We start from the raw sequence: 144,179 nt of genomic DNA, 5'->3' as shown, positions 1-144,179 counted from the left end.
GCTGAGGCTGTCAAGATCCAAGCCAAGAAGCTCGAGGTTGCTAAGTCGCAGAAGGAGATCGCTGGCGCTGCCGGTTGTTCTTCGAAACAGGAGCTCGACTTTGCGAGATCGGAGTACACAGTCATTGTTGCTGAGCTTGATGCTTCCAAGCAGGAGCTGACAAAGATTCGACAAGATTTCGATGCGGCATTGGAGTCGAAATTGGCTGCGTTCCAGCTTGCTGCTGAGGCGCAGCGATCGGCAAATCTCAATAGCGATCGGTTGGTTGAATTGTCGAAGCAAATTGCTGCGATGCAACAGTCGATTGAAGATCTTAAGCATGTTTCGACAGAGGCACAGAAACAACTCGTTAAGATTTTGGAGGAGAGAGATGCGGGTTTCAACGAATATAAGACTGCCAGGGAAGAAATGGAAAGGAATGTGATGATTCTTCAGAAAGAAATCGATCCTCAGCTGACCATTTCGCTCGAGGAAAAACTTAAAGAAACAACCATAGAGATCGAGGTTTTGCAAGAGAAGATGAAGGAGGTCCATGCTTCTGAAATGGATACTGTGAGAGCGGTTACCGTTGAACTTAACGATGCTACGAAGACTCTGCAGCAAATCTCTGAAGAAGAAAGCTCCCTAAGGAACTTAGTTAGTTCCTTGAGACTGGAAGTGGAGAATGTGAGGCGGAAGAGAGAGGAGTTGAGTAAAAAAGTTGAAGAAGAAGAAAAGATGTTAGCTGAGAGAAGAGAGCAGAGTTTGAAACTCCAACAGCTTCTACTTGAAGCTGAAGCTTCAAGGAAAGAGACCGAACAGATGATGCAAGAAGCGGCCGAGCTTAAGCGAGACGCGGAGGCTAACAGATGCTTCACGGAGGAAGCAGAGACAAGACTACAGTTTGTACAAAGGGAGGCCGAAGAAGCCAAGGAAGCAGAGAAGAAAGCGCTCGAGGAAATGAGGAGTTTGGCTGGAAAACACAGCGAAAATTCAACCGAAGAATTGGAGCCTACTTCACAGATCAAATTAACGGTGGACGAGTTCGAATCCTTGAGTAAAAGGGTGAGAGAATCCAAAATGCTAGCAGAAAGGGAGGAGGCAAACAGCATAGCCGAAGTGGAGGTAATCAGTGCAAGGCAAGGTGAAGCAACGAAAAAGGTCGAGGCCAACTTAAGAGCAATCGAGGAGATCAAGATAGCAACAGAGATGGCGTTAAAGAGTGCAGAGATGGTGGAGACGGCGAAAATGGTGGTCGAAGGTGAACTCCGACGATGGCGTCAAGAGGAGGAGAATGTGGCACCTCAAGTTTCTTCTGGACATATCTACATTTAGCTTTCAAAACCAAAAAGGGCTACCAAAGTAGGCTTGTTAGTACACACTCTAATGGGTCAAAGCTGCTTCAGAATCTAAAGCTAAACCTGATATCAGAGCATCTTGTTGGATGATATGAAACCTTGGGTTTTTCTAGGAATGGATGATCAAAATGGGTGGCATAGATTTAAGCATTAAACCTCGACTATTATCTCTCGATAAGCTCGACCAACCGTGTACATTCAGACATCAATCAATGGCTGTAAAATGAAAGAACATAGCAGGTGCAAATTTAAGCAAATATATTCTTGATTCTAAAGGGATGGGGAGAAACAAAAAGAACCCATCAAACAACACAACAGGGGACACAGATTATAGTAACGTAATTTATTTCGATTCGAAAAAGAAAAGGAAATAAAGCAAGCTATTGATTTGAAGAAACTATTTATTATATCATTAGATGCCTAGAAATTTAGTAGACAGAAGCCTATCAGTATATATATATATATATATGAAATGGCCTGTGCAGCAAGGAGGTAACTAAAGAACAGTGACTAGCGAACAAGTACATTGCACATACCTTATCTAGCTACGATGGAGCTCGGCTGCTTAGCCAGTCTATACGTGAAATTACATTCGATATATTTTCTTATATGTAGATTTCTTGTGTAATGCTGCCATTGACAGGGCTTCGAATCTGAACCTTCCAGCCCGCAGCGTTCAACATCTTGAAATGAAGAGCCAACGTCTGTTGCTTCGAGCTGCTGTAGAAGGCATCATAATATCTATTACCTCAGTCTTCAAATTTTCAGGCTGCCTAGCGAGTTGGATAATCCATTTCCGTTCCCATTCCCGTTCCCATTCCCATACTTGTGCAACTCTAACTCAATGGTTTTGGCAATATCATTTCCTTCCGCAGCTGATTCGGGTAGACTCACATGCACGGATCCCTGTTTGATCGGCCTGGAGGATTCCTGAACCGCTTGCTGCTTGATATGGTTGTAGAGTTGTTGATGAAAGGGATGGTCCAAAGAATAGCAATTTTCAGCTCCATTAGAAGAATGACGGTTTGATCCAGAGCCTTCTCTTTTGCAGAAATGCGGGAGAGACGAATAGTCCATTATCTACATAAAGCATAAAAATCAACCTCCTAGCTATGAACAAGATTGAATCGAAGACATCGATCACACGAGTGGTATATAATTCAAACCCAGTTCATTTTAATCAAAATTAAATCTATCTTATATCAGACATGAAACAGTAGTTACAAGGCAAGATTTGTAGCATGGTAGATGAGATCATATATGGCAGTTTCAAACTATTTCAAAGTCAATAATTCAATCTTTCCCTTCAGAACATGAAGCAATAATCAAAATCAACCTACCTTCAGCAGTTCATCTCTTCCACTACCTGATAAAACTTGTATTTTTTTCCTAGTCCTTTCCTGCAACAGAGGCTTGACTACCTGCAAGGCATACAAATTACACAGAAATAAGAGACACCCTTTAGTGTTTAACAGGATAAAGACATATCTTCAAGTTAACATTTCAGAGAAGTTCGGTTAAAAACTTGCAAGTAAAATTATAGGGACCAAACTTACCTTCCAACAAGATGAAAATATGTAAGGGACATTTACTATGAAATAAGTATTCGTCTTCTCTGGGTAGTTCAAGTCGTCGATGGTTGATATGATTGTTAATAACTGCAAAACACAAGTACAAATAGAAGCTGAATATGGAAGAACTCGCAAGTTCTACAGAAAAACTGAATCAAGTAATCGAAAATGTTCTTTTTGAACTCTGAATTAGCGTTCCAAAGACACTAAACTTAAATGATAGACCTTAACGTATTTTTACCTTGATCTGGCTCAGTGCTGACAGCTTTAAACCGGTCATATCTAAAACCTTTACGCAAGTCGTAATAGGCCGCCCATAATTCTTCGATGCAGAAGGCTACAAAGCGTATAAAGGTCAATACAGTGCCTAACGAAACATAGATGAGAACCATAAACTCTAGAAGCTCACCAAGACTATGCGATCCCGATACTCATTGATTTGAATGTGCGATTGCACATAGTAGTTGACCTGTACAGAAACAAAAGAGGAATAAAAACCTAAATACGACAATTCTTAAACGCGGAGATGATGTTTTACCAGCACAAAACTATATATTTTCCACAACAACACTTACGGATGCTTTATCAAATGTGCTGAGTCCCACACCAATGGCAAAGACTGGTAGGCCCTAGAAGAAAGAACACATAAATTACACACAGGAAGAAATATTAGTAGTTCGTTAATTTCGACCACTTTAAAGGAAATGTAGTATGCACCTCTCTTGAATAACCCGAAAGTCCTATGAGCTGAGAATCACGAATCGCTCTGTAAACATCGACAGGAACTATAGGTTTCTGTAAAGGAAGAGCAGTGGATTGATACAGCAAGAAGTCAGGGAACAATTGACCAAGCAGAAAGCTCAGGAGCTAAGCAGGACAAATACTTACAGTTAACATCATGTCGATTTCATTGTCGACTCGCCAGTTTAAACAATCTACCAACTGCAACATCAGAAAGAATACAACAAGATGAGCACAACATATGGATCAGTACACTTTAAGAATATTAGTAAATCATATCAGACCATTTTGTGAGCTTTGGTAATGTTCCATTCCCGCGCCTTCAGAAACCGCTCCAAAGTTTCGGATAGATATCCTTGATGAACATTCTGCAACAATACACAGAGATCATCAAACAAGCACACACACTAGTCATCCTATTAAACTACTCAAAATCAATTGCCAAGAGATCGACAAATTCCAGTAGTAGCTAAAACAATCCCTAAACAAATGTGAACAAGGTCAACAAAATTGATAACGAAAACCAGCCGACAGGTCTCCTCCTCACCAAATAGCTTCAAAATTCTTAGATATCAATAAATAAGGTTATTATCTTCCTCTGTACAAAGATTATCCATGTTTTAACTCATGGATCCCTCAAAACAACAAATCCAAACCAAAGCGAGCAGTGGAAAGTCATGGAAAACACACAGATCGGACCTAAAAACAGAGGATATAGAGAATGCAAACCTGAAAAGTGCACTTCAATTGCTCCTCAACTGGCATTGAACAAAATACGAAAGAGGAAAAGGGGGAAAGAGAGAGGAAGAGAGAGAGAGAGAGAGAGAGAGAGAGAGAGAGAGAAATCAAACACGAGCTTCAAGAAAGAAAAAAAAAGAAGTTAAGAATAGAGAAAGAAAAACAACACAAGGCACTGACCATGATCCATCAAAGTTCGGAGCTGACGGATCGCCTCCTCAGAACCGATCCCCATTTGTTGTTGCTGTTGCTGTTCTTCCTCGGGGGTAAAAATCAAAGAGGAAACCCAGACTGCTATATCCCACCCACCAAATTATATAATTAAACCAAAAAAACGGGTTTTTTGCTCTTCACTCGAATTTCAATTTTAATAATTATTTTTCAAAAAATAAATAATAATAATAATATTAATATTAATTTGTCTTAAATACGGAGGAGAACTACCGTCGCTTGATTTTAAAGACAAAGACTCGGAGGAGAACGGGAAGGGAGTTGAGTGGTCAACGCGGGGGCAGTTCCACTAGAGTCAAAGGAGAGAGAAAAAAGTCTTTTTTTTTCTTTTTTTTTTTTTTTCTCTATTTAAAAGATGTAATTAATTTTTTAATGTGAGTTTAATATTAAACTCTTCTCATCTAAGAGAGATTTTTGACGTTTTTGACACCCTAAATGGCATGACATTTATTTTTATTTATTTTATCCTTTAACAATTTTTTTTTATAAATTTTATTTAATTTCTCAAAATATAGTTTTTAAATAATTTAATTTATAACTAGTTTCTATTTATAAAAAATCAAAATTAATCATTATCTCGTTTTTAGAATAATAATTAGTGTCTTATTCTTTGAATTGACGTTAAAATATTTTTTTCAAAATAAATTTTTTTTCCTAAAATAAATAAATAAAAATAAAAAAATAGTAAAACATATTTTTTCAATATATATATAATTTTATCACTTTTTTAATAAATTATTGGTTAAATCCTCTTTTCCAAATATGGAATATTAGACAAAATTTTATTATAATCTTGGATTTTGCATAACTAACCACTTAATTATGCATTTTAATTTTTTTAAAAAATATTTAGCAAAAATATAAAATAAATTAAATACATCTTTTTATTCCTTACGTAAACAAATATTATATTTATAATTAAATAAAATAGAAAGTGAGGATATACTAAAAAAGAATAAAATATGTTTATTCTTGATATTCCAATTTAATGGAAAATGTCAAAAAAGTAAAAAGTATAAATAAATAAATAAATAAATAAATAAATAAAAGTGGAGATATGATGACTTTTATCATCTTTAAAAAAGAAATCGACATGGCCATACATGTCAAAAGGAGAATTTAAGGTGTCCTCGTCATGTGGCGCCCACATGCCACGTGTATTATAATTTTTAATTATATTATTTTGTTAAATTTATTTGATACGTCATCAATAATTATTATTATTATTTTTAGGACAATTATTTATTTTGGCGTCGGCATGTATAAAACTTTTTAATTTATTTGGAATGGGACACGTGTAATGAAATTAGAGGAGAAATATTTGGTCGGGTATGGAGGGCGGGGAGGTTAGGGTTTCCCATGGGGCGTGCTTCAATCAATTGTGACGGTATATGCGGGCGCCCCATTTAGTCTTATTTATTTATTATTATTATTTAAATAATTTGGTTTTTTTTTTTTTTAAATATGACGTGGACCGTCCAAGTTGAAAACGCTTGGTTAATTTAAACTTGGGCTCCGTCTGTGGTACAGATGGCAGAGCTGAGTCACGGATTTCTTTAAAGCCCTTTCTGACGCATTAATAAACAATAAAGGGCCCAATGAAAGTTTTCTCAATTTCTTTTTAATTTTATGAATTTTTTAAATATTATTTTTTATTATTTTTTATATTATCTTTCTTTTATTTTCTGTTCTTAATTAATAAATTTATACGAACGAGATTAAATATTTCATGATCTAATTTTATATAAACTCGTTGTATAGGTATTTCTTTTCACATGTTTTTACATGAATAATTTCGATAAAAAATAATTTTAATTGATATGAATCCAATCACTTGTCAATTGCATGTTAATTACCATTTAAGACTATTTATGTCATGTCTTATTTTGGAATGAAAGATAATAAATATCCCTTGAGCTTTCAAAGTGATTTGAAGATATTTTTTGTGTTTTCTAGTTCAACTACCCTTTAAAACTATTTATGTCATGTATTATTTTCTTTCATTTTAATTTAATAGCTTTTATTGGTAGATAATAGTGGATAGTTGAATTACATTATGTTTCAATTATCTTTTTGGTCTATTGTAAGACATGTAATACAAAAATATTGTGTTTTCTTGAAGCCCTCCAGTGGTATTTCTTTTTCAAACCTTACTTTAGGTTTGATGTTAAACTGATTTATTGGATTAGTCTTAATAAAGCTAATTATGGAGTGAGTTATCCTGGTATCTAAGAGTGATCATCATAGATTCTAAGTTCGATCTAAGAGTTATAAATTCTTCTAACGAACTTTTTGTTGGAACTATTAGTTAAGTTAGCTTTACTTGTAAAAGTTTGCAAGGATACTAGAAGGATCTCTAGTTTTACAAATCCAATATTGTTGGCGCTGATCAGTAACTATCATAAAGTTGGGTGTATTAATAATGTAACTAGATAGGACACCTCCATATATCTCTCGACTCACTAAACCTTCCATGTAATTGTCAACCATCATACCCACCTCCTTGATCTTCAACCTTCACACCGATTCTCCTCCAAATCCAAAAAGTTATCGCAAGATTTTCCTTCAAACCGTAATTAGTCGTCTTTTTGCAAAACAGACTCCGTAATCTTACACATATCCAATCTGTGAAGGAAGAATCATCTTTGAAGGAAGAATCATCTTTGGAAAGAGGTCATTACGACAAGTTGATATGATAAGCATTCCTTTCCTTCCGTTGTTTTCCAGTAGCATGAGCTTGAGTTAGATCATAGTCAGACTTACAGGGTATGCATGCCCGTTTAGTAGATTCATTTTCACATGTATGAACTATATGTAGAGAAGTATTACACATTCAACCTTATCCAGAAGAAAAGTAGTAGAGCCGAAAGAGAAATCACAAAAAGATAAGTCCCACCATAAACCATGATTGCATGTGATTGCATTTTCTTACTCAACAATATAGGTGACTGAGTATTATTAAATACCCAACCCACAATTATTAAGTTTAGGGGTAAAGATAAGGCATCTATGTATAGATGACAACCTCAAATACGAACACCATAAACATAGAAATAAAGTCAAGGTAGTGAATTTCTACCAAGCCCTTAGTTTATGACAGGACATTTGGATTACAATATCTATTTAATGTTACTATTCAACTTTAAATAAATTTTATGAACATTTTAAGTCTATGATAATATTTATAGTAAATTATTACCACATATAGTAGTCAAAGAATGCACGTAGTAACAACTTTATTTTCACTATTATCGAGGTGTGTATATTTGTGGGACTAGTAGGTTGCTACTGTCGTTTTTTCTAAAAAATAGCTGCCCCTCCTACTCAATTGATTAAGAACGGGAATCTATTCACCTAACTAAGATTGTAAAGAGTTCTTTGATGAGCTTAAACAGAGGTTGGTTACAGCTCAAGTTCTTACTGTGCCAACAAGGACTTGAGGATTTGTCGTATACGTGTGTCAATTGAAGGATTTTGAGCATAACTACCCAACACATGATTTGGAGTTAGGAGTGGTAGTATTTGTCCTAACAATTTAAAAGAATTACTTATATGGAAATAAAACTCAAAATTTTCACCAATCACAAAAATCTAAAATATGTCTTCATAAAGAAGGAACTTTACGTGAGCAATGTAGATGATTAGAGTTGGTAAAAGACTATAATGTAGATATACAATACCGCCCATGTAATTGAAACATTGGAATTAATTTTGATGCTATGTAGAAATATGGAGAAAGTTTTTGCAGGCTTTTAATCATTTGGCTCCGGCTCCTCCAACGATTGAATATCCTTCATAAAGTCTTTCTAAATGTGACTCGAACACAAAACCAAGATTTGTGGGAGTTTTTTTTAAAGAAAATCTCGAGAGATTTCAGATGGAAAGCGTAGGGTGTTATTTAGCTCAATCCAAGGGTCTTGTTTACAAATACTTTTTAGTGTTACTATGTGCTACATCTTAGATTTTTCTTAAGAAATAAGGGTAGGACTTGCTTGGATTTTAGTATATACCCTAAGTTAAGTATGAGTTAAAAGAAATATGAAAAATAAATAAATACCAAGAATCGAGAGTTAAGGCCCTGAGTTGATCGAATTGCTCAGAATTTAAATAACGTTAAAATGACCTATTAAATGAACTCCGATGCTTATGAAAATTTAATGTTGAGAATATTATAGTATGTTGAGATTGTATATGAAATTTTGTAATCATCGGATAAGGATAAGTAGCTAAACTAAGTAATAATGTAAAATGATCATAATGCCCTTAAGGAAATCTACCTTAGGCTAATGATCTAGATGACCTCCCAATGATATGGAACTTTGTATTAGACCCTATTTTATAATTGTTATATGATATTTTGAAGTTTGAAAGTAATTTATAAGGTTAAATAGTAAACTAAGAATTAGGGGGTAAAATGACTAAAATGCCCCTAGGACCTTATGACATTTTAAGGTCTAAAACATGCTCTAAATGACTTACTATTTTTTTAGGAGACCATTTCTAAGGACATGAGGAAATTTTTAATATTTCAAGTTGACTAGAGTGTTGGGTTTTATGTCCTAAAACTCATAGTTTGTAAACAAAAACATATTCTATTTTCAATAAAGTTATTATTGTTGTTTATTCAGTAAAGATTGTTATTGAATAAAGTGAACTTTACGATCATTAATCTAAATCCAATAAACTAAGAACACTCTGGCTATAGTATGATTACTTGAACTATATGTAGAGACATAAGAGTGGATCAAGTTCAAGTATATAGTCAAAATGATCTATAGTATAAGGATAAGGCTGAGTACCTTATCCTAGGGACACTTTGGATGCGGCCCACTTTTGTATATGATATAAACAATGTGATCACTAAATTGTACATGTGGAGTTATGTGAGTGGGGGCGTCCTATGCAATGAGTATTGCATAAGATCGGACCATGAAGAAAACCACTCTCACTTTATAATGTCGTTTACTGTTGAGACTGATTTTCTTTTCATTCGATAACCTAGGTAACTCGGTTTTAATCTTGAGCTAACCATGAATTCCTGTTTATTCGGAATTATCCTTAGATTTGCATGGGTGAGAGTGGCTCTAGTTCGCCGACTCAATAGGCCTCCCATTTCAGGGGTAAGACTGGGTGAATGGTTGGGGACGTGGGGTGCAAGATGGAATTCACTCCTACCCCTTTTAGGGATAGAAGAGAGGTAGTTCCCTTAAGCACTAACTCTAGGTCTTGAACAAGGGACCCCACCCTCTCATTGGCCTGAGAGGGATTCGGTTTACTGGTTGGACCACAAACCAATTGTTCATTAGAGTACCAGTGAGACATAAGGAACAAGAAGTAACTTCAGAGGTAAAACGGTAAATTGACCCAGCTCTAGTTACGAACAACCTGTGAAGGATTGACTTACTAATCATGGTTATATCAAATGGACAGAAATACATCTATAGTGAGGGGAGTGCAACTACTAGGCTATAGTGAAGTGTCCTAGTAGTTAACGAATGTTGGTTAACCAGGCTAATGAGTTTAACCGGTTAATCTTGGATCGTTGGAGCCCATGATCTATAGGTCCATTAGGTCCCTCTGCTAGCTCATATCGGACTAAACCATAGAACAGTGTGACGAGTGAGTTCGAAGTGTTCGAATTCAACTTAGGGAATATGCACTACATAAATACGATATATTTAACCGCATTTTTGTTTTATTTACGAATTAAACAAAAAGAGAGAATATGAGATATTTAAATAAGATTTAACTATCTTAATCAATTATGTGAGAATTGATTGGGATTGACATTTGAATTAATATTAAAAATATTAATTAAATAGATTAATTAATCATTTAATGTTACTTTAATTTGAAATTAATTATTCAAATTAATTGTTGAATTAAAATGAAGAAAGTCAAAATGTTGACTTCATTTAATGGAAAAATCTATGTTAGTGAAATTTTGAGGTGTCAAAATTTGGTTTAACCAAACTTGCATGCTTGCCAAATAAACCCCACAAGTTTGAGTGGAATTTTGAGAGTCAAAAATTGGTTAATTCAAACATGCATGCTTGCCACATAATCTCAAAACATTTGAGTGAAATTTTGAGTGTCAAAATTTGGTGATCTCAAATTTGCATGAACATGCAAACATGACTCTTTAAATAGAGTGATCATGGTACATGGAAGGTCTTCTTCTTGGTGAAAAACCTTGAGAAAACCTCTCACAAACACTCTCTTCATATATACAAAATCCCTCCCAAGTTTAGTCACTCACCGGATTCCACAATCCCGTTCTAAGGTCGGAGGATAGTGGAGAAGACACTAGTGGTGGTTCGAAACCGGTTCGTGAGGAAAAAGGAGTTTGAACTACAAAAGGTTAGTATTAAAACTCATTAAGTTTTAATACTTATGAACATGCTAGTTATTTACTATAATTGATGTTCTAAAAGTGCCTAAGATCCAAATTACTTCCGCATGTGTTATATTAACACTATCATAGAGCATGTTTTAAACATAAACCATGTTAGAGTCTAAGATACGTCTAAAGGAAACACGTCAAGTAACTCCTATCAAAGAAACAATACTCTTCTAGAATTCTCTAAAGGATTTATCATGACTCTATGACTTTCTAGAATAGGTTTTTTAGATTGCTATGATGGTTTCATAAGTTAAAGAATGCACGTTGCAATTATGCCTTGAGAAATAAAAAAAAATATAACATATTTATGATTGAGAACCCAAGGAACCAAGAGAAGAATAAAAATCAAATTGAGAAGAAACGCAAAGGAAACATATATCCGATCTTGAGCCTGAAGCTCTGATACTATATGATATGTGGAAATCACTACAAGGAGAGTAAGATTCGGATTACCTTTTTGATCGAGTATCTCAAGGCAAGAACATTGTTTGAGATTCGAATCACTCCACAAGCAAGATCGATTATGTCTAGCTTGAATCATTTTTGTTGATCAAATATCTCAAGGCAAGAATACTTGATTGAGATTCGAATAATTCCACAAGTAAGATTGATCATGTCGAGCTTGAATGATTCTACATGCAACCTAAACTACATAGAATTGCAAAGAAACTTAACCATGGGCTAAAGAAAAGAAGAGCACAAGTGCTTCTTTTACTATATTTTCCAAGTCTACTTACAAATACAACGCTTTATATAGCTTCAAAATGAAACTGAAACTATTAAAGGCATTCCAAGAATTGTAACTTTCATAGTTAATGGCCATAATTAACCATTATGTAATTGTAACCTAAAGTAAATAAAAATCTTAAAATACATTAATGAAATACAATAATTCTAAATTACTCAAATTGTAATCCACCCAAAATTTATAACATGAAACTTCATTCTTCTCCAATGTGGCATGAATTGAAATATCTTTTGATAATTTCAACAATATTTTCTTCACATCTTCATTGAAGCATATTGTATGATTGATGTCTATTCGTTCATATCACAAGCTCTACAACTACCAAGTTATCATGATATGAACGACTACTAGGTAATATTCTAATCATGTCCAATGTGATGCATGACCTCCCACGCAATGCTTCTAGAGTACCATGTTTTCCTCTTCCAGTGGATGCCCTGCACCATGTTTTTCTTAGCAAGATGTCATGTTTGACCTCATGTTTTCCGCACCTAGATGAGATGCCTTGCATCATGTTGTGCAGTATGAGATGCCTTGTGTCACGGTCATGCTTGTCCAAGGCATGTTGCCCATGGCCACATGCCCGTGACATGCCAAAACCTTTGCCTTGTACTACTTTATTGCTTTCTTTTACCGCTTTCATGTTGTATTATTTCTTTTCTGTTTTCTTTAAGAGTATGACGTTTCAACTATGTCATGGCTACGCCTGGTAAACATGAAATGCCTTAGGGGCATACGACTAGTTGTCAACTTCTTCTTACCCGATAGTTATATGCAGTGAGCCGTTGTTGTTACCTTTTTGTTTACATTCCCATATAACACCAATTTCAATCTCTCTCTCTTGCTTTCAAAACTCTCTTTCTAAAACCTCTTTCCCCCGCTTTCTAAAATCTTCTCTTGAAATCGAGACCCGAGGTTTGTATTCACGTTGCCCGACCATGGGCAACGTAACTCGAAGTAGGCTTGACCCACTCAGGGCTGAGAGTGGGTGCCGCACAATCGCCAAATCTACTGTCTAGAAACCGCGATTGTGACAGTTGTATTAGAGCCTAGTTGGCTCCAAAGTGACCGGTAGACTTGTCTTCGACTAAACAGTTGAACAAGTCCCACATCGACAGATTAGTCGAAATAGAAGAACAGATGCAATACTTTTGGGAAGTCCCCGATAATATTCGATTCCTAGATGAGCGAGTGAAAGAACTTCATGATAAGACCCTCACCGTTGATGCAATAAAGGGTCGGCTGGATGGGTTACCCATTCAAGAAATAATGTATTGAATGGATAACCTATAAACAAAAACCACAAAGAATGGTGGTTTCGAGCGAGGGGACAACTCGACAGGCTCTACTGGCCTGATTGAGGAGCGAGTCGATGGCTTAGATAGCTCCAAAAAAGCGATGTTTCAGATGGTCACTAAACTATCAGACATTGTGAAGGTAGCCGTCGACGTAGCCAGGGTAGAAATGGCGGACATAAGCACCAGAGTAAACGTTGCCGTAAGGGCGGTGGAGAACCAAACCCCTACCCGGAAGACAACGCGACCCAACAAGGTCAAACTTCCTGAACCCAAGCCCTTCTTCGGGGCTCGTGATGCCAAGGCCTTAGAGAACTACATCTTTGACCTTAAGCAGTACTTTAAAGCGATTGACACTGAGACAGAGGAAGAAAAAATCACTATGGCCACCATGCATGTAGCCGAAGATGCGAAATTGTGGTGGCGGTCAAAGTATGTGAACATCCAAGAGGGCCGATGCATAATAAACACCTGGGAGAGACTAAAGCAGGAGCTTCGGTCTCAATTCTTCCCAAAGAATGTTGAGATCATGGCCAGAAGGAAATTACGTGACCTTAAACACACGAGTAGCATTCGAGAATATGTCAAATAGTTCTCGTTACTCATGTTGGACATTCTACAAATGTTTGAGCTAGATAAGATCTTTCAGTTCACAGAAGAACTGAAGCCATGTGCGAAGTCTAAACTATACGAACACGACATAAAAGATCTCTCCACGGCCTATGCTATGGCCGAACGACTGTTCGACTTGAACAACGAGCAGCCCCAAGAGACAAGGCAAAACCAAGCCTCCTCAAGCAGGGGTAATCGCAACCACTCCTCTAATCCCTCCAGAATGGGAGGAGGAGACAAACTGAGGATCAGAGGAGTTAAGACAAGACAACCCCAACAGGGGGCTGGTATCTTAGGCAAAGGGCCTCACAATCAGAACCACTTCAATCGACCACCTCTCTCTTGTTTCCTATGCAAAGGGAACCACAGGGTATATGACTGTCCAAAGAGGCCATCACTACAAGCAATTCAAGCCGCATTGAATGTAGACGCGAATGCAAAGTCCGAGGGTGAAGTAGTCGAGAAAGCGCTGAACGTAGAAACACCTCGAATGGGAGCCCTAAAGTTCCTATCCGCACTTCAAAAAAAGACCTGAGAACAAAGAGAGCCGATCGAAAAGGTCTTATGTACGTGGAAGCGTGGGTAAATCACAAGTTGGCCAAGAATACGATGGTCGATTCAGGAGCCACCCACAACTTCATGACCGAGATGGAAGCGAATTGGTTGAACATCAAATGGCATCGAGACTCGGGGAAGATGAAGGTCGTCAACTCTGTGGGCTTACCGATTCTCAGAATAGCGAGAAAGACTACACTTAAGTTGGGAACATGGAGTAGCTTGGTGGACTTTGTAATCGTCAAAATGGATGGCTTTGATGTAGTACTCGGGTTGGAATTCCTATTGGAGCATAAGGTGATCCCCATACCCTTGGCAAATTGCCTAGTCATAACAGGGTCTGTTGGAAGGAAAAAAATAATGAAAAAAAAAAAAACAAGGAGAGAAAGTGTGGTGGACCTCCCTGATGGACATTCGGCGAAGTTCGGCGAAGGTGTTCGATTCTCTTCGCAGTACTTACCAAAGCTCCACCCTGTTCTACTAGGCTTGATCCATGCGCAGCACTCCCATCTTCTTCCCGCCTTTAAATTGCCGGCAAACCGTGGAGGAGTTGAGTGAAGCCTGCTCGAGATGGACAGACCTGTGTGTTGTTAGGTCGACGCTTTAACCACTTGGCTATTCAACTTGACTTTTGATAAAGTTGGCTCCTCCGCAATGTTATACCACAGGTGAATTAAACCAGGCTCTGATACCACTTGTTGACTTCTGACAATCGAGAGGAAATCGTCGACGGAGTAAAAAACGGCCAAAGGAAATTTGTTAGAAGAAAAAAAATAACGGAAAAATAACAAAGATAGAAAGTATGCGCTGAAGACCCGACGGATTATTATTTTCATTCAGTATACATATTTAAATAACTATCCTATCCTAAAATTAGCCGTAGTGGCACAAATCTTGCGCACAAAGTTGGCCCAAATGGCCAGCAAAAAATACGCTATTCCATTTTACGTGGAGCTTTAATTCAGATATCAAAAAAAAAAAAAAAAAAACTTACTAAGTTTGGAAACGTGTGAATAACCTAAATAAGGAAAAACCATAACTTTTATCTAACAGGGTCAACCCTAACTATTGTCCAGAGAAGCATCAAACAGCCTGATAGAATCAAGATGATTTCACTACTCCAACTTAAACGTGGTCTTGCACATAATGAACCGACATTCATGGCCATCCATGTGGTGGAAACTGAAGGAACGGTTGACATTGTTCCCGTAGAAATAGAATGTATACTAGAAGAGTACTGCGAAGTAATGCTAGAGAGTCTAGCAAAAACCTTACCACCTCGTCAAGGCATAGACCACGAGATTGAACTGATATCAGGTTCGAAACCCCGACGAAGAATGCCTATAGAATGGCTCCACCTGAGTTAGCGAAGCTACAAAAGCAGCTGGATGAACTACTTACTGCTGGGTTCATCCGACCTGCGAAAGCCCTCTACGGAGCCCCATTTTATTTCAGAAGAAGAAGGATGGGAGTCTTCGCATATGCATAGACTACCGCGCCCTAAACAAAATCACTGTCAGGAATAAATACCCTCTACTCATCATCATCGACTTGTTCGATCGACTACATGGTGCTAAGTACTTCCCGAAATTCGACCTAAGGTCAAGATATTATCAAGTTCGGATTGCCAAGGGAGATGTATCCAAAACGACTTGCGTCACTAGATATGGGGCCTTTGAATTCCTAGTCATGCCTTTTGGGTTGACTAATGCCCCTGCCACATTCTACACCTTGATGAACCAAGTCTTCCACAAGTATCTCGATAAGTTCGTGGTAGTCTATTTGGACGACATAGTGGTCTACAGCTCTACCATGGAAGAGCATGAACACCATTTGTTGTTAGTTTTCAAAAAGCTGAGAGAACACAAACTATATGTGAAGAGGGAAAAATGCGCGTTTGCGCAACAGCGAATCAACTTCCTTGGACACGTAATAGAAGCAGGCAAGGTAGGTATGGAAGAGGAGAAAGTCAAAGCCATCAAGGAGTGGAAGACCCCCTCCTTAGTGACAGAAGTGTGCTCCTTCCTTGGGTTGGCAAATTACTACCGGCGATTTGTTGAAGGATTCTCGAAGCGCGTAGAGCCCCTGACCGAACTATTAAAGAAGGGAAACAAGTGGAACTGGACTTCACGGTGTCAAGAAGCTTTTGACAACCTTAAGAACGCCATGATGGAAGGGCCAGTTTTAGGGATTGCCGATGTGACGAAACCTTTCGAAGTCGAGATGGATGCCTCAGACTTCGCCCCAAGGGGTGTCCTATGTTGACTCTTGCAATTCGGAAGACAGTGTCAACGAAAATTGGCCGAAGGTTTCTTCGAACGAAAAATTAGCGGAAGTAAAAGGAGAGAGAGTGAGAGATTCGCTGAGATTGCTGAAGACTCGATATCCTATTTTATTTCAGTGGAACGGTTTAAATAACAAATCTAATTACAAAAATAGAAAAACTAATTATACAGAAATAGAAGAAGTGGACGAAGACTTCGCCCAAATTGCCAAAACAATGGCCCCTAGAACCATGCTCCTCCATTCGCGTGAATTCAGATGTTTTACAAACCTAACTAAATAAGGCATAACTTTTATTTAACAATCTCCTCCTAAAAGTTGTACTTTATTATTTGAACTCCGATCTTTGAGCGTAGTTCTTCGAATTTCACCCGCGCCAGAGACTTGGTGAAAATGTCTCCAAGTTGTTCCTCTGTTCGGATGAAATCAATATTGATGAGCCCTCGATCTGCACATTCTCGAATGTAGTAGAATCGGATTTCTATGTGCTTGCTCCGGTCGTGCAAAACTGGATTTTTGATCAGGGAGATCGTAGCTTTGTTGTCTACGTATAGCATTGGTGGATCGCTTTCTCTCCCGATGAGTTCTTCCATTAGTCGTGCAAGCCAGATCCCTTGTGTTGCTGCCATCGAAGCGGCGATGTATTTTGCTTCGCAGGAAGACAAAGCAACTACCTTCTGTTTTGTTGATTGCCAGCAGATCGCGCCGCCTGATAGAAAGTAGATCATTCCGCTGGTGCTCTTATGATCATCAACGTCACCGGCCATGTCACTATCACTGTAGCCGACCAGCTTGAGTTTCTCCTTTCCGCTCCCTGCGCAATATCTTACACCCCAGCCTCTGGTTCCGGCTACATAGCACAGGATGCGCTTGACAGCCACTAGATGCTCCTCCCTAGGTGCTTCCATAAATCTGCTCACATAGCCAACAGAATAAACAAGATCAGGACGAGAGTTTACCAGATAGCGCAGACTTCTGAAAATGCTGCGGTAATTGGTGGAGTCGACTGTCGTCGTAGTGCCGACCTTCCTTAGTTGGAGTCAGGCCTCCATTGGCGTCCTGGTAGGATTACTGTCCACAAGCCTAGTTGTGTCCAGCAACTTCCTCGCGTATGCACTTTGACAGATGGAGATGCCGGAAGAGTTCTGTTGCACTTTGATGCCGAGGTAGTAGCTGAGCACGCCGAGATCGCTCATCTCGAAGTTTTTCAACATCTCCTTCTTGAACCTTCCGAGGACTCCCACGTCGCCTCCAATGATTATGAGGTCGTCGACGTACACTCCCACGATCAGTCACTTTTTGCCATGGCCGTACGTGTACTTGCCATGCTCAGAGGCACAACGTTTGAATTTCAGTGACAGTAGGGTATTGTCGAGCTTCGCGTTCCAGGCTCGTGGGGCTTGTCGAAGCTCGTAGAGTGCTTTGTGCAGGCGCAGTACCTTATTAGGGTTGTCGTTGTCCAGGAAGCCAGGTGGTTGTCGAACATAGACGGTCTCCTTCAACTCTCCGTTAAGGAAAGCAGACTTTACGTTCATATGGTGAACCTCCCAAGAGTAATGTGCCGCAATTGCCATCAAGAAACGAACGGATTCTAACCTTGCTACTGGTGCAAATACCTCTTCGAAGTCCACTCCTTGCTTCTGGACGTAGCCCTTAACCACCAGACGAGCCTTGTGCTTCACAACTTCTCCTTTTTCGTTGCGTTTCAGTTTGAAGACCCATTTGAGCCCTATGGCTCGGTCTCCCGGCGACATATCCTCCAGACTCCACGTCTGGTTCTCGGTGATGGATGTCATCTCCTCCTGCATTGCCTTTCACCAGCACAGGTTCTTTTCTGCTTCGGCGAAGGTGTTCGGTTCATCTGCACTAATGGCATGTAGTTCGGCCACTTCTTCGAGCTCGCGTGCTGCCAGTCTAGGTGATTCACCTCCTCCCACTAGGTCATCCATCCTCTGGTACCTAGCCTCAAGATCAGTATCGTGATCGGCATCCAGCGTCGAATCCGCAGTCCGTGGTGTTGCGAATTCCACTGGTTCAGGTGGTGCACCTACTGGCGGCGGTGACGTCTCCTGATGCTGGGCTCCTCCTTCTTCAGGCTCGGTGACGAGGTACTCCACCGTGAATTAATTTGGATTAGGTCTGCCTCGATCACGTCATTCCACTGCCAGAAGGTGCTTTCGTCGAAGACGACGTCGCGAGACACGTGAGCTCGCCCCCTACAGGATCATAGAGTCTATACGCCTTGCTCCCGCGTTCATAGCCGATGAAGATGACCTTCAGCCCCCTGGGATCGAGCTTGGCGAGGTGGGGACGTGTTACCTTCATGTATGCGACGCAACCGAACACCCGAAAATGATGCACTGTTGGTTTTTTGTTGTACCAGGCCTCATATGGCGTCTTCCCGTCAAGGCTTCGGGTTGGTGACCGATTGAGGAGATAGACAGCCATCATTACTGCCTCTCCCCAGAATCTCCCAGGCATCCCGGCTGTCACCAACAATGACCTCGCTGTCCCGACAATGGTCTGATTTCGGCGCTCTACCACTCCGTTCTGTTGGGGGGAGTAGGGCGCCGTTAGGTGCCGTTGTATGCCGATCTCGTTGCAGTACTTACTGAAACTTGTCGAGGTGAATTCTCCGCCTCGGTCTGTGCACAGCACTCGCATCTTCTTCTCACATTCGGCCTCCGCTCGCGCTTTAATGCGCTTAACCGCCTCTGCCGCCTCACTTTTCGCTTGCAGCAGGGTCAGCCACATGAAGCGACTTTTGTCATCGACTAACAGGAGGAAGAGACTCTTACCGCCTGGGGTCACCGGCTTGATGGGACCACAGATATCGCCGTGTACAAGCTCCAACGGCTCATCGACTCGATAGGATGTTCGAGACAGAAAGGGTGTGCGCCTCTGTTTGCCGATGAGGCACCCGTCGCACAGCTTGTTCACGCCTTTGATTTCTGGCAAGCTATGCACCAACTCCTTCTTCTGTAGCTTTTCTAGGGCAGGAAAGTTTAAGTGCCCGTACCTTGCGTGCCACCTCCAAGATACCCTTCGGTCTTGGCCGAGAGGCTGACGGGTTGGTCTATCTCTAACTCCAGGATGTAAAGACGGTTTGTCGTGCGCCTTGCCTGCGTGAGCAGCTGTCGTTGATTATCTCAGATTTTGAGTAGTTCGCGCTCGATGGAAATGAAGCAACCTGTCTCATCGAGTTGACCCAGGCTCACAAGGTTAGCCTTGAGCCTCGGGATGAAGTAGACGTCGGTCAGCTTGCGATGCTCGCCTCCCTTGCTGACGAACAGGATGGTGCCGCGCCCTTCGATCTCTACAACAGAGTCGTCGCCGAATTTCACCGTCCCACGGATCCCCGAGTCGAGCTCGGAGAACGCAGATCTAGCCCCGGTCATATGGTTTGTTGCCCCTGTGTCAAGGATCCATCGCCGGTGCTCGTGTTGCTCGTCCTTCTCGTCGATCTGAGCGAACACTCGCTTCTCTTCCAGTTGAATTGGCTCCCCAGCTGGTGCCACCTTTGCTACGCCCAGCTGGAGCTGTTTCTCGGGTTCAACAACGTCGTCGGATTTGGAATCGAAATTGGGGAAGCATGCAGTTACCATGAAGAGAGCTGGCTCGTCCTCCTCGGATTGAGCCACATGGGCCTTTACGGCCTTCTCCTTATTCCTGAGCTTGCTCCAGCAATTTCTGCTCAGATGTTCTCTCTTCCCACAGTTCGAGCATTGGATCGGCCTGCCATTGGTCGACTCCTTCTTTTGACTCCCATCTTTCCCGCGCGTGCGCCCGTGGGACATCCATGGCTTCTTACCGCCTTTGCGGCTGGAGGAGAACCCGTTGCTCTCGCCGGTCTTGTTGGATTTCGATAATCGGCAGGGAAATCCTTTCTTTTCGGTGAGAGGAAATTGTCGACAGTAGGTTGTTGGAAGAAAAATAAAAGGCGTAAAATAACAGAGAGAAGGACTTAAATTTTGACTGTGCTTAAAATCAGGTTGTGAAATCTACTGAACAGATTTCCTATTTAAATATAACCTATCCTAAAATGGCTGGAGAGTGGCCAACTGAATCTGTGCCACTCCCTAGAAAATTGCCGTATAAGAATTCGCTAATCCATTCGACGTGTTTGTCAAATGGTCAAACAGAGAATTAATGTAATCGTGTGAATCTAAATAAGGAAAAACTCAGGTTTTATCTAACATCCTACTGCAAGAGGGACACCCCATTGCATACGAGAGTCAGAAGCTAAATGAGGCAGAAAGAAGGTATGCAGCATCCGAGAAAGAAATGCTGGCGCCCACTGCTTACGATTGTGCAGACAGTACCTCCTTGGCGCCAAGTCTGTAGTCAAGACAGACAACAGTTCCATATGTCACTTCTTTGATCAACCCAAGTTATCGTCGAAACAAGCACGTTGACAAGAATGTGTGGCCGAATTTGACTTCCAGTTCGAACACAGGCGAGGTAAAGCAAACTAAGCTGCAGACGCCCTAAGTCGGAAGAGCGAGCATGCGACCCTGTGCATGTTAGCTCATCTACAAGCAAGTAAGTTGAGCGGAACGATACAAGAAAGTATCGAGGAACACCTAGCCAAAGACCTGGCCGCTCAGGCCATCATGCAACTAGCCAGAGATGGGAAGAATTGTCAGTTTTGGGTCGAAGACAATTTACTCTTCACCAAAGAAAATTGTCTTTACATCCCCCGTGCGGGGAACTTGAGGAAACTCCTACTAAAAGAATGTCACAACACACCATTGGCGGGCCACAATGGGTGGCAGAGAACCTATGCCCTCCTAAAAAGGGGGTACTATTGGCTCCGCGACGATGCGATACAATTCACAAAGACCTGTCTTATCTACCAACAAGACAAGCTTGAACGAAACAAAATTGCGGGATAATAGAACCTCTACCAGTCCCGTCCCGACCATGGGAAAGTGTTTCTCTAGATTTCATCACACACCTCCCCAAGGTAGGAGAAACGAAGTCCATCTTGGTCATCATTGACAGATTCTCCAAATATGCCACATTTATCCCAACCCGCAAGTCATGCTCGGCTGAAGCGACTGCACAATTATTTTTTCGACACGTAGTCAAGTTGTGGGGCATTCCCACCAGCATTGTCAGCGATTGCGATCCAAGATTCAAAGGGACCTTCTGGACTGACTTGTTCAAGCTATTGGGGTCGAGCCTAAACGTCTCTTCGAGTTATCACTCCCAAACTGACAGACAAACCAAAAGGTGCAACAGTATGCTTGAGGAGTTCTTATGTCACTTTGTTGATGCGTGACAGAAGAATTGGGTACAAATTCTTGATGTCCCTCATTTTAGCTTCAGTTGCCAACAAAGCTCGTCGAGAGGAAAAACCCCTTTTGAAATAGTATGCGGTAGACAACCACTCATGCCCCATGTTATTGACCACCCCTATGCTGGGAGAAGCCCACAACGTACAACTTCACCAAAGAGTGGAAGCAAACCTCTGAAATAGCACGAGCGTACTTGGAGAAAGCCTTCCAAAGAATGAAGAAGTGGGCAGACCGAAAACGAGGAGCATTAGAGTTTCAAGTTGGTGACCAAGTTATGATCAAGCTGAGATTAGAACAGTTTAGATTCTGGGAGAATCGGGACCAGCAACTAGTGCAAAAATATGAGGGACCAATTGAAGTCATTGAGAAAGTCGGAAGGACTTCATATCGTCTCCAACTACTTACATGGATGAGAATTCATCCTGTCATTCATGTAAGTAACCTCAAACCATACCATCCAAACAACGACGACCAGCAAGGAAACCAAGTGACACGACCATCAGTGACGATGAAGGACTCGAGTACGAAAGAAGTAGAAGAGATTTTGGCCGAGTGAACCCATCGCATTGGCAAACCTAAGCGCAACTTACAAGAATTTTTAGTCAAGTAGAAAGGACTTCTAGAAGAAGCAATCAGTTGGGAACGTGCTGGCGTTCTGAAGACAGCCGCACCTCAAATTGCTGAGTTTGAAGAAATGAGATGGTTGACAGGGACGTCAACCAATTAAGTGGGGGAGGATGTCATGGTCATGCTTGTCCAAGGCATGTTGCCCATGGCCGCATGCCCGTGACACGCCGAAACCTTTGCCTTGTACTACTTTATTGCTTTCTTTTACCGCTTTCATGTTGTGTTATTTCTTTTTTATTTTCTTTAAGAGTATGACGTTTCGACGATATCATGGCTATGCCTAGTTGACATGAAATGCCTCAAAATGTACTATAGGGGGATACGACTAGTTGTCAAATTCTCCCTACCCGATAGTTATATGCCGTGAGCCGTTGTTGTTGCCTTTTTGCTTACATTCCCATATAACACCAATTTCAATATCTCTCTTGCTTTCAAAAATCTCTTTCTAAAACCTCTCTCTCTCCCCCCCCCCTTCTAAAATCTTCTCTTGAAATTGAGACCCGAGGTTTGTATTCACGTTGTCCGACCGCAGGCAACGTAACTCAAAGTAGGCTTGACCCGCTCAGTGCTGAGAGTGGGTGCCGCACAATCGCCAAATCCGCTACCTAGAAACCGTGATTGTGACACCCTGCATCATGTTATGTGTACTCAATTACCACTTTGCAGGATGTCATGTTCATGTTTGCACTGATCATGTGACCTTTTTGGTCTTTCATGGGGAGTATTCTAGGGCCACGTTGGAACAGATACAAGAAGAGAGTAAATTACCTTAGCCACAATTCAAGAATCTCCAAAGACCTCCCATGGTACAACATGTTCATGACTCAAACTACGCTGCTTGAAACATATGAATCCTTGAGCGTAGGTATTAAGACTATGCCGCTTGGAACGCATGAAGCCTTGGGCATAGTTATTCAGGCTATATTACAAGGCAAGCCCTGGATGCAGAATCAAACTACGTCGCTTGGAATGTAAGAAGCCTTGGATGTAAGTGATAATGATCACGGTGTTCCAAATGTTCCAACTGGACCAATTACACGATCCAAGACCAAAAAGATTAAACAAGCATTCATTCTTCATCTACAAAATTAGATAGGCTCGGTTCAACCATTATTTCATGTCTTACAAGCTGATTCGATTGATGAGGACTATTTGAAGCTTTAGAAGTGAATATTTGCATAGTTGAAATAGCGGATGAAGTTGCTATAAATTGCACTTGATTGATAAGTGATTAGAAAATTTTATTTATTTTTAATTTCATAATTCTTGTAATGGACAAAAGGGTGGGAAGTTATTTAAAATTAACTCCTACTTTGGTGTAGATTCAAATGGAGTGAAATTAAATTATGCCCACTAACTTTTTGATGGAGTTTGAAGAATTGAGAGTTTCTTTTGGATGGAGACTATAAATACCCACAAATTTGTATGTAAAAGAAGATTTTGGAGGAATAAAATTGAGATATCAAATTGAGACTTACACCCTAAAATATTAGCTATCATCTTTGCGATTTCTAAGTTTCAAGCAAGTAGTGTGGTAGATTGCATCTCAGTCATTCAATCAAGTCTTGATCAAGTTCGATTGTGGAGTGACTCAATTTAGAATAAGATTCAAAATCTTGCTTCTAGATCTTTGATCTTAATAGGTAATCTAATTATAACCTTTATATCTTGGTTGGTCAATATTTTGTATTAAAATGTGTTAATTTCTTTAATTCAAGAGTTTTTGTTTCAACAAAAGCTTGGACCGTTGAGCTGAGGATTATGTTGTCTTATCAATTTTATATCAGAGCCTAGGTTGCATCTTTGTAGCCTACTCTAGAATTGATTTTATATTTCATTTATGCAATTGTTTATCTTTCTTGACATCTGTCCATTTATTTACTTGGTGCCATTCCACCATTCTTCATTTGTTCTCATTTTCTTCTTATTGACCATATTTATATTTTGAAAAAGAAAATGTCTAGAATTTTGCTTCTTAATATTGTGGTTATAAACTGTCCTTATCATTTATCTAGACCATTTGCATGTTTATCTAAGATCAAATAAACTTTGATTCACATTTTTCTTAAACCATCTAAAGCTGGAATGATTGTGTTAGATTTTTTTTTTCTCATAATTTACACTTGAAGATAACTTCTAAATTTTTCCGAATTATGTACAAAGGAAAGTTATATCGCTCTCAAAATCTTCACGACCTTTCTTTTTGGAATTCATTTTTTTTAGTGTGCAATTCTATCCAAAAATATCTTTATGTCCCTTATTTGTTTGTTCATATATTTTTTTTTATTTTGCTGCTATTTCATAATCAACTTATCTTGATTTCCTTGAATAGCTTGCTACTATCAGAACTACCATAATTTAGTCACTTTCCCGGCCTACCTTTGTGTGTAATAAGCACGAGTGTCCCTGAGTGTAAAATTAGTGAGTTGAGTGTGTGAGATCCTAAACATATTTAACTACTCTTTGTACAATCATGAACCAAGACGGAGGAAATGGAAGGGAGATTAATGAAGCTAGGTGGATAGAAGCAAAGGTCAGAACTATTACTCATTTGAATTAAGTTATTAATACATCGACAGACTGGATGGAGCGAATTGAAATAACTTTTGGTAATCTTCAAGGAAGGGAAGTACTTTTGAATGACGAATTTGAAAATGAAGAAGATGACAACGGGACATAGTCCTAGGAGAGGGAGAGATATCAGTCGAGGGAGAGGAAGGAGCAGGAGAAGGGGTAGAGAAATTTTAGCACCAAAAAGAATTGAGAGGGAGTACCAATATGAGAGAGGAGAAGAAAGAGGAGTCAGAAGAGTAAATCTTAAAATTCCAACTTTCTATGGGAGATCTAATCTACAGGAGTATTTGCAATATTCGAGCAAAATTGAGTATGTTTTCGATTGCAACAATTTCAGTGAAAAAAGAAAGTTGAAGCTTGTAGTAGCTGAATTTTGTGATCATGCAATTATATGGTAGACATCTTGATATGGAAATCAACAAGAATCATTCAAGCTAGACATGATCGATCTTGCTTGTGGAGTGATTCGAATCTCAAACAATGTTCTTGCCTTGAGATATTCGATCAACAAGGTAATCCGAATCTTACTCCCCTTGTAGTGATTCCTTATCTTATCATTTGGTATTAGAGCTTCAGGCTCAAGATCGGATATATGTTTCCTTTGCGTTTCTTCTCAATTTGATTTTTATTTATTCTTATCTTTTTAGTTTTTAATTGACCCAGAGTTCAAAATTCAATCTTTGCTCTATTTACAATTTTGAGAGGTGAGAATGAGAGCTTCATTTGTGTAAATGAGTGTAAAAAGAGTGGCCTAAAATTCTTTGAGTGTATACTCATGAGAGAGTGTTGTGAGGTCCTTCGTATTTTCATAACTTATTTTTTGCAGCAAGTTTCACAAATAGATTCGAGGACGAATCCTCTTGAAGAAGTGGAGAATGATATGAACCAAGAGACATCAATCATACAATATGCTTCAATGAAGATGTGAAGAAAATATTGTTGAAATTATCAAAAAATATTTCAATTCATGTCACATCGAAGAAGAATGAAGTTTCATGTTATAAATTTTGGGTGGATTACAATTTAGAGTAATGTAGAGTTATTGTATTTCATTAATGTATTTTAAGATTTTTTTATTTACTTTATGTTACAATTACATAAGGGTTAATTATGGCCATTAAGTAAGAATGTTACACCCTCCTGGAATGTCTTTAATAGTTTCATTTTGAGGCTATATAAAGCCATGTATGTTGTATTTGTAAGTAGACTTGGAAAATATAGTAAAACGAGCATTTGTGCTTTTCTTTAGTCAATGGCTAAGTTTCTTTGCAATTCTATGTAGTTTAGGTTGCATGTAGAATCATTCAAGCTCGACATGATCAATCTTGCTTGTGGAGTGATTCGAATCTCAATCAAGTGTTCTTGTCTTGAGATATTTGATTAACAAGAATCATTCAAGCTAGACATGATCGATTTTGCTTGTGGAGTGATTCGAATCTCAAACAATGTTCTTGCCTTGAGATATTCAATCAACAAGGTAATCCGAATCTTACTCCCCTTGTAGTGATTCCTTATCTTATCACATCTTTGAAATCAAAGTGGAGGAGAAATTATGAAGAACCAATTGAAACGTGGAAGGAATTGAAGACATTAATGAGAAAAAGATACATTCCTAAACATTATTCTCGAGTACTCAAGCAAAAACTCTATACTCTGCAACATGGATCTAAAAGTGTTGAAGAATATTACAAAGAAATAGATGCTCTTATGAATAGAGCATGCATGGAGGAAAACGAAGAGGATACAATGGCTAGATTCCTTGGTGGGTTAAACCGACAACATGCTCATCAAATTTATAGGCAAGCGTACTTTGATATGTAAGAATTGTTACACCTTGCTGTCTGAATCGAAGGGCAACTAGTTTGGGAGAAGGATAACTCCAAAAGGTATGCTATTTCTAAGTCTACTACTTTCAATACTTGAAAAAAGAATGCAAATATTGAAAAGATAGATTTTAAGGTTAGAGATAAGTATGAGATGGATAAAAAACAACAAAGTTTAGAACTCCAAGGGTAAAGAGAAAGTGGAGGAATACAAGGAGGTTCAAACTTGAAACTGATCATGAGCTCACATAATTTGACTTGGATTTCAAAGGATAGAATCGAAGGATAAATTCATGACAACAACTTAAGCTAATCAGATAAGTAGCCTGACTATAGGATAGTCTACAAAATTGTATGAGTTGCGATGTATGTTTGATTGTGATGATGTACGATGACGTATGCGATATTTATGACTTATGATGTATGAGCTGAATCGTATGATGTCGTACGCTAGTTATATGATGATGTATGAGCTATGATGTATGAGTTATGATCCATGATGATGTACGTGAGTTATATTACGATGAATGACGTACTTGACATGCTTGATGCATTTAATGGCATTATGATGATGTGATGTTTTTGCATGACGTTCGCCTTAATATGACGATATTTTCCATATGAAGCATGTTGTATGATGATGATTGTCATATTGCATCATCTCGATAGATCGACCTGGACATAACCCTAAGAGCATGAAAAACGATGTTAGTATAAATATCTAACGAGCATGTGTTACTAAATGTAATAGAGAGATAGGACTAAGGTTGTGTCAGAAGAGATGTTAAGATGAGAATTAGAGGGACCTCATGCATGTTATGTGTACATAAGCATAGGTATACTTTCCCTTGAAATGATGAGTATGAATGTGCACAGTATGATGATGAGGGTGTTCATGGTGAACATGACACCAGAGGTCCGTCGACCTCCGGACGTCGCTACAAATAGCTAGCTTGACCATAGAGCGTCTAGGAGGTGTGCGAGCCACCTGGAGATTCACACTCGCACGTGTGGGTCGTGTGTAGGGAAGTATTACGCATCCATAGTAGTCCGGACTGGAGGCCACCTCTAGTATGAGAAAGAGACAGAGATAGGTTCCTAGAGCATGATTGCATGTGTTTTCATTTAGCATGACCCTATAGTGGGGTCATTTACTGAGTCCTCTTGGAAATACTCAAGTCGTGAGCCACATCATTTTTCAGGTAAAGGCACGACGCCCATGTACGAATGATGGCGACATCGCGAGCAGAGACCATGGCACGTGCATAGGATAGATGAATATTTAAATTCCTAGTCTTAGATTAGAATAGGTTGTCTTCCATTTCGTCATTTTAAATTATTTTGTATTTGTTTTCATTTTTTGAATTCCAGTATTTCATTTAAACACGTAAGACCATGACGATGTTTTTTCATAGATGAATTTGTTTAAATGTTTTTGACATTTATGCTAGAACTGATATCTCTTTTAAGAGTTATATTCCACATATTAGCTGAACATGAGATGTTAGTAGCAACTTAAGTAGAAATTTAGGGTTATTTATAAATAAATGAAACTTGAAATTTAAAAAATGGACTAAAATTTCAAAAATATTTTTATTTATATATGATAAAAAAATATATACAAGAATAACCTAAAGCATAAAATATAAATTTTTATTATTATCTCATATTCGAAAATTTGAAGGATAAATGAACCGGTAAATTAAGAGGAAAGGGAAATCAAAATTATTTACTTTATTGTGTAAAACTAATAAGATCTTTTGTCAAATAATGCGACTAATTAAGTAAAATTGAAAAAGAAAAAACTTCTAGTTTATTTTTTTTACCTTTCAATAAAAATTAAAGATTTTTTTTAGTGACTTTATTTCAAAATTTACTAAAATTTAAAAATAGTTTTATTCATTTCTATGAAAAATCAAATCCAAAGACTACTAGTTTGTATCTGGTTTTGGTGAATAAATCTCTATTTTATCCAAATATAGACTAATTTTTCTATGATGGTAGTTTCGAGTGATAGAAACTTGCAATAATGCTAGTGAGAGAACTTGTACGGAGCACAAGCTTTTTCGGCTACACGCCGCTTGTGCGTGCTCAATTGTCTTGAATTCTAGCCAAATTGCCTCTACACTAGATCAAGTTATCTAGCTCGATCTTTTCTCTTCTCTAGGTCAAAGTTTCTAGTGTGTAATGTCATATCTCATCATTATCTCGGTTTCTAACAACACAATTCATGCATCGTGATGCCATTCCACGTCTCGAGACAGCTCAGCATCCTAACTTGCTCAAACATGTCTATCGGGACCAACCCATGTGTCACTCGACTCATTGGGTCATCCCAAACATCTATCTATCCGGGTTCATAATGGGGCATGAACCATCTCGTGTCTATGCCATGTCATTTATGGACTTAGCGTTGGATATTGAGTGTATATACCAACCTCCAACACATAGGCTAGGGCATAATGCAGGCACACCCGTGTCGCCTGACACTGTCCTTGAAAGACTTATTTTCAAAAGAAGATGCTTGAGACGCTCGTCCTGCAACGCTCTCCCATGTTGTGACACATGTATGTGCCACAAGATTGCTCGCTTAAGCCATAGTACCCAGGGGGGTGGTGGAAAACTACACCATGTCTCCCCCTATAGTACATTTTGAGGTATTTTCAATCTTTTTGGAGTAGACGTCATTTTGGATCGAAAATATGGCCCCGTAGAGTGTCAGTAAGATATTCAAGATGTTGGCTTTTTGGCCCTTGATCTCACCTTTAATTAATTTCAATTAATTAATTGATGTTTTGATGATAACAAACCTACTTTTTAATTATTAACTATTTTCAGTATTTTGAACTGTCCACAGTATAAGGTCGGGAATAACGATTTCAACGACCTTTCAATTACTCAAATCAGAGCTAAAACGAAGAAATTACAATCGAGACAACATACCCGACGTGATGATGTGTCAGCAAAAAAAAAAAAAACGATGGACAAATCAAAATATATCAAAGTATGACATTTATAATTTTGGGAGAGTAACAAATTGTGGAGTTTTTTTTTTCTTCTTATTATTATATTTTTAAATAAAATTATTTTTACAAAATATAAATTCGAATCTAATCGTTACTCACATCGATTTTTATTATTACTATATTATATTATTATATTTTTAAATTTTGGTAGTTACTCACATAGTTTTTATTATTATTATATTATTATATTTATAATAAATTTTGAATTTCATTTTACCGTTAGTCACATAATTTTTTATTATTATTATATTATATTACTATTATATTAAAATTTTGAAATAAATGAATTTAGAAAATTTTCTTATTTATTTACTTTTAATCTCCACCTTCCATTATTCCTAACACAATCCAATGGTCAATATTCAATCTTACATTTTGCCTCTTTTCTCGTCTATATAAACTCATCTTTCCCCACATTTTAAAATACACAACTTATATACATTTTCCAATCCTCATTTGTTCAAAGTCTCCATTGTTTGTTGCTCTCTCCAAGCTTACAAGTTTATTTCTTTTCATCTTATTCTTGAGAGGGATTATTATTGTATTGTGAGGAAATAGTTGTGAGTATCTCAAATTGTAAATCTACTCTTTGAGAGAGTTGTGGTGTGTTATTATCAAACTCAAATACTTCTATCGGTTTGATCCTGCGCCGTGGAAAGGATTGAGTTTGCTCTTGAACTCGTAAAAAGAGCGGTGTAGCGGTTTGGCTCAGATCCGTGGAAAGAGTCGAGAAAGTTCTTTATTCAAATTCTCAAGAGGCGCTTGGGGAGTGGAGTAGGTCGAGTTTGACCGAACCACTATAAAACTACGGTGTCATTTTCTCTAACTCTTTCCTATTTAATTTCAAAATTATTATTGTGATTTATTGCATGTTCTACTTGATTATTGTTTTGACTTGAATTACTTTGTTATAGTAATTATCATCTTCTACTTATTTGTAAAAAGTTTCATCATTAGAAAAATTAATCACGTTTAAACACTTTTATCGTTAAAACCCTATTCACCCCCCCTCTAGGGTTGCCATACCGATCCAACAATTGGTATCAGAGCAGGTTGCTCCTATAGATTTTTTATCTAAACTTTATTGTTCGAGCTTATGGCAAACCTACATGTTAAAAATGGTTTTAGTGAAGGACAATCAACTTCTAGGCCACCTTATTTTGATGGAACAAATTATACATGTTGGAAAGCTAGAATGAAAATTTATTTGCAATCCGTTTGATTATCAATTGTAGTTAAATGTTAGTAATAGTCCTTACATTCTAATAAAAATTGTTAAAAATATTGAGGTGCCTAAATTAGAAAATGAATTTGATGAGCATGATATGAAAAAATGTTCTTTGAATGCTAGTGCTATCAATGGTCTGTATTGTGCCTTAAGTAATGATGAATTTAATAGAGTATGTATGTGTTCTTCGGCATATGAAATTTGGAAAACTCTTGAAGTAACTCATGAGGGAACCAATCAAGTTAAAGAAACAAAAAAATATCATGTTAGTTCATAATTATGAACTATTTAAAATGGAGAAAAATGAACCTATTGGTGATATGTTTACTAGATTTACTAATATTTTAAATGGTTTGAAAAATCTTGGAAAAGTATATTCTACTCCCGAAAATGTAAGAAAAATTCTTAGGTCTCTGCCTAAAAGTTGGGAGGCAAAAGTGACGGCGATTCAAGAAGCAAAGGATCTCACAAGGCTTCCTTTGGATGAACTCGTTGGTTCTCTCATGACACATGAGATTACCATGAAAGGGCACATGGAAGAAGAATCCAAAAAGAAGAAAAGTATAGCCCTAAAGTCCATCAAAGTTGACTCTGAAGATGAGGACGTCCTTGATGAAGATGATGTCGCCTACTTCACACGTAAGTATAAAAATTTTATTAAAAGGAAGAAACAATTCAAGAAACATTTCACAAATCAAAAAGAGTCAAAAGGTGAAAAGAGCAAAAACGATGAGGTAATATGTTATGAATGTAAAAAGTCGGGATCCTATGATCCTGCGGGGGGGGGGGGGGGGGGGGGGGGGGAACTCACGTGTCGCTCGACTTCGTCTTCGACGAGAACACCTTCTAGCAGTGGAATGACGTGACCGAGGTGGACCAAAACTGCACTGGGCACACCTACACCAACACCAACACCAACCACAACTCCTACTATGCCCCCTGAACGAGTGGAGTTCGTGACACCATGTACTATAGATTTGACGTTGGATGCCAATCACGATGATGGTTTGGCGGCTAGGTACCGGAGGATTGAAGACCTACTAAGAGGAGGTAAATCATCGGGACTGGTGGCGCACGAGCTCAAAGAAGAGGTGGCCGAACTGCATGCTGTTAAATAAAAGCTATGGTTTTCTTAGATTTTGTTAGTTGTTTTTTACTTTTGAAAAATTTGAATTAACGCTCCCCGTTGAATGGAAGAGCGTAATTTTTGCTGGCCATTTTGGCCAACTTTGGGCGCAAGTTTTTGCCCACTACTTTTCATTTTTAGGATCAGAGTTGTTATTTAAAATATTCAACTGAATGGGAAATCAATCCTCAAGTCTTCAGCAAATCTCTCTCTCCTTTTACTTTCCGTTATTTTTTCTTCGAAGAAATTTTCCTTCGGTCGTTTTTTTTTGTCGACGTTTTTCCTCCCAATTGCCAAAGTCAACAAGTGGTATCAGAGCCAGGTTGAAGCCATCGGTGGTATATCATTGCGGAGGAGTCAACTTTATCAACAGTCAAGTTGAATAGCTCAAGTGGTTAGAGCGTCGACCTAACAACACACAGGTCTCAGGTTCTTCAAGTAGAAGAAAATGCAAAGCGCGAAAATACACACATCGTAGGGTTCATCTCGGGCAGGCTCACTCACTCCTCCATGCCGCCGTTGTGTGCCGGCATCTCCATCATCGCCACAAAGAGGTCGACGCCATGATGACGGGCGTCGAGTTGTCGTTGAGCGAGTGATCAGGGAGACGACGACCGCCACCGGGTTCAGTACCCGATGCTGACAATGTCCAACTACAATGAATGGGCCTTGTTGATGCGCGTCAACCTACAGGCACAAAGGTTATGACATGTTGTCGAGCCAGAGGGAAGGAGAGACGATCGAGTACTGAGAGGATAGGTTGGCGTTCGCAGCCATATTACGGTCTGTGCCCCTAGAGATGCTGGCGTCTCTCTCCACCAAACACACCACGCAATCGGCCTGGGAGGGAATCAAATCCCGTCGGGTTGGTGTGCAACGAATGTGGGAATCCAACATCGAGCAGCTACGGAAGGAGCTCTCGGAGATCCGCTTTAAGGCAAATGCAAATCCGTCGATGATTTTTCAATGCGGATCACTGGGCTCGCCAACAGCATCACCACTCTCGGTGGGAGCATCAGCGAGATAGAAATCGTGAAGACGATGCTGCAGGTTGTCCCCAATCACACCTCGAGGAAGTCGCGATTTCAATCGAGACATTGCTTGACGTGAACGACCTAACGGTGGAAGAGGTGTCTGGAAAACTGCGTAACGTCGAGCAGCGGAAGAAAAATATCGCTTCAGCCGTCGACAAGGAGGGTCGTCTACTCCTTACTAAGGAGTGAAAATGGCTTGCACGTCTAAAGCTCGACAACACGGCGAGAGCAATGGGCCTTTACAGTCTGTGCCCCCAGAGATGCTCGCATCTCTCTCCACCAAACGCACCGCACAATCGGCCTGGGAGGGAATCAAATCCCATTGGGTTGGTGTGCAACGAGTGCGAGAATCCAACATCGAGCAGCTGGGGAAGGAGCTCTCGGAGATCCGCTTTAAGGACGGCGAATCCATTGATGATTTTTCAATGCGGATCACGGGGCTCGCCAACAACATCACCACTCTCGGTGGGAGTGTCCCCAATCACACCTCGAGCAAGTCGCGATTTCAATCGAGACATTGCTTGACGTGAGCAACCTAACGGTAGAAGAGGTGACTGGAAGACTGCGTAACGTCGAGCAGCGGAAGAAAAATACCGCTTCAGCCCTCGACAAGGAGGGTCGTCTACTCCTCACTGAGGAGGAGTGAAAATGGCTTGCACGCCTAAAGCTTGACAACACGGCGAGAGCAACGGGCCCTCCAGCCGCAAAGGCAGTAAGAAGTCATGGAAATCTTGCGGGCGCACGCGCGGGAAAGATGTTGATCAAAAGAAGGAGTTGACTGATGACGGGCTGACCCAGTGCTCGAACTGTGGTAAGAGAGGTCATCTGAGCAAGAATTGCTGGAGCAAGCTCAGGAACAAGGAGAAGGCCGAGAAGGCCCATGTGACTCAATCCGAGGAGGACGACCCAGCTCTCTTCATGGTAAATACATCGGTCTTACCCGACGTCCCCAATTTTGATTCCAATGCCACGGAGGTGGAGGTAATCGACGACGACATAATTGCTCCTCTAGTGAGCTTCAAACCCGAGGAAGAGCTCTAGTTGGGCGTAGCAAAGGCACCAGCTGGGGAGCCAATTCAACTGAAGAAGGAGCGAGTGTTCGCTCAGATCGGCGAGAGGGATGAGCAGCATATGATCGGGGCTAGATCTGCGTTCTCTAAGCTTGACTCGGGGATTCGCGGGACGGTGAAATTCGGCGATGGCTCCGTCGTCGAGATCGAAGGGCGCGGCACTATCGTGTTCATCAGCAAGGGAGGCGAGCACCGCAAGTTGACCGACATCTACTTCATCCCGAGGCTCAAGGCTAACTTTGTGAGCCTGGGTCAACTCGATCAGGCCGGCTGCTTCATTTCCATCGAGCGCGGGCTACTCAAAATATGCGATGATCGACGCGGCTGCTCACTCAAGTTCGGCGCACGACAAATCGTCTTTACATTCTGGAGTTGGAGATAGAGCAACCCATCAGCCTCTCGGCCAAGACCGAAGAGGTATCTTGGAGGTGGCACGCAAGGTACGGGCACTTAAACTTTCCTGCTCTACAAAAATTACATAGGGAGGAGATGGTGCACGGTTTGCCGGCAATCTAAGGCATGAACAAGTTGTGCGACGGGTGCCTCATCGGCAAACAGAAGCGCACCTCCTTTTCGTCTCGGACATCCTACCGCGCCTGTGAGCCGTTGGAGCTGGTACACGGCGATATCTGCGAGCCTATCAAGCCAGCGACCCCAGGTGGCAAGACCCTCTTCCTCCTGTTGGTTGATGACAAAAGCCGCTTCATGTGGCTAATCCTGTTGCAAGCGAAAAGTGAGGCGGTAGAGGCAATTAAGAGCATCCAGGCCCGAGCGGAGGCCGAATGCGAGAAAAAGATGCGAGTGCTGCGCATGGACCAAGGCAAAAATTTCACCTCAGCAAGCTTCGGTAAGTACTGTGACGAGCTCGGCATGTAGCGACAACTAACGATGCCCTACTCCCCCTAGTAGAATGGGGTGGTAGAACGCCAAAATTAGACCATCATCGGGACAGCGAGGTCATTGCTGATGACGGTCAGGATGCCTGGGAGATTTTGGGGAGAGGCTGTAATGACAATAGTCTATCTCCTCAATCGTTCACCAATGCGAAGCCTCGTCGGGACGACGCCACACTAGACCTGGTATAACAAGAAGCTAGCGGTACATCATCTCTGAGTGTTCGACTGCGTTACATACATGAAGGTAGCGCGTCCCCACCTCGCCAAGCTCGATCCTAGGGGGTTGAAAGTTGTTTTCATTGGCTACGAACGTGGGAGCAAGGCATACAGACTCTATGATCCTACAGGGGGGGCGATCTCACGTGTCTTGCGACGTCATCTTCGACGAAAGCACCTTCTGGCAGTGGAACGACGTGATCGAGGAAGACCACAACCCAAATCAATTCACGGTGGAGTACCTCGTCACCGAACCGGAAGAAGAAGGAGCCCAGCATCAGGAACCGTCACCGCCGCCAGCAGCTGCACCCCCTGAACTAGTAGAGTTCGCAACACCACGAACTGTGGATTCGACGTTGGATGCTGATCACGATGATGATCTAGTGACCAGGTACCGGAGGATGGACGACCTAGTGGGAGGAGGTGAACCACCTGGACTGGCGACGCGCGAACTCGAACAATAGGTGGTCGAACTGCATGCCATCAGCATAGATGAACCGAACACCTTCGCCGAAGTAGAAAGCAACCCGTGCTGGCTGAAGGCAATGCAGGAGGAGATGACATCCATCACCGAGAACCAGACGTGGAGTCTGGAGGATATGCCACCGAGACACCAAGCCATAGGGCTCAAATAGGTCATCAAACTGAAGCGCAACGAAAATGGAGAAGTTGTGAAGCACAAGGCCCGTCTGGTGGCGAAGGGCTACGTCCAGAAGCAAGGAGTGGACTGGAATCCATCCGCCTTTTGCTGGCAATCGCGGCACATTGCTCTTGGGAGGTCCACCACATGGACGTCAAGTTCGCTTTCCTTAACGGAGAGCTGAAGGAGACCGTCTACGTCCGACAACCACCTGGCTTCCTGGACAACGACAACTCCGGTAAGATACTGCGCCTACACAAGGTACTCTATGGGCTTCAGCAAGCACCACGAGCCTGGAACGCAAAGCTCGACAATACCCTACTGTCACTGAAGTTCAAGCGCTGTGCCTCTGAGCATGGCATGTACACGCACGGCCACGGCGAGCAACAACTGATCGTGGGAGTGTACGTCGACGACCTCATAATCACTGGAGGCGACATGGAAGTCCCCGAAAGGTTAAAAAAGGAGATGTCAAAGAACTTCAAGATGAGCGATCTAGGCGTACTCAGCTACTACCTAGGCATCGAAGTGCAACAGAGTACTACCGGCACCACCATCCGCCAAGGTGCGTATGCGAAGAAGCTGCTGGACACAACTGGGCTTGTGGACAGTAACCCTACAAGGACGCCAATGGAGGCCCAGCTCCAACTAAGGAAGGCTGACACTACGACGATAGTCAACGACACCAATTACCGCAGCATTGTCGGGAGCCTGCGCTATCTGGTAAACACACGCCCTGACCTTGCTTACTCAGTTAGATATGTGAGTAGATTCATGGAAGCACCTCGGGAGGAGCATCTTGTGGTGTCAAGCGCATCCTTCGCTATGTGGCTGGAATCAGAGGCTAGGGTGTGAGATACAACGCAGGGAAAGAAAAGACGAAGCTTGAGCTGGTTGGCTACAGTGATAGTGACATGGCCAGTGACGTTGATGATCGTAAGAGCACCAGCGGGATGATCTACTTCCTCTCAGGCGACGCGATCTGCTGGCGATCAACAAAACAAAATGTAGTTGCTTTGTCTTCCTGCGAAGCAGAATACATCGCCGCTTCAACGGTGGCAACACAGGGGGTCTAGCTTGCGCGACTAATAGAAGAACTCATCGGAAGAGAAAGCGATCCACCAATGCTATATGTGGACAACAAAGCTACGATCTCCCTGATCAAAAATCCAGTTCTGCACAACTGGAGCAAGCACATAGAAATCAGATTCTACTACATCCGAGAATGTGCAGATCGAGGGCTCATCAAGATTGATTTCATTCGAATAGAGGAACAGCTTGGAGACATTTTCACCAAGTCCCTGGCGCAGGTAAAATTTGAAGAACTACGCTCAAAGATCGAAGTTCAAAGGAGGAGATTGTTAAATAAAAGCTATGGTTTCCTTAGATTTCGTTAGTTGTTTTTTACTTTTGAAAAATCTGAATTAACGCTCCCCGTTGAATGAAAAAGCGTAATTTTTGCTGGCCATTTTGGCCAACTTTGGGCGCAAGTTTTTGTCCACTACTTTCCATTTTTGGGATTAGAGTTATTTAAAATATTCAACTGAATGGGAAATCAATCATCGAGTCTTTAGCAAATCTCTCTCTCCTTTTACTTTCCATTATTTTTTCTTCGAAGAAATTTTCCTTCAGCCGGTTTTTTTCCGTCGACGTTTTTTCTCCCAATTGCCAAAGTCAACACATGCCATCAGCGCAGATGAACTGAAATCCTTCGCCGAAGCAAAAAGAAACCCGTGCTGGCTGAAGGCAATGCAGGAAGAGATGACGTCCATCACTAAGAACAAGACGTGGAGTCTGGAAGACATGTCATCAGGAGACCGAGCCATAGGGCTCAAATGGGTGTTCAAACTGAAGCGTAACAAAGAGGGAAAAGTTGTGAAGCACAAGAACCGTCTGATGGCGAAGGGCTACGTCCAGAAGCAAGGAGTGGACTTCGAAGAGGTATTCACGCCGGTGGAAAGGTTGGAATTCGTCCACCTGTTGCTGGTGATTGTGGCACATTACTCTTGGGAGGTCCACCACATGGACGTGAAATCCGCTTTCCTCAATGGAGAGCTGAAGGAGACCATCTATGCCTGACAACCACCTCACTTCCTAGACAATGACAACCTCGGCAAGGTACTATGCCTGCACAAAGCACTCTAGGCTTCGGCAAGCACCACGAGCCTGGAACGTGAAGCTCGATAGTACACTGCTATCGCTGAAGTTCAAGCGTTGTGTCTCTGAGCATGGCATGTACACGCACGGCCACGACAAGCAACGACTGATCGTGGGAGTGTATGTCGACGACCTCATAATCACTAGAGGCGACATGAAAGTTCTTGGAAGATTCAAGAGGAAGATGTCAAAGAACTTCAAGAGGGAGTTGTCAAGGAACTTCAAGATGAGCGATCTCGGCATGCTCAACTACTACCTCAGCATCAAAGTGCAACAGAGTACAACCAGCATCACCATCTGTCAAGGTGCGTACGTGAAGAAGCTGTTGGACAAAGCTGGGCTAGCAACCAGTAACCCTACAACGACGCCAATGGAGGACTGGCTCCAGCTAAGGAAGGCCGACACTATGACGGCAGTCGATGCCACCAATTACCACAGCATTGTCGGCAGTCTGCGCTATCTGGTAAACACACGCCTTGACCTCGCTTATTCCGTTGGATACATGAGTAGGTTTATAGAAGCACTTAGGGAGGAGCATCTCGTGGCTGTCAAGCGCATCCTGTGTTATGTGACTGGAACTAGAGGCCGGGGTGTGAGATATTGTGCAGGGAGAGGAAAGGAAAAGCTTGAACTAGTCGACTACTGTGATAATGACATGGCTAGTGACATTGATGATCGTAAGAGCACCAACAGGATGATTTACTTCCTCTCAAGCGGCAAGATCTGCTGGCAATCAACTAAACAAAAGATAGTTGCTCTGTTCTCTTGCGAAGCATAGTACATAACCGCTTCGACGACGGCCACACAGGCCACACAGGGGGTCTGACTTGTGCTTCAACGGTTGATGGAAGAATTCATCGAAAGAGAAGGTGATCCACCAATGCTATACGTGGACAACAAAGCTACGATCTCCCTGATAAAAAATTCAGTTTTGCACGACCGGAGCAAGCACATAGAAATCAGATTCCATTACATCCGGAAATGTGCAGATCGAGGGCTCATCAAAATTGATTTCATCCGAACAGAGGAATAGCTTGGATACATCTTCACCAAATCTTTGGCGCAGGTGAAATTTGAAGAACTACGCTCAAAGATCGGAGTTCAAACAATAAGGTAGATATACAACAGGCTTTAAGAGGAGATTGTTAGATAAATCCCTATTTTTGAGTTAAAGTCATTCTTATTTAGTTAAAGCCACACAATTAAGTTGAGTGGAATAGCGTTCGAGTGGAATAACTTTAATTGAGTTGCCACTCCTTTCCATTTTTAGCATATAATTGTTATTTAAATATGTCAATCGAATGAGAAACAAATCATCAGGTCTTCAGCAGAATCTGAAATTCAGCAGAATCTGAAATACGTCTCTCTCTCTCTCTCTCGTGTTTTTCCTATTTTTCTTTTTCCAAAAATCGGCTGTTTTTCCTCCGACAATCTCCTTACGGTCAATTGCTCAGCCAAAAGACATCAAGTCTCAGCCCTTACAAGGCAGAAAGGACGCCAGTAAAGGGTCACCACCTTGTCTGTCTGCATGTGGGGGTCACAACCTACTATCTTTATAGTGAGGTTGTGACCCCCACTTAATTAAAGTAGTCGTCGTCCTCAATGACTTAATCAAGGGCACAATCGTATCGTGAATTGTGACACTCTCCCCTACTTAATCTCTGCATCGTCCCAATGACGATCCAAACATTGGATTTGCTGATAACTTGACCTGTTAAATTTCATCGCGCCCCATAATAAATACGGAAACATGCGCACTACTTACGGGCTATTCCACTGTCGAACCTTCTCTCGTTCTTCGAGACTCACTTCATAAGAACTAAAAAAAAATTGCTCAATCATTATGAGCTATCCCACTAAGGACCTAACTTTGGCCTCTTCTTAGACTCGACCTCGACCTGAGACACACCAAACAAACCATGAAAAAACTAGCATCGACTATGACCTCAAACATCGTATTCTCTAAGCCTTATAGATATTTTTATCACGATATTTTCTAGTCATGGTCACATCGATTTATGGTGGCAAGGTGGACTTGTGTATCATAACATCTTCTTGTCATGGCCACAGCCCTTTTCAGAAGCAAGGTCTAGAAGCTTATAACACAGTACACTACATCCAACTTTTCATCTAGGCCACCTTCATGTGTAAAATGTTGCACGGATGCTTCTTTGGTCTTACTATAGTTTCGTTCTCTATGTCACTCACATCCAGCCTAATGCTCTCTATTCGAACAGATTCTAGTCTCGACAACTCTTGTGAAGTCACCCACCATAGCCATTAGGTGATGGCTCAAGGAACATATGTATGATCACTTCTGAGAGCACTTCTCTCGAGTGAGCAACCTATTCTCTCGGGATCTCTCCTACTTAACTCAGTTGCCTCACTTGCAGTGACGTCATCCACCCATGTGGACTTGTGTTGTGCCCATTTTTGCACTTGACTGTCGCATGTCTCATCTGAACCCCAACTTCTTTGCTTGCAACCATAGGAATTATTCTGAATGACTCTTTCAAAGGCACCCTACCTGTTACATCTTTTGATTGTCTATTTCCTAATTTTGAAACTCCCAAGCTCTTAGCAAACGAGCTTGGTTCGTACTTCATTGACGGGCAACAAGCTTATGAAGTTTTCATTACCCTTGGGTTCATATTTTTGACTGTCTTGTCCAACTTAGACACACAAAGTTTGGCTTTGATGCTAATTGTCACGGTCATATATCTTCAACCGTGTGACGTCATGATATTGACACATTCATGACAAGCCTTAAGGGGTACTCAAGCCCCATTCCTTTTTTTTTTTCGCCCGTCTTTATGGCTTCGTCGGATCTTAGGCGAGGTTCGCCTTTGCCAGCCGAACACAACTTATGCAGAATCTAAACTTGTTCGGTCACACACGTTGCCCGTATGTGCATGTTCAATTGTCTGTGACTCTAGCCCACTTACCTCAACACCAAGATAAGTTATCTGGCTCGAGCTTGCCTCTTCTCTAGGCCAATGTCTCTAGTGTGAAACATCACATCTCATAATCATCTCAATTCCCAACAACATGACTCGTGTATTGTAATGCTTTCCCATGTCTCGGGACAACTCGGGCATCTTGGCTTACTCGAACATGTTTATTGGACCAATCCATTTGTCGCTCATCTCATTAGGACATCTAGAACATCCTTTCATCCGAGTTCTTATTTGGGTATGAACTCTCCCATGTCCATGCCATGTCATTTACGAACTCCGTATTGGATAGCAGATATACCAACCTCTGATACATGGGCTTGGGAGCAATGTCAGCACACCCATGTAGTCCAACATTGTACTTGAAAGACCCTGTTAAGAAACTCATGGGATTTGATCTAACAACCCTATTGAAGAACAAGATCTTTAGATCTAAATTATCCAAGAACCTCAAAAAACGATAAAGAATCAACCCGAGGGAATGTTTTAGAATGAATTACCTTGATGATCATGATCAAGCGTAAAGAAAACTAATTTTTAAACTTGTGATTCGAATTACTCTACAAGATAACTTGATCAAGACTACTTGAATGACTCTAGTATGCAAATCTAAACACAAGAAATAGAGAGGAACAAGTTTATGACTTACATAATATGCAACTTTCCTTCTAAAATAAAAAGTCTTAATAAAATAAACATGAATGACTATTCATAGCCTTACATGAATAAATATTTATAGCTTTGGAAATAGCACTTAAATTAACTTATGATGAATAGAAATGGAATAGAAATGTTGTAATTCGCATGTCCATCACCGATGGTAACTTAAGACCTTAAAAATAATACTCTAAAATTGAAAAATACAATAAAACTTTTCCAAATCAGATCATGTATGGTACAGTCTTATTATCTATCATTAATTTTTTGTGGCATAAATAAAACACCTTATTTCATATCATTTAGAATTGGGATCCACTCTTCTACTAGGTTTTGAGTTTTACCCACTTAGAATTGGGATCCAACTTTTGAGGCCCTTTCTCCAAACATTGATCTCACTAAAAATCTTGCTCAAAGATTCGTTCAAAAATCCATAAATCTTCATAAGAGGAAGTTGGCGAAGTTGATGGGTATGGGCTCGAGTCACCTAAAAAGTACACATGAGGCAGTCTCTTCAGCAAATTTAGAAAATTTAGAGCCAAGTTCTCCAAGTACATCACCAAGTCAATGGTTTATCTAACAAAATCAACAATTAAAAGGTCTATCCAATAAGATCACAACTTAGAAACTAATCCGAAAAGATCAATAAATCAAAGGTCGATCGAAGAAGATCACCAAATCCGTTCGAGATCACGTGTTCCAGCTATTAAGTCAACTAATATGTGAGTTACTCCATCCATATAAAGTTATGATCAATTAATACCAAATGTAGAAAAAATGAGAATCGTGAGTTTTAAATCTCGCCCATCTAAATATGCTTACTAGTTTGTTACACTTTATGCAAGGAATAGCAAGAAGTTAACTTGTGGGCATAGGTCGGAGTTGAGCTACGCTGCAAACTTTCGACCGATCACTGTTTACTTCACTAATATGCGCTTCACTATTATGTACGCATATTAGTTGTAATTCAATATTGAAAAGATTATAGCAGCCATGGACAAAGGATCTAGACAATGACATTTATTAATGGACCCAAGACATAGAGCAGTCTCTTGTAAGATTTAATGGAGGGCATAAGAATGAACCGAGATAAACATTAACTACAGATATTGATGGACACTCCTGAAGAGGAAGTTATTAGTGCAAGAATAAGTTACGACAAGTATTATTTCAAGTATTTCATCGGTGTAAATGGGTCAAGTCAAACCAACCCTCTCCTAAAAATTGAAGGCTCAACCTCGACCCAAACTCAAGCATATCGGTTCTTAGCCAATGGATGGGTCTGAGGTCGACTATAGCAAAGACCATAACTTCACCGAATTTTAGTCGATTTAGCTAATCCATTAGATTAGATCATTGAATATTAATGTTTTTTTCCTTACATTTTTTTGAATTAATGTTTTATGATTACTCAACACTAGAAAGTTTAGCTTAGTATTTTATTTTTTAATTGGTATTTAACACTTTTAAAAATTCTTATGAACTAAAAACTACGATATCTTAGTATTTTTTTTTAGTACGGGTCAAAATTTGAGTTTGATTCGAACATGAATCGAGATTGGACCGCTATTTTAGCGTGTTGATGAGTATGTATCGATTCCTCAACAAACAAGTGACGCTCATAAGTATGTTTTATAGAAAGTATTAATATTATTGTTGAACGTTCGTAATTTTTTTCCATTTCATTTGTTCTCTTTCTATGGAGATTTCGAGTCCTAACTCATTTCTAATACTGTTGACCATATTTGAGTTTATGTGGGAACAAACATTTGAACTACTAAATCGCTTGACAACAAGTAATAAGTAAATTATCGATTTCACATGAAGTTAAGATGAACTTTTTACTCAATTATTTAGGAACTACATGTTAAGTACGGATAACGTCAATAATGGGTATTATTGTTTGTTCTTGTTTAATACTAATTGTGATATAGCAGAAAGGAAACGTGAGTAACAAAATCAAATCGGATTAAGATAGTGGATAAGGGTCTGTAATCTTAAGCGGTTATATTTCTATTAATGGCTACAATATGGTTACACAACTGGCTATATTCTTCTTAGAGTTCTAGAGGATGCTAACTCCCACCTAATACTCGAAAAATGCATAATAAGCTTCTACGAGCTGGTTCTTTCTCACAACTTTCTCCTGACTAACATTGAGTTATATTAGTTCAATATCCCTATAACTATCAAGATAAAGTTTCATATGACAATTCAAATTCGGGAAAATACAATCTGAGAGTTCAAAAAAGAAGAAGCTCAAAGAACGGGAATGTGGCTTCTATGTTTTGGGTATTAGACGTATTGTCTTTGGACAAATTAGGGACTACGACCAAAAAACTTCGTTCTTATTCCTACATCTTTGGAAAGAGATTACCATACATTTGTAGAAGGGATCGAGGCCTAACACGACTAGACACAAGTGTCCAATTGAGTTCTCAAAGGTGAGGTTCGGGAAAAAGTTCGATCCTTAAAGCTTAAATTGTCCACTATGACCAATTCATTTGTGTTTTTTTTTTTTTTTTTTTTTTTTTTTTTTTTTTGGGAAACTTGAGGAATATTTTTATAGAAGGAATCGAGGGCGGGTAATCTCAGGTTGGGGAGAATTTGCAGGATTTCATTATCGAGTAGTTTTAATCCTATTCTTGAAAAAATATGCCCTCCACACTCCATTTTTTTTATCATGATGCATGATGATGTATGTGAGTTATATTGATGTATGATATACTTACATGTTTAATGCATTTAATGGTCGCATGATGATTATGATGTTTTGCATGACGTTTACCTTAATATGATGACTTTTTTCATATTAAGCATGTTGCATGATGATGAGTGTCATATTGCATCATGTCGATAGTTTGACTTCCGACACAGCCTTAAGAGAATGAAATATGATATGAATAAATATCTAATAAGCTTGTATTACTAAACGTAATAGAGAGATAAGACTAGGGTTGTGTCAGAAGAGACGTTAAGATGAGAACTAGAGGGATGTCACGTATGTTGTGTGTACATAAGCATAGGGATACTTCACCTATAGATGATGAGTGCGAACGTGCACAATATGATAATGAGAGTGATCATGGTGAGCATGACACGAGGGGTTCTACTGACCTTCGGACGTCGCTATAGATACCTAGCTTGACTAGAGAGAGACCAGGGGGCGGGCGAGCTGCCTAGAAATTCACACTCACACGTGGGAGTCGTGTGTAGGGAAGTACTACACATCCATAATAGTCCAGACTAGAGGCCACCCCTAGCATGAGATGGGATAGAGATAGGTCCCTGTAGCATATTTGCATGCGATTGCATTTAGCATGGACCCCTATAGTAGGGTCACTTACTGAATATTCTTCGAAATACTCAGGCCGTGTGCCATATCATTTTTCAGGTAAAGGCAAAGTGCCCATGTACGCGGTGGCATCGTGATTTTTTTTTTTTTTTTTTTTTTTTTTTTTTTTTTTTTTTTTTTGCATTTTCTCATAATATTTTCTTCAATCACGTGACACGCTGTCAGTTCCTCTAAGTGTGAGGATTGGTGCAAGCCTGGCAACCGCTATCAACATAATTGCCGTCAATTGCGAGCGGGTGAGGCAAAACCCAAACCCATCCAATCATTATTTGGTTCCTCAATTTTTACAAACCAATGCAAAGCCTTTGTTTTATTAGGAGAAAAGTTTATTTTTTACTGCATTTGGGATTCTTTATTTAGGAAGGGAGGACATGTCTGCATGGAGGACATGTCTGAATTTGCTGGCATTCGGTTTACGAGCCAAAAATATGCATGATTAAGACAATAAACTACGAGTTATGGTCTGCTTCGATAAATTAATTCGAATACCCATAATTGATTGTTGTGGTGTGACTATATGGATAAATGTTCTATGTACCACGTTAAATGATCGTTGCAGGAGCGTGATAAGGAGTTAGATTATTTCAATTTATTATGTTTTATCTTATATCTTGTGATCATTATCATGCAGCACGATGTTGCTACCATGTGAGAACGGTTAGGGCACTTGTCAACTCACTTCTAATTGTGAACTTATCTCGAGTGATATCATGGAATTTTCAGGATATGGAATCACTCCCATATGATTGACTGTATGATGTGAGGACTAGTAAAGTTGCTAGTAGCTCTTAATAGTGAACCTGTCTCAATAGATAGGGGTCGACATTGGCACTCAGTAATTCGAGGAGCTAGTACATATCAGGTCATGTCCTGAAATCATTTAATCTGACCCATAAAATACCATGTGGTGACCATAAAGAAATAATCTTGAACTATTTCTTAGTCGTTAACTTGTCCACTGGACAAGAGTCCACATGAATATCCAGTAGCTCATATGATATTACGAGGCTTATTAGGTGCTAGAGAACCAATATAGTAATTCAGTACTACCTCATATAATTATGATATGTAGGTACACAACTTAGATACCACTTGTCACAATCGTATTTTGGTGGCAGTGCACTTGCAATTGTTTGACACTCACTTTCCAGCAATAAGTGAGTTAAGCTTATTCGTTCTTGTGTCGCCTATGGCCAAGCGACGTATGCTCGAGCCTCTGACCCCAGTTCAAGAAGAAAGTTTTAGAAAACGGGGGCGAGAGATTTCGAAAGAGAGTTTTGAAAGCAAGATTTGAGAAATTGAAATTAGTGTTATATGAGAATGTAAGCAAAAATGTAACAACAACGACTTACTACATATAACTATCGGGTAGGGGAAAGTTGACAACTTCACCCTAAGATCTTATAGAGAACTCTGATGGGTAGATACGCTCTCTTTGGAGATGAATGATGAGATATCACTATAAGATGGAAGTCCCATTAGGCCAAATCATAAGAAACTATGGAAACTAGATCGAGCGAAATATGTTTATATTTACTCATAGCTTGCGAGAGCTACATGGCTATACGAGAGAGTAGTTCTAAGTCATACTTCTGTTACTCTACTATATTTTGATTATGAACATATCATCTCATCTAAACGTATCTCATCAACTTATATCCCATAAATGATATTGAAAAAATTTATCGAATCTGTAATTAGAATCAATTCGTAGTTCATAACTCAAATCCCTCAGAAAATGAGCTATTATATCTCAAACTCGTGTCGATATTATTAAAAAAAAAAAAAAATCCTTAAGATGAGGAAGAAAAAATTAGATTTGGAATGGAAAATAAAGTTGATTAAGTTTTTAGGTTTGAGACATATTGACAACTCACAATTTCATGAACTGTATAGTTGCAATGCTGTCAAAAACACTTAATTCTATGCCTTATATAAATATTTTGTAACACCATTTATTTGGTAAGTCTCTAAATTTTAAAACTAACGCTAAATTCGGGTTAGTTCAGTTCAACCACATCTATTACATTTACGGACAACTCTTAAACAAACTCAATTCAAATAAGTTTATCTCAACTTAAACCGTATATATTGAGTTAGGTTGAACGAGTTTTCAGATCATTAGATTGTTTTTTATACCCTTAAAAAAGAATATATATATATATATATATATATATATATATATATATATATATATATAAAATGCTAAAAAAAAAATTCTACAAAAAAAATTATAAGATATGAATTCTAAATATTTTAATTAATTACTTAAAAATATGAGTTCTATATATTTTAATTAATTAACTAAAAATATGAGTTCTAAGCATTTTAATTAAAATGTAGAAAAAAAGATTTAACTTCAAATAGTTAATAAAATAAATTTTAATTAGTTAAAATAAAATAAAATAAAATAAAAACATATTCGGATATTCCTTTTATCAACACTTTCATATACGATATGAAGCATGCGAACCATATAAATTATCATATAATATTCGTTTTATATTATGCTTTTCCTCTTATTATTTAAATCTCTCTCCCCTCACTAATAATATGTCATGCTTAATGCTCTCTTTATTTCCTATTAAATTATTAATCTCTCAATTTTTAATAAACTTGACATATTCTACCTTTTTAAATTATATATAATTTTAAATTTTAGGTTAAATTGAATTTAACAGTTTTTATTTGAGTAAAAAAAAAAAAATAAATATATTTAAATTATTTATTAGATAATTTCAAAGTTTTAAAAACTTAATAAACTCATAATTCAACGTTCTTTTCCGTTAAATTTTATTTTAAATTTATTGAAAAGGTTTATTTAATGTTGAAGATTCAGAATATGAATTAAGGTATGTCCAGATTAATTGATTTGAAGATCCGAATATGATGATCATCATCTTTGATCCAAACCCATGTACGTCAGAAACTTAAATCCCACGTTTCCCCTTGATTAATTGAATACTTCTGTAAAATCGTGTATAAATTTGACTGGAAATTTTTAGTTTTCTCGTTGTTCATGCCTTTCTGTTCTAGCTTTCCATCGACGGGGAATCAACATGTTGGGTTCGGTATCTCTGTTAGTGGATGGAGGTGTTCGTTCCGACGTTCAAGAATCGACGAGTAAGCACTACTACTTAGGCAGTGATGATTTCAAATTTCATCGAAGCTTAAGCGTGAATGAAGAGGAGAAATCCAGCGATCTGTTCGAGATCGACCTAGGGCTTGATGTGCAATCGAATCGTAAACTGGAGGATGATTGCGAAGAGAGTTGGTTCTCCTTCGATTTTCGCAAATCGAACCATTGCGTTTACGTTGGGATCGGCGATAACGCCGCTTCCAGTATGGCCGCCTTGCAATGGACTCTCGATTTCGCTGTTTTACCATCCAGTATCGTGTATTTGCTCCATGTCTCCCCCGAGATTCGCTTCGTCCCCAGCCCGTGTATGTCCTATCTCCCTCTCCCTCTCTGTAACAGAGATTTTGGCATAGAATCACTTTCATCTAACTAAAATTGTTGCGTGTTTCGTAATCAAGTGGGAATGCTTCCGAGGAGCCAGGTCGGTCCGAAGATAGTGGAGAAGTTCATGGCGGAAGAGAGAGCAAAGAGGAGGGAGTTTCTCCACAAATTTGTTGATACATGTTCTTCTGCTCAGGTATAGCACCAGATCACGTTTCGTTTGTTCGATTTTATGATCCAGTTTATACAACCAAATTCTTACAGGTCAATGTGGAGGTTGTGATGATCGAGAGTGATATGGTAGCCAAGGCGATTCTTGATCTTATCTCTCTTCTCCAGATAAGGAAACTGATACTAGGGAGGAACAGCACCAAGGCCAGGTCTCTCTCTCTCTCTCTCTCTCTCTCTCTCTCTCTAAACAACCAAGTAATTCTCAGTTTCAAAACCTAAATGTTTAAATGTTCTTAATCTCTGTGCTGAGAGTTTGTGAATTCTGGATCATACAAGAAAATGGAGATCGAAGAGAGAAGGAATAGCCAAACAAATACTGAAAAATGCAGAAGAATTTTGTGATGTGAAAATCATATGTGAAGAAGGAAAGGAATCCACCTGCCAAGTGATTGATTCATCTTCATCATCATCATCTTCTTGTTCTACAAATTTCAAGATCATGAAGAAAGAACATCGCCGCAGTGAATTCGTATCTTGGAGGTGTTTTGGTGGTTAAATCCCAATCTTCTTCTGATCCACTGACCTTATGTGAACTATTCTCAAGCTTTAGATGACAAAAAGTACATACCATTACTTCTGCAAACTGAAAATTGAAATTGTTGACAGGCAAGAACAAGTATTGTCTCGTTACTAAAAGAAATCAAACTCCAGATAATTATCAGATGATTTGGAGTCAGGGCCAGGTCTACCCATTACAGTTTTTCCACTGACTGGAGGTGTTGGTGAGGGTATCCGCTCGATCTCGACAGGCTTTGGTACTTCCGGTGGCGAAGCGCATCGAATCAATGCCCAGTTAACACCTTCAAAGAAGGGGTGTTGTTTGATCTCAGTTGCTCCTCGTTTGTAAGCTAATCTATGCTGTGGTTCCTTGACAAGCAATCCCCTGATGAGATCTCTCGCGGCGAAACTAACAACTGGTGATTCAGGGAACCGTAAAGGCTGACCGACGACGTTGAACAACGTCGCTCGATTCCCAGATCCCTTAAAAGGAGTTTTACCAAACAGCAGTTCATATAGAAAGATCCCAAATGTCCACCAGTCAACAGCACTTCCATGACCTTCGCCTTTAATGATCTCGGGCGCCAAGTACTCGTGTGTACCAACGAACGACATTGACCTTGCCTCCGTAGGCTCTGCAACGAGCTCTGGCAATGGCGTTACCTGGTTTCCTATTTCAATCTTGGGTTTCCTATCCTTCTTTGACTTGCTAGAGAAAAGCCTGGGAGAGAAGCACATGGTGGGAACTACACAGGATGGCTGAATGCAGGAAGGTTGGATACAAGCCGGTTGAGCACAATAAACTGAATTCTTTCTCAACGCCTCGGACTCCGAACACGAGCCCTTAACCAACGTTGGACTAACAGCACATCTTAAGGAAAGATCAAAATCTGAAAGCATTATGTGTCCGTCCTCCCTCACGAGAACATTCTCGGGCTTAAGGTCCCGGTATACGATCCCGAGCATGTGAAGATACTCAAGTGCTAGGAGGACCTCTGCTACATAAAATCTGCATCAAAAACCATATGCTTATTATAAGCTTTATGCAGGCAAAGAAACATGAATGTATAGTGATTAAGTTCGAGGGCGACGAACATACTTCACGGCCTGTTCGGGAAAATGCTTCCCGGGCTGTCTCTGCCTTAGAGTGTGCAAGTCTCCCCCAGGGCAGAACTCCATCACCAAGCATGAGAACTTATCAGTTTCGAAATGAGTATACAATGTAGGCAGGAATGGATGATCAAGAGATTGCAGTATTTCTCGTTCGGTCTGAGCACGAAGCAACTTCTTTCGACTCGCTAGAGACCCTTTATCCATGACCTTCATTGCAAAGTAACATTTAGTACCGCTCAACTCCGACAAGTAGACGCTTCCGATATCGCCACAACCTAGTCTCTTCAACAGTCTAAAATGGCCTAATCCCAAAATCCCATCCCTTGCACGGACAGCTTGGATGGCCTCCCATCTCAAGTCATTCGACTTGTGAGGCTTACTGATGCTACTACTAAAGCTGCTACAGCTGCTTTCATCGCTGATATCGCTGCTCGTGCTACCCCGACACACGCTGCTCTTCCCACTCTCAACCATCTCCACACAGTTACTAATTTTACCACTTCCACTGCTCTTAGCAACACTGTTTGTATCCTTCCCACTCTCACATTCTGATGTCTTCTTTTCAGGTTCCACAGAGTCCTCTGCTATACTCCGAGTCCAGGTAAGCGCAGGATCTCGCTGGGTCAATGTGATCTCTTTGGTGCTTGATGAATCACTCAAAGTACACTGATTCAAGGATCTCTGCGTGGAGTTCAATACATCTCCGGAGATAACTGGCTCAGTTAAGGACTTTGGATCAGTTGCAGAAGGCTTGGAAGCCGTTTTTGGGGCCATTAGAGGTAAGAAAGAGTTTGGATTAAAGCAAATCAGATTTGAGAAAATTCATTGAGCAGCACACAATATGAAGAACACTCCTGCCTCCGAATCATGACCTGAAAACTGCATCAAAATGAAATACATATAGATGAAACAACATAGAAGAAACAGAAGATTCAAAGGGTAACAAAGAAACCCCAGATCTTGAAATGGAAACCCACAAGCTTCTTATTCAGTGCAAAGAACAGATCCATGGGGGAGAAAACGCAACCCCAGAGAAGCAAAAACCAGAAGAAATGAAAGAAGAGCAAGATGAAGGGAGGAAAAGCATACCTAAAATGAAGGGGAAAGGGGGTTGGGGTTGGGGTTGGGTTTGGTTTGGTTTGGTTTTGGTGGTGTGCGTGACAGTGGAAAAGGGGGATGAGAGAAAAGAAGAAGGGTCAAAGGGGTAATAATAAAGGAAGGCCCTTTTTCACAAAACAATAATTTTGCATCGGTATTTTGTCCCGGAACCAAAGGGGTCCGAATCACCAAACGACTGCTGTCCACCACCTGTCTGCCCTGCCCTGCCCTGCCCTGCCCTGCCCTTGCCCTTTTTTTTTTTTTTTTTTTTTTTTTTTTTAATTTCTTTCTACTCTCATTTTAAGGCCCCATAATTTCATCTTAATTTGTGTATAAAGAGATATGGGCAGCATAAAGGTCTTTTATCCAACAACTTGCTAACTAAAATAAAATGAATAATTAATAATAATAAAAGGAGGAAGAAGAAAGCCTCTTTTTAGCTTGCCTTTTTTGTTACTACTTACTTTTTAGTACAATATCATTCATTGGTTTATAATATCATCCTAAATTACATTTTTAGTCCCTAGTTTAAGAACATATTTCTGGTGTAGCTTTATTCTCCTCCATTTTTCGATGGGTGATGAGTGTTAAGGTTAATTTGTGCGAAATTTGGTGTGTATATTCAATCATCTATAACTCTATTTGACTTGCCTCTACACTAGGTTAAGTTATATGGCTCGATCTTCCCTCTACTTGGGGTTAAGGTCTCTCACATGCATCGTCAGAACTCCTCTTGTCATTTTGGTTCCCTGTTAACACGACTAATATATTTTGATGTCATCCCAGATCTCGGGATGTCATCAACTATTGAAGCTTACTCAGACATGTTTATCGAGAACGAACCTATGTGTCCTACATATCAATTCGAGTTTTATCAAGGCAAAGACCCCTTCATGTCTATGATAAATCATTTAGGGATAATGTACTAGATAGCAGGTCCAGTCCATATTTCAATCTTCGACACATGGGTTGGAGCATAATGTCAGCACCGTCCTTAAAAAACTCATTTCAAAAGAAGTCGCTTGAGACACTCGTCTTACAACATTCACCCTTACTCTGACATATGTATGTGTCACAAGGTAACTCACTTAGGCGGACACAAGATAACTCACTTAGGCACAGAACCCAAGACATAAGATAACCCACTTAGGCCACAGAGCCCAAGACGGGTCCGGTTGTGACATGGGTGATGAGCAATATCTTCGACTCCATCTCTTCAAACATTTGGGATCCATTCAACAACCTCCCATTTCATGCTCACATTCATTTACTTTTTCCAACACGTGAATACCTTTAATTTTTTATAAATGTACAAACACAAACTAAAAAAAAAAAAATCATTAATGCATTTAAAGTTTTAAAACAATGTCCAAACATACTCTCAATGTCCAAAAATACTCTCAAAGAATATAGAAAAATTCAACACCCAAAAGTCAATTTCTTGGTTTGGTTGGAAAAAAACAAATTTGAACATTACATAGATGCCCTTCATTTTTATTTCAAATTGATATTCTCATAAAAAATAAGTGTATACGATCGGTTCAATTTTGAAATAAGTAAACAACAATGTATTAGTTTGCAAGAATTACGGTATGATATTATCCGACTCCTTTCTCTGGAGCCCTCGAACAAAGTACCCTCCTTGTTCGACACTTTAGTCACTTTTGACTGCACTTTTAAGTCTCACGATTCTTTATTAGCCTCAAAATGATACGGAGATACAATTAGTCGTCAAATCTTCCTATCCGGAGTTGTATGCTATTTAAGTCGTTGTGTTATTTAAGTCGTTGTATGCTATTTTTCTTTCAAAACGTAGCATTAAAACAAGTACATGGAAATCATCAGAAGTCAGAAATTAAGATTTGGATCTATCTCGACCCCTATAACCCCATAGCTCGTCCAAACCCTTGCCTCAACCGTGCAACTTAGTTTCCATCTAAAAATGATAAGATAGTATGGATGAGTATAAAAAAAACCGAAAAATAGTTTACTTGCAAGCTCTAACTTCATTTTTAAGTGTTATGTCATTAATTTTCATTAAATCATTTGTGTCTTATTACATAACAAGATGTTGCACTTTTAATTCATAGGCTTTCCTCGACTAAATATAAGCTTTACTAGCTCACCCAAGCTCAACTTAAGGTTTCGGTTTTACAATTTCATAGCTTCTTATTATTCAACCTATTGGAGCTTTTATTAGTTTATTGATTCTCGTTGTTTGGCCCTCGAAGCTCATTTACCTCATCGAGATTATTAGTCCCTCAATCATAATCAACTTGTACATCGTAGGTGCTTAAGGCGCAACCTCATCATGGTTCCAACTCATAATCTCGTACTTTCATCAATCGAGACAGATCCTATGCAGTCCCTAGTCCTCATCTAAACAAGTTTACAACTAAGGAATAAAGATCTCATCATGGCTACAACTCATAATCTCATACTGTTGTTACGTACACAATCAATCGAGACAGATCCTATGCAGTCTCTGGCCCTCATCTAAACAAGCTTACAACTAAGGAATAGAGATCACCTAATCGCCCCCACACAGTACTTATATGGAACTAAAAGGTTCATGCATCACAAGGCTCGGCCCCATTCATACCAACTCATAATCGTAAAGATATAAATACGGATCCCACCGAGATAGATTCCCTATTAAAGGTTAACTCGCAACCCTCTAATAGTCCTCACATCATAGCGAGCTACTAAAAGCACTATGTAGACTTTTATCAATCGAGACAAGTTCACAAATAAGAATTAGTTGGTGAACCACTAAGCGTCTCCATATAGCAACATGTTCACATCAAGCATAACTCACATAATCAAATAGAGACACAGTAAATCGACTTAATCATGAACCCCTAACATGCTCGTAATCTATTCAATGTCACATAATATTCAATAGTGAATTAGATCCTAAATCATCCACAACATTCATGCTCAATTATATACTACAAGCAATACACAAACTCGATTTGATTAGATCGACTTAACCAGTCCAACTAAGTTGGATTGAACCGAACCTACTAGACTGGTTGTCTCCTACCTCAACTTTCGGACGCTTGCATTCTCTCATCTAGTTGTTTGCCCCATTTCTAAGCCTTCAATTATTGCTTCAATATTTTTCAAATTCTTCTACAAAGTCGTACGGATTCTTAGAACGAACCTAAATGGTCAATAAAAAAAAAAAAAAATCATCAATAAACGAGAAGAAATCAAATGTAGAAGCTTCGAAAAATCAAATCCTTAACCTAATTCCTATGAGATCGTATCTTATCTGAATGTTCTCAATAGATCTTGATCTCTTCACGGTTGAGATTTATGCCTTTGAGAATTAATTTAATAATTTAATATTATCATTGGTATGAATAATCCAAGATTATTAGTATAATTTTGAACAATAGAGTCTCACTCCCTTGCCCGAGACTTAGTTTATGATTAGGCCATAAATAAATTGTTCATTACAGAATCAATGTTGTAATAAGGTAAGATGAAAGTAACTCAAGTAAGTTTAAGCCGCCTAGGTAAGATTTAAAGAATCTAAGGAAAGAAATGAAGGGATTCAATCAAGGACATGGGTCCTAAGAAAGTAACTTCAGTAATTATCGGGAATCAAGACCTTTGGAAAAGGATCGGAAAGGGGAAAAAAAGCATAAAAGGCGAAAATGTCCTTTTTCTAATTTTAAGAAACTTCTAGGATTTTTAACTCCTTGCAAAAGAATTTCAAGATGATCCATAAGGCAAATATGACCAACAAATGGTAAAAGAAGTTTCATATATATATATATATATATATATTTGGATTATAAAAAAAAATACTAAAATATTTTTTTAAAAATGGCAAATTACTAAAATACCCTTGAAATTCAAAAAAAAAATTACGAAAATGCCCCGGATCAAAAAACAATATTGCGCGACAATGAGTATCCTATAGAAAATTCCTCATATCTTCATTTTCCATTGTTGGATGTTTGCCAAATCTGAGTATGTTCTAGAGGAAGTAATCCCATCCTATCCAACTACAAGAATTCAAAATGGAGAATAGTTGCCGAGTGATCAGAGAAGATATTTATAACAAAAATCTGTAAAAATTAATGACGATTCCAGAGGTTTTAACTTGATTTAAGCTCCCTCTGTAAATATTAAAATAAGGGCTATCAATTGGAGCAAGAATCTAGCTAAGTCGATCCTTTAATTGGGAGTTATAGCCTCTAAGATTTTGAGTTTTTTACTCTCAAATTTCTTCAAGATTCAAGAGGCATAGTCCATCATTTCCCTTCAAACTTGCTCCTACACCTTCTAAACAAGATTACCGACAAGTTTGATGAAGGAAACGAGGGTTAAAGGAGCCTCAAACACTTATTTCCAATCCAAGACCACACACAAAGTTGTCAAGAAAAACCTATCTCATTCAGTTTCTACACCTCTAATGAACATTTCCATAGAAGAACACGAAGGTTAACAAGTCTAGGAGCATGTCCAAATGAAGAAAATTATTTTCGAGTAAGATTTGGGGGTAATGATTGAACTCTTACTAATAGTCCAGTTCTTCAAAATTGAGCCTTTCTTTAGTTTTAGAGGATTACGATGAGTACTTTTGATAAATAAATCGGGGACTAATATGTCCTAGATCAGGCTGCCCAAGAAAGGACCTTTGCGCTTCTCAATAAGTTTATAGACTGAGGATGAATTCCAAAAATTAAGATAAAATGCTTAACTCCAAAACAAATTCTTTAGCCAGAGGGAAGTACAGGGAAGAATTTTCACGAAGAAATTAGGTCTTGAAAAGCTCTAGAATCGGCTGGCCAAAAAAAAAATCTTCTGGTTTGAATTCCGGCTTGGATAAGTTTTGTGATGAATTTTGGAGGTATATAACTCATTCTACCATCCACGAGAAAGTATTAAATTAATCCCTAGCTTTTCCCTATAACACTACCTTTAAGTTTTATGAAGAAGGTGAGGGAAGAAACGTTTGAATCAGAGCTCGACAGGCAGATTTTCAAGCGACGACGCAATGGCCCGAATCAGTATTATGGAAGAAGAAGAAGAAAGGGAAAAAAAAAAAAAAAAAAGAAAGAAGAGATAAGTTTCGAGTTGGAAGAGTGGTAGAAAGAGAAAACAAAATCCGCTCCAAATAGTAGTTTGACGTTTTTTTCTCACTATTGTTGATGGTTTTACTGTACTCTACAACGAAATGGAGGCAATTCCTTCCGTCTTCTTCTCAAACTTTGACATTAGCTCCTTCAACTTTCATTTTACCACTCCATGATTCATCTTACTCAAACATCCATTTTCCTCCTATTTCGTCGTCTCAGATTCACCCACTAATTCTAATCCTATCTCACTTGATACATCAATTCTACTCGTACCAAATAACTTCCAGCTTGGCGTAATGATTATGAGATGTCTTCTGCAGCCAATCATTTAAGCTCTAGCTCAAGTCCCAACATTGGCACCCAGGTATCCTCTTCATCATTACCTTTCTCTCTCCCATTTTTTCCTACTCAACATGTTTTTCTAGCTCTTATACAGTCCACGTAGAACCTAATACCTATGATGAGGCAGTTAGTGGCCCATTCTGGCATCATGGTATGAATGCTAAAATTGCAGCTTTTGAACGTAATCATACTTGGTCTCTTGTTCCTCTACCACCTGACCATGAAGCTATTGGCTGTCGTTGGGTATACAAGATTAAATACAACTCTGATGGTTCTGTTGAATATTATAAAGCATGACTGGTAGCAAAGGGATACACTTAGGTTGTAGGTATTGATTACAAAGAGACATTTTCTCCTACAGAGAAACTTACTACACTTCGTTGCTTACTCACTGTTGCTGCTGCTCGAAAAGGATTCACTCATTAGTTGGATGTTCAAAATGTCTTTCTCCATGGTAATCTTGTAACGTCGCTAAATTTCTACATACTCAGAGTCGCTACTAATGTCTCATGCTATCTCTTAAATACGAAATATAACTATTAAATGCTCGTCATAAATAGCGGAAAAAATTAAAACCTTCAAAACACTTTAAACTGATAGAAAACACTACTGGACTTGCATGTTTCTAAACATAACGCTGGAATTCAAAATTAAAATAAAAGCAATTACAAATGAAATAATTTAAATAATGAAATGCAAACATCTTATTCTAACCTAAGACTAGGAATTTAAATATGCATCTACCCTATGCACGTGCCACAGTCTCTGATTATGATGTCGCCATCAACCGTACATGGGTGCTTTGCCTTTACCTGAAAAATAATATGACACACGGTCTGAGCAAGTGACCCCATTATAGGGGTCATGCTAATGTAATTACATGTAATCATGATTTCGGGACCTATCTCTTGCTCATCTAAGGGTGGCCTCTAGTCTCGGACAAATTGGATGTGTAGTACTTCCCTACACACGACCTACACATGCGAGTGTGAATCTCCAGGGCGCTCGCACACCCCCTGGACCCTCTGGTCAATCTAATATGTAGCAATGCCCGGAGGTCAGCGGAACCCCATAGTGTCATGCTCCCCATGAACACCTTGCTCGTAATACTGTGCGCGTCCCACTCATCATCTCTAGGATAATTATCCCTATGCTATGAACATATAATATGCCTGAGGTCTCTCTAAATCCATCATATGATCTCTTCTGACACAACCCTCTAGTCTCATCTCTTTGTTACACTAACTAACATATGCTCATTGGTTAATAATTATATTAACATCGTTCTCATGCTCTTAGGGTTGTGTCCTAGGTTGATCTAACGACATGATGCAACATGACATACATTATCATATAGCATGCTCAATATGGAAACATCATCATACTCATCATAATGCCATCAAGTGCATCAAACATATCATGTACGTCATGCATCGAAACATAAATCATGTACATATCACATGCATTACAGCTCAAACATCATGCTCATACATCAACATAACTTATTCATCATCATATACTAGTATGTGGCATCATACAACGCTGCTCATACAACATCATAACTCATGCATCATCATAACTCATACGTCATAATATACTAGTATACGGTATCATACGATACCATTCATACATCATCATATACTAGTATATGACATCATACGATACCATTCATACATCATCATATACTAGTATACGACATCATACGATACCGATCATACATCATCATAACTCATACATCACCATAGCTCATACATCATAATTGTAACTCGTACAATTTCTAGTCTATCCTATAGTAAGGCCACTAACTTGGTTGGCCTTAGCCGAAGTATTTCCTAATTTAATTAACGTAAGCTCTTGTTCCTCGAGAGCTACTCCAAAGGTTGCTAGGGTTTGTTTCCTATTACACCGTTCGTCACCTTTTGTTAATATTTCACAATTAAACTAATAATCCAATTAATAATGTGAAATACGGCTCTAAAACGACCACAATTACCTTAATCGGGGTCGAAAATAGGTTCAGTAGGGTTGGAATGGTGGAAACTGGGTTAAAAATTGAAAGCCGATGGTGACTACGACGACCACCATGACGTCGATCTGCTCTAAGTGGATGTTCTAAGGCCAGTGAGGGTTTTCCCTAGTTGGTTTACTTGGTATTAGGGTCGGAATGGAGGTTTCAACGTCGCTAGAAAAGATCTTCGTTCCTCCCTCTCTCTTATGTTTCTTTGTTGCAGGTGTTTCTAGGGAGCTTCAAGGCATTGGCTGAGGATCGTCCTCGAAAGTCTCAATTTATGCATGAACCAAGCAAACCACGTTGGGAGATTCAATTAAGATTACAAAGCATATTCTGATTGGGGTGGTTGTCGAACTGTCAGATGGTCTATTTCTGGGTTCTGCATCTTGTGAAATTCAATTATTTCATGTAAGTCTAAACAAACGAATCAATGTGCCCAAAATATCACCAGAATCAGCATAGTATAGAGCTATGACAAATACTTGTTTAGAGTTAACTTGGCTGAGATACATTCTTCAAGACTTGAAGATTCCACTGTCCGAATCAGCATTGTTGTATTGTGATAATCAAGCAGCATTACATATAGCAATCAATCCAATTTTTCACGAACATACGAATCACATTAAAATAAATTGTCATCTAGTTCGAGAAAAGTTATAAGATAGAATCATCAAATCATGTTATGTTTCGTCTAAAATACAATGGATAGATGTTTTCACTAAAACTTGGGAGGACACCAAAATAAAATGAGGAAACAAAGTTGCTCCACTACAAACCTTTTTATAGTATAGATTAATTGATGTGCATAACAGTTTATAAAATATAAATTGAAATATGCATTACATGGAAATGATTTGATTTGATGCTTACAAACACTCCAAAATCTTTTATATTAAATAATTGAATTATCCCAAGTGAAAGTACTTTTCTTTATCCACTAAATAAAATAAAAAAAGTACTTTTCTTTCCACTTGGAGAAAAATAAATAAATAAATAAATTATTCTCCAAAGCCATAGTAACATTTCTTAATTAAAAAGAAAAAAAAAATTAAAGTACCATTTTCAACTATATGGGTCTCGTTTAATTTTAACTACTATATTATAAGCACGTTTAATAAATTTTAAATTTAGTTCGAAAAGTTAAAATTTATTGAAATTGGTTAAATAATTTATTTTAATTTTTTTTTTTTAGTGAATCGTAAAATTGAAAAAGTATATCGTATTATTGATTTCTTTTCAATAAACTAATGTTTATCAATTTAGTGTTCCGTTTTAAAATGAAGTTTTGATTTTTTAATTATTATTATTTAAAAATTAATAACAAAGGTTAAAATAGTCATTTTATCATTGAAAATTAAGAGACTAAAATAAAGGTATATATATAATAAATAAAAAACAAAACCCCCTAAGAGAGGAGAATGTGTAAAAATTGTAGAGTGTAATGATGGATAATATACTTTTTTAGTGGATAGAAAGAAAAAAAAAACATATAATCAAATTACCTTTTTGTCCCCAAAAGTAAGAAAGAGAAAAAATAAAAATAAAAATAAAAATAAAACAATAAGGACCAAACTAACCTTTTCATGAAAAGTACAAGACAAAAGTGAACATTTAAAAGATGAAAGGCAAAAATATTTTTTTTTTAAAAAATCAAATAAAACTCCCTAATTTCCTATATTCAAACTAGATGGTTTACACAAATAAAAAATAAATAAATAAATATATTTTTCAGAAGAAAAGATAAAGAACGTTTAACTGAAATAACAACCCGCACACAAAGGCCTGTAATTTCTTACACAGAAGCAAGTGGGTAGACTGAAAGATGCGATATACCATTGAATGTGAAAAATAACGTCATATTCATATTCATTGAATGAACGGATAACTCAAGAAAAGAAAAGAAAGGAAGGCGTTAAAGAGTGGTGGTCCGGGATAATTGAAAATTAGGTAGGTGGAGGTTGGGGATAATAGGTGTATGGATTGGCGTAATTGGTTGAAGTGTAGAATTAAGGTTGAATTGGATGGATGTGTTGGGGGAGGGAGAAGGCAAAGCAGGCCCCCATGGCCCCCCCCATGGCCCCTCATGGCCCCTCCTCTTGATAGCCATTAGCATCCGCTTGTTGATAGGACAGGGCGCTGAGGGCGCTGAGGGCGCTGAGGGCGCTGAGGGCAGGGCCATCCCCCATTTGGATCACATGTGCATCACAGAGATTTCAATAAAGGAACTTACCTTTTTCAGCTTTCAAACTATATAATTTGTCACTCAATTTTTTAGTCAACAACCCAACCCATAAACCCATAAAGGAAATGCTTAGCTATCCTATTTAAGAGATTTTTGGGTTCGGGCCGAAGAAGCAATGTCACTCGATCATTATCAAATCGACTGCAATCTGATCCTAATCCCAACAGAGCGTCTTTTACTTCTAATAGGCCATGAGAATCATTCTCAACAAGTCCATAAAAAACGATCCCATTTTTTTTTATTGGGTCCAGATAGGGACCAAAGGTCACAATATGATGTGACTTATCATTTAAAGGAAAATTATGATTGAATGTAATTGTTATGTCAAGTGGTGCAAAACTCCCCTTTCTAAATTAAAAAGAAAAAAGAAAGTGGTTCGTTCAATTCTAAAGATAATCTTCATCGAGTATATGAAATGGTTGTTAGTGGTCCTTTAGGGAAGACGGACATAACTATTGTCCCCTCCAATAAATAGAAAGCAAAGTAAAGTAAAGTATGTAATTAGGTGAGATGTGAAGAAACTTAATACATAACCCAAATGTAGGTGAGATATTCAATTCCAAATTACACAAAATTGGTCCCATCTATGTTAATACACCATTTCTCCACCTCTATTTCTCTCCTTCCTCTCTTCGTTCAATTTAGGTAGGCTTCGACACAGATCTTCTGTTAAATCTACACCAAGCAAAGATAATAAGTGTTAGGCAACTTTTCCAATACTACCCGAGAACGCGAGCGAAGATCCATCGATGGTACCCCAACGTCGGTCGAAGGACCGAGAGCAAAACAATTTATGCATTGAACTCGTCGAATTTGAACATTCCTCACAAACAATGTAAAAAAAAAAAAAAAATAGCAACCATGACTTAGTTTTTCGCCGTACGTACAGTACTATAGGCTCTTTCATCGAGATTAAAGTCCCTGCACTACTTCCTAGGGGATCATCAAGATATTGGAAAGAGAAGACAATTTTTCAGATACTGCCCCAAGGACGCAAGCGAAGAGCTGCCAATGGCACCCCGATGTTAGTCGAACATAAACGGGCCAGGAGCAAAAATCATTTTTGGGTGATGGACATCGATCGTACATGTCAAAATCGTCAAATTTGAACATTCCTCACAACAATGTCAAAAAAATAACGACTGCAAGTGACAAATATCGTTACATCTATTCGTGTAACTTCGAAGGAAAGTATTTCCAGATAATAGATAATAGACAATAATGACATTCATCAAATAACGAGAAAAAAACAAGAACTAGAAATGGATGCTTAGATACTACAAGTTGTAGAATGCTCCTAAGGAGGTCGATAATCTTATCCTCATAGGTCGATGAAGCTAGTCATTAAAGTCACGACACGAGAGATGTATATAGTATGTGACAAAGATAAGGCCTGCCTACGAAAAAAGAATTCCTCCAGACAAAGTGTATGCATATACAGTGTGTTGCTAATATTCTCTCAAAAGGAAGTCCCAAGCCAATGGGTCCAACTTTTCACATCCTAAAACGTAGGCACATGGTATAAGACGCATAAAAATAGAAAGAGAAATGGGAGAATATTACTCTTAAACTTGAACGATAATCAAAACCTTATAAAGAATGTTTCGTTCTTCTCCCCAATCGATGTGGGATTTCACAATCCACCCTCCCCCTCCGGGGCCCAGCGTCTTTGCTGGCACTTGTTCCCTTCTCCAATCAATGTGGGACTCACCAATCCACCCCCTTTCAAGGCCCAGCGTCCTTGCTAGCACACCATCTCTTGTCCACCTCCCTTCGGTGCTCAGCCTCCTCGTTGGCACATCGCCCGGTGTCTAGTTCTAACACCATTTGTAACAGTCCAAACCCACCCAGCAGATATTGTCTTATTTGGGCTTTCCCTTTCGGGCTTCCACTTAAGGTTTTTAAAACGTGTATGCTAGGTAGAGGTTTCCACACCCTTATAAAGAATGCTTCGTACTCCTCCCCAACTGATGTGAGATTTCATAGTTCAGCCGGCAACTCCTCGATGCAAACAAATGAAAGAAAATGAATACAGCCAATAAGACATGACCTATATCAAATATAGAAAAGACCACAGATTAAAAGGAAAACAATGGATAGTTTAGCTATCCACCTTAAGATAGAGGATCTGCCTGGATTAGGATTTGTCACGTTCTCAAAATTGATATCAAAAAACTCAAATAATAATAGGATAATATAAGAGATGTACCAAGAATACAGCAGGATTTTGGTAATGAGCCGACTAGTCATGAGTGGATGCTATTAGCTCTACCTAGATCATATACATACATGACTCAAGTTTCCCCATCAACCTACGTTTCTACAACATTGTATGGGAAAAATGGAAAATAGTTAGATTGGCAGCTCACTGCGACATTTACCTCAAGCATCTTCCATTTTCACTTGATATTCATCAATGGTTTGCTTCATTCCATCCAACTTCGAAATCATGTATTCCAGTTTCTTGCAGCAAAGTTCATTAGTAATCCTTGAACTATAATCACACTTCTCGAATGGACGATATTCACACGCACTTTTGATTTCATCCCGCAACGTAACTTGGATATCCTGATTTCAAGGAGGACAAAATGTTTCACATTATTCCTCAAATATAATTCAAAGATTTAGGTGAAATATAGGATTGCATTGACTTGACACTTTTGATAAAGATGCCCCATCTTTGAACAGTACTAAAAAAGCATACCAGCCACACAACAATTATTCTTTAATTATTCTCTACAATCTGCTAGGAACCCGGTTACGTGAGTCAAATGGTAACAAATTGATATCAATCAGCAATAATATCCTTCCTCTACACTCCCGACTCCTAACCGACTCACCTAACAATCTAACGAGAAATTAACTGTCATTACGTAACGACCACCAATATCCCAAATACCCAGTAATACTCAAACACAATCATTCCACATTTTTTCTGGCAGGAACCAGAAACGGGGGAGAGCACTTTTTGTAATAAAACTTTATCTGAACTTCTGATCGGACTAAAATTAATATAATAATATTCTTTAAAAACAAAAACTAATCAAAGTTCAACTTTTTGTAAACCAGTTGTTTGAATGTAAGCTTTTCATGATAATTCCAAGTGAAGTTGCCATGAAAGTCTATTACATGCTCGAATTGACAGAGTAATGTAACTCTACAAGGAAGCCTTTACCAGATAACATACTAACACCAGTTTACAAATTCAAATTTGAAAGATCATTTATGTTATATAAGAAACAAAGGTTTTCATGGAGAAGAATGAAAAAAATGTACAAGACATACAAAGAAATAAGGCCAACAAACACTGCCTCAGCTCAAATACAAGGGAAAAAGGTCCAATGTAAAAGTATGAAACCAAGCTGGTAATTACAAAAAAATCTTGATTAATGGAGGCACATCACCAGACTCTACAAGAACTAAACCTATCCAACTCCTAAGATTCATCCCCAGACCTCTCAGATCCTCTAAAACTCCTCCTATTGTTCCTCTCCATCCTGCCCCACAAAATAGCCAAAAAAAACTTGCGACAAAATTCTTCCTCTATCATACCTTCCCGATCAAAGAGAAACCATGTTGCTAAAGCAAATGCGAAAGCCCTGAAAAATCGACTCCAAATGAGAAAAGCAAAAGGACAATTCCACATAAAATAGTCAAGATCATCCTCCTTCCAACAAACACACTATTGCTGATTCTACACTAATGATGAATGTCTTTCAAGATAATCTTGCGTGTTCACTCTCCCTTCAGAGCTAGCCAAGAATTTCACCTTTTAGGAATTTCAACCTAGTAAAGAGAGGAAAATGCAGAGGTACCCAAGAAGGGAGAGAACAAATAAAATGAAAAAACGTTACAAGAGAAACCCCGTTACAACTTAGGAGCCGAATACTTGGAATCCTTTCTCCCATGATGGAAAATGTGATCAGACACAATAGAAATGTGCTTAGTATTAGGATAACCAGAAGTAATTTTAACCTAGGGTTCCATGTGACCACGCAAAAACCCAGGTCACTGTGACAACCCCAACCATTGACCACCGTGCGACAACCAACTACCAACTGACAGAGATCTACATGAACAAAGTTTCCGACAAGTCTTAGCAGCTTTTCAAGTTGTTTTCCTGACTCCACTCTCTCTATGCCAACACTCCAAGTGGCCTCTGAAGTGAAACAGAGTATATCATCAACTAGTCTCGACCACACGACAACCCCGACCACCTGCAACAACCCCAACCGCAGTGGAATAATCAACTTCCAACCAACAGAGTCCCATGTGAACAATTCTTCCATCACAACCCCCAACACGACAACCCCAACCACCTGCAACAACCCCAACCGCAGTGGAATAATCAACTTCCAACCAACAGAGTCCCATGTGAACAATTCTTCCATCACAACCCCCAACACGACAACCCCAACCACCTGCAACAACCCCAACCGCAGTGGAATAATCAACTTCCAACCAACAGAGTCCCATGTGAACAATTCTTCCATCACAACCCCCAACCTCTCTACGTTTGTGATCTCCACTAGACGCCCAACAATCTACTCAAACCACTACAAGGCTCAACGAACAAAGCTGTTTTTTTGTTGAATATCCGGTAAACTCGCAGTGCAACTTAATCTAGAGATGTCCATGAGGAGGGGCGGGAATAGGGAAGACTTCCCATCCCATGCCCACCCCCTTTTCATTCAACATCCCCGTGAAATTCTCCATTTATTTTTTCAAAGATTATCAAGGCGAGGAATCCCCCACGAGGATTGTGCAGGGATCAAGTTCCCCACAGGGAATTTTATCTCAACTTTTTATTGTCTTCAAAAAATGGTTTTTCTGAAGAAATTTTTGTAATGCATAATTTCCAGTTTCTGATATAGTTTTTATTAAAAATGTAAACAAAAATCTTATATATGTTCTACCAACATCATTTCTAATCAAATTTTAGTATTACAGCATAAACTTCCACAAAAAAAAAAAAAAAAAAAAAAAAAAAAAAAAAAAAAAAGAAATCAACATAGTTTTAACTTAAATATTACAATCATAGTCTTAAAACCTTAGATATTGTAGTATATAAGTAATAATATTTATAATAAGCACCCAAGTTCATTGGAACCCAATTTCACAAACTTTGGGATTATTAGCCAAAATAAAGTATAATAGGCTGAAATAAAATAATGGACAATGTGTAAAGTGATGAAAATGTAATTGTAAGACAGAAAATATTTTAAAAAATAACTGATTTATTATAATTTGTAATGTATATATATATATATATATCAAAGGGGCGAGGCGGGGAGGGGAATTGGGTGGGGATGGGGACGAAGAATACCCGTCCCCATCCCCAGCCCCGTTTATCGAACAGGAAGAAATCTCTCCCCTTTCCCCATTTAAACGGGGATTTCCAACCCAATTTGGGACGGGCCCCCACAAGGCCCTAGCTCCGCAGGATAAATGGACATCTCTAGCTTTATCTAACTACAACCCATAGCATCCAACGGCCTCCCAAGCACGAAGAATGTTGATGGTGTGAAGATTGGGTGACTCTAATAGCTAACAGAAGAATAAAGATTATGTAAATGGACAACTTGTTTGTTGCATTGAAGAATGTTGATGGTGTGAATATTGGGCGAGTCTAATAGATAGCAGAAGAGTAAGGATTGTGTTAAGATTTACCAACTTCATTTTTTGTTGTGGGTATCCAGTAGTTGATTATTGGAATTTGGGCTAAGGTATCAGCACTAGAAGTCCAAAAGAATGTGGTCATTGAAAAACAGATGGCACATACAGCAAGTGTTATGAACCCCTCATCTCACAGACCAAGTCCCATGGCACCACCTCCTACACTGCCATCTATTAAGAATCACGGTGTTCCAAATGTTCCAACTGGACCTATTACACGATCCAAGGCAAAGAAGATTCAACAAACATTCATTCTTCATCTACAAAATTGAATTGGCTCAGTTCAACCATCATTTCTAGAATTAGAAGCTGATGCGATTGACGAAGGACAACTGAATATTTGCACAGTTGAAGTTGGAAAACTTTAAAATATCAACAACAGGGTTTGAACCTACACGAGTGAAGCCCAATAGATTTCAAGTTTGTCTTCTTAGCCACTCAAAAACATATCAACCTTTGTTGGAAGACTTTATTGTTTTTTTTCGTTTTCATTTTGTAATGGTCAAATGATCTGTTATGTAAAAATCAGATTGGTGAATGAATGAAATTGAGACGCTTTCCTTAGAAATTCGAGCATCAATTTTGCCATTTCTAAGTTTCAAACAATTCTTGTGGTAGAATTGCATCCGAGCCATTCAATCAAGCCTTGATCAAGTTCGATTGTGGAGCCATTCAATCAAGCCTTGATCAAGTTCGATTGTGGAACCATTAAATCAAGCCTTGATCAAGTTCGATTGTGGAGCTATTCAATCAAGTCTTGATCAAGTTCGATTGCGGAGTGACTCAATTTAGAACAAGGTTCCAAATCTTGCTTCTAGATTCATTCAATCAAACTTTGATCAAATTTGAGGGTGAAATGACTCAATTTAGAACAAGGTTCCCCATTCAATCAAATCTTATCAAGTTATTCATTCAATCAAACCTTGATCAAGTTTGAGGGTGAAATGACTCAATTTAGAACAAGGTTCCCCATTCAATCAAGTTTTATCAAGTTCGATTGTGAAGGGACTCAATTTAGAACAAGGTTCCAAATCTTGCTTTCAGATCTTCGATCATAAGAGGTAATCTTTCGATCATAAGAGGTAATCTAATTCTAGCCTTATCTCTTGGTTGATTCAAATTTCGTAGTAATCTAATTCTAGCCTTATCTCTTGGTTGATCCAAATTTCGTAGAAGGAGGTGTTAATTACTTTGATTCAAGGGTTCTTGCTTCAACCTAACATATTGTGGGTATTTTTACATAACATATTGGGGTAGGATGGGGTATTTTTACCTAACATATTGGGGTAGAATTGCATCCGAGCTTTTGTTGAAGCAAGAACCCTTGAATCAAAGTAATTAACACCTCTTTATACGAAATTTGGATCAACCAAGAGATAAGGCTAGAATTAGATTACCTCTTACGATCGAAGATCTAGAAACAAGATTTGGAAACTTATTCTAAATTGAGTCACTTCACCATCGAACTTGATCAAGGCTTGATTGAATGGGGAACCTTGTTCTAAATTGAGTCATTTCACCCTCGAACTTGATCAAGGTTTGATTGAATGAATCTAGAAGCAAGATTTGGAACCTTGTTCTAAATTGAGCACTTCACAATCGAACTTGATCAAGACTTGATTGAATGGATCTACAAGCAAGATTTGAAACCTTGTTCTAAATTGAGTCACTCCACAATCGAACTTGATCTAAGGCTTGATTGAATGGCTCGGATGCAATTCTACCCCAAGAATTGCTTGAAACTTAGAAATGGCAAAATTAATTTCAATTTCATTCATTCACCTCTAATTTTTACATAACATATTGTGGGTATTTATAGTCTCCCGACAAAAGACGTTTGTGGCCGGGATTCAATCCCAATTCCCTTCAATCTCCACAAAAGACGAAGTCAATTTTGACCATTTGACCATTACAAAATGAAAACGAAAAAACAATAAAGTCTTCCAACAAACGTTATGTTTGAGTAGCTAAGGAGACAAACTTGAAATCTATTGGGCTTCACTCGGGTAGATTCAAACCCTGTTGGTGATATTTTAAAGTTTTCCAACTTCAACCGTACAAATATTCAATTGTCCTTCATCAATCGTATCAGCTTCTAATTCTAGAAATGATGGTTGAACCGAGTCGATCCAATTTTGTAGATGAAGAATGAATGTTTGTTGAATCTTCTTCACTTTGGATCGTGTAATAGGTCCAGTTGAAACATTTGGAACACCGTGATTCTTATCACCATCATTGACGGAAAGACCTATTCAATCGAGCTAAATGACAGATATAGGGAAACAAGAATAAAACTATAGGAGATCATATGAGTACCAACTGTAACGACCCGACTTATCCTGACGGTAGCGGTCAGGGCCGTTATGAAAGATAATGCGATTTATTTGGAAAAAGAATGAAAATCATGCCGAATTTTATTAGAAATCACGTGCGGGGTACCCCTTTAAAATTTCGCAAAACAATGCCGCCTAAAGCTATTTAAAACAAGGAGGAAATTTGAATCAAAAGAAGTCTGATGTGTCCGCCTAGTTCCCACAAACTAGGCATCCACAGCATAGTTTAAATTAATACAAAAGAGCGGAAACGTCTCACATAAAAAATGAGACTACAAGAAAAACATAAAAATCCTTGAATCGCCCCGTGACTGACTTTGGCATCCTACTCGTCACCTCCGTGCCACAGCTTCGCCTGAAAAATCATTTACAAAAAAAACAAGGTGAGTATAAAAATACTCAGTAAGGACCTCCCCTATTGGGGGTCAACATATGAATCGTCATAAGGCGATCAGCCAAAACACGCAGCAGGTGATTATTGCCACCACCACCTCAACGGCACTTTCAATCCTTAAAGTGGTTATTCCTAGTTGGTTACCCGAAACACACAGCGTGTAACCACTACCACGAGGACCTCACCTCCTTATTTCCTCCCATTGACTATCAACGGCTGGTTACCCGATACACACAGCGTATAACCATTACTGGATAGTCTTTTCTAGAATCACCCCAAACGTGACTAGTGGTGGCTAGTTACCCGAATCACACAGTGAGTAACTATTACCACAATCCTTACTCATGGCTACCTACAAGCACATTATGTCGGCAATAGACACATATCGTCAGACTGCCCAACCTAACCATATTACTCTACGATCTGAATACACAACATTCCGATTACACGACCATTCGATTACACAACCATCAGAATATACGACAATCAGAACATACGACAATCAAAATATACGACAATCAGAATACATAGCAATCAGGATACATGTCAACCAGGTTGCATAATATTACACACAGAGATCAGATTGTTCCTGGCAAACGGATTACCCAGCACCTAGCCCACAGACGATTCTGTTCGACTCATTTTCAAAAAACAAAACGTTTATTTTCAACAGGCGAGTCCCTTACCTGAGGAGCTGCGTTCTTGGCCTTTCCTAATCAACGACGATCCGACTCCACTCGAATTGAGCCTTCCTTCTACGTAGGCGTTGAACCTTTGCTATGTCTAACCTTCTTGAGGTCGATTTTGGCAACGACGATGTCGTTCCCTTGTGGCGGCGATGTGGTGCTAGGCGGATGTTTTCTGATATGGGAAGGGGCGCAGAACGGTGTGGAAACAATCGGTTGCGAGGCCGGACCGTTGGGTGGTCGTGGCTGAAGGGAGAAACGTGAAACAAAAACAAGAAAAGAGAAGGAAGGGTGGCGGCTGGAGTAATGGGTTTCCTCCTATTGAACCCTAGGTTTATTTATTTATTTTGGGTTTCCTCCTATTGAACCCTAGGTTTATTTATTTATTTTTTTTTTATTGTGTCGTGGGCCCAAAACGTGGGCTTTACAATATTCCCCCCAAAAAGAAACTTTCGTCCTCGAGAGCTTCACTTAAATACATAAGGCTTGCGCTACTTACTTTCCGCTCTGAAGAGCTCAGGGTATCTGCTCATCATTTCCTCCTCTCATTCCCAAGTGGCTTCTTCCAGCTGGTGATTCCGCCATAATACCTTGACCAACGCGATCTCTCGATTACGTAGGGTTTTCACTTTTCTATCCACAATTTGCACTGGTTTCTCCTCATAGTTCAAACTCTTATCCAACCGTAGAGGTTTGAAATCTATCACATGTGATGGGTCAGATATGTATAGTCGCAACATCGATACATGGAACACATTGTGGACTCCTGAGAGTATAGGTGGTAGGGCCAACCGGTAAGCTACTTGTCCCACTCGCTCAAAAATCTCAAATGGTCCAATGAAGCGTAGGCTTAACTTCCCTTTGTGCCCGAACCTAAGAACGCCTTTCATGGGAGCCACCTTAAGGAATACTTTGTCTCCCACCTCAAATTCTAAATCTCTTCGTCTTACATCTGCATAACTCTTTTGCCTGCTTTGTGTCATACGCATTCTAGCCCTTATTTTCTGGATAGCCTCATTAGTTGCTTGCACTAAATCGGGGCCCAACAACTTGCGTTCTCCCACTTCGTCCCAACACAATGGGGATCGACACTTCTTCCCGTATAAGGCCTCAAACGGTGCCATACCCAACGTCGCTTGATAACTGTTGTTATAAGCGAACTCTATGAGATGCAGGTGTGTGTCCCAACTACCGGCAAAGTCCAACATACAGGCCCGTAACATGTCCTCCAGGTGGCGAAATCCTGCACAAACCGCCGATAATACCCTGCTAGTCCAAGGAAACTTCGTACTTCCGTCACTGTGGTCGGGCGAGGCCAATTCGTCACCGCTTCAATATTTGTTGGGTCCATGGTGATTCCCATGCTTGAAACTACATGCCCAAGAAATCCCACATGTTCTGCCCAGAATTCACACTTGGAGAACTTTGCAAACAACTTGTTCGTTCTCAGAGTGGTCAACACTTTTTGGAGATGTTCCTCGTGTTCCCTAGGCTTGGAATACACCAGGATATCATCGATGAAGACGATCACGAAGTTGTCTAAAAACTCTTTGAACACTTTGTTCATCAACCCCATAAATGCTGCTGGAGCGTTGGTCAAGCCAAACGACATTACCCTAAACTCGTAATGTCCATACCTTGTGCGAAAGGCTGTCTTTGAGATATCACCCTCCTTAATCCTTAACTGATGGTAGCCTGACCGTAAATCAATCTTTGAGAACACAACTGCTCCTTGCAATTGGTCGAACAGGTCGTCGATTCGGGGGAAAGGATACTTGTTTTTAATTGTCACTTTGTTAAGTTCCCGATAGTCCATGCATAAGCGCATAGAGCCGTCCTTCTTCTTCATAAATATCACTGGGGCTCCCCAAGGAGACACATTTGGTCGTATAAAGTCTTTGCTTAGTAGTTCTTGAAGTTGCAACTTTAGTTCTTTCAGTTCAGCAGGGGCCATTCTGTACAGGGCTCTTGATATATGGGTTGTTCCTGGCTCAAGTACAATTTTGAATTCCATCTCACGCTCTGGGGGTAGGCCCGGGAGATCTTCTGGGAACACGTCCACGAATTCTCTCACTACTGGCACTGAGTTAATGCTCGCCTCAGTTCGCCCTGATTCCACCACATGAGCTAATATCCCCTAAGCACCCCGAGATAACATCTTCCTTGCCTTTAATGCCGAGACTATCCTTGAGACCGTTTCCTCCTTGGTCCCCTTGAACTTGAAGCTTGGTTGACCAGGAGGTCTGAACACCACCTCCTTGTTGAAGCAATCGATGGATGCATGGTTTTTAGCTAACCATTCCATCCTTAAGATGACGTCAAAATTGGCCATATCTAGGACTATCAGCGTCACATCCATTGTGTGGTTTGACACACACAACTGACAGTCCTTTACCCTCTCGAAGGCTTCCATACTTACCCCTGCTGGGGTACCCACAGACAACCCGTACCCTAGCAGTTCAACTTCTACTCTTGCGTGTTTTACAAGATTAGTGGAGATAAAAGAGTGGGTTGACCCGGAATCAAATAAGACCCGTGCATAATACCCAAGAATAGAGAGCGTACATGTGACTGCAGTGTTGGAGTTTTCTGCCTCCAACGAGTGGATAAAGTCAGCTCACTTCCTCCCAGGGAAGTCCACTTATTCCGTGGATAAATGGGCTCAGTTGTACTTGAAAAAGGTAACAAGATTGCACGGGGTACTGGTATCCATTGTGTCAGATAGGGATCCTCGTTTCACATCAAAGTTTTGGAAAAGCCTTCAGAAAGCGTTGGGTACACGGGTAGAGTTTAGTACAGCATTCCACCCATAGACGGATGGGCAAACCCCGAACGTTTAAACCAGATTCTGGAGGACATGTTACGGGCCTGTATGTTGGACTTTGCCGGTAGTTGGGACACACACCTGCATCTCATAGAGTTCGCTTATAACAACAGTTATCAAGCGACGTTGGGTATGGCACCGTTTGAGGCCTTATACGGGAAGAAGTGTCGATCCCCATTGTGTTGGGACGAAGTGGGAGAACGCAAGTTGTTGGGCCCCGATTTAGTGCAAGCAACTAATGAGGCTATCCAGAAAATAAGGGCTAGAATGCGTATGACACAAAGCAGGCAAAAGAGTTATGCAGATGTAAGACGAAGAGATTTAGAATTTGAGGTGGGAGACAAAGTATTCCTTAAGGTGGCTCCCATGAAAGGCGTTCTTAGGTTCGGGCACAAAGGGAAGTTAAGCCTATGCTTCATTGGACCATTTGAGATTTTTGAGCGAGTGGGACAAGTAGCTTACCGGTTGGCCCTACCACCTATACTCTCAGGAGTCCACAATGTGTTCCATGTATCGATGTTGCGACTATACATATCTGACCCATCACATGTGATAGATTTCAAACCTCTACGGTTGGATAAGAGTTTGAACTATGAGGAGAAACCAGTGCAAATTGTGGATAGAAAAGTGAAAACCCTACGTAATCGAGAGATCGCGTTGGTCAAGGTATTATGGCGGAATCACCAGCTGGAAGAAGCCACTTGGGAATGAGAGGAGGAAATGATGAGCAGATACCCTGAGCTCTTCAGAGCGGAAAGTAAGTAGCGCAAGCCTTATGTATTTAAGTGAAGCTCTCGAGGACGAAAGTTTCTTTTTGGGGGGAATATTGTAAAGCCCACGTTTTGGGCCCACGACACAATAAAAAAAAATAAATAAATAAACCTAAGGTTCAATAGGAGGAAACCCATTACCCTAGTCGCCACCCTTCCTTTTTTTTTTTTTTTTGTTTCACGTTTCTCCCTTCAGCCACGGCCCCGGAACCGATTGTTTCCACACCGTTCCGCGCCCCTTCCCATATCAGACAACATCCGCCCAGCACCACATCGCCACCGCAAGGGAACGACATCGTCGTTGCCAAAACAGACCTCAAGAGCGTTAGACGTAGCAAAGGTTCAACGCCTACGTAGGAGGAAGGCTCAATTCGAGGGGAGTCAGATCGTTGTTGATTAGGAAAGGCCAAGAACGCAGCTCCTCAGGTAAGGGACTCGCCTGTTGAAAATAAATGTTTTGTTTTTTGAAAATGGGTCGAACAGAATCGTCTGTGCGCTAGGTGCTGGGTAATCCATTGCCAGGAACAATCTGATCTCTGTGTGTAATATTATGCAACCTGGTTGACATGTATCCTGATTGCTATGTATTCTGATTGTCGTATGTTCTGATTATCGTATATTCTAATGGTTGTGTAATCGAATGGTTGTGAAATCGGATGGTTGTGTAATCGGAATGTTGTGTATTCAGATCGTAGAGTAATATGGTTAGGTTGGGTAGTCTGACGATGTGTCTATTGCCGACATAATGTGCTTGTAGGTAGCCATGAGTAAGGATTGTGGTAATAGTTACTCGCTGTGTGTATCGGGTAACTAGCCGTTGACAGTCAATGGGAGGAAATAAGGAGGTGAGGTCCTCGTGGTAGTGGTTACACGCTGTGTGTTTCGGGTAACCAACTAGAAATAACCACTTTAAGGATTGAAAGTGTCGTTGAGGTGGTGGTGGCAAGCTGCGTGTTTTGGCTGATCGCCTTATGACGATTCATATGTTGACCCCCAATAGGGGAGTTCCTTACTGAGTATTTTTATACTCACCCTGTTTTTTTTAAATGATTTTTCAGGCAAAGCTGTGGCACGGAAGTGACGAGTAGGATGCCAAAGTCAGTCACGGGGTGATTCAAGGATTTTTATGTTTTTCTCGTAGTCTCATTTTTTTGGGAGAGACGTTTCCGCTCTTTTGTATTAATTTAAACTATGCTGTGGATGCCTAGTTTGTAGGAACTAGGCGGCCACATCAGATTCCTTTGATTCAAATTTCCTCTTTGTTTTAAATAGCTTTAGGCGGCATTGTTTTGCGAAATTTTAAAGGGGTACCCCGCACGTGATTTCTAATAAAATTCTGCATGGTTTTCATCCTTTTTCCAAATAAATCGCATTATCTTTCATAACAGCCCTGACCGCTACCGTCAGGATAAGTCGGGTCGTTACAGTCGGGACGTTTGTGGTCGGGATTCAATCCCAATTCCAAAGACGAAGTCAATTTTGACCATTTGACCATTACAAAATGAAAACGAAAAAACAATAAAGTCTTCCAACAAACGTTATGTTTGAGTAGCTAAGGAGACAAACTTGAAATCTATTGCGCTTCACTCGGGTAGATTCAAACCCTGTTGTTGATATTTTAAAGTTTTCCAACTTCAACCGTACAAATATTCAATTGTCCTTCGTCAATCGTATCAGCTTCTAATTCTAGAAATGATGGTTGAACCGAGCCGATCCAATTTTGAAGATGAAGAATGAATGTTTGTTGAATCTTCTTCGCCTTGGATCGTGTAATAGGTCCAGTTGGAACATTTGGAACACCGTGATTCTTATCACCATCATTGACAGAAAGACCTATTCAATCGAGCTAAATGACATATATAGGGAAACAAGAATAAAACTATAGGAGATCATATGAGATTCTTTCCGATGTCGGACAACATCTTATTACACTCTACTATTGGCTCCATTAAACTAAAAGTTCTTCAAGGAAAAATGTTTACCAGAAAAGACCATTGCATGGGAATAATGATGGTGTTATTTTTATTCTAGTGGGTGAAGACTAAAAAGGATGGACAACTTTCCTCAACCTCATTGAAAATTGCCCCCATCGTTCACCAAAAAACCTGATCAATAACCAAAACCTATTCAACCTCATAATAGAAAGAAAAACCACAACTTTTCCTATACCACAACTTTTCCTATCAACCCTCACAGCCCTTGCTTACCATTAAAAAACCATCACAAAAGCCAGAAAATCCAAAGGCAGCTACATAAACTTACCTTTCGATCCTCAACAACAAGGGAAGATGGTCATCACAAAAGGGAAGATGGTCATCACAGAGGTTTTCCCATCCCAGTCCCTATCCTATGGATACATTGGTGATCATTACTCATAAACCCTTCCACCACGATTGGTTCATGAAAAACATAAGCATATAATCTCTATTCAGTGATTTTTGCCATCCAAATCCTTCTAAGGCGGACAAAGCGATCAATGACACAAACTGAAGATAAACCTGAATAGAGGAGAAAAAATTGGACTGCAAAAATTTCCAAACCCATGATGCAAACACAACTCGCAACAAACCCAAGAGAAAAGAACGAACGGATCTTGTAGGAGGATTCCCGAGAAATTCTGCGATTTCTTCCCCGGAATCGGATGATTATTCATCTGCTTCTCACTCACCTTCCGTGAATAGCCGGGACCGCTGAGAACAGAATAGTGTTCGTGGCCAAAGGTGAATAAAGCCCTAGCTTCTAGAGTTCGCTGCTTTTCCCAGGGCATATACATCACACATCCTGGCCTGGATCAAATAAAGACTCTGGGGTTCCAGCGGGCCCCTGCTGGCACGAAATCATGAAGAAGCTGGAATAACTCAGAAAGAAGCTGGAATAACTCAGAGAGTGGCGCTGAGAAAGAACAGGCAGACCAATCCCTGAACGTAGTCCAACCTTCGGTCCTTCTGATTCCGAGAACCCCTATTTTTAGGGATAAAAGAGTCCATTTTCCCTGATTTCCCAGTATTTTTAGGGTCAAAACAAACCAGTAAACAAAGACTGAAGCAAGACAAGATGAATGAGACTTTACAGGAGGGGGTTCCGGACATCAGAACGCAAGCGCCGGAATCGAACAGAACGTCCGAGGACGAAAGAAAAATGCTTCGCGGGGAACTCCTTTCATGTCGGCTCGTGCCGGTTACGGCCAGAGAGAGAGGAAAGCCGGTGAAGGAAAGAGTTAGGGAGACAAAAGCTTGGAGCTGAAAGAAAAGATTTTGTATCCACGGGTAAAAGATTCAAATCGGTTTTTCCCTAAGGAAAGCTGCTTCAAGCTAATTTATTCTATCCCGATCCTGTCTCGGGTAAAGGCGCATTAGTTATATCAAACTAATGGAAGAATCCATGGTCGATTAGATGGTCGGTGCAAGGCCAGAAATTTGAACACATTGATTCCTTCTTTCACTCTGACGTACCATTTATTAATTAATGTTATCCAGAACAAACCCAATCGAAAGAAGCAGATTCAAACAACCTACATGCCTTTTTTATGAACGGCTACAATGCTTCAACTCTTTTGATGGTAGTGCTCCTCTTGAGATGAACGGTGTTGACAAACGGTCACTCTAATATGATGACTCAAACTCTAAACCTTAGCCCTACTTGGAAGAGAAGAAACCCTAATGGAAAAAAGGAAATAAATTCTAAAAACCCTATATTTTAGATGAGAGAGTTACATTTGTATATGCATACAGAAGACCCTAAACTAAAAGAATATATAATTACAATAAATAACAACTATACATGAAAAAAGATTTTAAAAAAACATATATTATAATAGAAATGAAGACCAGCAACTTCAACTGCCTGTCAGTCAGTAAGGGAACAACGAAAACCAAGGGATACCAAGAAGAAATTATCAAAAGAGGGCAAGCCAGAGGCTATCAAATGGATCCTCTATCTGAAAAGTGATAGAGTTGTGGGAATAGAGCACGAAGGGTTTCATCTCCACCCAAGTATCCTCCAAAATATAATAGTTAGCACCTTCGCCCATCAAACAATTAAAATTTGAGAAGATAAAAGGAAAACATGAAGCAATAGCAGTCTACGGACTAGAACCCTTAAACGAAACTTGAGAACCATTTGATCGAATAACCAAACATTCAAATAAGAAATCAATTGCCAAATTATACAAAAGGAACCCAACTTTCATGGAGGAAAAAGAAACAAAAGAAGACAGAAGGGTCAAATCAAAATAATAAATAAATAAATAAATAAATAAACAACTGCAACACAAACACTAGACCTACAAAATTGACGCCCCAAAAGGAACCCAACAGGCCCTAACCTAGCTAAAATTGAGGAAGAAAAGGGTTTAAGAATAAAACCAACAAATAATTACAAAAGTTGTTAAACACAGACGCCCAATGTGAGGCGATAAACCTAGCTAAATTTGAAACAAAACATTTGACGTGAAGAACCACGGTCAAACACAGAAGACTCACCTTGATGAATTGCATGAACTCACTGCAATGATTGTTGACAAATTCCTTTCTTGGACCAGCAGGGTTGGCAAGCTCTTCCATGACTCCCCCTGCAAGCTCCAAAACCCTCACAATTCTCTGCAGGAATGGAACACAAAAATTGGCCGTAAGAAATCTTGTGGTACAATTAAAGACCATGCAAAGAACTAGAAACAAAAAATTTAGGGTATAGAAAGTTAGTCCAACCTTCTCCACATTTTGAAGGCGTTGCAACGAAGTATTCTGGGTCAGCGGATCCATCAAGAGCTATCCTGTCTGTGACAAATCTCACAGCAATTAAGAATTTTAAACTAACTGATCTGTGAACAAAATAAAATTAAGAGAATAAATAAATAAAGTTAAAATAGTGTACGCATAACTGTTAACATCTCTTAAACTTGAATTGTTGAAATAATGAATTACAAGTCGAATTTCCATGACTAGTGGCGTTCCTAATCAAAAGAATTCAAATGAACTTTGGAAGGAACATCAAATTGTGAGTCATAACCGATCACAGGTTTCAGACATTATTGAACATCTGATAAAGATAAAATTCAAACATATAATAGAAAAGAACATCTGATAAGGAAATTAAAGTACGCTTGTTAACTTTGAACATTTTCTATATCTTTTTACATCATGAAGTACGAAGCACATAGACGGCTATTAACGGATCTTATTTCAAGTAAATTCGAAGTATCAGTGATTATTGGTTAATGATTTAAATTTAAAGAAAAGGATCATCGTGTTCTCCCCAACTATAATCTACAAATCTACAAACAAAAGTACGGTGGAAGTTGTTGGGTCGATCAATCTAACTCCTACAAGCTTAGGACTAAAAGAGAATTGGATAATACAATAGATTACTTAATAAAGAAGAACGGAGATGCTAAAAAATTCATGGTTACCAAAACAGAGCAATTTCCAGAAGAGACCGAACAGATACAAATTTGATTAAAGCCCCAATTGATTAACATATGCAACAAATCAAAAGGCAAAACACGGCTGTTCGAGAAGTCCAAATTTGCTGAAGGATGTGTTCTGTTTTTCGTTTCTATTTGGCTATTGTTTATGAAAATTCAAAAAAAAAAAAAAAAAAAAAAAAAAAAAAAAAAAAAAAAAATCAAAACTCCTCCATTCTTTCATCATTAGACAAGTACTAATTTGTGTTTTCTAGTGAGAAGAAACGCATAGATGGAGATCGGGAAAATACCAGTAAAAACAAGGAGTGTGGATGCGGCGGCAGCACTGATCGGAAGAGAAGCGGCAACGGCACTGGGATGCTGATACGGAGGAGACGGCCGGGAAGAAGAAGAAGAAAAATAAGGTGAGACACGTGAGAGTGAGTGAGAGAGGAAGATGGAAAAGGTTTGGGTTTTTCTCTTTCGTTTATTTATTTATTTATTATTTTATTTTTTTTTTGTCTAAATATTTAAGTACAATTGTGTGTATTCTTGGATATTATGTGTGGGTGTTATTATGCACTTTTATATCTTAACAACTTTTGTTAAACATTTAAAAAAAAAAATCTTTTTAATATGATTAAAACATAGGTTTATATATATGTAGTAGTAAATAGGGGCGGTTTGAAAACACAAAATTAGTAAGTTTAAGACTGGGTTAGTCCATGGTCCTCTCTCTAAAGTACACTCCCATCCACAACCAGCTCTTAGTTACTTAAAGAAAAAAAAAATGGAGTTAAACTTAGTAAGTAGTCTACTTGTGGGCTCCTAATCGTGATCTTAAGCTAGGATATTACTTCTTGTTATCTTTCCATAAACGAAACCTTAGAGGTTATCATGACATGCATATTTTTGCCCGAAAAAAGTCCAAAATAACCCTCAACTTTTCTCCCTAGGAGCGCACAGGTGGTGCTATCATAGTCTTGTCATCCATGATCTTAGGAGCGCACAGGTGGTGCTATCATAGTCTTGTCATCCATGATCTTAGAATTAGAATCCAAGGTTGTGTGTGATGAAGATATTTGAGTGGTGTGGGTTAAAAAACGAAGAACAAGGCATAGGAGGTATGAAAATCCACACGTGAAGTTTTAAATCTTGACAATTAATCAGAATGAAATCCAGGTTGTAGGAAGTGATTTTAATGTTGGGACACAATGAGAATTGACAGGGAAGTTGGAAATCTGTAGAAATTGCAAGGTTGAAGACGAGCGCATGAGGAAGGGCAACTAACAGGCACGACTGTGTGCAGTTCAAGCATGTGAGAGAAGCACACCAGGCATGAATTGTTTGGTACATCTCCTTTTGACCTGTTCTATCAAGATTGACCTATACTTATCTATAAAATTGTTAAATATAGGTTCATGAAATGGTGTGGAATTACCCTTTTAAGCATACACCACCAAAAAAAGGAAAAAGGAGTTCGAAAACAAGTAAGTAGCTTACCGAGTTTCTCAAACAAGTTCTTTGTAATCTATGAGCATGTAGATCACATGATTAAGAGCTTAAAATAGTAATATATGCATAGATGATATGAGTATCTATATTGTTATTGCAATTGAATGTTCTATGAGTTGAACATTATAAATATATATGAATACATATGAATACATGCATGATGAATACGCATGTACATGCCTAAGATGAATACATATGAATACATGCCTAAGATGCAAGCATGCGTGAAAAGGTTATGACTCTAGGTTATGCTTATAATTTATTGAGCCATGGACTATGTATATGAATATTACAAGACTATGTATATGAATATTACAGCCTACTAATTCCCCCAAAGTTCATGACCGACGCGCTGTGTGCTAAGTTAGGAACATTGAGTATTCCTAACCATTGATATATATGATGTTACCGGGCCGCCAGAGAAATTAGTAGACATGCCGTATTTGATCTAGAGCAAATCTTACATACAAGTTCGAAAATTCTAAATAAGGATAGAGATAAAAGGTAATGTTTAAACTATAATTTCCACATCATTGGTACTGTCCATAACAAAACCTATGTAAAGAATTTGTTTCCATCATCTTAGTCATTTGATTAAACCCCAACTTTTCTACTTCATTTATTCATTCCAATTCCGCAGCAGAAGGCATGTAATGAATTCATTACTATTGTAATCATTCAGTCGAAGTCGAAACTTCCATTCTGCACGCTTGATCGGTTTGTATCCACCTAATTCCAGAGCGGATGCCTACAGTATTCACAAAGTTCTCCAGCTTGTACGATCTTTCTCAATACTACCTTTCTATAATAAGTGTTAGTCGTGCACGAAACAAACTTTCAAGAACCACGGATTCGTGCCCCTACTGATTGAAATAAGAAATCATCAGAATCAAGTCAATTCAGTTCGATGCAAAGCTAAATAATGATAAAGTTCGCCACAACATGCCAACCTAACTTTAAGCACCAGAACGTTTTTGGTTTATGGGTGAAGTACAGTTTCATATTTTAAAAATGTAAACATCATAGAGAATAGATTGTCAACTAGTGGTGTAACATCTAATTTGCCGTACATGTAAGTGATTCTACAGCCAATTATAAAGTTCCAGACATATTGTAACAATATGCCTTCAAAAGGCAAATTGCCACTCAACAATCGAACAAGCCATGAACTAATACACTTTGGAGATCATCTAACTCTAGGCGAACGAAACTAAATAGAGCCAAAAGAAATCCTCCAAGGAGAGTTCCAAAGTCTTTCTCAAGACTCCACATGTCTAAGTCTTTGTATTAGTGACAGAAGGCTTAGAAATCTAGAAGTCTTGCCATCTATTCTTCATGTAATTTTATTGTTTTCAAGAGAGCTTTGATTTTACCATTCTTCGTTTTCCTTTTTTTTTTCCTCGAGTATAATAAGATTGAATTAAATGCTAGTCACATAGATTAGTAGTTTGTATTGGCAGAGTATTTGATCTTCAATTAAAACTAGTTGTGCCTAGTTTGGGGTGATTACTAAATCTAATTTCCTAGTCTTCAAAGGCAGAAAATATCTAGATAGAAGATTGTGTTTTTGTGTGCTCGTCTCTATATAGCAAATAAGTATCAGAGTGACAGACCCTTAATGCATGGACATACAGGAGGACCAATAAAGAAGAAAAGAGTCGGAAGCGAGCATGCATGAGTCAGGAGCCAATGAGAGAGAGTTATTAAGTCAACTAGAAGGGGCAGAGTTTGGATATCAAGTGAAGAAATCATCAGGTTACAGGGGGGTTGGGAGGGATTGGAATCTCTAAATCTAAATCTCCCTTGTTTTTCTTCGAATTCAATATAAATTGAGGTACCTTGGGGCATATAAATCAATATGAACTTCATTCTTCCAGAGGAAAGGCTAGAATTTGATAAAAGAGAGCATCGCCAGAGCTCTACTCTTCGGTCTCTTTGAATTTAGAAAAACAATATGCTGTCAAAGAAAAATTGAGAGAATTTAACGGTTGTTTAGAGAACATTTATGGGGAATTTGTACAGCCCCCTCCCCTCCCCTCCCCTCCCCTGGGGCAAAAATACACTACTTTTTCACTGTTTGGATTATGGCCACTTGTTAAACTCCTTTTTTGAGTGGTTGAGAGGAGATGCCTTGTCTCCTTGGCTTCTTTTGTACTCTCTAAAATTTCGGTAATGAAATCTTTGCCTCTTATTATATATATATAATAAGAGAAAAAAAATGACCAAGAAAGTTAACTGATAAGAAGTAATTTCATTGACAAACGAAATTACAAAATGGGGTGGGGTGGGGTGGGGGGAGTCTCAAACTAAGGATTTACAAAAAACTTCTCCAAAAGGACTGCTCCTATTCAGTAAACATTTTCTGATTTGTTCCATACTGTGTGGCCCAAAAAAGCTCTAAAAAGATTCATCCATAGAAATTTCTTCATATTTTTGAAAGGGTGATCCATGAGTCTAAGTAATAGGAGACAGCTATAATAATAAGCAGTACCACAGTCTAATCAAAAACTAAAAGGGCAAGTGTGGAGTATGTGACCTCGTGACTCCAAACCTTGTTTGCATTGGACACACCATCGAGGGAAACTCAATGAGTAGGAGATCCCAATATTTCATCCTTAAAATTCCATTCTTTAGATAGTTCACTTCATAAAGGAAAATGATAAATATTTTTGCAGAAACCTTAACGTTCCACCCTTTCAAGAATGCAAAAGTCATAGTACGAAAAAACCTCAACATGGCTTTCTTTTGGAATCTGTGGAAAAAAAGAAATCAAAGTATATTTGCCTAAAGGCACAAACCTACACAAAACTTTTCGACAATGATGCTTACCAAGCTATATCTTGATGTAAACTATCTAATGTTTTTACTTCCTATAGTTATACCTCCCTTATTGCAAATGGGAAGGTCTTTTGTAAACACCATGAATTATACATATATCAGAAGTTGTCATTCTTACTTTTGTAAATTTCATTGATGATTTAAATTTCAATCATCAATCAAATTTTCTCCTATAACAAAAAATATTTTTAGAGGAAATTATCAAACATATATCAAAAGCTTTCAAATAATAAGAAATAATAATAACCCACAAAATCTTAATTGATGCATCAAGAAACAACTATACACAAAGTAGCAAATGTTTGAACCATGAATTGAGTAAGTTAAATTAAGTCATTCTTACTGTTATCATTTTCTTCATCATCACCACTGCGACTCTTAAAGAATGGGGTCAGGTAGTTCCTATTCAAAGCTGTAAATGATGCAGTGCTGAGGAAAAAAGAGTGAGGCATTTTATTGATGATTCAATAAACAGAAAAGGTCTGAAAATGAAAGAAGGATATTAGATGTCACCTCTCATGGAACTCTCTAAGTTTCATTTTGATTCTACTCCTTGATGATCCTTCATCACTATCAGGAGCAATGTAGCCATTGCTCACATCAGAGTTCTGAGAGAAAGACGGACAAGAGATTAAAAGGTCTTGAGTTTCATTAACTATTACTGTAGCACAACAGACCCTGGCCCATGAATCAGAGAGACCAATTTTCCAGGTATCATGGTTATTGTGAAAAGAAGTACACAGAAATTTATACATCATCCAGCTTAAACACTACATATCAAAGAATTTAATAATGAGAGGCAGAAGAACTGCTTGATCGAACTTTTTTGTTGTTAAATGAGCATGAAACGATAGAACCCACAGACATTTGATAGGACCTGAGCACATGATCACACAAAGGAAGGTTGAGGAAAGATTATTTGACTTAGTCTGGAAGTAACATTCTCAAACAAGCTCTTTTTATAAATTACGGGAAATTTTATCTTTTCATTAATATTGTAACACTTCCCCTCATTTGTGAAGTTTGAAAATTCATAGAAGGTCCAACAAGTGAAAAGTGATATTGTTTGGGGAAGAAACACCATTATAGGAACTCTAACATAGGACCTCTCTAAGATCATGTTAAATTACAACTAAACCGAAAAGCTTAAGCTAATGATACATTTAATTTTTTAGCAATGCTTTAACAATTTATTGTGCCAAAAACCCTAAACATTCTCTGCATTCTCTTTATTTTCTCTCAATCTTCCCCTCCCCTAATTAACAGCAGGATTTAGTTGAACAACCGTGGAATCCCAACTCGTAAATACTAACAATAACTTTCCTCTAAAGGGCCTTTTCGCTCCTGAGGAAATCTCCAAATCCATTTCAAAAGCAAGGAAGTCCTCCTTTTCTGGAGCAACCCCGCACTAAGACCCTCGTGGGAAGTGGGTAGAGAAACCCGACACCATCTAACAACTTACTGCCAGGTCTATATACCCCTTCCAAATGAAATCACTCATCTTCTCCATAGAACTTATGGCTTTCATAAGAGCTCCAAGAAACGAGAAGAAGTATATGTGCTGGCTATTCAAGCCAGCATGGTCTAAAGTCACTCTTCTCCCTTTCGGGAGTACAAGACACCTCCACTTATCAACCTTTGCTCTAAACTTATCCACAATCGGTTCCCAAAAAAAGCAAGCATGATGACCTACTCAAAACTTAACTCTTCACATCTCAGCTCTCTCTTTTAAACTATTCCTTGTCCTCTTTCCACGGTCACACTAAATTAACTATATTAAAACTCGTGAATTATAAGGTTGCAAGTACATGGTTACAAGTACATAGCCTTCTCTTTTATACTTGTTCCCTCCTTATTTAAACTCTTCCTAACCCTACTCCAACAGCACTATTCCGATTCTCCTTACCCCACTTTGAATTAGTAAATTACATGGGCAATTCACTCATGAACTTATATAAAAGAAAAATCTTTAGGCTAGATCCCTCGTACACTATCTTTTATCTTTTTTTTTTTCGTAAGAAATGCAAAGGAATATACTCCATACAAGGATACAAAACAGCCCAAGGGTCAGGTGTAGGGAGCACCCCCTAAAACTAAAGAAAGAGTCTTCTAGTCATTAATAATCATAAGTAGACAGTAGTTACAGTAATTTTGTGAAGAGAAATTCACCAAGAAGCCATATTTTGTACAAAATTACAAAAGAAATCAAGACGCTATTTTCCCTCATTCAGCATAAAAATAGATTGGGCCAAAAGATCGGAAGCATGTCACATGGAATAAGAAATTACACTGAGAAGGGTAGGGGAGCATTCTTATTGGATGTAAAATATTTTCCTCTATTCCACTCCATGTTCATTTACTCATGTATATGATTGGCACAGCAGTATTCATGGTTAACTTGTCTAAAATAACTATCTTAGAGTGTTCATATCTTGCACATTTGGGCATGTAACTTGGAACATTCATAAAGCTCTTGCATGCAACTAAAATAACTCTGTATACCAGAGCATTGATAAAGAAAGAAAGCAAGGAAAGAGTAAAAAAGAAACAAAATTCATAAAACGTACTTCAGTCAAAGAGTATTCATGGTCATCACTGTCACCTACAACTTGTAAAGCTTCTAGCATCGTACCAGTTGAACCTCCAATAAGTAACACCTGAAAATTTTTTCAGTGATAAGAAAAAGAGAAGCACATGAAATATTGTGCAATGACCCTACTTTTTTAAGTTTAATTATGGTTGCTACTAGAAAAAGAGAAGAATATGAAATATTTCTTATCCTAAATGTAGTAGCAACCATATTTAAAATATCGTGCAAAATCATATTTCCTATCCTAACAAGAAGGTCCTCAATTATATTTCTACAATCGCAAGAGCTAGATGCCTCAAAGAAACAACTCCAAACCACTCCTGCAAAATCATATGGTCAAGTCCCTAGTCGCCCATCTATTAAGAATGCAACAAAGTAGCCCTCTACCAAGCTGGACATCCTCCTGAAATTCGATCTGGGGTGTCAACTCTTTCGCACATGACCTACCATAAGAAGTACTTAACGTTCTTGGAAATTTTCACTTTTCACAACAAGGTAAAGATAGAACCGCTAGAAGGGACTTACCAAATAATTGAAGAAGAAACTGCAAGAAAAGCCTTTGGATGAGCTAGGACTCCAAAGGAAAACACATTCTCCTAGAACTTAAATAAAACTCTCCGATCAAAGATAAAAGAGCCAGAATATCCGTCGTTTCTCTATCAGATTATGAAGAATGGAACTCAAACAAATGCAATAAGAGAGCTCTCGAAGTGAGAAATGACAGCAACCATCGAATGATTCTTCTAAGCTACCCTTTTGTTTCTATGGATTTCAAAACAAGAGCTTTTTACCTCCTTTTTCTTTCTCTTCAAAAGGTATGAAATCGAGGAAAAGGAAAATTAGAGAAGATAGGGTTTAAAGTTATATTCTATAGCTTATATAATTGTGTCTGTGAGTTCTGTGGAGAAAAAATTATTATGGAAGAAAAAATGAACAAAATTTAATATCCAAGCTTGAAATGTCAAAGTTTCCAATAAATGTTCTTCCTTCACTACACTCCCTGTCTACCAACCCAACTTCCAAGCCATCATATCTATATCCATTCACTAGTTGTCTCTCCATCTTCCCTCATCATCCAAACTTCCAGAAATATCCTAAATGCTCTTCAATCCATTTTGTTCTTTTCGTCTATGTTGGATGGGATCCCTTAATTTATCATTTAGTCTTAACATTAAGATTGCTTCTTTTTTTTTTTTTTTTTTCTAATAAGGAGCTGAACTTTCAATGAGAAATATGAAAGAATATACAAGGACATACAAAAGACAAGTCCACAAAAGAAAGGCCACAATTAACTAAAGAAAGGGCTTCTAATCCAAGAGATCGAGACCAAGCTAATAAATACAAAAGTCCAATGAACAGGCACCCACAAGGTTAAACCTAACACTTTTTGAAAAATACATTGGAGAACTCCAGCACTTTTCCAGCTAATACTCTACAATGATTGAATTTGTTTAATCCGCTATTTACTCCAGTCCAGCATTATGCAGCAAAATGGGCATCTCTTTAAGTCATCCTTACAACACGAATCATGAGGAACACAGTAGCACAATAGCTGATCGGATTTCTAAATTCAATTTTTTATAGTATACCCACTACGTAAAGATAATTTATTATCTTGGCAAAAACTAAACCAAAAAATTATTCACCAGATTTTGATATAAGCAAAAAAAAAAAAACATGAACTTCCTACCGTCAATACAACTATTGCAGTAGTTGCCGTGAAAATTGTCTGCCCGTGTCCATCTGGAAGATCATGGATTGATTGAAGAGCAAGAGCAAACGCCATAGCCCCACGAAGTCCTATTCAAAATTTATAACACTTAGATCTATATTCAAATAATGGACCCCTCTCCCCAAACAATACTAAATGAATAAATGAATAGGAAATTATGCTCCTTACCACTATACCAAAGTGCCTTCTGATGATTTGAAGGTATTTTTCGATGTGCAGGCCGAACTAAGTTGACTAAATATGCACAAGAAAAGACATTTGCAGCCCTAGGAAATATCACACAAAATACTACAGTCAAACACACAGATAGAAACATCTGAAAGTGAGAAAGAAAACATGTCCAAAGTAATGTTTTTATTTTTGGACAAGAAACAGCATATTGATAGAGAAAAGGGGCATCCAAGTAAATGGAGGATAAGCTATCCTCTCAACTCAACTGAGAACTAAATGAACTATAAAAAGGCTATCCAATTTGTTTTAATTAGAATGTACTGTAAAGAATCATGTACGTAACTACATTCAAAAGTTTTAAGAAACAAAAGAAATAGAATCTCCAAAGATGCAACCTTCCGTGAAAGCTTAATGATCTAGGGTTGGCAAATAAGAGAGAAGAAATCAGCAGCAATACCTTGCGACACCAATAAATAGCTGAGGTGAACATTGAGTGAATTAAGGAACCACAAGAAATTAATATCAATAAAGAAAAACAGTAAAAGTAGACTGTTAAACAAAGGTGTGGATACAATTGAGAAAAAAATGAATCCCACATGTGACCAGCTATGTTGCTCCATTGCAATATCTAAGCCCATATATATAAATCTGGACGACAAAAGACAAAAAAGAAAAGTGACAAAAAAAACTTGTGAGCATCAAGTAGGTAAAGGATCCTTGATTGAGGCTAGATAAACATTGGTCATGGCTCCCTTACATAAATGTCTCTGCCAGAGATGATATTAAGTGAAAGAATTCCGCAACAAATTGTTGTGAAGACTCTGATAAGTTTGAATATGTATAATGCTTCATCACCTAAAGAAACATAAAATATTACATGCGTGACAACAATTAGTATGAACGTATTGAACTACAAAACAAACCAAAAGGGGAAAAAAAAGGTAGAGAAAGGACATCTGTCATCTCTACTCACCATTCCTGTGAACAATATTGATACAATACCAGACAAACCAAAACCTTCTGCAAGCATGTACCTGTAGTAAAAGATCTCACGCTAAACTCTATCAACGTAAAAGGTAGCTATAACAAAAATGACAAAACTTAAGGGGAAAAGAAGATTGCTTACGAGAAATACGGGAAAAGAACAAAAAGACAGCACTCCAAATTTTGAAGACTGGACAGAGCAACGAGCAAGTTCAGATATAGAAAAGTCAAAGAACCTTATGGTAAGTTTTTGTTCGAAGAAGAGTGCATTATAATTTGGTAATCAACAAGTTCTTAAAGTGTTTAGAACTTACTTGTCAATGTCCAATCCAGCATACTTAAAAAGGTTCTGAGAATTAAGGCTCAACATGACATCAGAAAAGTAGAATGAAAATAAATATATAGCTAAAGACAACAAAGATAAGATTGAGCATAAAAGGATATCAATGCAGACGTAAATCCAACTCCAAGACCTGCAGTTCCACAGATGATAAGTATCGTTAAGAACTTCCATTTATTTTATTCAGTAATCAAGACAACTGTATTAATGGTTAGGAAGTTCTAAAACAAGGTCAGGCAGTAAACAGCACAAGACTTTTGAGATGTACATTTCTTCTAAAAATGATTATGTTTTTGATAGTTATATTGGTATATCAGAAGTCTTCAATGACCTACAACAAGATAGCTGATATTTCTAGAGGATTTTGTAGTTGAGACTAGTTAGGAGCCGGTTTAGAGCTAGAAGGCATCTTGTTTTGCCAGAATTCTAGTATTGGAAGGTTTCCAAATCATTGACTTATTTTTTTATTTTTTTATTTTATAAACAAGCCATTTTTATACTAAAAGAAAATGATGAGAAGGTTTCATAAATTATTGATGCATTTAAACCAGAGTTTTGGAAGATCATTTTATCCATGCTTTTTTCTTCTTCCAAGATTACTGAAGACATTTTATCTCCCAAATCAAAGACGTTGTCCTTACAAAGGCTTAGTACCCTACAGGAATTGCTACTTAACGAACTCATAACAAAGTAACTCAAGTTACCTTTAACTAACAATAACTACTCAACTAATTAATAAACCAACAAGCTAATAAAAATAAGTATCAACTGAACAACAACCAACATTGAAGTAATTAGCAACAAGCTACTACTAGCAGTTACATACCACTCTATCAACTGGAGTTATTTTAAGTATCCACATAGATGCCTAATGAGTTAAATGTATTGCTTCTCATGAGTTCTCTAGAATTGTAGAATACAACGGATGTAAAAGAAAAGGAGAAAAAGAAGATCGTCTAGAGACAAGATAAGAAAGATAACCTGCTGACAGTGAGCCAACAAAAGTCTCAAGAAATCTAACAATCACAAAGAAAAAGTTCTTTCCAGAATAAGCATGACTTCTAACCAAGGACATTGTTCTGCAAAAGTGATTCTAATTAGAATAAATTCAATAATGATGGAAATGCAAGAGGAAAAAAAACCAACTACTTCACATACCTGTACAAGGAAATTGCCATCTGCCATTATCCAACACGAGAACCAAAAATATTAAATATAGGCATCTTCAACCAAGATCAAGAATTACTTCAATACATAAAACTTACGGCATCATTCAGTACAGATTCTCCAAACACCAAAGCATAAAGGTTCACGTCTGTGCCAAGTTCCTAGAATGATGACATGACAATGATGAACTACTTAATGATTAAAACAATGTATCATATACAAAATTTGACAGTCAACATATGTTGTCAATGAAACTTCAGGCCGATACATGATGAAATTCAATTCATAGCATACAATAATAATTTATGAATTCACATTCTAAACAGTTGCAAGTACATTTTTTTGCACATAATATGCATATTCAGAAAATCAATGTATACAAATTCTTGGAAGGAACCTCAGAATCTAGCTGGACTTCTTTTTCAAGAAAGATAAGACACAGACTGCTGAGTGAGAAGAAGAATGGTAAAAAAGTAGGGAGAGTTAAGATATCAGCCCACTCAAGGTCTAACAAGTTTTCCAGAAGATACGATTGCTTTTAATGGAATTGTTTTCATGATTACAGTTTGATGTTCTCCACAATCCTACAATTCCATGATATATTTTTAAAAACTGGATCATATGAACACCTGAAAAATGGACAGGACAGTGACAGGATCTGTTGCCGAAATAAGAGCACCAAACATAAGACATTCAACAAAAGGAAGCCGGTACATGAGAAACATTAATCCACCGAGGTAACTGCAACAGAATGAGTAACCTAACCGCATTAGTGTGGCATAAATTAAAAATAAAAACAAGGTGTACATGAAACGAGGGTTTTGCAATTGAAAGGGAAGAAGAAAAGTTTTACACAAGACCACCGGTAACAACCGAGGCTATAAAGGTTCCCAGGATAGCAAACGTCACAATTGCCCCAAAGTTTGAGAAGAAAGGCTTCTACAAAACCAGCAACATTGTGTAAATAGCATGATAACACGACGGCTACACTGTCATCAACCAACTGTTCTTAAATAAGGAAATATAGAAGCATTGGTTGGAGGGTCGCACTTACAGGTGAGAGACTAAATCCTGACTGAGTACAAGAGTGTTAAGGAAACAAAATGGGGAACAAAAAAATGAAAAAAAAGAAAAACCCCTAATTGGTATGTAAATTACGACACTGAAGGATATAAGATGATCGGAGGCAAAAGGAAAAGGAAGAAAAATTCCTCGTGAAAGTTGAACCACGCCCTGCAGAAGTAGAACATGAGGAAACTTGGCTAACTCATTCCGTTTCGCAAAACGGCCACACGAGACCTCGCCACTGGGAGATGGAAAGAAGGAAGATATTGAACCTGATGTTAGTTTCAGTATTGGAAATGTTGGCAAGCCCGCCGACGATTAAACCTGACATACAAGTGATTAAAGGAAAGGGAGAAAAACAGAGAGGCAATAATGAAAAGAAAAACCTAATGCAACGGTAAAGTTGTCAACTGAGTCCCAAATTAAGAAGCGTAAACAGATTCGAAGCTAGAATGAAAAGCGTATCAACAAGAGAAATGAATTCAAGATACCGATGAGAAGAGAAGCACTGGCTTCGGGAAGAAAATAGACTCTATGCCGGCGAAGAACATGGCCGAGAACGAAAGAGAGAACGAGCATCATGATCTGAAGGAGGATTCCAACTCCGGCGGCTTGCTGGTCCTTGACTGGACTACCTTTGGGCTCCGCCGGAGAGATGAGCATAATTTGTGCTTCTTCCTCCATGCCCATGGATCTTCCGATGCTGCACCGATCGTCTGCAGAAGTTTCTGGGCGTTCAGGAAATTGGGTTGTCTCTGTGGAAGATGACGCCAAGTCGCCAACAACGGGAGTTAAAAAGTCGCTCCCCCGAAATCTCTACACTTCCTTTTATTTTATCTCATTCAATTAATTCTTTTTTTTTTTTTTTTTTATTATTATAATTCTCAAAATTGGGATTGTTAATTATTTTGGTTCCAAAGTTTTAAAAATAATAATCAATTTAATTTTTTTTATATATTTTTAACTCTTCTACTCTTTACTATCTTATATTTAATATTAGTTTCAATAAAAAATTTGATATATATATTTATATTTGAAGGTGCTGCTAATACCGTGATATGGAATCAATCTAAGGAAAAGTATCGAACGGATTACCTTGATGATCAAGATCAAGAGTAAAGGAAACTCGTTTCTAAACTCATGATTCGAATCACTACACAAGAGGTTTGATCAATACCACTCGAATGACTCTAGCGCAAGTTATAAACACAAGAATTTACAAAGAAAATTTTAGCTCTCAAGCTAAAAAAGAATAGATGTGAGGTCTCTACTCAAACAAAAGAAGCTTTATATAGCCTTTAGCACATTGACATACATAACTCCCAAATTAAATTGGCTAGTATATGAGAAATACTCATAGCCTCCATATTAAAATGGCTAGTTAACCGTGGAATATGGTAACTTAGGTTACAATATAACATTAACTCCTATATGATAAATAAACAAATATTTAAATTATAATTAAATAGTGCAATGATAAAATGTGCTTATTAGTCATCTTTGACTAGTTTCATAAATTTATGTGAGTTCATTAAATGCAATTTAAAGTGCATTTAATGCATCTCTTTCTTGAACCTCAATTTTGCACAACATATAAGGATGTCTCCAACGTTTTCTAGAATTTTCTTTGATGAGCTCACCATAGCTTCAATATACGTGTACAAGCTTTGTTGTAGCTTCTTGGCTCTCGTCCTTGTAATTGGACCTTGAGATACGAAAATTCTTTGGTCGTGGTTCATATCATACCGCTATTTATTTTTTTTTTATTGTTATTATAATTTTTCGATACTTTTGAAGTCTACACCTACCAAATGCAATTTGCCTAAAAAATGTATAGAGGGTTGAATTGAGTTATATGTTATCAATGTCGCTGTTGCTCCTTATTGTTTGTTAGCTTATAACATTACTTCCCGAAACCCTATTTTCTAAATTTTTTTTTTTTCAAGAGTGGAGATGAAGGCTTAAGCATAAGTCGTCTGTGCCAACTGCAACCCAAGTTTCAACTGGTTGACTTACTTGACGGCAAGAGTAAGTGTCGCAAAATTACGTTACAAGTTTCAAAAGAGTGTCATTGTGACAGTTGGTATTAGAGTCGAGTCATTCCTAGAATTGGAATTAACAAACATGTCTACAAAAAATAATTAAGCAAGTCTCATGTTGATCGGTTGGTCGAGATTGAAGAGTAAATGCCCACGTGCAAGAGGTTTCTAACTGTTTTCAATTTGTAGAGATTGCTGCCAAAGTCAATAAGATTGATACAAGGGTAGAGTGTTGGGATTTATATCCTCTACATCTCGTAATTAATTATTTAATTATTTTATTTACAATTTAGTACATCCATTTTATGAAAAATTGAAAGTTATTAGTATAAATTTGAATAATACGTGAAAAATTGAAAGTTATTAGTATAAACTTGAATTGAAAGTTATTAGTATAAACTTGAATAATACATGAAAAATTGAAAGTTATTAGTATAAACTTGTGTTTATTAACATGCAGGTTTAAGTAATAACATAAAGAGTTTATAGTATATGAATAAGGTTGGGTGTCTTATTTTGTAAACACAATTGATACAACCTACTTTATAATTGTTACAAATGATTTGATCTAAATCATTCATATGAAGACATGTGAGTGGAGGTATCTTATATAATGAAGGTGTATATGTGTAACGCCGGAAATGTGTCATTTTGCCCCTCCACCTACTATAGGGGTCTAAGTGGAACCCTAATAGAAGTCACCAAAAAGAAAGGGAAGACTAGGAGAGGGTTTGGGAGAATCGAGGAGCCATTGTGAAGACTTCGTCTAGAGTTGAGGTGAGTTCTTGAATGTTTCCCAGATCCAAGACTAACCTTTACGAATCAGGACCTAATGTTTGAATACGTTCATTTAGGGAAGCTGACTTCGTGAAGAAACTTGGCAGGAATTCAGGAATCGTCTGAGAACGGTAAGCGAACTTCTGCAACTCAAATATCGTTCTATGTTGAGGCTAAAATCACGAAAAAAATACCAAGACGTAGCCCACAACACGATCTATAACTTTTTCGAAGGAACCATATCGATCCGAGCTTTGGATCAAAAGATATGAAAATCAGAAAATGGTGGATCGAAAAAGGGATAAGGATTGCCAGAGAGAGAGAAAAGAAAAAAAGGAAGAAGAAATAAGAGGCGGTGGGCGGCGGGCAGCGGAGCGCGGCTCATGCGTCAAGCGTCGGCTGGAGCGACGCAGCTCCAGTGGAACAACGACGCGTGTCACCCACAAAAACCAGGTCGAACTGCAGCAAACTGGTCCGCTGGCCGAATCGACCCGACCCGCGATTGCGTGAAGCAGTCCGCACATGGTCGTCGCGCGTGCAGCTTGTGATTGGCGTCCTTTCTCGTGCGTGAGGGCGCGTGAGAGGTCCGTTTTTTGTCTATTTACCTTCTATTTGTCCCGATTCCTATTTTAATAATATTTTTATGTTAATAGGGACCTAATCGAGGATAATCAATGTTTTTGGACACCCTACGAGCGTAGAGACGCTAACGAAAGGGCATGCGTCAACTAGGTCACCACTCGGTATTTAGGAAGAAATACTTGTAGGATTCGCTTGGATTGCATGCATGCTAGTACATTTGCCTTAGATTAACTTTCCATGAATGTGACTAGGTAGATAGATTGTTATGAGCGTATTGGGTGAATTATCTAGGTGTTGCTTGTATGCTTTAAGCTTCCGCTATACGGATGCATATGTTTAATTCATGTTGAATAGGTGAACTCCGCATTTCGGGCACTTAAGGGATGACATCGTCCCGTTGAGCGCAAACTCTACTTTTCGGGTGCTTGATGGAGGCCATCGCCCCGTTGAGTTTGTATGTCTAATTTGCATGAATTATGTGTGATGATGTTAGACGGTGGTTGCATGCACACCTTGTTATTTCCCATGACCCATTACTAATGATAAGCCTAGGGATTTGTAGTTAGGAGCAACAAGTCACTCAGCCTAGATACAACCTTCCTCCTAGGAACCTAACAGATTTCCACGGCGAAGAAGTACCTTATGAGTGTCCTTAGACTGCCAATTGTCTGAACGGTCTCTATAGCTTCGTGGGGGAATCAGAGGTTCATGATCAGTTCTTACTGCTCCTAGCCATTTCACATGGGAAATGTGTCCCCACGTCGTATAGCCCGTTAGATGCACAGGAATGGGTTGGGTCGCATCCCCCTAGGGGGACTATATGGGCTTAGGAGGTACTCAGTGTCACAATCGCACTCTTGATGGCAGCGGACTTGTGATTGTGTGGCACTCACTTTCCAACGACAAGTGAGCTAAGTCAATTCCTTCTTACGTCGCCTCCGACCAAGCGATGTATGCTCGAGCCTCTGGCCTCAATTTAAGAAGAATGTTTTAGAAAACGAGGGCAGAGAGAGATTTTCGAAAGAGAAATTTTGAAAAAGACGTTATATATGCAAGTAAGAGAGTAACAACAACGGCTCACGGTATATAACTATTGGTAGGGAGGAGTTGACAACTAGTCATATCCCCCTATAGTACATTCTGAGGCATTTCATGTCTGGCAGACCTAGACATGATTTTTCTGAAACGTCATACTTCCTAGAATACAAAAGTAAAACACTAGAACATGGAATGATATAAAGGGTTTAGCTTGTCATGGGCATGCGGCCATGGACAACACGCCTTGGACGAGCATGACCATGATATCCTCCCCCACCTAATTGGTTGACATCTCTGTCAACCGACAACTTTCAAACCTGGCAATGTGGGTGGCGGCGGAGTCTAGATCTTCGGCGCGTTCCGAGCTGGTTTCCTCCGTAGGGAGATTCTTCCATTTGACAATGAATTTGCGAATCTTCCGTACAGGTCTTCCTATTTTCCTAACCCTATCGACTAGGATTTTCACTATTTCTTTGGTGTCTCTTTGTTTCAGATCGATGCTCGGTCTAGTGATTACATTTTGCTGGTTGTCGCCTGGGTCAGGGTGATAGGGCTTCAAGTTGCTCACATGAACTACTAGGTGGATTTTCATCCATATGGGTAGCGCAACTCTGTAGGAAGTAGCCCCGATCTTTTTAAGAACTTCAACCGGGCCTTCATATTTTTGAACTAGTCTCTTGTCCTTTCGGCTGCGAAATCTGATATGTTCTGGTCTCAACTTGATGAGGACTTAGTCTCCTACTCGGAATTGGAGGGGGCGACGCTTCTTGTCCGCCCACTTCTTCATATGCTTGGAAGCTTTCTCCAAATATGCCCAAGCTATATCTGTTGTCTGCTTCCATTCTCTAGTGAAGTTTTGAGCTTGAGGGTTTTTTCCTGCATAAGGATGATCAATAATATGGGGCAAGGCCGGCTATCGTCCACTTACAATTTCGAAGGGGCTCTTCCCCGTAGACAAACTCGTTTGACAATTGAAACAGAATTGGGCGACATCTAGCAGTTATATCCAGTTCTTCTGGCGAGCGTCGACGAAGTGACGTAAGTATTCTTCGAGCAAGCAGTTGAGTCGTTCCGTTTGTCCATCGGTTTGAGGATGATAGCTCGAGGAGATGTTTAAAGTCGTTCCCAAGAAGGCGAATAACTCGGTCCAAAATGTGCCAATGAATCTACCATCCCTATCGCTGATGATGCTCGACGGAATGCCCCATAACTTTAGAATGTGTTTAAAAAATAGTTGGGCTGTTAGTTCAGCCGAGCATAATTGGAGGTGGGAACAAACGTGGCATATTTCAAGAATCGGTCTACGATAACCAAGATGGCGTCATATTCCCCGACTTTTGGGAGGTGTGTTATGAAGTCCAGAGACACACTTTCTCAAGGCCTTGTTGGCACGGGTAGAGGTTCCAAGAGTCCCGAGACTTTGCCTTTCTCGACTTTGTCCTGTTGGCAGATGAGGCACGTCTTGATGTACTGCATGATGTCGTCCCACATATTTAGCCAGAAGTACCTCTTTTTTATTAAGGCATATGTTCGATGCCACCCAGGGTATCCGGCCCATAAAGTATCATGACATTCCTGAATGAGCTTCTTCCTCAGTTCTCCTGTTCTTGGAACGCATAATCTGTTTCCCTTTGGCATTAGAAGGTCTCTCTCGACCCAAAACTGTCGTGTCTTCCTAGCTTTGGCTAGTTCAACGACGGCTTTGGCCGATGGGTCTTTATGTAAATGTTCTTTGATAATGTCATGCATCGATCCATCGATCTTACTTCAGGGAATATGAGCTAACATGCACAGGGCCGCATGTTCGCCCTTCCGACTCAGCGCGTCGGCTGCTTGGTTACTCTTTCTTGCCTTGTGTTCAAATTTGAAGTTCAATTCAGCCAACGACTCCTGCCACCGGGCTTGTTTTGCCGTCAATTTCGGTTGATCGAAGAAGTGGCAAATGGCGTTGTTGTCCATCTTCACTATGAATTGTGATGCCAAGAGGTACTGTCTCCAGACTTGTAGGCAATGGACCACAACCAGCATTTCTTTTTCAGAGACAGTGTACCTCCTTTCAGCATCATTGAGCTTTCGACTTTCATAAGCGATGGGGTGGCCTTCTTGAATAAGGACACCGCTTAGGGCAAAGTCGGAAGCATCTATCTCTATTTCAAATGGTTTAGTAACATCTACTATCCGAGGACAGGAGCCCTCATCATGGTTGCCTTCAGATCTTCAAACGTCATTTGACATTCATTTGACCACGACCAAGGGTGGTCTTTCTTCAGGAGTTCTGTTAATGGGGCGGCTCGTCGTGAAAACCCTTCGACGAACCGCCGATAGTAGTTTGCCAATCCTAGGAAACACATCGATACGGAAGTAGAGATTTTTCACTCTTGGATAGCTTTTATTTTATCGCTATCCATACCGATCTATCCACAACTGATGACATGTCCAAGGAAGTTGATACATGTTTGTGCGAAGGCACATTTTTCTTTCTTGACGTACAAATGATTCTGCTGCAACTTGTCAAGCACTAGCTTTAGGTGCACCTTGTGTTTCTCTAGGGTTGTGCTGTATACAACCCTAGAGAAACACAAGGTGCACCTAAAGCTAGTTCATTAATCCAAGTATTCGTGGAAAACCTAGTTCATTAATGTGCAAAACATAGCTGGGGCGTTTGTGTCACGACCCAAAAATTTTGAAGGTCTCGAGCCACGGATCGTTACTCAAGAATGTCGAAATAAGAAAAATGCGTAGAATTTAAAACATTTAAACACGTGCAGGTAATTTGAAATTTAATTAAAGTAGTAGTAAAAATTTTGATTTTATAAAGAAAAGAGAAAAGACCACTGAGATACAACATTTTTCGGAGAACTATTTAAAATACATGAAAGGTCGGATTTAAAGGTAGGTACAATGAAGACTCGACTCAAATGTGTTGGAACTCTCTATAGCCAACAACCCTGTATGCCTTCGCCTCGACCGCTACATCAATTTCCACCTGAAAAGAAAGTTGGAGTAGCAGGGATGAGTATATAAAATATACTCAATAAGCAGCTTGCTGGTGGTTCATATTTCATTATTAAGTCTTATTAATCTTATTCCCACGTTCGGTATCTTATTATCTCACCGGGATTCATTCTCCCGTATAGGCTTCTTCCTAGGTTACACCCTAAGATTTCTCATTCCACTCTCTTGGTTCACGGTCCTATCTGGACCTCCAACCCTCGAAATATTCTTAGGTCCTCTAGGTCTCCTAGTTAGTCGCTTCTGCTAGCCACTCTGATCACCGTCATCATATCTCAAACATTCGAGGCGCAACCTCGGTGCTCAGGGTTCATGCATTCTAAGGCTCGACCAGCTCTCAAGTGTACCATTGTAGACCCCTGCCACTCGTGACAGGTTCACTTAAAGGAAGCTAACTGGCACACTCCCTATAAGTCCCTACAAGGTACCATCAACAATAAAATGGCCAGTTCTATAGTTACGCGGACCCCTGACGATCGAGTCCGGTTTACGATTAGAGGTTAGTTGGCGAACCCCTAATCGTCCCCGGATAACCGCTAATATCCTATGCATGAACAGTAATCCTCGACCAACTCTAATGTACCAACGTGGACCCCTGTCTCTCGTGACAGGTTCACTTAAAGAAGCTAACTGGCAAACTTCCTATAAGTCCCCACAAGGTACCATCAACAATCAAATGGCCAGTTCTATAGTTACGCGGACCCCTGACAATCGAGTCAGGTTTACGTTTAGGGGTTAGTTGGCGAACCCCTAAACGTCCCCGGGTAACCGCTAATATCATATAAATGAACAATAATCCTCGACCAACTCTAATGTACCAACGTGGACCCCTGTCTCTCGTGACAGGTTCACTTAAAGGAGCTAACTCGCAAACTTCCTATAGGTCCCCACAAGGTACCATCAACAATCAAATGGCTAGTTCTATAGTTACGCGGACCCCTGACAATCGAGTCAGGTTTACGTTTAGGGGTTAGTTGGCGAACCCCTAAACGTCCCCAGGTAACCGTTAATACTGTAACATATGTGACGGAGGCATAATATAATGATCTAATCATGGAAAGCTAATCATGAATCTCAGCTCATAAGGTAGTGCATACGCGTTTCGGTAACGTTCCAACCAACATACATAGCCACAATCAACATGTGTCATCTCATCTCATTCTATGCTCAAACTTCTAAAACATACTTCTTATATCATACTTTCATGCATACTATGAGCGTAGCTAGATCCAAGGTTCCGAGGTGCCACCTACCTGAAAAGCGTGACACTTTATGTTCGGATTTGCATCTTAGTCTAAAACTTGCCAAACTCCTCGCATAATTCCTACATTGGTGCAAAAATGGAGAATACCATGAGAACGACATCAAGAACGGAGTTAAAGCGGGTGAGTTAAATCAGAAGGGCCAAACCGACCCAATTAAGTCGGGTCGGGTCGGCTGGACCTCTGCTTGGGTCGGGTCGGCTGCTCCCCAGTTCGCACGCCCGTGGTGGGCAAGGCGGGACGCACGCGCCTGCATTAGCCGCATGCAGGCCCGTGCTGGGCCAGGCCAGGCGGAGGCCCCCCGCCGGGCCATGCGAGGCGGATGCCCGCGCAAGACGTGGAACCACCGTTTTCCCCGACCCCCCTTTCTCTTTCACTCACCTCTGCATGCTCGTCGTCGCCTCATCCTCTGATTCGCTTCCGGCGCCCACGATCCTCCTCAAATCTCGTCGATCGTCCTCCCGCAAACACATAACAACTGAAATCGGGTCAATCCCCTGAAGGTTAGGGGACGAATCCAACGGTAGAAGCTCTCAAAACCCATGAACGTACCTTGGCGTTCTTCCTTCGTTCGACTTCCCTCTTCGGTTTGTATCCATCCGAAGTCGACCGCCGAACAGCTATGGATCTAAAGCTCAAGTGTCCCCGGCGTGCGTGGGTTGGGTTTCAGTCTCCAAACTCCTCCGGCGGTGCCTTCTCGGCAAGCCACACTCCCACTCTCCCCCTTCTCTTCCCTCTCAAATGAGGGATGAGGTTTTCTTTGAAATGACCGAATGACTACTCCCTGTCATATCCTTCCTTTCTTTTCTTCTCTTTTTTTTTTTTTTAATTTTTTTAATTCTATTTTATTTATTTATTTATAGAACTGCTGGGTATTAGAGTTTGTCAATGCAAAGGGCATTACGAGGAACTCAAAGGCCCCATATCTTGTTACACACGTCGTCTTGGTCTCGTCCCCTTCGGCGATACGTACTTGGTAGTACCCTGATCGTAAGTTCAACTTCGTGAAATATTTGGCCCTGTGAAGCTGGTGAAACAAGTCGGATATTATTGGCAGTGGGTATTTGTTGCGTACTATCACATTGTTTGAGGCTCGATAATCTATGCACAGACGCAACGTCCATTCTTCTTTTTCTGAAGTAGTACGGGGGATCCATAAGGTGTCTTTGCCGGGCGGATGAATCCTGCCGCCAACAACTCATCTAGTTGTTTCCTCAATTCGGCTAGCTCAGGGGGAGCCATCCGGTATGCGTTCTTCGCTGGGGGTTTAACCCCGGGGAGGAGTTCAATTTTGTGATCAATGCCTCGACGGGGTGGTAATGTTTATGGTAAGCTCTCTGGTATTATGTCAGCATAACTGTCTGGTACATCCTTGATTTCGCTTGGAATAGTTTCCTCAGTGGTCATTTCTTCCATCAGTGGGTATAGCCATAAATGTAGTTCCTCTCGTGCAAGTTCTCTTTTCAATTGTATGGCTGAGATCATTCTAAGATTACCTGGTTGCTTGATGCTTGTAGGTATTACTGTGTGGTTGTGGTTAGTGATCACCAAGCATTTCGCCAGTGGCATTGGGATAACTTTGTGTTCTAGGAGGAAGTCCATCCCAAGTACCACGTCGAAGTTGTCTATGCAAACCACGACAAGGTCCATCTCTTCGGTCCAGGCCCCTAATTTGAAGGGGACTCTTTTGGAGACTCCCACAATAGGCAAGGCCTCGGAGTTGACAGCTTTCATTTTTTCGGGGTCCTTTTCTATGGTAAGTCCCAATCTTTGTGCTTCTTGGTCGGCGATGAAGTTGTGGGTCGCACCTGAGTCTATCAAGGTGCTCTTGATTGGTCGGGAGTTTATTGTTGCATCTACGACATGAGTCCTTTCTCTATTATCTCCTTTGGGTCGACCTTCCGTTGAAGGGCTGACAAGAATTTAAGCGCACCCGTTTGGGGGTTGTCTTAATCTTCTCTCCTGTCTGGCGTAGTCTCGACTCTTGTGTCGTTGCTCTCTTAAATGGACACTTGGAGTGCACTGAGAGAGGCTCAATAAGGATAACAGGACAGTCTGTGAGGGCCTTTACACAACAGGCATTGTAAAGGTGCCGTCGGGTAGTTCTTTTGAGGGTAAGGTTCTCGAGATGTCCCCGCTTGGTTATTCTGAGGAGGTCTATCTATCCACCCACTTGGTCTGTCGTTACTTCCGTTTGGCCTATTGGGGCCTTCATTTCGATGACCTAGCGGCTTATATGTTTTGCCCCCAGGCTGTGTTGTTCTTCTTTGGAAACTCGCTTCGTTCCCAAAATCTAGGAGTCTCTCAGCGCTGGCGATTGCGGTAGCTAGGTCTTGAACCTTTTTCTCGTGTATTTTTGTTGTGGCCCACGGTTGTAACCTGTTTATAAAGAAAAATACTTTGTCTTTCTCTGACGTGCCTCTGATATCTAGTATCAGGGTCAAGAACTGATTGACATAGTCCTTTATGCTTCCAGTTTATTTTAGGGTTATTAGTTTTTACATTGCTGTATGTTCTACGTTTTTGGAGAAGAATTGGTCCCTCAACTCTCTCTTGAGGTCTTCCCACAAGTCGATGGTGCACAATCCATTCTTGATGTCTTGCACCTTCATACGTCACCAAATTTTTGCATCGTCTATGAGATGCATTGAGGCTACTGTCACTTTCATGTCGTCGGTACAAGCCGTTGTGGCTTTGAAGTACTGTTCAACATCAAAGATGAAGTTCTCCAACTCTTTGGCGTCTCGATTCCTTTTGAAGGGTCTGGGGTCTGGGAACTTTAGTTTGTTGGATCCTGTATGAGTTTGCCCAGCCGTGACGTTCTCCACGACTTTCATGGTCACCCCAATTTAGGTGTTCATGTCGGCCATCTTTTCTTGGATGGCATCGATCGTTGTTCTGAATTCGTCAGCTAATTCATTAAACAAACTCATTATGGTATTTTATAGCATGTCGAACTCTTCGCCACGTCCCTCTTTGTGCGCGACAGAGCTATTGGGGCTACCGGCAGGTCTTGAGCTGCTCGTAGGAGAAACTCTTTCTTCGAGCGAGGCCACTCGAAAACATTAGTTCTGTGATTGACAACCCATCCAGGCGGTTGCCCATTGCATCGATTTTTACGACTTTTCCATTCAATTCCGTCACCCGTGCGTCCAGGAAGCGGATGGTGTCAGGGACTTCTTTGAGGAACAACATTTCCTCCTCTAAGTAAGTCGGTCGGCTTGTGATTTGGGTGTCGACTTTGTCGTCAACATGGTTTCAGTCTTTTCTATGTCACGGAGCTAACAAAGCTCTGATACCACTTGTCACAATCGTACTCTTGATGGCAGCGGACTTGCAATTGTGCGGTACTCACTTTCCATCGACAAGTGAGCTAAGCCAATTCGTTCTTACGTCGCCTACGGCCAAGTGACGTATGCTCGAGCCTCTGGCCTCGGTTTAAGAAGAAGGTTTTAGAAAACAAGGGCAGAGAGAGATTTTCGAAAGAGAGATTTTGAAACAGACGTTATATATGCAAGCAAGAGAGTAACAACAACGGCTCACAGTATATAACTATTGGTAGGGAGAAGTTGACAACTAGTCATATCCCACTATAGTACATTCTGAGGCATTTCATGTATGGGAGGCCTAGAAATGATTTTTCCGAAACGTCATACTTCCTAGAAATACAAAAGTAAAACACTAGAACATAGAAAGACATAAAGGGTTTGGCTTGTCATGGGCATGCGGCCATGGGCAACACGCCTTGGACGAGTATGACCCTAACACTCAACACACCCCTAGGCTAGATACCATGTAGTCTTAGATAGCCATGCAGAGGTAGCGCCTCATAGAGAGATGCCGTTCATGTCAGCTTAGCATAAGGAACCCTTAGGTGTGAAATGAAAGGATGGATAACTAGTGAAACTCCAAGGAACAAGCTCTAAAGAGCAAGTCCCAAGAGGCTAAGACCAGAACCAGACGTCCTAGAGCCAATTAGAAGACCGTGAGAATTCTGTAAAGTTTAGGATGCAATGAGAGCCTACAACTAGGTGGCTTATAAGTATAATTTTTATACTCATCCCATTTTTTTTTTTTTTTTCCTCAGGTGTTTGTAGGTTGCCGGTCGGGGTAGAAAAGCGTTCGAGAGCTGTGCAGTCACAGAGGAGGTCGTTCCGGAGCGTCAGTCCCTTTCGGTCTTTTGGGGTCTTGTGTAAATTTAAATCCTCCCTTGAAATATTTGAAAATTACACTTCACTCTCTTTTATTTTAATTTTATTGGATTTTCATCTTTTTTTTTTTTTTATTTTACCTTTCTTTTTCTTTTCTCTTTTTTTTTTCTTTCTGTTTTCGATTTCGTCTTTTTGGTCACGGTCAGAGTTTCGAAGCTTCGAAAATTGGGTCGTGACAATATGAGTATGCCACGAAATATTTAATATCTCTTTATAAATATGTTAATTGAGAAGACTAATACTACACCGATGATCATATGTGACTCGATCTTTAATTTGAGTGATTTATGAACTCCAGCTTACAAGGCTTTGTCCTTTAGTTTGCATGGGTAAGAATACTTTTTGTAGCGAATTAGTATGCCTACCATTTTGGAGACTTGATCAAATAAGGAACTTGGAACATAATTTTACGTGAAGAAGTTCACTCCTTTGCATACAGGGAAAGTAGAAGAGTAGTTTCCTTAAATGTTGATTGATTTTGGGACTTGAACACTGTGGTCACAACTTGATAAGGATCATGGTGTTTCAAATCTTCCAACTGGACCTAGTACACGATTCAAGGTCGAGAAGATTCAATAAGCATTCATTCTTCATTTACAAAATTGGATAAACTCGATTCAACCTCTATTTCATGTGTTACAAGATGACTTGACTGAGGAAGAACCATTTGAAGATTTAGAAGTTGACATTTGCAAGGTTGAAGTGGAGGATGGAGGCTCGATCCATAATTTCTACTTTATTTATTATTTTAATTCTAGAACTACTTATAGTGGGCAAAGGGGTGTGAAGTTACTTGTCAAAATGGTCATAACTTCTTTGTGTGGACAAGGGTAGTGGGAGTAACTTATGGTCATAACTTCGTGAGCAATATTGGGGAGAAGTTGCTAATCATGGCCACTAACTGCTTTTAATGGGGCATTTGTTGAGAGTTTCTTTTGTGCATAGACTATAAAAATACCCACAAATTAGTATGTAAAAGTCATATTTTTTTTAGGCATGAAATTGAGGACTTTCACCCTTACAAAGAGCATCATTCTTGCCATTTTTAAGTTTCAAGCAATTCTTATCGTAGATTGCATTCGAACCATTGAATCAAGCTTTGATCAAATTTGACTGTAGAGTGACTCAAATTAAAACAAGATTCCAAATCTTTCTTTTATATTTTTTTTTTTATCTTAATAAGTAATCTAATTCTAGTCTCTTTGTAGATTCGAATTTTGCATAAGGGTTGTTAATTTCTTTGATTCAAGGGTTCTTGTTTCAACAAAAAGTTGGATCTTTGGGGTGTCTTATCAATTTGGTATAAGAGTTATTGCATTTTTGTAACCTAATCTAGAATTAATTTTATCTTTCATTTATATAATTGTTCATCTTCTTCAAATATGTCCATTTATTTCGTGACGGCCTTTTCCATCGTTCTTCATTGTCTTTTGACATTGTTCTCATTTTCTTATTAAAGATCATATTTAGATCGAAAAAAAAAAAAAAACTAGAATTTTTTTTATAATATTGTGTATAAATTGTTATTATCATTTATTAGTCCATTTGTATGTTCATTTGAAGATTAGATAAACTTTACTCCATATTTTGTTTAAACATTTAAATCTGTACTCAAAAGTTAACTTCTGAATTTGGTTTAATTCTCTGATATTTTATAGTTAAAAATGGCATTTAGTCCAAATAATAACCATCTTTCTTTTTTAAATTCATTTTTAGTGTGCACTTTTACTAAAACATATCTTTGTGTCCCTTTGATCCTTTCCTTATTATTATTTTTTTTTTTGTTTCATAATTACCTTAGCTTGATGACATTTTGCTTTATTTATTAGTCTACATTGATTATAATTTAGTCACTTCCTCAAATAGCCTACTTTTGTGTGTAATAAACAGGAGTGTTCTAAGTGTAAAGTCAGTTAGTTGAGTGTGCGAGGTACTAGACATATTTAAGTGTTGTTTCTACAATCATGAACCAAGACGAGGGAAATGAATGGGAGATTAATGAAGCTAGATGGAGAGAAGCACAAGTTGGGGTCATTACTCGTTTGAATCAAGTTATTAATACCTTGACAAATCGGATGGAGTGGATTGAAATAGGTTTAGGTAATTCTTAAGGAAGAGAAGTTATCTTGAACAAAAGAGTAGAAAATGAAGAAAATGACAATATCATCCTTTTAGCTGGACATAGTCTTTTTAGCTGGACATACTCTTTTTAGTTAGACAGAGGGAAGGGAGAGGAAGAGACGGAAGAAGGGGTAGAGAAATTTTAGCACCAAGAAGAATGGAGAGGGAGTACCAATATGGGAGCGAAGAAGAAAGAGGAGTCGGGGAGTAAAGTTTAAAATTTCAACTTTTTATGGGAGGTTTAATCCAGAGAAGTATTTGCAATATGAGAGAAAAATTGAGCATGTTTTCGATACAACAATTCTAGTGAAGAAATAGTGTTAAATTTTATATTAAGCAGTTATATGGCGGACATCTTTGAAATCATAGTGGAGGAGAAATTATGAATAACCAATTGAGATGCGAGAGGAACGGAAGACATTAATGAGAAAAAGGTACATTCATAAGCATTATTCTCGAGTGCTCAAACAAAAGCTCTATACTTTACAACAGGGATCCAAAAGTGTAGAAGATTATTTCAAAGAAATGGAGGCCCTTATGAATAGAGCATGCCCGGATGAAGATGAGAAGGATACAATGGCTAGATTCCTTGGTGGATTGAACTGAAAACTTGCTCATCAAGTGGATAGGCAAACGTACTTTGATATGCCAGAGTTGTTACACCTTGTAGTCAAAATTGAAGGGGAACTAGCTTGGGAGAAGAACAACTCCAAGAGGTATGCTATTTCTAAGTCTACTTCTTTGATACTTGAAAAAAAAAGAATGCAAATATTGAAAAGATAGACTTCGAGCTTAGAGGTAAGTATGAGCTCGACAAAAAAAAAAAAAAAAAAAAAAAAAAAAAAAAAAAAAAAAAAAAAAACTCCAAGGATAAGGGGAAAGTGGAGAAATACAAGAAGGTTGGGGAGAGAAACAAAGACATCAAATGTTGGAAATATCAAGGAATTAGGTCATATTAGTCGTGATTATCCTAACAAGAGAGTCATGATCATCAAGAATGGATACGTTGTCACAGTTGGTCAGAAAAGTGACTAAGATGAGATAGATGAAGAAGAAGTCCACAAGAATGAGGAGGAATTGGAAGATGGAGTCATTTGGCACTTGTTATGTAATGACCCAAGCCCATCGCTAGCAGATATTGTTTGCTTTAGCCCGTTACGTATCGTTGTTAGCCTCATGATTTTAAAACGTGCCTACGAGGTTTCCACACGCTTATAAGGAATGCTTTGTTCCCATCTCCAACCAATTTGAGATCTCACAATCCACCCCCTTGGGGGCTTAGTGTCACAACCTCACTGAGTGAAAGTAGTTGTACCCACACACGTAAGACAGATAAGGGGCAACCCTCAAGTGACCCCCATCTGCCCATGTTTGGTTCAAGATTGAAAAGTGTCATGATACGACCGAGGAGGACAATGCATCATCCAATACACCAAGAGTGTGCATTGAAGCTAAGTCGAGGTATACGCAAAATTTGAGAGAACGAGGCGACACGAGTGTAGAAGACAAGCTCGAAGAGGATCGGGTAGAGCCCTGGGCCATAACCTCAAAAGTCAAGATTTTGATATGAGTTTCAGAATCCGGCTCGAGAATTAAGTCCGAAGATATGAAAGATGAAAACTCGTCAAATTTGGCATCAAACGGATACTCGATGAACAATGTATGAGGCCGTATGTTCGTTCGCCAAAATGACGTCTACTCGAGAAGGTTTTGAAATGCCTCGAAATGTAGTATAGGGGAGGCATGGTGTTGGCTCTCCACCACCCCTGGGCCCTATGGCTTAAGCGAGCTACCCTGTGGTACATGCGTGTGTCACAATGTAGGCGAGCATCATGTGACAAGCGTCTCGAGCGTCTTCCTTCGAAAAGTGTCTTTCAAGGATAGTACCGGATGGTACGGATGTACTAGATTGCATCCCAACCCATATGTTAGAGGTTGGGTTATGCACTAGTTATCTGTTAGATAAAAGCCCGCGGTTTTATATGTTTTTACTCAAATTAGTTATTTGAATTTTGTCTTCGACCATGTGACATACCCATGGATTGCCATATTTTTAGTTGTGGGCCATGTTTATAGGAGATAGCCTAGATTTAGTTGGCCACTTTGGCCATTTTTAGGGTCCAAATATTTAAATAAGTCAATCGAACGAGAAATAAACAACCGGGTTTTTTTCGGTCAAAATCTCAAAGCTTCCGTATTTTTCCTTTTTGTTTGATTTTCTTCTCCCAACAATTCCTTTGGCAAGTTTTTCTTCGCCAAGATTTCCTCACTAGCTTTCCTCACTAGCCGATGCTCGGTCAAAGATAACAAGTGGTATCAGAGCCTAGTTTAATCCACCGGTGGTATATCATTGCAGAGGAGCCAATTTTATCAAAAGTTAAGTTGAATAACTCAGTTGGTTAGAATATTGACCTAACAACGCATAGGTCTCAGGTTTAAGTAGAAGAAAAGGCAAAACACGAAAGTACACACAATAGCTCAAGTTGACATCACCATTTAGTACACGTGGAGAATTCTTGATTCTTTTAATAGTTCTTCAACACCTGAAACCATGGAAGTTTTAATATGTACACAAAATTTCTTCAACACCTGAAACCATGGAAGTTTTAATATGTACACAAAATTTCTTCAACACCTGAAACCATGGAAGTTTTAATATGTACACAAAATTATTAGATCTTCTTCAACAACTCAAAGATTTCGAAATTTGTTCTAAGGCTGAGACACAGGTAACTCCGAATCTATTTATTGTCTATTTGTTGCAATGTACTCTAGATTGTTATATGACAATTTATAATATTCTAATTTTTAAGATGATTTAAGACCTTCCAATTTCACCAATGTGATGGCAAAAATAATTATTTTTCAATGTAAGTAAAATATTTTAATAGTAATTTTATTTATATTGTTTTTACATGTTCAAAAATCCCTCTCTCAAACAATTGGTGGATCTAAATATTTAATTTGGTCCGTTCTCTATTTTCTTTTCAATAAAAAAACAAAAAAAATCCTCTTTTTAGAAAATAATTTCTTCAAACTTTTTTTTATAGAGAGACGAAGAAGGTAAAATAGATGAAATTAGAAAAAAGGAAAGGGAAGAGGTTTGGGTTAGAAGTGAGGGACAAAAAGATAATTTGAAATCTAAATTAGTGTTGATATTACTGCAGGAAGAATTTGAGTTTGTGGTATTACTGTCATTTGAAATGGTAAATAACATTACATTTTCTACTGTACAACTTTTCTACTTTGTAACTTTTCTACTTTGTAAGAGGGTAAGATTTACCGTCTTTTTTCTAGAATTATATTTTTCACTGTTTATACTATTAGAGAAACTTGGAGAGGATTAGGTACTTTTAAATTTATAGGTATTTTGTTGAATGATTATATAGTGTGAATGTCAATAATTTAATCATATTGGGTAACTTTGGAATTGATTCATTGCATATCCTTTACATATTTATAGGGGATAATATCTAAACTAAAAAGCTTATAGGTAGTAATTATGGTAGAGTTTTAAGTGATGCCTACTAAATTTAAAAAAAAAAAACAGTAAATTTTGGAACAACTCGAACCCAACCCGAAAATAGAGGGTTGAGACCAATCCAACCAACCCGAACGGTTCGGTTGGTCCAAAGAAATCCCTCAACCCACGGACCAATCCAACCCAGACCATGTACACCCCTACTTGTAGGCTCTAATCAATTCTTTTAAGACGGTATCTGATTTATTAAGCTTTATGGTCAACTAACTCCATTATAAGGTTCTAATGTGACACAACCCAAAGTTTGAGCCTCGAAATCAAGGGCATGAAAACGTGTAAAAAGTGATCAAGTGGTGTATGTCTTCTTCAAAATGGATATGTATGAATTACAAAATGTATGACATATCTAAAACATGAACATGTACAGACTCTTAGACGCCCCGGGACATTTCTCTGTGGCTTTAAGACTTCGAATGCATTCCCGCCTCGAACCATGGCATCACTCACCTGAAAAAAGAGTAGAAAGAAATGAGTATAAAAATACTCAGTAAGCAACCTACTTGTAAGCTCTTTTCGTGTTCTTATTTTAGTAGGTATCTACGGCATTGTCTCAAAATACTAGGGAGAGCGAACTAGACTGCAACTCTCTTGATCGGTGTTCTGAGATGAGGCGTGACTTCACAAGTAAAACTGAGGGGATCGTATGGCTGGATCTGAATAAGTAACTCTCTTGAACATCATCCGTGGAGCTTAGCTGACAACCCTCCCACGAGACCATACATTCACTAAAATCGAGGATTGCGATCCCTTGTGTGCCAGTCAGCAACTAAGTCTCCCTACGTGGTTCCACATTTCCCTGCTCAAGGACGGGTTTCTACCGCCCAGGGGTCAGTTCAGAAGACCCCTTAGCTATCACCACAGGTTGGGGCACAGGTCACACTTCCTTATTCGACTCTGCCTAGATCAACGATCTCAGTATTAGAGTTCTATCTTGACGGTATGGTATCGGAGCAGAGAGGGAAGTGGAGGTTCTGGTGACACTATCCACACTACTCATCAACTCTAGCGAGTTACCTACAGTTACCGTTGTGTCCTACTAGTCTTTCTAGGGCGTGTTTTGGTGGCTTAGACTTGGATTCACTCATCTCTAGGATTCTCGCGCAAGGTCTCACAAACCTGTCGTGGTCTGGAATACTGGAGTCTGGGTCCTCTGGTTATCGCTTCGCGGACCTAAATGCACGGTATTCTAGAGGTGGATCCATTCTAGGGTTTTGTCTAGCCTACTTAGTCTCAAGCGCCCTAGTCTAAACTTGTAGTTTTCTTCCTATTCAACAAGAAAGATAACACAAGCAATCATGCACTAGAGTTCACATGCAGCCGTTCATGCAATATTAACAAACATGCTGAATGGGAAGATAACGTCCATCTTCACCCGGAGCACAGATTTCACAAATTTCCCTTCTTCCTCATGCATACATACAATATCACATTCTCAGTCTACATAGATTTCATAGTCATTCACATCTAGATTCCGTTGATTTCTTTAATTAATTTATTTCCATGACTTTCATACTAACATACTAGGTTCGACTAGCTAAGTTTATCGATTTGATAGAATGCACGCTTATTCTAAACGGTTCCTACAAGTACTACTCGTGGGAACCCGGTTGACGCATGCCTTCCCAAGCTCGAGTTTCTTAATGGAGAGGGTTTCAAGAATTTTGAAATTTTTTTGATAGGTCCTAATTCACATAATAATAGGGTTAGTATCGAAATACAGACGAAAAACAAGCAAATGGAGGCTGAACGGAGGAAAAAGGATGACTCACACGCCGTATACACGCTCAAGAGGTAATTACGCACGATTTCTGATAAGGCAACCCTAATCCTCAGCCCAAAGATCCAAGCTTGTGTTGAACCAAGAACCCTTGAATCAAAGAAATTAACACCCCTTATACAAAATTTAGATCAACCAAGAGATAAGGCTAAAATTAGATTACCTCTTACGATAAAAGATCTAGCAACATTTGGAACCTTGTTCTAAATTGAGTCACTCCACAATCCAAGTTGATGAAGACTGGATTGAATGACTTAGATGCAATCTACCACAAGAATTGCTTGAAGCTTAGAAAGAACTCACTGAAAAAGTTAGTGGTCATGATTTAATCCCGATCCCTTTAAATCTCCACAAAAAACGAAGTCAATTTCACAATTAACTTTCACCCTTTGGCCCATTACAATATTATGAAATTAAAAACAATAAATAAAGTTTTCTAACAACTTATGAAATGATGCTTGCAACTTCCTCAGTTACTTCAACGGTATAAATATTCACTTCTGAAGCTCCAAATGGTCCTTCCTCAATCGAATCAGCTTGTAACACATGAAATGATGGTTGAACCGTGCCTATCCAATTTTGTAGATGGAGAATGAATGCTTGTTGAATCTTCTTGGCCTCGGATCCTGTGATCCTTATCAGTTTCCACGCGCAGAGATTTTGCATAGTCACGGGTCAAGTCAGGTCTAATTGGATGGGTCAGAGCGGTGTCACAGGCGGAGTGGTTTGTGTGGTTCTGTGTCGCATGCGGTTCATCGTTGCGAACTAGGGTCGACACGAATCCAAGCATGTGTCCGCTAACGAGTGAGGATGCGTCTCTCAAACTAGAAATCGACACGTGTCGCTCATCGGTTCCATCGTGCTCCTCCGTACGCTGGCCAACACGTGGCAGTGCTCCTCTCTCTCCTACTGCGTGTTTCCAAATTTTCCAGAACGTTAGGTTTTCGCGTTTTCAATCTATTTTCTTATATTTTTTTTTTGGTAATCACAGGTCTTATTATTCGAGTTCGAATTTGGAGAAAAATACGATTTCTTACCGAAAATTCGCGTTTTCTTGAAACTCCGATTCGAATGTAAATCTTGGCCGCCTTCACTCTGAAACTTGAGGAGATGACACTGCTGAGAGTAAAAGTCTAAGAATCAACAAAAAAAAACTCCGCTACACACATAAAAGTCTCGATAAACATCTCGATCTAGACATTTGCAGACTAACCTTAAGTTCTTGGACGTTAGGAAGGTGCGATTCGTGAGAGCACCTTCCCTTGGACTGTTGAAGGTTTAGGTTGAGGATTCTCAAATCTCCATATTTTTTGGTCAGATCTTCTCCTCTTGCCTCAAAACCCTAATCTCTTTTCTTTCTACTTTCTCCTCTTCTTTCTTTATCTTTCTTTTTATGACTCAACCAACTAGACCCCTCAAGTTAGAGGGATCATTTTGCCCCTATATTGACCTTGACCATTTTTTTTCTTATAATTATCCCTAGCACATTTTCCTTCTTCATCGACTCGAGCCTCGGTCTCCTCGACTTCCTAAGTGTTAGTGAAATAGGGATTGATTGAATGATTGATGAGAAGATTGAATTTTGGAGAGCAAGAATGCTCCATATTTATATAGAGAATACAAAAGATATTCAGAAAATCTACCTAAAATATCGGGAGAAAATCTGGTAACAAACCAGTAAACAAATCAAAATCAAATCAAATCAAAACTAAATCAAATAAAAAACTAAATCTAATCCTAACGAGATTTAATTAGATACTAACTGACAGCAATCTAAACAAATACATGATCTTTAACACTCCTCCTTGTTTAGATGCTGTGAACTCCAAGCTTTTTTCTGAACACCCATCTTACTCTAATTATCTTTCTGTTTAGAGGTCGATCAACCAACTCCCAAGTTTTGTTTTTCTTGATCACTGAAAGCTCCTCCTCTGACAGGTGCATCATCAACCGAAGCATCTTGTCGTGCATCTTCAGACTCTTCTAGTCGTTTATCTTCAGACTCTTCTAACATGCTACCAAAGAAATTGTTTGGTGCATTAGAAATCTGATTCACCTTCGTGAGTTCTTCCCAATTCCATTGCTCATTTCCAGCAAAATGAACATCTCGGCTCACAATAACATGACTAGTGTGTGGTTGAAAAACTTTATAAGCTTTGGATATAGTGTTATATCCAACAAAGATGCCAACTTCTGACCTTTTGTCAAGCTTATCACGCTTGACCTGTGGAATGTGAGTGAAGCAAAGACACCTAAATACTCCAAGGAACTTTAAAGAACGTTTGTAACCATACCAAACTTCAAATGGTGTCAGATCCTTCAGAGCTTTTGTTGAAATTCGATTTTGCAAGCACACAACAGTGTTTGCTGCTTTTCCCCAAAAACGTTTTGGAAGATCCTTCTCATGAAGCATGCATCTCATCATCTCCATTATGAATTTATTCCTCCTTTCAGTGACGTCATTCTGTTGAGGAGTGTATGGTGTTGTCAATTGATGTTCAATTTCAGCCTCTTCACAAAACCGGTTAAAAGTTTCTGAAGTGTACTCCTTGCTATTATCTGATCTTATAGTCTGAATCAAGCATGCATCTTCATTCTCAACTTTGGCTTTGAATTTCCAAAATACACCCGCAACTTCTGACTTTTGCTTCAGCAAGAATATCCAACACATTCTTGTTAGATCATTAATAAAAGCAATGTAATAAAGATTACCATTTAATGATGGTGTTCGCTGAGGACTACAAAGCTTAGTATGAACCAGTTGTAGCTTTTTCGAGCCTCTCCATGCCTGTTTAGGAAAGGGTTGCCTATGTTGATTCCCAAAATTACAAGTAAGGCAAGGAGACATGTCCTCATCAATGTTAGTGAGTTCTTCTACCAGCTTCTTTGATTGAATCTGAAGCAAACCTCGATGATGAAAGTGTTTAAGTCTTTTGTGCCAAATCTCAGTGGCACTAACTCTGGATATAAAGGCCGTCGGATTTAGAGCAAAGCTTTTTCCTTCCATTTTGACATTGAACAAGTCTTTGCCACTAGCATCTTTGATCAAGCACTGCTTATTCTCAAACAACACTTTATAGCCTTTATCAAGTAACTGACCAACACTTAGATATTTTGATCAATTTTAGGCACAAATAAAACATCTGGAATAAATTTTGTACCTTCATAACTTGTTATAACTACTGTGCCTTTACCCTTGACTTCCAAGTGTTCACCATTGCCAATCCTCACTCTCTTATCTTCTTCGGTGTCTCTTAATTCCTCAAAAGACTCCTTGTCATATGTCATGTGATTTGTGCACCCACTGTCAATCAACCAGCTCTCGCTTGATTCTTTGCTTGAGGAAGAAGTGACCATACACAATTGATCTTCTTCTTCTTCTTCTTCTTGATCAACTACCTGGGCATCTACTTCTTTCACCAGATCTTTGGCTTTGCAGATCACAGCTTCATGTCCAAGTTGATTGCATTTGGAGCAGAAGGCGTCAGGTCTTCTCCAACACTTGTATGGTGGATGACCTTTCTTCTCACAATGGCGGCAAGGTGGATAGGATTTTTTGAAACCTCCTCCTTTTGTCTTTTGATAATTGGCAGATGAATCTCCATACGTCAATTGATTTTTGAAATTTTTATTGTTTGTAGACCTACTGCTGTCTTGATGCTTAACACGTAAGGCGCCTTTAATCACCCCTTCTTGCCTCATAGACCTTCTTTGCTCTTGTGCTTGTAAAACATTCAAGAGCTCTGTAAGAGAAATCTTTGACAAGTCTTTGGTGTTCTCCAGAGTAGTAATGGTGGCTTCAAACTTCTCTGGAACAGTGACTAGCAGGTTTTCAACGATCCTTGAATCATTTAAAACAGAACCAAGCAATCTCACCTTGTTGGCAATGCTGAGAAGTCTGTCAGAGTACTCTTTCACCGACTCTGACTCCTTCATCTTCTGCAACTCGAAATCCCTAATCAAATTTAGGGTTTTCATTCCACGAATCCTCTCATCTCCTTCATATTCGGCCTTGAGATAATCCCAGATTTCTTTTGCTGTTTTGAGGGACATTATTCGCATGAAGATCATTTGTGATACAGCGGCAAATAGGCAAGCTTTCGCCTTTGATTTCCTTGTCTTCTTTTCCTTCTGTAATTTGATTTGTGCTACAGTAGGATTTGCTGGAAGCAGAGGAACCTCGTAATCCTCTTCTATTGCTTCCCAAAGATCCAAGGCCTCCAAATAAGTCTCCATACGAACTGCCCACATTTGATAATTGTCTCCATCGAAAACTGGTGGTGCAACAGCGGAAAAACTGGATTCTCCTCCCATTTTGATCTCACAGATCCCTTAAGAAGATAGCTCTGATACCAATTGTTAGTGAAATAGGGATTGATTGAATGATTGATGAGAAGATTGAATTTTGGAGAGCAAGAATGCTCCATATTTATACAGAGAATACAAAAGATATTCAGAAAATCTACCTAAAATATCGGGAGAAAATCTGGTAACAAACCAGTAAACAAATCAAAATCAAATCAAATCAAAACTAAATCAAATAAAAAACTAAATCTAATCCTAACGAGATTTAATTAGATACTAACTGACAGCAATCTAAACAAATACATGATCTTTAACACTAAGCTCGGGTGTTACATAATGAGCTTCTCTAGGTTATTGTACCCTCACCGGTCCTAATTGTCTATCTAGTTTTAAGATCATATCTCTTTATTTGTAGTTGCTTTATTAGAGCTATCATTGACTCTTTGTAGAGTACTTGGCTCCCTTAAAAGCATGTCTTCACCCTTCTAGGGTTCTTACTAGGTCTTAAACGTACTTATGTCATCCCTACTAAAATGCACTCACTTAAATATCAAACATTTATGGATGTGACCTCCCACTGCTCCTAACTCTGAACTACAAAGGCATTGAAGTCTCGACGATAATTAATTTCTGAATTTTTTTAAAGAAATTTAAGCTTAGCAAGGTTTTATCGAGGGTTTTAAAGATTAAATTTTAAGATGGTAGAGAAGAGAAACTATATATATATAGTAAACCTCATAGAGGTATTTTGGTCCTTTTGCCTCACTGGCCTAATTAGAAATCCGCTAAGTGCCTAATTAAGAGCTTGGTGAAAAAAGAAAGAACACAAAGAAGAAAAATAAAAGAAAAGAAGAGTGAAGAGAGAAGAAGGGTTTGGAAAAGAAAAGTAATTGTCAAGGTGCTTTGATCCCGATACTAAGAGTCATATTCCGAACATGTTTCCTTCATGAATGTTGTTCAGAACGTCGATAATATAAAGTACGGGAACTTAAATAGTCCAAATCCTATAAACAAAGAAGATCGGGAGGTAAGAGTTTGACGTTTTATTTTATTTTATTTTATTTTATTTTTCCTTGAGATCCATGTGTTTTTCTTAGAATTAGGTTATGAAATTTTGATATGTTATTCTTGGAAGGATTTCGCCTACATGTAATAATTCAGCATAAAACCTAACACATGGTGTACTTGGAGCGCGAGTCTTCCTCTTTCAGCGGGTGATGTACCTGCGTGCAAAGCCACGCATATCCTTCTATCTAGTCGTGCGTGAAAGTGTGTCCATTCACATTGTTCTATTTTTTTTTTCACTACAATTTCGATACTAACTTTATTGTGACTTGACTTAGGTACTATAGAAATATAAAAATTTATGAGTGGTTAACACATAAAAAAACTAGCTCGAGAAGACACGTTTTATCCATGTAAGTAGCCATTAGACTTTTCTCAAGTAATACTCGTAGGGATCACTAGTACATGCTAGCATGCAAGTATATATTGTCTTAAGTGGTTAGAATAGGTACGTATAAGACTCTAAAGGGGCTATTTAGATGAGAATTTATGATGCATGCATATTTTTATGTTTTCTGTTGTACTAGAATGAAGGAAGGGAGATCGTGATCTATGCTTCAGGTGATTGATGAATGTTATCTTCCCGTTGAGCTTGCTTGAATATTTAAATTATGATTTTTTGCGCTTTAGGTGATTGATAAGAATATCTCCTAAATAAGCATGCATGAACAAATAGATTATGTTTTCCGTACTTTAGGAGATCAAGATGAATATCTCCCTAATAAATCATGCATGAATGAACCAAGTTAAGAGATCGTGACGGAAAGGCCACCATAAATCGTGACGATCCAAGTTTTTAGTTGGCTGACTTACTCCTAAGTGTTACAACGACTGCATTGTAAGTCTTTTGAAAGAGTGAAATTTTGTGATGTTATTACCCAACGTAATTATTAGATGATTTTGAGGTCTAGTTGTTAGGATCGCACAACAACGCACACACTCGATCCAGATGAACACCAAAGAATAGGATAGAGAAAATGCAAGGAGAACTCTGGCTAAAGGATTTATATTGATGACTTCAAGTATGTACAGTAAGAGAGAATACAGAGAATACAAAATGTACATTATATATATGGTTTAGCTTACTATATTTAGCTTTACCAGATATAACCATCTACTATATATAACTATTTACCATATATAGCTTTACTCGATAGCTTTTTACTATACATAGCTATTTACTATTTATGACAAAGTCAAGCATGTCAGCACGCACCCTACCTATGTAGTCGGCTTACCGGTAGTTTGCGCCTACTTACTCCGTAACCTTATACTTCTTTCATTCACTCTTTCTCGGTAAAGGAGCTTACTTAGCTTCTCTCCTGAACTTAGCTTCTCCTCCTTACCTCCTTTCTTGCTTTCTTTCTTACAGGGTTGGAAGGAACTGGCTGGCTTGCTTTCACTCACTCTTTCCCCTTCCCCGTAACCTTCTTTCATTCACTCCTTTACCTTTTCTTTCCGATATCCCCTATTCATTCTTTATTCCTTATATTGCTTGCCTATTTATATTCTTTTAGGAACTGTAAACACTCAACTCTCGATGCCTGAGACGTAACAGGCAGGAAGGAAAGGCTCAACAAACATTCTGGATCCTTACCGACACTCCTTTCCCCTAATTGATTGATGAACTCGGTAAAGCATATTAAACAATTCATTCTTCTTTACTGTAAAGTGGCTGCTTCATTCGCCCACGCATTACTATTGGTCTAACAGCCGCCAAGCTCCGATTCATGATCCTTAGCTTAGCTACTGAACTCCGGCTCTGGAACACCTATCTATTCTACTAATTCTGATCCTTTCCGGGAGAGAAACATAAAGATTAATTAGACTTGCCAGGAGAACAACTACTTACTGATGAACCTGATTGAACAAGAAGGTAAGTTAAGTTAAAGACGGACTTGCTAGGAGAACTACTTACTCATTCATGAACCTGATTGAACTCGGTAAGTAAAGACAAGACAGACTATTTCTTCTTTCTCTGATCCTCAACTCTCGAAGAATCAATTCGACTTAACTGTAAGGAAAGACGAAAGAGAAAACCTTTTGTATCTAGCATAGGGGTAAAACATTAAAAGACCTTTTTCCCTAATAGCAGCATAGGAAAGAAAAGATAGTTTTACTATGTATAACTGTTGACTCAGCTATAAATAACCAGCAGGCCAGTCAACCAAGAATTTCATTCTCAAACGATCATGAATATCTTCACTGCACCATACCAATTGAGGTTTTGCACAATCTCAATATTCCAACATCAACACATTTTGTCAACATGTTTGCTGGATTCTTTGCACCCTCTATCTTTTCAAAACACATCACCATCTTCCACTAACCTACAAGTGAAATGGTATCGCCTTCCATGTTTTATCTTTAAATGATAGACCGGGTTTCTCACCAACTGTATAACACTCTGACTATCTCTATAAAGAATCTTTTCGTGCTACTTCTTGCCCAATTCTTCCAGATAGGCAGTCATCCATATCGTCTTCTTTCCAGCTTTAGCTATTGCCACGTACTCAGCCTTAGTACAACGCATTTTTGAAGCCTAAACGTCCCATCATCCCTGGCTTGCTCCCACTTGGTTGTATCCTCCAACTGTAGGGCCTCCTCAAAGGGTTGTGATTCATACATATCTGGTACTCTGATAGTACTGGATGATCTTCTCAACACCAGTTTAGGTGTCACTTGCTCCACTGTTGATTCCTCTTCAGTAGTCTCAGGAGTTTCATGAGTATCTGCTACAACATCACTAAGTGAGTTTTCCTACAACTCAAGCTCAACTCCCACTTGCTTCGTTGTCTTGGAACCATGCTCCACATCTGGTTCCTCAGTAGTAGTCTCAGGAGTTTCATGAGTATCTGCTACAACATCACTAGGTGAGTTTTCCTGCAACACAAGCTCAACTCCCACTTGCTTCGTCGAACCTTGCTCCACATATGGTTCCATTTCCAACCGTACTTTCTTCAATTCTTTGGCGGTCCTTGTGAAGCTAACTCGTTTTTGCTTGCTCATAACGTAGTTCTCACAACGACCCACATCAACAGATTTCAGACCTTCTAAAACTCCTTTCGCGGCCAGCGTCTTCATTCCTTTCACGCTTATATGTCCAAGTCTATTGTGCCAAAGACTTGAATTTGAAGCACTCTCAGCAACAGCAGCTATGTTCATACACCCTGCAGTGGTGTATAAGGTTCCAGATTTTGAGCCACGTGCTACCACCGCAGCACCCTTCATAATCTTCCACGAACTCTTCCCTAACTTTGTTGCATAACCTGTGCTGTCCAACCGACCAATAGAGATCAGGTTCTTTTTTAGATCAGGAATATATCTGACATTCTTTAATGTCCACTGATTTTCTGCCGGAGTTTTTATGCAGACATTTTCTTTTCCTTTAATCTCCAAATCTTTGTTGTCGACAAGATACACCTTCTCGAAATTTTCAGACTTGAAATTTCAGAATAACTCTTTATTTGGAGAAGAATTAAAAGATGCACCTAAATCCAAAATCCAAGATTCAATCGAACTGTCCTCGCTGAGTATTAGAGCATCCCCAATGTCTTCTGCTGAATTTATAGAATCATCATCATCTCCAGATTTGTGATTCTGCTTCCTCTTTGGTCTTGTACAACTTGTCCAAAAGTGACATTTTTCTCCACAATTCCAACATGTTACGTTTGGTCTATTTGGAGATTTTTCTCAGTTCTTTGATTTTGATCGCCCTTTATGTGGGCCCTTCGGTTTACTTATTCCCCGTTGGTCAACACTGAGAGCACTACCAGATGAATTTCCAATTTCTCGTTTGCGAGTACTTTCGCTGAGAATTACATCTCGAATTTCATCAAACTTCAGTTTATCAGATCCTCGGGAACTGTTGATTGCGGCAACAACAGTATCCCACGACTTGGGTAAAGATGACATCAAAATCAATGCTTCAATTTCATCTTCGAAATTAATTTCCACCGAACTCAATTGACTTACGATCATATTGAATTCATTTATATGATCCACAACAGATCCATCTTCAGACATCTGTAGATTGAACAAACTCCGCATCAAATACACCTTGTTCATAGCCGACGATTTTTCGTACATATTCGACAGCGCCTTCATCAGATCTGACGTTGTCTTCTCCTTGATGATGTTAAACGCCACGTTTCTGGATAACGTCAACCGGATCATCCCTAAGGGTTTTTGATCCTTGAGCTTCCACTGCTCCGTGGTCATGGTATCTCGCATCACTCTCAACAAGGGTTCGTGAAGATCTTTCTGGTACAGATAATATTCAATCTGCATCTTCCAGAAACTGAAATCAGATCCATCGAACTTCTCAATTCCAATCTTTGAACTTTCCATCTTCACAGATCATGGTGACTTCCGCCTAGCTCTGATACCAGTTGTTAGGATCGCACAACAACGCACACACTCGATCTAGATGAACACCAAAGAATAGGATAGAGAAAATGCAAGGAGAACTCTGGCTAAAGGATTTATATTGATGACTTCAAGTATGTACAGTAAGAGAGAATACAGAGAATACAGAAAGTACATTTTCAAAGCTCTGCCCGAGGGGATATATATATGATTTAGCTTACTATATTTAGTTTTACTAGATATAACCATTTACTATATATAACTATTTACCATATATAGCTTTACCCAATATAGCTTTTTACTATATATAGCTATTTAGACAATTTACTTTATATGTCATTTACCAAATATAACTTTACTATGTATAACCGTTGACTCAGCTATAAATAAGCAGCAGACTCCATAACCTAACACTAGTATCACTATTAGAGTCTAATCAATCAATATCAATGTTTCATCCATTGCCCTCGGCATCATTTAATAATTATGTGGGGGATGTGGTATCACTTACGCACATAACACATTTATTTGAGATTAAGGTTTAGACTCTAAGATTTTGATTCTAAGGTTAAGGATAATTAGCTTTGAATTATGGTTTATCATATGTATCGTATTTGACCTTTTATTATATGTAAATATCTTGTTTGGTTGAGGATACTTAGCCTTTCATTACGGTTTAACATAGGTACCATATTTGACCATGTATCATAGATAAATATCTCTATTACGACTTACCAAAGGTATCATATTTGCTCTTTTATTATTTGTATTCCTTCCATATCTTTGTAATTTATTTGACTCTGCAAATGATTATAAATAGAGAAGTTTCAGCACCATTTAGGTGTGGTGATTTAGCAAATATTCTCATGGTATCAGATCACCTTCGATTTAGCAACCCATCAAACTTTCTTCCTCCAATTAATTATCTTCTTTGGAAAAGCTAACTTCTCCCTCTCCTTGAGAGTCAAGACATGTTAGGGTATTTTGATGAAACTATAGTTTCACCACCTCCCTTTGAACCAAAAACCTCCTCAACACTCGACACCAAATATTTGGCGTGGAAGGCAGTCAATCAACAACTTCTTTGCCTCCTGCTCTCCTCTCTCACTGAGGAAGCCATTGTTGTCGTCGTTGGTCTTTCCATTGCACGTGATGTTTGGCTCGCGTTGGAGACTACGTTCAGTTATCATTCGAAAGCCCGTGAACTGAGGCTCAAGGATGACTTGCAACTCATGAAATGCGGCACGAAACCTGTTGTTGAGTATGTCAGTACCTTCAAAACAATCTTTGACCAACTTCATGCCATTGATAGACCTGTCGAGGACATTGATAATGTGCACTGGTTTCTTCGTGAATTTGGCATCGATTTTTCAAATTTTTCTACTAGTCAGATGGCTCTCACCCCTCTCTCCTATTTTGCAGATTTAATCTCTAAAGTGGAAAGTTTTGAGTTGTTCCAACGCTCCCTTAAGTCTTCTAACTCCACTTCTACGACATTCACAGCCACTAATTGTGGTCGCACCCGTGGAAATCACCCTGCTTCCTTTAGCAACAAGCGAGGTTGTTCTCATTCCCACAACAAAAACTCTTCCAACCAAGGACAAACCCATTCGGGTCAGGGTCGTCGACCACTGTTGCTAGACCCAAGGCTGCTGATTGGTTTTCGGACACTAGGGCTTCGACCCATATGACTGTCAACCCATCTATTTTAGATCAGTCTAAAAATTACACGGGTAAGAACTTTATGATCGTAGGAAACGGTGCATCCCAACCCATACCCACACTGGTACTCTTTCTCCTATTCCAAATATTAACTTATTAGATGTCTTGGTTGTCCCTTGTCTCACTAAAAAACTTCTTTCAATTAGTCGATTAATGACTAATTTTCCTCTCTCCGTTACATTTACTAATAATCTTCTTATTATCCAGAATCGTTAAACACGAAGGATGGTGGCAACCGGTAAAAGGGATGGAGGGCTATATGTGTTGGAGGACAACTCTGCTTTTATTTCTTTCCTTATAAACAAATCTTTACATGCTTCATATGATTTATGGCATGCTCGCCTCGGTCATGTGAGTTATTCTGTTATTTCATTTTTAAATAAAAAAGATCATCTTTCTCTTACGTCTTTATTGCCTTCTCATCACTATGTAGTACTTGTCAGTTTCTGAAAAGTCATCGATTGCCTTATTCTTGCAATGAAAATAAGTAGTCCCATGTGTTAAATCTTATTAATTATGATCTTTGGGGTCCTTCCTCGATCAAATCCAATTCAGATTTTCTTTACTATGTTATTTTGATTGATGATTATTCCTGATTCACTTGGACCCTTTAAAATTTAAATATGATTTTTTTCATATTTTTCTTCGATTTCAAAAATTTCAAAAATTTGTGGAAAATCAACATCTTCTCAAAATGGGTGTGCTGAGAGAAAACAACGTCATGTGACTGAGACTGGCTTGACCCTTCTCTTTTACTCTCACCTTTCTCTTCATTTCTAGGTTGACGCCTTCAGCACTGCAACTTATATTATCAACTGGTTGCTTACTCCACTTCTTGGAGGTAAGTCACCTTTTGAACTCCTTTACGGCTACTCTCCGCATTATGACAATTTTCATCCCTTTGGTTGTTGTGTTTATCCTTGCTTGCGTGATTATATGCCTAACAAACTTTCTCCCGCAACATTTGGTGCATTTTCTTGGGTTATATTCTCTCTCATAAAGGGTTTCTTGATCCCACCACCATATTGATTCATCCCCCCACCCCTTCTTCACCACACATTCCTTGATCCAATTCATCTCTATGTGATTTTTTTTTTGCCTTGTGGATGAGTCTGTGTAGATTACTTCTCTTGTAGGTTGTCTTTGCCACCCTTGACTTCTGATCCGCTCTCTATTGAACCTGCTGCTGATTCCTCTTCTTTTTTGGGCTCTCATTCTATGATCACACGAGCCAAAGCTCATATCTTCAAGACTGATCATCCAGCAAATCTTGGTATTTTGGACTCATCTGGACTTCTTTCTTCTCTTCTTGCATCCACTGAGCCAAGAGGATTCAAATCTGCTGCTAATAATCCTGCTTGGCTTGCTGCCATGGATGAAGACCTTTGAGCTTCACAACAAAATGACACTTAGATTTTAGTTTCTCACCCTGTCAACACCAACATCGTGGGTTCTAAATGGATGTTTCACATTAAATATTTGTCTAAAGGATCCGTCAAGCGTTTCAAGGTTTGTCTTGTTGCCAAAGGTTATACTCAGGTTCCTAGTCTCGACTACATTGACACTTTCAGTTCAGTTGTCAAGGCTACTACTGTCCGTGTTGTGTTTTCTCTTACTGTCACAAATAAATGACCTCTTCGGCAACTTGATGTCAAGAATGCTTTCCTCAATGATAATCTTATTGAACATGTTCATAGTGGAACAACCTCATGGATATATAGATCCTCGATTTTCCACTCATTTCTGTCTATTAAATAAAACCCTCTATGACTTAAAGCAAGTCATCGTGCTTGGTTTCAGCTTTTCAGGTCATTTCTTCTCCCACTTGATTTTTCTTGCAATGGCGCTGACATGTTCTTTTTTGTCTTTCATCAGCAATCTAACATTATTTATCTGCTTCTTTATGTTCTTGACATTATTGTTACCGACAATAACCTACTCGCAAGCTTCATTCTAAGTTTGCTACTAAGGATTTATGCTCTCTCAGTTACTTTTTTGGTCTTGAAATTTCACCCACTTCTGATGGTCTCTTTATTAGTAAGTTAAAATATGCTCGAGATATTCTTACTCGTGCTCAATTGTTCAATAGCAAACTAGTCTACACCCCCATGATTGTCAACACTTGACTACTGATGGTTCTCCTTTCTCTAATCCTACTCTCTATCGATCTCTTGTTGGCGCCCTTCAGGTACTTGTGTAACGACCCTAAATTTCCACATACTCAGAGTCGCTACTAACGTCTCATGCTCATCTATAATGCAGAAATAAAACTCTTACATGAACATAATTTATAACGTAAACTTCAAAAACACTTTTAAAACAACTTCTCTGGAAAACACAGCCATGGTCTTACGTGTTTAAATATGAATTACTGAAATTTAGAGAAAACAAAAACAAATACAAAATAATTTAAAACAATGAAATGCAAAACAACCTATTCTAACTTAAGACTAGAAATTTAAATATGAATCTACCCTATGCAAGTGCCACAATCTCTGCTCGCGATGCCGCCGTCCTCCGTACAAGTGCGCCTTGCCTTTACCTGAAAAATGATGTGGCACACGGCCTGAGTATTTCAAAGAATACTCAGTAAGTGGCCCCACTATGGGGGCCATGCAAATGCAAACACATGCAATCATGATATAGGGACCTATCTCTAATCATCTTAGGGGTGGCCTCCAGTCTCGGACAAATTGGATGTGTAGTACTTCCCTACACACGACTCACACGTGCGAGTGTGAATCCCCAGGGCGCTCGCACACCCCCTGGACCCTCTGGTCAAGCTAATCTGTAGCGACGTCCGGAGGTCAGCAGAACCCCATAGTGTCATGCGCCTCATGAACACCCTCATCTGTGTGCATTTGCACCTGTGCGCATTCGCGCTCATCATATGGTGCGTCTGCACTCATCATCTCTAGGGGAAGTAGCCCTATGCTTATGAACATACAATATGCATGAGGTCCCTCTAAATCCATCATAATGTCTCTTCTGACATAACCCTCTAGTCTCATCTCTTTGTTACTCTAGGTAACACATACTCGTGGATATTTATATTAATATCATTTTCACGCTCTTAGGGTTGTGTCCTATGTCAATGTAACGACATGATGCAATATGACACTCATCATCATATAGCATGCTCAATATGGAAAACATCATCATATTAAGGTAAACGTCACGCAATCATCATACTCATCATATTGCCACAAAGTGCATCATACATATCAAGTACGACATTCATCAAAATATATATGTACTGAGCACATCATCAAGTACCGTAACCCACACATCATCATAACTCATACATCATCATAAGTCATACACCGCATCGTACGACATAGTTCATACATCATCATAACTCATACAATTTTTAGCCTATCCTATAGTAAGGCCACTAACTTGGTTGGCCTTAGTCGAAGTATTCCCTAATTTAATTAACGTAAGCTCCCGTTCCTCGAGAGCTTCTCCAAAGGTTGCTGGAGTTTGCTTCATATCGCACCGTTCGTCACCTTTCATTAGTATTTCACATTTTAATTAATAATCCAACTAACAAGGTGAAATGCGGCTCTAAAATGGTCTCAGTAAAAAATCGAATTCCATGTTTTCATTGTTTCTAAATTGTATTGGGTAATAAACTCCATGCTACTTGATGGCTAGAAATCATAACAATTTTCTCTCCTCAGTGTACTGGCCATTTTCAATCGAATCTGATTTTCATTTCTTTCCTTATAAATGTTTATGCAATTAACCGAATCATTTTCAATCTATTCTAATCTTCTTTTCTTTCTTAAAATCTTCTTCTCATTTTCGATCTATTCTAATCTTCTTTTTTTCTTAAAATCTCTTCCTCTCTTCCATTTTTTTCTTTTAATTCTAATTTTTTTCTAATTCTATTCTCATATCTAATCTTTTCTTTTAATTCTAATTACTTGATTTTCTGTTCTCTCTTGGTTTAGAACCATTTCTATCTATTTTGTTATTTCTAAATCTTTCCCTCTCTCACCCTTTATTTCTTTTTTTTTTTCTTTTAATTTGTAAATCTCTTTATTTCTCTTTTTTTTTTTTTTTTTTTTCTCTTCCCTTCTTTTGATTGACGGGTAAGATATAATTATTTCTAACTCAGATCTAAATAATTGACCTATTAATATCCTTTCCTACAAGAAAAAGAAAAAGGTAAATCTTACTACTCACCTTCTCAAATTAATCTCTCTTCAATTATCAGGCTAACCATCTCTTCATTATCTTTTTTTTTTCCTCCCAGAAAATCTATCTGCTTTCTTCTCCAGAAAATAGCCTTTCTCCACGATCTATCTGCCTTTCTCCTCTCCAGAAAATCTTTTCTTCCTTTTTCTGTTTTGTTTTGTTGGTAGAATTATTGATGACGGATAAGTAGATATTTTAGGGTAGGGTGGAGAGATTAGAGGAGAGGTGGACAGTTAATTTTTTTTTTTGGCTTATTTTATTATTATTATTATTTTTTACTACTATTATTATTATTATTATTATTCTTATTATTATTATTATTATTATTATTATTATTATTATTATTATTATTATTATTATTATTATTATTATTATTCTATTTGCGTTCAAAGGGCGTTACAACTTGACTATTATGCCTTCAAATATTGTCCATGCTATCAATTCTATCGGTCAATATTTACATGCCCCTACTACAGATCACTTTCTTGCTGTCAACGTATTCTTCACTATGTTAAGGGAACACTCCACTTTGGTCTTACCTTTTGTTCATCCACGGTTCCTAGTGCGCTAGTGGCTTATTCAGATTCTGATTGGGCTGGTTGTCCTGATACTAGTCATTCTACATCCGGCTATTCCATTTATCTTGGTAGCAATCTCGTTTCTTGAAGTGCCAAAAAAGCAACCTGCTGTCTCATGCTCTAGCTACAAATCTGAGTATCATGCTCTTGCCATGATTGCTCTGAACTTCTTTGGCTTACGCATCTTTTGTATGACCTCAAGGTCCCTATTTCACAGTAGCTCTTACTCTTATGTGACAACAAAAGTGCTATTTTTTTTTTTAGCTCTAATCTCGTTTCTCACAAGCAAGCCAAATATGTTGAATTAGATTATTATTTCCTTTGGGAACTTGTTATCGGTAGAAAAATTTGTACACAGTATGTATATTCTCTTCTCCAAGTTGCTGGCATCTTCACAAAAAGTGTTTCTCGACCTTTCTTCAGATCCAAGCTTCATGTTTGTTCAAATCCGACGCTCAGCTTGCAGGGGTGTTAAGGATATTTAGTCTTGAATTATTGTTTACCATATGTATCATGGGCCAACCATGTTGAATTAGATTATCATTTACTTCAAGAACTTGTTATGGCTGGTAAACTTCGCACACAGTATATACCTTCCCAGCAACATCTTTACAAAAGTGTTTCTCGACCTCTATTGGAATTTTTGAAATTCAAGTTTCACGTTCGTTCAAATCGATGCTCAGCTTGAATTATGGTTTACTATCATATTTGACCCTTTATTATAGCCAAATATATTGTATGATTGAGGATATTTAGCATTTCTATTACAGTTTACCATAGATACCATATTTGACCCTTTAGACAAATATCTTGTATACATTTATTGCTCTTTCCATATTTTTGTAATTTATTTAATTAAGTAATTGATTATAAATTGAGAACTTTTAAAACCATATAGATACCGTGATTTTAGCAAATATTCTCATCTAACACATGAAAAGAAAATAAGTATTTAAATAGAGTGGAGTAAGTAGAGTTTGACCAAACTACTACAAAATTATGGTGTTAAATCTCTAACTTTGTCCTATTTAATTTTAAAATTCATACAGTGATTTAGTATTATCGTTTGATAGAATTAAGTTTTTATACTTTATATTCATCTAACTTGTTGTATTAAATATTAGTTTTAATCGTTTGTTAAAAGTCTGATTTCTTTATCAAGCATACTTAAAAAAAGAAAAAAAAATTAAACCTCGTTCGGTTATCACAATAGTATAGAATTTTTTTTCGAAGTAGGATATGAATTGTCGCAACTATACACATATGTATGATTGTTAAACTACTTAGTCCTTTTATCTATTTAAAAATATATATTTTTCCTCAACATAAACCTAACTTACACTCCATCTATTGTCGAAAGTAACCGATTGGTTTGGTAATTGATTCAGGTTGCGTACCTTTTATTTTCTTCATTTACAGTGTTTGAAGGGAGAGGAAAAAAAAGATTCTCGATCGACCGAGCTTACTTTATTACTTTATATAAATAAAGTCTATTTGACCTTTCAACCTAATGAACAAATCCATTCCTTATTAGCATATACCAATCCATCGTCACATGACACATTCCAAAAATGCCAAAAAAATGCCAAAAAAACAAAGAAAGTCGCATAATAAAACATAATTAATTCCTTATTACCAAAATTTAATGTACACGTTACATAGACTTTGACAATACTTTAAGCTGTCCACCACCACAGAATAAACTTTTAGGAAAAACAAAACACTCTCAATCATTTACAAATTGAGGTAAATACGGGATCCCACTCACCCACAATATAAAATCATGCAAAAAAGAAAAAGAAAAACGTTCTTTCTACAAAAGAATTGACCTAAGAACCAACTAATTTACAAGAGATGGGGAAAAGAATGGCACCTGTTTAACTGTATGACTTTGGTGGAACCATGAGAAGGCGTTGAGGTGTCTTGTTATGGATTAATATTGCACTGTCTAAGGTACTCGTGGTCGAAATCGACATACTTCATCCAATAGTTACGGTACCTGGGTATGGCTATCTCCAGCCAAGGTTTCATGTTTCCGTTGTAATGTACAACAGCAGCTCGTTCGATCTCCTTCTGGTTGACACTAGGGTTGTATCCGAGGCCTAGAACGTGCCATGATCGGTCGAGAGGATGTGTGCGCTTCCAGAATGTTATAAGACCTGGGGGTAAGGTTCCTAACTTCCACAATTGTCTGTCGTGATTCTGGTGCAACAAAGAAATGGGAAGCTTTTAGAATTTGATAGAATCCGTGTCAAGTTTGATGGTTGCAGAAAAAAGGCCACAGAAATAATTTAATTTCAAGAACAAGAATAAGGAATCCACATTTTTATGGTGGCAGTATAAGGGCTCAATGGCTTCATTTCCTATGAAATATTTCCAATTCTACTAGACTACAGAGGGAATCATCATAGTCAGGGTCAGACAGTTACTAAAACGTGTAACCGAGACGAATACCGATTTAAAGCTTTAATCTGCCTGCTGCTACCACAAATGGAGAATTAATGTATAAAATTTGTTTAAATCATCCCCATATGAACGAGCGACGAAAGTGCAAGACAACATGATTAAGATAAGTAATGTTCGAAAACTTACGAGTTTCTGCCATGTGTGGTATATGTCAGTTATGTTCTGCCTCTTCCATTCCTCCAAATCAAATATATTCATTCCATATGCCCAACCACAAGCACGAGGGTCAAAATTCTTCGATATGAGCTCATTTGAAAAGTTAAGATACTTATCGAAACGATGAAAACTTTCTCCACAAGTCTCCACTGCCCCATTTACATTCCCCTTCAGATCAAGAGACCAAAGGCCAGTAAGATCTTTCTGCACAACTATGTCATCATCCAAAAACAGAACCTTCTTCAGTTTTGGGAATATCTCTGGCAAGTAAAATCGGAGGTGATTCAAGATAGATAAATACTTTGGGTTCCGGAACTTCATATTTGAATCAGAATGGGCTCTATGAGATTTGAAGTAATAGTTTTTTGCTGATGGAGAACCCAACTGCTTGAGAACTGGACTGTAGCTTGAATTTAACCACGAGAATTCTTCAATACTCTGGACCTGAATAGTCGCTTTTCCAGGAAAATTAACAAGAAACCACATCCTCATTGCAGCGTAATTGAGCTGGTCGGTAACAATGTGGAAAACATGTTTCGAGGCATCCTGTAGAATATCAATGAAATTATATTAGTTGTGATGTCATAGCAAAGTTACATTCAAACTCCATCCTACTACTTAACCGTTCAAGGAAAACAGAGAATAAAATTCTAAAAACAGTCGTCAGACCTCGACGTATTCTTTTCATTTTTCTTTTCAAGCATAGAACTTCTATATTTATGGGTAGAAAATATATATACCTTCGCATGAGCAATGGTTGAATTTACAACAACTGCTGCTGCCAATACATTATCTGAGAATAATGCATAATGATACAGACTGGAGTCTTCTAGTTTTTCTTGATTGGGAAACGGCTGCTTAGAATAATTCAAGCTGTAATATTCAGTCGTCAGGCGTAAGGGAAGACAGTGAAGGCCCTTGGGAAGTGTTTTTGCCGTTAATTGTGACAAGAACAGTGCTTGCTTCTTGTGCACTCGTAGCTGATCCTCCGTTGACTGGAGCATAGCCCGAACCTTTTTGATTATCAAAGCACAGTTATCCTGAATCTGTTTTCCTCTGGTCAATATTTGATCCATTGCCCTTAACTTCTCTTGGGCACTGCATTCATCAAGGTATGTAATTAACAATCAAACATTGGAAGCTGTGACTACTGGCCATGAATGTTGAAAGGATCGACTGAAATATAAAAATCCCCTGCAAGATGCCAAATATTAACATGCTCAAGAGGTATATACTTACTCCCTGGGTAGCTCGGAGTCTTTGTTTGCACGCCCTAAAATGCGTTGGATCTCTTTCATCCGTTGACGTAATTGTCTAATAAAATGAACATTATTCCTTGTGGCTGAAAGGGAAAGATACACTTTTGCCTGGACAAGTTGATCTTTAAGATACTGAACCCTTGTATTTGGTGCAGCAGCTTCCTCATCATCGTCTTCTGATTTAGATGATTCTCTTGCCTTGCGAGCCTTGTCAGTGGATTGGATGGATTGTCGAACACGCTTTCTTTCCTGGAAATCAAGCCACAGAAGCGAAGGAGCCGGGTGAAAAAGAAGATACTGGAGATGTACATGCATACATGCATGCTGAATATAATTGTTTCCGAAAAGAAAGTCATTACATCAATTCTTGAACTCAGAAACTCATAAAGAACAGCAAACTAGAATGAATTACAAATAACTGCGTATGAAAGTATTGTCTTGATTCCATATAAAGCCAAGTTGACCACGCAAAGGTTAGATTAATATATATTTTCTTTAATCATCTGTGTTTAGAGCCTTCGAGCATTATGAAAGTATTATTTATCGTAATTTTAGCATGGGACAACGAATAGTGAAGTATGCATGATAGCAATCCGAAATAAACGTAATTTAAGAAAATCTAAGATCTTGCATCTTGATTAATTATCTTCCACTATAATCCTGCTGAAACAAAAGGGTAGAGAGGAAAGACGAGAGTACGAATTTGGTCAATTACAAGAACAAAAAAAAAAACAGTTAAAGAAGAAGAATCCGCTCTCCTGCAGCATTCATAACATAAAAGCCATGATGAATGGAAAACTGTTCTCTATATTCCAGAGCCACCAACGCTATTATTAGTTCTAAAAGGTACAGAGTATGACAATAAAAGAAGTGGATCAGAAATTTATGAGAAACGAAACGTTTTCGCCAAATTTTAAGAGGCACGAAGGAATTTATGCATTAGTCAAGTGAATTCTGCAGTGTTTTCTACCTTCACACGCTCAGTGCCCGATTGTACCGGAATGCCCTTGCTGAGATTCAGCTGCCTCAGTGGGTCGGTGATCTGCCTGATGTGATTCTCTCCAATCGAACTAACGTTCTCATTCGTGGTGGAAAGTGCACGAGTAGACTTATGCTCCCGCGATTCCGGTAATTGCAAATCTGTAACGATAAGATTTGCAAAATTATAGAAGCGCAAGACACAGAGTAAGAAAATGTTCAATTCAAAGAGAAAAGAAAAAAACACCATGTGCTGAGCCTTGGACGTCGGTTGAATTCTGCTCCACAGCAGACGCATCCGGTTCTGGATGAGCTGTATTGTTAGAGTACACAGTTCCAACGGGTTCTTTAAGAATCCTAGAAGATTCCTGATACAAGCAAAGATCTATACGTTAAAGCCAGAAATAATCCAAGCAGAAAATCAAAAAGAGGAACACAAAATTACTTACATGAGGAAGTATATTCAAATGTTCAGAATGACTGCTTAGAGTCTGTGAAGAGAAAAAAAAAAAAAAAAAAGTAACAAATCATACATTAATTCAGATAATTCAACAACATAAAGAGAAAACCGCACAATTCCACTTACAAAGCTTGAGAAATCTTCCAGAAATTCATCTCTGGCTGAGAAAGAAAACAAGAAGCAGGAAAATGAGTAAGGAAGTAGAAAAGAAGGCCAAAGCAAATCCAATCGAGAGTAGAACTTACAGGAGGAGAAATTGAAGGATCCAAGACGACAAGTGTAAAGCAAAATCGGAGCAATGACAGTAACAAGAAGCATAAACAGCACCAAATCCCTGACCATCATTGTTGCTCACTCTGTCGGTCAGATTTCAAAAGAAAAATGGAGGAAGAAGAAGATGAAAACGAGGAGATTGCGATTGAGGTCCTTATCGTAGATCAACCATAGCCACACACCAAAATTGTTAGGGAGAAACTCTTCTTCCTCCTCCTGAACCAAGAATTTGAGTCGGAAGAGAAATGCAGCACACTGAGAGGACTCCTACAATTCTGATTCCATTTTTCCTTTTTCTTTAATAAATAAAGCCATAAATTAGAAAATAAAGCGACAGTAAAGAGCCACACACACGGAGGATTGTGCTCTTATTTATCTATATATATATATATATATATATATATATATATATATTTTTTTTTTTTTTTTTTTTTTGGTAAGTTAGATTTTTTGTTTCCGATTTGAATAGAGTTACAACTCAATCCTACCGTATCTTATTTTTAAGATTATTATCATGAAAATTAATAATATTTGACGTTTGTAACCGATGTCAATGATGTTATGACATGTGAATGTTTTATATTCGAGTTTTATGAGATTTAAGTCATTAATATAATATTTTATTGTAGATAAATATAGTTTTTTTTTAAATAATTAAAAAAAAAACAACTTGACAAAATATTAAAGAAATATTCCTAAATTTTAATTTTTTTTAAAAAATAATCTTTAAAATACTTTATATATATAATATTGTGTATATAAGTGTAGAAATATTTGAAAAATAAAAAACAAAAAGTCGTCATATTTTTATTAAATTAGTCAATAAAAAATGGTTGATAGTTTTATTATGATTATTATTATTTATTGTGTGAATTAATTTAGATTATTGAAAATCATAGTTTATTTTGGGTGGGAATAATTGTGTTGTGGATAATGAGAGTCTGAGAACAATAAATAAATAAATAAATAAATAAATAAATAAATAAATAAAAAGAAAATAATGATAGTTTGGGAGATGTCGGCGAAGGGTCATTAATGGAATCGTGCGGAGAAAGAGGAAGTAAAGGAAATCCACGTCATCAGTCACTATATATTCCATTTTTATTTTTTATTTTAAAAAAAAAAAATCTATATAATTTTGAGCCATTAAAAAATAAAAATAAAAATAATTTAGAAAAGCCACGTCATGCAGCTACCTCATTATAGTGTGTATATGATTAATTTAATTATAATTTGAAATCTCAAATCTAATTTTATGTGAATTAAGTTCAATTATAATTAAATTCTGCTATAATTTTTTTTTTTGGATTCTACTTAGACAAAGTTTACTTGCACGGTATGCATAACGTAACCATTTCAAAGTTTACTTGTGGTCGTACTCCTCATCCTATGTGAAATCTCACAATCCACTCCCTTGGCCTGGTGTACGGATCTGATACCATTTGTAACAGTCCAAGTACACTGCTATCAGATATTATCCTACTTTGAAGCTTCTGCTCAAGGTTTTAAAACGTGTCTGCTAGGGAGAGTTTTCCACACCCTTATGAAAAATGTTTCGTTCTCCTCCCCACCCGATGTGGGATCTCACATAAATCAACCATTTCCATCTTTCTTCATATCATATCAATTTACAACATAGCCTTTAAGACATATATCGGCATTGAATACTGTATCATTCATATCATACGATGTATTATGTCATATCATACACATAACATGTCCTTCGACATATCATATCATATCATGCACATATCATATCATAAAGTTTGTCACAACATGTATTATATTGTCACACGTGTCACATCATAACATAAATCATATTCTTAACACATCATATTATAACATGTGTCATAATATTAACATATCATATCATATTACAGACATATTACAATCATGTCATTTCATAAACATTTCACACATATACACGTACAATTTTGTTTTTTGGCAGAAAGAAATAAGGAGAGAGATTTTGTTAGAGCTTAGGATTGAGGGAGATTACGGTCTTTCTTTTTTCTTTTCTTCAGTTGTTACAAGTTTATTGTATTCACGAGAGTCACTTTGTCCATCATGTTCTTGTCCATCTTCTCACCTGCATTTTAGCCGAACTCAAACTCCTATCACTGATGTCGATAAAACTATCATGGTCATGGCTTCGTTTAACAACGTCATTGTTTGAATCTTTCTTACCTTTATCGTCGTTGGTAATGATGTTGTAGGTGAGGAAGAACACAAAAATCTATTCGTTTATGTTACACTCCAAATTTTGAGGCGACGAAAGACCGGATGTGACTCACAGACTATGTAATGCATGATAAAACTGTGGGAATATAACGAGGATTACATGTGTTGAACACAACTCAATGTGGGAAACACTTGCACACTTTACTATAAGACCAATCGAGAAGAGATTTACAAGACACTCTGTAGAAACTACTACTTTGTATTGCTTGGGATTTCTTGGGATGATAAACTAAGTAGAGTCGGGTATTTATACTAGATGATAGGTAATCAATTCCTAAAATTTCTCAACGTTTTTTTACTAAAGTATCTAAATCATTTGCCTAAATTTATTTATAAAATTCCTAAATCATTTTCCTAAATTTATTCCTAAAATCCTAAATCATTTTCTTAATATAAAAATAGTCACTCATACAATGGTTGGGCTTAACCCTATTGGGCTAGTGATGATATTTTAACACTCCCCCTCAACACTAGTCCTCATTCGCTGCACCAGAGCGAACTCCACATGCTTTGTTCTGCCATGAAACATCAAATTTTCTACTAAACGAATCACATATTTGTTGTCGCATTGAAGGGGTGTCGAATAGTCAACTTTCTTGTGCCAATCTTTCATCAGAAGTTTTAGCCATGTACATTCCTGAGCTGCTTTCGTTGCTGCTCTATACTCTGCTTCTCTAGTTGACAATGATACAGTTGGTTGTCTTTTGTTACACCAATAAATTGTTCTCGAACCGAGCTTGAACACTTACCCAGTGATTGATCTTGGGGTATCGTGGTCTCCTTTGACATATCTCAAGGTTCATCGAGCCGTATCCAAATGAGGCTTCTTTAAACTTCGCATATACTGACTAATGACTCAAACTTCATTTTCGAATCCATTTGCTTGGTTCATGTAGATCTCCTAGTCCAGCTCTCCATGCAAGAAAATATTCTTCATATCCATCTGCCAAAATTTTCAATCTTTATTAACAAGTGCCGGAGGAACCTGTACGATAGTGATCTTCGCCACTGGACTAAACATTTCATCATAGTCTAGTCCATATTCTTGACAAAACCCTCGAGCTACAGGTTGAGTTTTGTATCTTTCCATTGATCCATCAGAGAGACACGTTATTACGTAAGCCCACTTGCAAGAGATGAGTTTGGTATCTCTTGGTCTTGGCACTGATTCCCAAGTTTGATTTTGTTCCAGGGCTATAATTTCTTCCTCCATCGCTTTCTGCCAAGTTGAGTTTTGTGATGCTTCTTCATATGTCTCCGGCTCATTAACTTCGTCTTCTACTATGTTGGCATACTTTGGATTTGGCTTTAGGATTATTTCTGAATGTCTGAGTTGTTGAGTTGTCATTTCATTTTCACTAGGTTCGCTTGGTTGAATCACTTCTTGCTCACCAATACTAGTGTCACTTGAATTTTCAAGCACATCAGCACACTTAAGCAAATGTGTACAGTTTGTTCCCCCGTCTTCTATGGAAGAATTTTTTCAGTTTGCTCCCCCATGTTCTGTAGAAAAATTTCTTCAATTTGCTCAAGGTTTGGTAATACTTCCTTCTCTGAGAACCACTCCTCTTCCATTGCACCACTTTGATCATCAATCATGTGGTTTGAGCATCCTGAATCAATGATCCAATCATTCTCATAATTGATATGGTCTCCCATCGCCATGAGTGCTAGCTCATCTTCTCCTATAGCATAAAGTACCTCTGCATCCCATTCCTCCTCCATCTCCATGTTGGAGGATGCCACATTGCTTTCGACAGATTTTTTCTTGGACCAACAATCTCTGGACATGTGACCCTTCCTCCCGCAATTGTAGCAAATGCCCTCAATTTTTTTCGTTTGAGAACTTTGGTTGTTATTCTTTTGAGTTCTCCCAGGTTGTGTAGTTCCTTGGTGACTTCTTCTCTTGTCACCGTTGTATCCACGTTTGGTAGACGACCTATTATTGCTCTGACTTTCACTTGTATAGAGTGCTTCTTCTTCACCCTTCAATGTGATGCTCCTATTTGTTTAGCCATGACTTCTTGGCTGGCTAACAAATTTTCGAACTCTACAAGTGATGGTTGAGTGGGCCATTCTTGTACAGCAATAATGAAGCTTCGACAGTCTGGTCGCAGCCCGTGGATTATGATCCTCTTCATTCGATCTTCTCCAATTGCGAACTTTGGGTCTAGTTCAGTAATCTCCCGACAAATCGACTTGACCTTTTGGAAATACTGAGCAATTGTCATATCACGTTGTGAATTGACAACAACTCGTTTGTTGAGTTATGGAGTCTGCTCCCTGTATTTATAGCTTGGTCAATGGCTATATCCGGTAAAGCTATATTTGGTAAAGCCATATATGGTGAAGCTATATCCGGTAAAGCTATATATGGTACATAGCTATATATAGTAGATGGTTAAATCTGGTAAAGCTATATTTAGTAGACTGAACCATATATATATCCCGTCTAGTAAAGCTTTGAAATGTACTTTTCTATTCTCTGTACTCTCTTGTTGTACATGCCTGAAGTCATCAATAAAAAATCCTTTTAGCCAGAGTTCTCCTTGCAATTCTCTCTATCCTTCTCTTTGTGATCATCTAGATCGAGCGTGTGCGTTGTTGTGCGATCCTAACAACTGGTATCAGAGCAAGGCAAAATTCACCACGATCTGTGAAGATGGAAAGTTCAAAGATTGGAATTGAGAAGTTCGATGGATCCGATTTCTGTTTCTGGAAGATGCAGATTGAAGATTATCTGTACCAGAAAGATCTTCACGAACCTCTGTTGGGGGTGAAGCCGGATACCATGACCACGGAACAGTGGAAGCTCAAGGATCGACAAGCCTTAGGGATGATCCGGTTGACGCTATCCAGAAACGTGGCGTTTAACATCATCAAGGAGAAGACAACGTCAGATCTGATGAAGGCGCTGTCAAATATGTATGAAAAACCGTCGGCTATGAACAAGGTGTATTTGATGCGTAGATTGTTCAATCTACAGATGTCTGAAGGTGGACGTGTTGCGGATCATATAAATGAATTCAATATGATCATAAGTCAACTGGGTTCAGTGGAAATTAATTTCGAAGATGAAATTAAAGCGTTGATTTTGATGTCATCCTTACCCGAGTCATGGGATACTGTTGTTGCCGCAATCAGCAGTTCCCGAGGATCTGATAAACTGAAGTTTGATAAAATTCGAGATGTAGTTCTCAGCGAAAGTATTCGCAAACGGAAAACTGGAGATTCATCAGGCAATGCTCTCAGTGTTGATCGAAGGGGAAGAAGCAAATCAAAGAGCTCAAACAAACATGGGCGTTCAAAATCAAAGAATCGGGGAAAATCTCCAAACAAACCCAACGTAACGTGTTGGAGCTGTGGGGGAAAAGAACACTTTCGGACAGATTGTACAAAGCTAAAGAAGAAGCAGAATCATAAATCTGAAGATGATGATGATTCTATATACACAACAGAAGATGCTGAGGACGTTTTAATCCTTAGTGTGGATAGCCCAGCTGAATCCTGGATTTTGGATTCAGGTGCATCGTTCCATTCGTCTCCAAGTAAGGAATTGTTTCGAAATTTCAAATCAGGAAATTTCGGAAAGGTGTATCTTGCCGACAATAAAACCTTGGAGATTGAAGGAAAGGGAGATGTCTCCATACAAACTCCAGCAGGAAATCAATGGACATTACAAGATGTCAAATACATTCCTGGTCTCAAGAAACCTGATCTCTATTGGTCAGTTGGATAGCACAGGCTATGCAGCAGAGTTTGGAAAGAGTTCTTGGAAGATTGTGAAGGGCCCCATGGTTGTTGCGCGTGGCACAAAATCCGGAACCTTATACACTACTGCAGAGTGTATAAACATGACTGCTGCTGCTGAGAGTGCTTCCAATTCAAGTCTATGGCACAATAGACTTGGACATATGAGCGTCAAAGGAATGAAGATGCTGACTGCGAAAGGAGCTTTAGAAGGCTTAAAATCTGTTGATATGGGTCTTTGTGAGAGCTGCGTTATGGGCAAACAGAAACGAGTTAGTTTCACAAAGGCTGCCAGAGAACCGAAGAAAGTGCGGTTGGAAATGGTCCATACAGACGTCTAGGGACCATCTCCAGTTTCATCACTTGGTGGATCAAGGTACTACGTCACCTTCATCGATGACTTCAGCAGGAAGGTATGGGTTTACTTTCTGAAACACAAGTCAGATGTGTTTACCACCTTCAAGAAGTGGAAAGCTGAAGTTGAAAATCAGACCGGCTTGAAGATCAAATGCCTGAGGTCTGACAATGGAGGAGAGTACAACAAATCAGAGTTTATAACATTTTGTGCAGCTGAGGGAATTAGATTAATAAGAACAATTCCCGGTAAGGCAAGACAAAATGGTATTGCAGAAAGGATGAACAGAACCTTGAATGAGCGAGCAAGAAGCATGAGGATTCATTCTGGATTGCCAAAGACATTCTGGGCTGATACTGTGAACACAGCAGCATATTTGATTAATAGAGGGCCGTCAGTACCCTTGAAGTTCAAATTGCCCGAAGAAGTATGGACAGGAAAAGAACTCAAGTACTCTCACTTGAGAACCTTTGGCTGTACTGCGTATGTTCATGTTGATCCAGAGAAGAGAGATAAGCTTGATGCTAAGGCTGTGAAATGCTACTTCATAGGCTATGGCTCTGACATGTTCGGGTATAGGTTTTGGGATGAGAAAAATATGAAGATCCTAAGACACTGTGATGTGACCTTTGATGAAAATGTCATGTACAAGGACAGAAAGAAGATAAACTCTGAGACTACGAAGCAAGTGGGAGTTGAATTTGAGTGGCAAGAAAATTCACACAGTGATGGTACAACAGAAGCTCAAGAAACTCCTGATCCTATTGCTGAAGAACCAGACGTGGCTGATCCTATTGCTGAAGAACCAGACGTGGAGCAAGTTGCACCTGAACAGGTGTTGAGAAGATCATCCAGAACTACCAGAGCACCAGACAGATATTCAACCTCATTACACTATCTGTTGCTGACTGACGAAGGAGAACCAGAGTCCTTTGATGAGGCCCTACAAGTGGAAGATTCAACTAAGTGGGAGCAAGCCATGGATGATGAGATGAGCTCACTTGAAAGGAATAATACGTGGGTGCTGACTGAGTTGCCTACAGGAAAGAGAGCTCTGTTGAACAAATGGGTGTTCAAAATCAAGGTTGAACCAGATGACAGAAGGAGGTTTAAGGCTCGGTTAGTAGTTAAAGGATATTCACAAAGAAAAGGCATTGATTATGCTGAGATCTTTTCTCCAGTTGTGAAATTAACTACTATCCGAATTCTACTGAGTATTGTTGCATCGGAGAATTTGCACCTTGAGCAAAGGGATGTAAAAACGGCATTTTTACATGGAGATCTAGATGAGGAGATCTATATGCAACAACCCGAAGAATTTGCAGCTCCAAGCAAGGAGCACATGGTGTGTAAGCTCAATAAGAGCTTGTATGGACTGAAACAAGCACCGAGACAATGGTACAAGAAGTTTGACTCCTTCATGAGCAAGAGTGGTTTCCACATAAGTGAAAAGGATCAGTGTTGCTACCTCAAGAAATACACTGATTCTTATGTGTTTCTACTCCTGTATGTGGATGATATACTAATTGCTGGATCAAGTATGAGGGAGATAAACCACCTGAAGGCAAGCTTGTCTTCAGTATTTGAGATGAAAGATTTAGGTGCAGCGAAGCAGATCCTTGGGATGAGGATTTCTCGAGATAGATCTGCTGGCACATTAAATCTATCCCAAGAGCAGTACATTGAGAAGGTGTTGTCCAAATTCAAGATGAATAACGCTAAACCCAGGACTACCCCCTTGGCAAATCATATTAAATTGTCAAAGGGGCAATCTCCCAAGACAGTTGAGGAACGTAAGCACATGGCATCAGTTCCGTACGCTTCTGCAGTTGGGAGTTTGATGTATGCTATGGTCTGCACTAGACCTGACATAACACATGCAGTGGGAGTTGTTAGCAAGTACATGGCAAATCCAGGGAAGGAACATTGGGAAGCTGTGAAGTGGCTTCTGAGATATCTGAGAGGTACATCCAATACTACACTTTGTTATGGCAATGGCAAAGTAGTTCTGCAAGGTTTTGTGGATGCTGATCTGAGTGGAGATGTAGACTCCAGCAAGAGCACATCTGGGTATATCTACACTATAGATGGAACAGCAGTGAGTTGGATGTCCAAGCTTCAGAAATGCGTTGCTCTTTCATCTACTGAAGCTGAGTACGTGGCCATAGCTGAAGCTGGAAAGGAGATGATATGGATGACAGACTATCTAGAAGAATTAGGCCCGAAGCAGTGCAAGAAGATCCTTTATACAGATAGTCAGAGTGCCATACAGTTGGTGAAAAACCCAGTCTATCATTCAAGGACAAAACACATTAGAAGACGGTACCATTTCACTCGCAGGTTAGTGGAAGAAGGCGATATGTGTTTGGAGAAGATAGAGGGTGCAAAGAATCCAGCAGACATGTTGACAAAATGTGTTGATGTTGGAAAATTAAAGCTATGCAAAGCCCTAATTGGTATGGTGTAGGATCAGTCTCCAAGTGGGAGAATTGTTGAGTTATGGAGTCTGCTCCCTGTATTTATAGCTTGGTCAATGGCTATATCCGGTAAAGCTATATTTGGTAAAGCCATATATGGTGAAGCTATATCCGGTAAAGCTATATATGGTACATAGCTATATATAGTAGATGGTTAAATCTGGTAAAGCTATATTTAGTAGACTGAACCATATATATATCCCGTCTAGTAAAGCTTTGAAATGTACTTTTCTATTCTCTGTACTCTCTTGTTGTACATGCCTGAAGTCATCAATAAAAAATCCTTTTAGCCAGAGTTCTCCTTGCAATTCTCTCTATCCTTCTCTTTGTGATCATCTAGATCGAGCGTGTGCGTTGTTGTGCGATCCTAACATCGTTCTCCAGAAGTTGTAGCCTCGCATCGTTCTTCTTTGAGAATAACATCACGAACGTGTCCCATGCTTCTTTCGGTGTCTTGTCATCCCAAATATGCTCTAACATCCCTTCTTCGATTGTGGTCTTCAGGGCAAACATTGTTTTGCCTGCTTTGATTCTCCATTTTCGCAAGGCGCCGTTAGAATCATCCTCTGGCGGTGTAGTTTCGCACTCGCCAACGATCTTCCAAAGATCATGTCCTTGTAAATAGGACATCATGCATGTTGCCCACGTGTTGTAGTTGTTGTTGTTGAGTTTCTTGATTCCTCCAACGATTTGGAAATCATCCATCGTGTTGGCTGTACCTCAGTAATACCAAACAAGCTCTTTCGACACAAGACTTGTAGTCACAGACTACTCACGAAACAAAAGAAACTCACACACTAATAATCTCAAGAAATCGTTTCTGACGTGGAAGATCAGACAAAGCTGTAACCACAGAGCATACTAAGAATTCCAAGAGATCGACAACTTACACTAACCTCGCTCTGATACCAAATTGTTGAACACAACTCAATGTGGGAAACACTTGCACACTTTATTAAGAACAATCGAGAAGAGATTTACAAGACACTTGGTAGAAACTACTACTTTATATTGCTTGGAATTTCTTGGGATGATAAACTAAGTAGAGTGGGGTATTTATACTAGATGATAGGTAATCAACTCCTAAAATTACTCAACGTTTTTCAAATCATCTACCTAAATTTATTCCTAAAATTCCTAAATTTATTCCTAAAATCCTAAATCATTTTCTTAACATAAATAGTCACTCATACAATGTTTGGGCTTAATCCTAGGGCTAGTGAAGATATTTTAACAACAGGGTGGGTCTTTATCCATGTTAACAAATGAGAAAATCATAGATTCTTCATAATACATGGTAACAAACCAGTAAATCTAGAATCTGTTGATCCATGTTAACAAACAATTAAATAAGTAGATTATCTTACTATATAGATATGATCTCTTTTT

The 144,179-nt window shown here is 38.8% G+C and overlaps 7 protein-coding genes, 1 long non-coding RNA gene and 2 pseudogenes across 19 annotated transcripts in view; 4 read left to right on the top strand and 6 right to left on the bottom strand.

Moving 5' to 3' along the window:
• The window catches only part of LOC111783430 (WEB family protein At5g55860), a 3,015-nt gene extending 1,446 nt beyond the window's left edge, over nt 1–1,569 (top strand). Inside the window, exon 3 of the mRNA XM_087120375.1 lies at nt 1–1,569. This exon is cut by the window's left edge and continues 192 nt beyond it. Coding sequence (XP_086976501.1) covers nt 1–1,314 — 1,314 coding nt within the window. The 3' untranslated portion in view covers nt 1,315–1,569.
• A 151-nt stretch (nt 1,570–1,720) lies between these two features.
• On the bottom strand, nt 1,721–4,721 carry LOC111783432 (phosphatidylinositol/phosphatidylcholine transfer protein SFH1). Of its 2 annotated transcripts, XM_023664355.2 has the most exons (11): nt 4,568–4,721; nt 4,379–4,407; nt 3,934–4,017; nt 3,797–3,850; nt 3,626–3,703; nt 3,484–3,537; nt 3,318–3,377; nt 3,150–3,245; nt 2,894–2,995; nt 2,678–2,758; nt 1,721–2,417 (listed from the first exon to the last, which is right to left on the bottom strand). In XM_023664355.2, exons 1-11 carry the CDS (start codon nt 4,620–4,622, stop codon nt 2,094–2,096), a joined length of 1,017 nt encoding a protein of 338 aa, XP_023520123.2. In that variant the 5' UTR covers nt 4,623–4,721; the 3' UTR covers nt 1,721–2,093. The 2 variants fall into 2 exon arrangements, with proteins under 2 accessions (XP_023520123.2, XP_023520124.2); XM_023664356.2 differs by lacking the exon at nt 4,379–4,407 and having other exon boundaries at nt 4,568–4,710.
• Nucleotides 4,722–38,175: 33,454 nt separating this feature from the next.
• On the top strand, nt 38,176–50,106 carry LOC111783574 (uncharacterized). The gene is made up of 5 exons (XM_087120767.1): nt 38,176–38,908; nt 48,234–48,641; nt 48,735–48,853; nt 48,922–49,037; nt 49,165–50,106. The coding sequence occupies exons 1-5, from the start codon at nt 38,176–38,178 to the stop codon at nt 49,382–49,384; spliced, it is 1,596 nt and encodes a 531-aa protein (XP_086976893.1). The 3' UTR covers nt 49,385–50,106.
• LOC111783110 (serine/threonine-protein kinase D6PKL2-like) lies at nt 49,440–51,273 on the bottom strand. Its single transcript, XM_087120662.1, has 2 exons — nt 50,486–51,273; nt 49,440–50,395 (listed from the first exon to the last, which is right to left on the bottom strand). The coding sequence occupies exons 1-2, from the start codon at nt 51,271–51,273 to the stop codon at nt 49,519–49,521; spliced, it is 1,665 nt and encodes a 554-aa protein (XP_086976788.1). The 3' UTR covers nt 49,440–49,518.
• Nucleotides 50,844–51,400, top strand: LOC147786424 (uncharacterized). The gene is made up of 2 exons (XR_015414705.1): nt 50,844–50,982; nt 51,066–51,400. It is a non-coding gene; the product is annotated as an uncharacterized LOC147786424 (long non-coding RNA).
• Nucleotides 51,401–61,760: 10,360 nt separating this feature from the next.
• On the bottom strand, nt 61,761–79,845 carry LOC111783702 (mediator of RNA polymerase II transcription subunit 11). 7 transcript variants are annotated; one of them, XM_087120821.1, is made up of 4 exons: nt 79,684–79,845; nt 78,453–78,790; nt 63,670–63,856; nt 61,761–61,963 (listed from the first exon to the last, which is right to left on the bottom strand). In XM_087120821.1, exons 2-3 carry the CDS (start codon nt 78,729–78,731, stop codon nt 63,671–63,673), a joined length of 465 nt encoding a protein of 154 aa, XP_086976947.1. In that variant the 5' UTR covers nt 78,732–78,790; nt 79,684–79,845; the 3' UTR covers nt 61,761–61,963; nt 63,670. The 7 variants fall into 7 exon arrangements, with proteins under 7 accessions (XP_086976947.1, XP_086976945.1, XP_086976946.1 ...); XM_087120819.1 differs by lacking the exon at nt 61,761–61,963 and adding an exon at nt 62,246–62,293; XM_087120820.1 differs by lacking the exon at nt 61,761–61,963 and adding an exon at nt 62,516–62,685.
• On the bottom strand, nt 70,869–71,541 carry LOC147786423 (uncharacterized; annotated as a pseudogene).
• LOC147786422 (uncharacterized) lies at nt 71,619–75,052 on the top strand (annotated as a pseudogene).
• A 1,463-nt stretch (nt 79,846–81,308) lies between the features above and the next one.
• LOC111783027 (sodium/hydrogen exchanger 6) lies at nt 81,309–92,591 on the bottom strand. 5 transcript variants are annotated; one of them, XM_023663901.2, is made up of 22 exons: nt 92,266–92,590; nt 92,047–92,098; nt 91,883–91,942; nt 91,764–91,788; nt 91,563–91,648; nt 91,339–91,450; nt 90,808–90,870; nt 90,701–90,720; nt 90,524–90,621; nt 89,647–89,675; nt 89,517–89,548; nt 89,345–89,392; nt 89,192–89,252; nt 88,976–89,073; nt 88,791–88,866; nt 88,676–88,695; nt 88,216–88,313; nt 88,006–88,115; nt 86,293–86,382; nt 84,239–84,333; nt 84,069–84,154; nt 81,309–81,750 (listed from the first exon to the last, which is right to left on the bottom strand). In XM_023663901.2, the coding sequence occupies exons 1-22, from the start codon at nt 92,462–92,464 to the stop codon at nt 81,725–81,727; spliced, it is 1,584 nt and encodes a 527-aa protein (XP_023519669.1). In that variant the 5' UTR covers nt 92,465–92,590; the 3' UTR covers nt 81,309–81,724. The 5 variants fall into 5 exon arrangements, with proteins under 5 accessions (XP_023519669.1, XP_023519670.1, XP_086976701.1 ...); XM_023663902.2 differs by having other exon boundaries at nt 81,309–81,747; XM_087120574.1 differs by lacking the exon at nt 81,309–81,750 and adding an exon at nt 81,804–82,844 and having other exon boundaries at nt 92,266–92,591.
• Nucleotides 92,592–129,983: 37,392 nt separating this feature from the next.
• LOC111783287 (putative galacturonosyltransferase 4) lies at nt 129,984–134,289 on the bottom strand. The gene is made up of 9 exons (XM_087120809.1): nt 133,940–134,289; nt 133,821–133,855; nt 133,684–133,725; nt 133,482–133,602; nt 133,227–133,396; nt 132,237–132,505; nt 131,738–132,095; nt 130,968–131,543; nt 129,984–130,577 (listed from the first exon to the last, which is right to left on the bottom strand). Exons 1-9 carry the CDS (start codon nt 134,037–134,039, stop codon nt 130,302–130,304), a joined length of 1,947 nt encoding a protein of 648 aa, XP_086976935.1. The 5' UTR covers nt 134,040–134,289; the 3' UTR covers nt 129,984–130,301.
• Between the last annotated feature and the right edge of the window lie 9,890 nt (nt 134,290–144,179).

This window comes from Cucurbita pepo, chromosome 20, assembly GCF_057944985.1.
Source record: "Cucurbita pepo subsp. pepo isolate OVF chromosome 20, ASM5794498v1, whole genome shotgun sequence".
Classification (NCBI taxonomy): domain Eukaryota; kingdom Viridiplantae; phylum Streptophyta; class Magnoliopsida; order Cucurbitales; family Cucurbitaceae; genus Cucurbita; species Cucurbita pepo.
Note: the sequence above shows the minus strand (reverse complement) of the source record. Positions and strands in the feature narration are given on the sequence as shown.

What these genes read in the sequence shown, in the direction of transcription:
- LOC111783432 (XM_023664355.2), bottom strand. Translation starts at nt 4,622, where the DNA reads ATGGGGATCGGTTCTGAGGAGGCGATCCGTCAGCTCCGAACTTTGATG. An exon ending in TTACCAAAGCTCACAAAATG is followed by an intron (nt 3,851 to 3,933) that starts GTCTGATATGAT and finishes CTGATGTTGCAG; the next exon opens with TTGGTAGATTGTTTAAACTG. An exon ending in GCACATTTGATAAAGCATCC is followed by an intron (nt 3,378 to 3,483) that starts GTAAGTGTTGTT and finishes GTTTCTGTACAG; the next exon opens with GTCAACTACTATGTGCAATC.
- LOC111783574 (XM_087120767.1), top strand. Translation starts at nt 38,176, where the DNA reads ATGACAACCTCGGCAAGGTACTATGCCTGCACAAAGCACTCTAGGCTT. An exon ending in ATACATGTTCTTCTGCTCAG is followed by an intron (nt 48,854 to 48,921) that starts GTATAGCACCAG and finishes AAATTCTTACAG; the next exon opens with GTCAATGTGGAGGTTGTGAT. An exon ending in AGGAACAGCACCAAGGCCAG is followed by an intron (nt 49,038 to 49,164) that starts GTCTCTCTCTCT and finishes GGATCATACAAG; the next exon opens with AAAATGGAGATCGAAGAGAG.
- LOC111783110 (XM_087120662.1), bottom strand. Translation starts at nt 51,273, where the DNA reads ATGGCCCCAAAAACGGCTTCCAAGCCTTCTGCAACTGATCCAAAGTCC. An exon ending in TTTCCCGAACAGGCCGTGAA is followed by an intron (nt 50,396 to 50,485) that starts GTATGTTCGTCG and finishes TTTTTGATGCAG; the next exon opens with ATTTTATGTAGCAGAGGTCC.
- LOC111783702 (XM_087120821.1), bottom strand. Translation starts at nt 78,731, where the DNA reads ATGGATCCGCTGACCCAGAATACTTCGTTGCAACGCCTTCAAAATGTG. An exon ending in AGTTCATGCAATTCATCAAG is followed by an intron (nt 63,857 to 78,452) that starts GTGAGTCTTCTG and finishes CCTTGAAATCAG; the next exon opens with GATATCCAAGTTACGTTGCG.
- LOC111783027 (XM_087120574.1), bottom strand. Translation starts at nt 92,464, where the DNA reads ATGGGCATGGAGGAAGAAGCACAAATTATGCTCATCTCTCCGGCGGAG. An exon ending in TCTCTGGCAGAGACATTTAT is followed by an intron (nt 88,867 to 88,975) that starts GTAAGGGAGCCA and finishes TTTGTCGTCCAG; the next exon opens with ATTTATATATATGGGCTTAG. An exon ending in CTGCAATAGTTGTATTGACG is followed by an intron (nt 86,383 to 88,005) that starts GTAGGAAGTTCA and finishes AAAAATTTTCAG; the next exon opens with GTGTTACTTATTGGAGGTTC.
- LOC111783287 (XM_087120809.1), bottom strand. Translation starts at nt 134,039, where the DNA reads ATGATGGTCAGGGATTTGGTGCTGTTTATGCTTCTTGTTACTGTCATT. An exon ending in ATCCTTCAATTTCTCCTCCT is followed by an intron (nt 133,856 to 133,939) that starts GTAAGTTCTACT and finishes TTTCTTTCTCAG; the next exon opens with CCAGAGATGAATTTCTGGAA. An exon ending in ACCACACATGGCAGAAACTC is followed by an intron (nt 130,578 to 130,967) that starts GTAAGTTTTCGA and finishes TTGTTGCACCAG; the next exon opens with AATCACGACAGACAATTGTG.